At 43.9% G+C, this 138,764-nt stretch overlaps 1 protein-coding gene across 2 annotated transcripts; it reads left to right on the top strand.

The window, feature by feature from the left end:
* The first annotated feature begins 31,987 nt into the window (after nucleotides 1–31,987).
* Nucleotides 31,988–97,587, top strand: SLC32A1 (solute carrier family 32 member 1). 2 transcript variants are annotated; one of them, XM_069752332.1, is made up of 3 exons: nucleotides 31,988–32,085; nucleotides 36,413–37,086; nucleotides 95,512–97,587. In XM_069752332.1, exons 2-3 carry the CDS (start codon nucleotides 36,718–36,720, stop codon nucleotides 96,697–96,699), a joined length of 1,557 nt encoding a protein of 518 aa, XP_069608433.1. In that variant the 5' UTR covers nucleotides 31,988–32,085; nucleotides 36,413–36,717; the 3' UTR covers nucleotides 96,700–97,587. The 2 variants fall into 2 exon arrangements, with proteins under 2 accessions (XP_069608433.1, XP_069608431.1); XM_069752330.1 differs by lacking the exon at nucleotides 31,988–32,085 and having other exon boundaries at nucleotides 36,285–37,086.
* Nucleotides 97,588–138,764: the final 41,177 nt, after the last annotated feature.

The raw sequence follows: 138,764 nt of genomic DNA, 5'->3' as shown, positions 1-138,764 counted from the left end.
GTTCCAACAGGAAACTGTGTCTTGTCTTTTCAGGTTAGACCCTCTCACTATGGGCTAGTACAAACTTTAACTCTCACTATCCCTACTGCCAAACTACACATAATATACATACATTACAGTTCACATTACAAGAAGTGGCATATTCTTCAAAGTAGAACGTGAGCAATATGTCCATCTCCTTACATATGAATTTAGTACCACCAAAGCCTTGGTTCCCTAGGAAGCTGGCATTTCTCCATCAGACTCTAGAACTGATTCCTCCTAAGATAATAAATGCACTCAGCCTTTACAGAGTTATAGAAGCAGTTCATATCCACTGCTAGACTACTCAAGCCCACTATAACAAAGCAGTAATGATGTTTCAGTTCAGCTCACTGTTTACTCTCACTTGCTGATTCCAGGTTGACAGTTACGACCTTAACCCCTTCACGACCGAAGCTTTTTTCGTTTTTATGTTTTCTTTTTTCGCTCCCCTCCTTCTCAGAGCAAAACCTTTTTTATTTTTGTGAGGACTTATTTTTTGTGGGATGAGTTGTACTTTTGAACGACACCATTGGTTTTAGCTTGTCGTGTACTTGAAAATGGGAAAAATATTCCAAGTGCGGTGAAATTGCAAATAAAGTGCAATAACACACTTGTTTTTTGTTTGGCTTTTTTACTTTTTTACTAGATTCACTAAATGCTAAAACTGACCTGCCATTATGATTTTCCTGGTCATTACGAGTTCATAGACACCAAACCTGTCTAGGTTTATCTAAGTTATGAAAAAAAATCCAAAAAATTGCGCAATTTTTCTGAGACCTGTAGCGTATCCATTTTTCATGATCTCGGGTTGGGTGAGGGCTTATTTTTTGCATGCAGATATGATCTTTTGATCACCCGTTATTGCATTTTAATGCAATGTCATGGTGACAAAAAAAAACGTAATTCTGGCGTTTTGATTTTCTCTCACTACGCTGTTTAGCGAGCAGGTTAATCCTTTTTTTATTGATAGATTGAGCGACTCTGAACTCAGCGATACCACGTATGTCTGTTTGATTTTATTTTTATTGTTTTCTTTTGAATGGGGCGAAACGGGGGTGATTTAAACTTTTATATTTTTACATTTTTTTCATGTTTTTAATCACAATTTTTTTTACTTTTGGCATGCTTCAATAGCCTCCATGGGAGGCTAGAAGCTGCCATAACATGATTGGCTCTGCTACATAGAGGCAATGCTCTGATCGCCCCTATGTAGCAGAATTACTGCATTACTATGAGGGCCAACCACCTCAAGGAGACATCCGGTTCTCAAGCTGATGCACCGCTGACCCCTGATCACGTGACGGGGGGGGGGGGTCAGCAGTGCACGCATTTCCAGCCGGATGGCCAGAAGCGCTTGTTAAATGCTACTGTCAAAGTTTGACAGCAGCATTTAACTAGTTAATAGGCGCCTATTGTGGTCACATGTCAGCTGTTGAAAACATCTGACACGTCGCGGCTTCGAGGTGGGATCACAGCCTGAGCCCACCTCAAAGCTGGCTTCTGACGTTGGACGTACTATCTCGTCTGACGTCAGAAAGGGATTAAAAAGAGTGTCAGGCAACCTAATGGTAGCATTTTACAGGCTGCCATTAGATTACCTGATATCTCTGATGATGTCCTTTTCCAGGAGGGGTGATAGAAGTTGAGGGGAAGTGATACAGCCCAAGCCTTCTGAGATGCTCTGTTTGAAACTCCTGTCAAATGATCAAATGAAACATCACCTGAAGAGAAGTAAAAAAATTAACACATTTACGAATTAGCTAGATATGGAGAAGTATATTTTATAATAAAACTAATTACAAAAGTGATTAGGGTGTAAAAATAGAGTTGTGCTCAAAAGTTTACATACCGCGGCAGAATTTTTGCTTTCTTGGCCTTTTTTCATAGGATATGAATGATAACACCAAAACTCATGGCTAGTGGTTGGATGTAGCCATTTATTGTTAAACTACTGTGTTTTCTCTTTTTAAATCATAATGACAACCCAAAACATCCAAATGACCCTGAACAAAAGTTAGCAAAAAAACTCCAGTTCCTGTAAATTTCTGGGCTGTCTAGAATTAACTGTGTGCTTGATTTCTCCTCAGAGTGGCTTAATAATATTGAGGTCAGGAGACTGAGATGGCCACTCCAGAACCTTCACTTTGTTCTACTTTAGCCAATGACAAGTCGATTTGGCCTTGTGTTTTGGATCGTTGTCATCTTGGAAAGTCCAAGTACGATCCATGCGCAGTTTCCGGGCTGATGAGTGCAAATTTGCCTCCAGTATTTGCTGCATAACATGCTGCATTCATCTTTCCTTCAACTTTGACCAAGTTTCCTGTGCCTTTTTAGCTCACACATCCCCAAAATATCAGCGATCCACCTCCATGCTTTACAGTAGGATTGGTGTCCCTTTCATCATAGGCCTTGTTGACCTCTCTCCAAATATTACATTTATGGTTGTGGCCAAAAAGTTCAATTTTGGTCTCATTACTCCAACTTACCTTGTTCCAGTAGTTTTGAGGCTTGTCTCTGTGCTTTTTGCATATTGTAGGCAAAATACTTTGTGGAATTTGTGCAGTAATGGCTTTCTTATGGCGACTCGACCATGCAGCCCATTTTTTTTCAAGTGCCTCCTTATTGTGCATCTTGAAACAGCTACACTGCTAGTTTTCAGAGAGTCCTGTACTTCAGCTGATGTTATTTGTGGGTTTTTCTTTGCATCCTGAACTATCTTCCTGGCAGTTATGGAGGACATTTTTGATGGTCTACCTGACCATGGTTTTGTTTTTACAGAGCCCCTGATTTTCCTTTTGTTAATCACAGTTTGAACGCTGCTGACTCGCATTATCAATTCTTTGGATTTCTTTTTGTACTCCTTTCCTGTTTTATACGGTTCAACTACCTGTTCTCGTAGATCTATTGACAATTCCTTTGCCTTCCCCATGACAATTGTGAAGTTGAAGAAATTTATTGGTTATTTTAAATTTTTTTGGAAATTCAAAAAATGAAAAGTGGGGCGTGCAATATTATTCGGCCCTTTACTTTCAGTGCAGCAAACTCACTCCAGAACTTCACAATTGTGTTCCACTTGTTGTTGATTCCTCACCAAAAATTTACATTTGGTATCTTTATGTCTGAAGCATGATATGTGGGAAAAGGTTGAAAAGTTCCAGGGAGCCAAATACTTTCGCAAGGCACTGTATTTAAAAAGGACATTTTAGGTACCAGATCAACAATTTAATTCAGGTTTGTAAGTGAATGTATGTGCCATTGTCACATAAGACACAAAAAAGAGATGAGACAACTGCTCATAAAAGAAATAGACCAGTCTGACAAATATGAAAAGGGTTAACACTTTGCTATAATAAATAGTTAGTAATGACTGGTAATGAAAAGTCCATTTACCTTTAATGAGTTGGCAGAGGAGCAATAAACATCATTAGCCGAGGCTGGGAATGGCTTTTAAGACATCATTTCTGCAGTCAGAAAAAAGGTTCCTTCCTATTACAACCTACTTACTCTACAAACAGTTCTTAGTGACTGTTTTGTTCTCGCCATAGTATTCTACTGACTAAAGTATGGTTCATTAGGTGATATCAGCACATTCCCTCCCTCCAAATATTTAAAATTGTAGTGTCATTCTTGGTTACATTGGGCTCAGCAGAAAGAATCAGGGATCAAGCATACACACGTGATAGGTCTCTCACAGAGATGCTTAGGACAATTTCATGCAGGAGCATACAGAACTGGTTTTTTATCAGAATTTTAGAGAATCATAAAGTAAAACAGAGTTCTAACTTATAGTACAAGCCAGGTCAATAACAATGCAGGTAGCTTTGAGCATAGGGTTAAAAACGAAAAAAATATATATATATCCTACATACGGCTCATTCTATGTCCTCTTCAAAATGTTGTATGTTTAATGGAGAACAGATCTGCCAACCATAACCATGATGTTGATGGACAAGCATTGACAGAAAGCAACCATTTGCTGAATTTGAGTTGAACTTTTTTGACTTTAGAAAGCTATGGAGCGTTCCGTATCTGTATAAGGAGACTGAACCCAAACCAATTATTTCTATTTATTCCATTTATATTCAGGTACCTGCATTCTTAGTCCAGTGCACAAGTGGGTATCTATAATTACAATTCAGAGGTTAGAACACAACACAAGGTATGCTGCCAATGTCGAGGCTAAGCTCTACTGTATATGTAGTACTGTGCAAAAGTTTTAGGTAGGTGTGGAAAAATATGGCGAAGTAAGAATGATATATAAATTAAAAGTGTTGATTGTATTTTGTTAATTGGTTAAAATAAACTAAGTGAATGAACGAAGAAGAAATCTAAATCAAATCAATATTTGGTTTGACCATCTACTGCCTTTTTGCCTTGAAAACTGAATCAATTCTTCTAGGTACACTTGTACCCAGTTTTTGAAAGAACTCAACAGGTAGGTTGTTCCAAACATCTTGGAGAACTAACAACACATCTTCTGTGGATGTAGGCTTGCACAAATCCTTTTGTGTCTTCATGTCTTTCTAAGGCTACGTTCACATTTGCGTTGTTGTGTGCTGCGTCGGCGACGCAACGCACAACGCACGCAAAAACGCATACAAAACGCAGAAAAACGCTGCGTTTTGGGACGCATGCGTTCATTTTTATAGCGCAAAAAAAATGCAACAAGCAGCGTCCCCTGCGCCCTGACGCTTGCGCCCAAAAAACGCATGCGTCACAAAACGCAACAAAACGCATGTCCATGCGCCCCCCATGTTAAATATAGGGGCGCATGGCGCATGCGTCGCCGCGGTTGCGCTCGACGCACCGCAAATGTGAACGTAGCCAAACAGACTCGTTGATTGTTGAGATCAGGACTCTGTGGGGGCCAAATTATCACATCCAGCACTCCTTGTTCTTCTTTATGCTGAAGATAGTTCCTAGTGATACTGCCTGGAAATTTGGAGTTATTGTCATGCTGAAAAATAAATTTGGAGCCTGTATTTCTCAGTGTTGGTATATAAAGGACTAGGCAAAAGTTCTAAAGTTAAATCAGACTGCTCATTTCAAAATATCTCTATCTATATAATCTATCTATCTATCTATCTATCTATCCCATATCTATCTATCTATCTATCTATCTATCTATCTATCTATCTATCTATCTATCTATCTATCTATCTATCTATCTATTATCTATCTATCTATCTATCTATCTATCCCATATCTATCTATCTATCTATTTATCTATCTATCTATCTATCTATCTATCTATCTATCTATCTATCTATCTATCTATCTATCTATCTATCTATCTATCCATCTACCGTATCTGTCTGTCTGTATATCTAACTATCTTTTTAATAAACACATATTAAACATTAAATATTAAATATTTTGTACAACAAAATGTTACAGTTAAGAAGAGGTTAATTACAGCAAAAGTAGCAGTGGTATCCCTATCCTTGTTTCTCAGGTCATCTATGGGATCATTGATCGCATTTAACACATGGCTGCTCAAGTAGATAAGGGAGTCCTCCTCATGGACAAAAGGAAACAATATAAGACAGCAAGGTAATTACATGTCACCCCCTTCCCCCAAGGAGAAGAGAAAACACTCCACACTTGATCTGTGCTCAGTTCAATATACCACCTACTCTGACAAATAAAATCAGCTTCACGTGTAAGAAAAAGATACTATCCGTAAGTGTCACTGAAATCATGGATGCCAAGTAAGAATCAGTTGCAGTAGTGAAGTACAGAATATCTTAGGTACAGGGCCGCCATCAGGGCATGACGGCCGTGACTGGCGTATGGGGCCCGGTGAGCAGAGGGGGCCCGCATCGGGCCCCGTCTTATCTGCTCACCGGTCCCCTACCGGCAGCCGCAGGCTGAACCGGGCCTTTAGCGCCGACGCTGCAGCTGTTTAAAGCTATTGACGTGCGGGCGCGGGCCCGCACGTCAATAGTTAACAGCCGCGGCGCCGCCAGCCAATCTGAGGCTGGCAGGCGCTGACGTCAGCCGCAGCGTCCGTGCATGTCGCCGGCGTCTGACATCATTGTCAGTCGCCAGCGAGTGCATGCACGCTGCAGCTGCGTGGAGACATCGCCCGCCGCAGGACCGCGGCAGGTAAGAAGAACTTTTTTCTTAACTTATCTTAGAAATTTCGGGGCCCCATACTGGCAAAATTTTCGGGGCCCCCTTGAGACTCCGCCCAGGCTCCACCCCAGCCCCGTCTCCAGGCTCCACCCCTCGAACTGTCCACAGTCCCACCGCCATCTCTTGGAAAATCTCCACTTCTCACCTATCACACATTAACAGTTCCCATCACCAGATCACACATATAGCCAGCAGCTTTTGTTTTGGCCAAAAGATTTTTTAAGCCGCCACCAGAACACGGTAGACACTTTTGGCCGGGCCCTACTCTACTGTAACCTACTAAATATTTGTTAAAATATGCAATACAATTTAGGTATATTTTTATTTATTTTTCAATTTTTAAAATGACCTATAATACTACATACAAGGAACAAATACCACAGCACTATGACCAGATGACATATTACCACCACAGTGACCGAATAATATCAAACACAAGGAACAAATACCACAACACCATGACCAGACCGCATATTACCACCACATAGTGACTGAATACTACAATACTGATCAGTAATAAAAAAAAAAAACACAATACTATCACCATCAGTGCCATTATACACAGGAGATCTGTAATTAGTAAGCAGTGTCTACAGGTAATACAGTGATCACCGGTGACATTATACACAGGAGCTCTGTATATATTATACAGTGTATAGTGTCAGTGTATAGTTAACACTGACTCACCAGTGACGTTTCTAGGTGAAATCCTTCATCTTTCATCCAGCACAGACTGCCATCATTTCTTCCAGCCAGGACTCGTCTCTGCAGAAATAACACAGTTATCTTGAGTTCCACTTGCAGAATACATTACTTAATTTTCACAGCCTCTACATTACACCACATAAAGAAGGTGACATAGTATCACTCTGCACAGTAACAGGACCTCCCCCATTTAAAACAGTATACTCAAAAAATAAAATAAATACATCACTGCAATAACAATATCCCTTAATTAGCCCCTATGGTAATATTCACCATCCTAGCCCCCGTGTGTCTCATTGCAGGCTCCAGCCATATGTTCTCCCATCCTGCCCTCATGAGTATCCATTCTGCCCCATATGATCTCCCCATCCTGCCCCATCTGTCTCCATCGTATCCATCCTGCCCCCTCTGCGTCCAGCGCACTCTGCCCCCTCTGCGTCCAGCGCACTCTGCCCCCTCTGCGTCCAGCGCACTCTGCCCCCTCTGCGTCCAGCGCACTCTGCCCCCTCTGCGTCCAGCGCACTCTGCCCCCTCTGCGTCCAGCGCACTCTGCCCCCTCTGCGTCCAGCGCACTCTGCCCCCTCTGCGTCCAGCACACTCTGGCCCCTCTGCGTCCAGCACACTCTGCCCCCTCTGCGTCCAGCACACTCTGCCCCCTCTGCGTCCAGCACACTCTGCCCCCTCTGCGTCCAGCACACTCTGCCCCCTCTGCGTCCAGCACACTCTGCCCCCTCTGCGTCCAGCACACTCTGCCCCCTCTGCGTCCAGCACACTCTGCCCCCTCTGCGTCCAGCACACTCTGCCCCCTCTGCGTCCAGCACACTCTGCCCCCTCTGCGTCCAGCACACTCTGCCCCCTCTGCGTCCAGCACACTCTGCCCCCTCTGCGTCCAGCACACTCTGCCCCCTCTGCGTCCAGCACACTCTGCCCCCTCTGCGTCCAGCACACTCTGCCCCCTCTGCGTCCAGCACACTCTGCCCCCTCTGCGTCCAGCACACTCTGCCCCCTCTGCGTCCAGCACACTCTGCCCCCTCTGCGTCCAGCACACTCTGCCCCCTCTGCGTCCAGCACACTCTGCCCCAGCGTTCTTCCCTGGGCCCCCGGATCGCCGCTCTCAAGAAAAAAAAAAAAAGTTCTTCTTACCTGCTGCGGTCCTGCGGCGGGCGAAGTCTCCACGCAGCTGCAGCGTGCATGCACTTGCCGGCGACTGACAATGATGTCAGACGCCGGCGACATGCACGCACGCTGCGGCTGACGTCAGCGCCTGCCAGCCTCAGATTGGCTGGCGGCGCCGAGGCTGTTAACTATTGACGTGCGGGCCCGCGCCCGCACGTCAATAGCTTTAAACAGCTGCAGCGTCGGCGCTAAGGGCCCGGTTCAGCCTGCGGCTGCCGGTAGGGGCCCGGTGAGCAGATAAGACGGGGCCCGATGCGGGCCCCCTCTGCTCAACGGGCCCCATACGCCAGTCACGGCCGTCATGCCCTGATGGCGGCCCTGCTGGGGGTACAAAAATGGTATATGAAATGCCAGTCTTAATAAATCCCCCCTCTATGTTAGGATTATTTAAATATTGTATGGTGGTATTATATGTTACGTATTATGTAGGCATTATTTTCATTGTATGTATATGTGTAATATATGTATAGACTATTGGGCCCATCCACCATCTCCGGCACCAGTGATAGAGGACTCCTTCCTCATTGTTTAATTGCAAAATAAAGAAATGTGGACCCCACTACAGTCAGGAGCATCATCTATTGCCATTAAATGCATTATATGCTACTGGAAAAAGCCTGAAAATTGCTTTCCCTGCAGTTTAATGGAGTATTAGCTTCATTCTAATCTGATTTGCCTAGGCAGACCGTCTTATTGCCCTCTACTCTCAAACGCCCTACCCCAGCAATTGCGAGCCAGTGGGCTTCACCACCATTTGTGAGATAAAAACAAAAGGAGCAAATACCCTTCAGTAAATAAATGAATAGTTATAGTACATGTAAATAACATAGGGTTCTCCGACATTGTTTTGATAAAAAAAAAAGAGTAAAAGCCATCCAACCGCGACAAGGTGTACCCAATCGACACAGTCCTATCTCTAATATTAAACCTCATGCTATTGTCCAGAAAGATGAAGGCAGCACTCTAGTAGAAAAAATAAGAGTATTTTATTGGCCCATGTGCGACGTTTCAGTCCAAAGTGTGGACCTTTCTCAAGCCCTCTCAAGCACTTTGGACTGAAACGTCGCACATGGGCCAATAAAATACTCTTATTTTTTCTACTGGAGTGCTGCCTTCATCTTTCTGGACAATAGCATGAGGTTTGGTTTTTACCTGGAAGGATTTTTTGCACCCTCTGTCTTCTTTTGGTGCTGCTTTTTGTTTTCTTTTTCTTTAATAAGAAACCTCACCATGTGTCAGTAGACCTCAATGTACATGGAGGCAGAGCAGAACTTGGTTCCAACTTTCGGTGGAAAGCTATATTTAGGCAAAATGTGCTGCCAAAAAAGTGGGGAGACCCGTTTCTACAAAGTACAAAGAAAATAAAACAAAAAAAAGTAATGAGCCGTAATAAATCATTAAGATTATACAGTAAGTGATGCATGTCTACAGCCCATAATTCTGATAAGAAGACATCAGCTGCATTCACTGTAAATTGATGAGAACTACAGCCAACATAGTCTGCATGAATTTATTCAGCTTCAAAAAAAATCACAGATTCCAAATAATTTTTTTACACACAGGGCAAAAAAGTCTCCATTTTTTACGGACTGTCCTGTAATTTCTGGATGATTGGAAATCCTGGGCGCTTCCAACACAATGCTTCTAAGTTTTCTTTTCTGCAGTTTTTGCCTCCTGTAAACACGGAGAGAACATTCAAACTCCTTACAGATGTGTCCTTGGTGGGATCCCAGGACCCCAGCACTGCAAGGCAACAGTGCTAACCACCGAGCCACACCGTGGAGTGCTGAGTTCTTTATCTTTGCTTTATGGAGTGGAATCTTCCTCGTGCACAATGAACACTCGGAGTGACATATATAACATATCTACTTATTTTATATGCAAATTTGTTTTTAATATTGGGTTTAAACTTATATAAGTTGATTATAAGAGGATTTTATAACCAAACAAATCCTAAAATATGGATTTAGGGCAGCTTTAGTTTATAAAAATTTTTTTAAAGAAAATCTAATTTGAACAATATGACCCATTTATGTCCATGGCTTTACCAGCTAGTTTTCTGACACATTAAATAATATTTTGGAGAACAAATGCTATATAAATATTTTGAGGTCGCCATGTTAACATCAACAGACTTATTTTTTTCCAATATTCTAGAACAGCAAAAGATCTGGACACCACCATAGTCTGTCAGCTCGCGTGAAGTTATGGGTTCTTCTTGTTTTCAGGTATGCACTTCGGAAGACATACACAGATCTTTCCTTCCTCTACAGCAGAAAATATCCCTAAAGGAGATACTATAAATGGACTGTTGCATAAATACATTCATTAAAAGGGTTTAAATACATCACAAAATCAATATCTCATGTCTCTACCTTCTACAAGTTGTGGAAATTCACCCCAAAGATCTTAATACATGGAACTTTCATTTGCTATGACACATCTCATAAGAACATGCCGGACATAAAATGGTTCACATATAACTTTGTCTTATTTATCCTTGTCCTTTGCCACTTTATGAGAGTCAATGGCCCCAATTCATCAAAATCGGTTTTATTCAGAGGTCTTGATTAGAGAGCTTGTTGGAGTCAGACGCGCCTGATTTGTTAAGAGCCGCACGCAACTGGCACAACTTACAAATAGAGATGAGCAAACTTGTTCAGAAACTATTTGCCGAATCCGAATGTGTCATATTTCCGCTGAATTTATGTTTGGTGATCGTTTCCAAACATATCAGCTCATCTCTATTTGTATGAGCAAATATGTTCAGAAAGCAATCGCCAAACAAAAATTCGACATGAAACATGGCACATTCGGCTTCGCAAACAGTTTCCGAACAAGTTCGCTCATTTCTACTTATAAATGGCATGCATTTCCATGCGCCTTGCTTGAAATATAACTAGTTAGGGACTGGAGTAAGATTTCTGATATGTTACACTATAGCTCACCATAAATTAGATGAGTTGTGCTATCACACCCCTGATACAATCCCATCTGACCACGGCTCCAGCCACTTTGACAAACCTAGGTGAAATCGGCATAAAAATACAAATTTTTTACGCAACTCCACGTCGCATAGAAATATCACAAATTTTCAAAGCAATTCATACCAAATTTCTGGAATAATCACTTTGGAGAATCAGGGTCAATATCTTGACTAAATGCAGAAAAAAAAGTAAACTTAGTTAATGCAAGGTTCTGCCCCTACAGTATCGTTTGGGGTATACTGCCCCTACAGTATCGTTTGCCTGAAGCGCCTCACTCTGGAGAACTTCCACTCTTCCACTCTCAACAGAGCTATTATGAGCCTCACCCAGGAGTCTGGATAGGAATTATTTTCATCGACAATACCAAAGGTAGCAGTATCACCAATACCGGAAGCCAAAAAATGAATTGCAACAGAAGGCATGGAGTGTTAGCAGACGTCCGTGGATCTCATTCCGATCTTGGACTTCAATGCACATTCTGGCGGCAGGTATCCCAACTGGAGCTTGACATTTTCATGCATTTCTATGAGGCTGTAACGCTTGGGTTGAGAGGCCTGTGGCCAGTCCGCGATTGGACTGAGATCGCCAGACATCTGCTTGGGTCTTAATGCTTTATTTGATTTGAGAAAGTTTTGCAGTTAGGCTAACTTTTAAGCTGGCCATGTGGAGAAATATACATACGTGGTCAAAATTGATCTTACCCCCTCGTTTAATGACAGAAAAACCCACAATGGTCACAGAAATAACTTGAATATGACAAAAGTAATAATAAATAAAAGTTCTATGAAAATGAACAAATGAAAGTCAGACATTGCTTTTCATCCATGCTTCCACAGAATTTAAAAAAAATAAAACTCATGAAATAGACCTGGGCAGAAATGATGGTACCCCTGAAAATAAAGTGACAAACAGGACATGTTAAATCAAGGTGGGTCCACTAACTAGCATCACAGGTGTCTACAATATTGGAATCAGTGAGTGGGCCTATATATAGGGCTACAGATACTCACTGTGCTGTTTGGTGACATGGTGTGTATTACACTCAACATGGATCAGAGGAAGCGAAGGAAAGAGTTGTCTCAGGAGATTAGAAAATACATTATAGACAAACATGTTAAAGGTAAAGAAGGAAAGAGTTGTCTCAGGAGATTAGAAAGAAAATTATAGACAAACATGTTAAAGGTAAAATGTTATAAGACCATTTCCAAGCAGCTTGATGTTCCTGTGACTATAGTTGCACATATTATTCAGAAATGTAAGATCCATAGGACTGTAGCCAACCTCCCTGGACGTTGCCGAGGGAGGAAAATTGATGACAAATCAAAGAGACGGATAATACGAATGGTAACAAAAGAGCCTAGAAAAACTTCTAAACAGATTAAAGGTGAACTTCAACCTCAAGGACCATCAGTGTCAGATCGCACCATCTGTCACTGTATGAGCCAAAGTGGACTTCATGGGAGACAACCAAGGAGAACACCATTGTTGAAAACAATCATAAAAAAAGCCATACTGGAATTTGCCAAACTACATGTTGACAAGCCACAAAGCTTCCGGGAGAATGTCCTATGGACAGATGAGACAAAAATTGAACTTTTTGGCAAGGCACATCAGCTCTATGTTCACAGACAGAAAAATGAAGCATATCAAGAAGAGAACATTGTCCCTACTGTGAAACATGGAGGAGGCTCTGTTATGTTCTTGGGCTGCTTTGCTGCATCTGACACATGGTGTCTAGAATCTGTGCAGGGTAGAATGAAATTTCAAGACTATCAAGGGATTCTAGAAAGAAATGTGCTGCTCAATGTCAGAAAGCTTGGTCTCAATCACAGGTCATGGGTCTTGCAACAGGATAATGACCCAAAACACACAGCTAAAAACATCCAAGAATGGCTAAGAGGAAAACATTGGACTGTTCTGAAGTGGCCTTCTATGAGCCCTGACCTAAATACTAATGATTATCTTTGGAAAGAGCTAAAACATGCCACCTGGAAAAGGCAACTTTCAAACACGAGACAACTGGAGCAGTTTGCTCTTGAGAAGTGGGCCGAAATACCTGTCGAGAGGTTCAGAAGTCTCATTGACAGTTACAGAAATCATTTGATTGCAGTGATTGCCTCAAAAGGTTGTGCAGCAAAATATTAAGTTAAGGGTACCATCATTTCTGTCCAGGCCTATTTCATGAGGTTTTTTTTTTTGTTATTCTGTGGAAGCAGGGTTGAAAAGCAATGTCTGATTTTCATTTGGTAATTTTCATAGGTTTTTTTATTTACTATTACTTTTGGCAGATTCAAGTTATTTGTGTGACCATTGTGGGTTTTTCTGTCATTAAACAAGGGGTATCAACAATTTTTACCACGTGTGTACGTATGGGCACATTAAGGCTGGGGTCACACTTAACGTATCGGTCCGAGTCTCCCTGCCGAGAGTCGCACAAGTGTTCTCCATATGGTCATCCGTGTGAAATGCGTTTGCAATGCGATGATGCGATTTTCTCACACCTATGTATCTGTATGACATGCGTATGGCTTTATATTTCTCACTGCTTTTCACCATTGAATTTAAAGCTGAATGAGCTGAAAAGAGGAAAATGTGTGCGTATTTTGCAAGCTAGACCAATAGTCTGTGTGGTGTCCCATGTTTTCGTGCACCCATATAGACTTGCATTGGCGAGTCTCGGACAATATAAGCGTACAATCGCAGCATGCTACGATTTTACACGCACATTGAATATGCCCGAGAAAAAATATGGTGATGTGAGCTGCCCCATAGATTAACACTGGTCCGAGTGCCATGCAATGTTTTCTCCCATAGCACTCGTATGTATTCTACACTAATGTGACCCCGGCCTAAGAATCAGACTATGGTCTCAATTCAATATTGGAGTTATGGCTTTTTTTCTTGTTTTTGGTTGTTTTGCCTGCTTTTCATTTGCATCTTAAGTCTATATCTATGTGTTCGCTTGTGTTTTTTCATATGCTTGTCATTGAATTTTGGCTATTCAGATATTTTCAGATGGAAAAATGTATTCCAACCCACCAGAGGGATTTTACTGTTGTACATTTTGTTTCTTTTTGCACATTTTGTGACATTTTAGCTATATAAGCTATATAAGATATATAAGAGGACAATACAAATATCTCGCTGAGGATCTGTTTATACCAAGGAAGGTGACGGGCACAAGGGGGCATTCTTTGCGTCTGGAGGAGAGAAGGTTTTTCCACCAACATAGAAAAGGATTCTTTACTGTTAGGGCAGTGAGAATCTGGAATTGCTTGCCTGAGGAGGTGGTGATGGCGAACTCAGTCGAGGGGTTCAAGAGAGGCCTGGATGTCTTCCTGGAGCAGAACAATATTGTATCATACAATTATTAGGTTCTGTAGAAGGACGTAGATCTGGGTATTTATTATGATGGAATATAGGCTGAACTGGATGGACAAATGTCTTTTTTCGGCCTTACTAACTATGTTACTATGTTACTATGTTACTATGTTAGCTGAACATGTGTCAAAGAATACTACTAGAGGAAAAAACTAAAGAAAAGTGGCTTAAAAACCCCCCGCAAATAATAAAGGTGGCTCATGCTGGATGTTGATCTTTGTCGATATTTAGGCTCTTTTGGCTAAGTTTAGACCACATCTTGGTGGTAGCGCTTTGAGGGTATGTGCACATGTTGCGGATTTGCCTGCGGATCCGCAGCGGATTGGCCCTGCGGATTCGCCGCAGTTTTCCAGCAGGTTTACAGTACCATGTAAACCTATGGAAAACAAAATCTGCAGTGCACATGCTGCGGAAAATACCACGCGGAAACGCTGCGTTGTATTTTCTGCAGCATGTCAATTCTTCCACAGCGTTTTACACCTGCTCCTCAATAGGAATCAGCAAGTGGTTAAATGCAGGTGAAATCCACACAAAAAATGCACAAAATCTGGGGTAAATCCGCGGGTAATCTGCAGGTAAAACGCAGTGCGTTTTACCTGCGGATTTTTCAAAAACAGTGCAGAAAAAATCCGCACACCAATCTGCAACGTGGGCACGTAGCCTGAAGAGGTGTTAGCAATAGGACAGTGAAGTTGGATCAGAATTTCAAATGATTGCAAAAATGGAATATCTTTTTGTCATTATAAAGACATGGTGAAAATGTTGTGTAAGAGGCTAATGCCAGCGTCACACTAGGCGTAAGTAAATACGGTCCGATTTTTACGGCCGTAATACGAATTAATTGTCCCAAAACACTGTTCCGTATTCAATGCGAGGATGCGATTTTTACGGACAAATTTATCCGTGTGTCATCCGTATGGCATCCATATGGCTTCCGTATGGCAATTTTTTTCTCGCAGGCTTGCAAAATGGACATATCATGGATCCATCGGCTCAAATATTGTTAAAAACATATATACAGTCTATATCTATATCGAGTTCATATCCTGTCGGGTTTGTGAAGGAGATAGGAAAAGCCGGCAATTGAATTACCGGCTTTTCTGCTATCTAGCGCTGAATTAAATATAAATATATATATATATATGTGCCTCACTGACATAAATATATACAGTGGGGCAAAAAAGTATTTAGTCAGTCAGCAATAGTGCAAGTTCCGCCACTTAAAAAGATGAGAGGCGTCTGTAATTTACATCATAGGTAGACCTCAACTATGGGAGACAAACTGAGAAAAAAAAATCCAGAAAATCACATTGTCTGGTTTTTTTATCATTTGATTTGCATATTATGGTGGAAAATAAGTATTTGGTCAGAAACAAACAATCAAGATTTCTGGCTCTCACAGACCTGTAACTTCTTCTTTAAGAGTCTCCTCTTTCCTCCACTCATTACCTGTAGTAATGGCACCTGTTTACACTTGTTATCAGTATAAAAAGACACCTGTGCACACCCTCAAACAGTCTGACTCCAAACTCCACTATGGTGAAGACCAAAGAGCTGTCAAAGGACACCAGAAACAAAATTGTTGCCCTGCACCAGGCTGGGAAGACTGAATCTGCAATAGCCAACCAGCTTGGAGTGAAGAAATCAACAGTGGGAGCAATAATTAGAAAATGGAAGACATACAAGACCACTGATAATCTCCCTCAATCTGGGGCTCCACGCAAAATCCCACCCCGTGGGGTCAGAATGATCACAAGAACGGTGATCAAAAATCCCAGAACCACGCGGGGGGACCTAGTGAATGAACTGCAGAGAGCTGGGACCAATGTAACAAGGCCTACCATAAGTAACACACTACGCCACCATGGACTCAGATCCTGCAGTGCCAGACGTGTCCCACTGCTTAAGCCAGTACATGTCTGGGCCCGTCTGAAGTTTGCTAGAGAGCATTTGGATGATCCAGAGGAGTTTTGGGAGAATGTCCTATGGTCTGATGAAACCAAACTGGTACTGTTTGGTAGAAACACAACTTGTTGTGTTTGGAGGAAAAAGAATACTGAGTTGCATCCATCAAACACCATACCTACTGTAAAGCATGGTGGTGGAAACATCATGCTTTGGGGCTGTTTCTCTGCAAAGGGGCCAGGACGACTGATCCGGGTACATGAAAGAATGAATGGGGCCATGTATCGTGAGATTTTGAGTGCAAACCTCCTTCCATCAGCAAGGGCATTGAAGATGAAACGTGGCTGGGTCTTTCAACATGACAATGATCCAAAGCACACCGCCAGGGCAACAAAGGAGTGGCTTCGTAAGAAGCATTTCAAGGTCCTGGAGTGGCCTAGCCAGTCTCCAGATCTCAACCCTATAGAAAACCTTTGGAGGGAGTTGAAAGTCCGTGTTGCCAAGCAAAAAGCCAAAAACATCACTGCTCTAGAGGAGATCTGCATGGAGGAATGGGCCAACATACCAACAACAGTGTGTGGCAACCTTGTGAAGACTTACAGAAAACGTTTGACCTCTGTCATTGCCAACAAAGGATATATTACAAAGTATTGAGATGAAATTTTGTTTCTGACCAAATACTTATTTTCCACCATAATATGTAAATAAAATGATAAAAAAACAGACAATGTGATTTTCTGGATTTTTTTTTCTCAGTTTGCCTCCCATAGTTGAGGTCTACCTATGATGTAAATTACAGACGCCTCTCATCTTTTTAAGTGGTGGAACTTGCACTATTGCTGACTGACTAAATACTTTTTTGCCCCACTGTATATATTTATGTCAGTGAGGCACATATATATATATTTATATTTAATTCAGCGCTAGATAGCAGAAAAGCCGGTAATTCAATTGCCGGCTTTTCCTATCTCCTTCACAAACCCGACAGGATATGAACTCGAGCCTGGGAACTTTTCAGAATATTTTCCCATGCTCGAGTTCATATGAGTTCATCCAGCAGAGGGCGCATCACCGCGACTCGAGGTAACTACAGTACATTCCCCTGCATTCCATTCATTCACCAAGTTTTACAGTCAGGAGCACAGCTGCATTAGCAGAGCTCCTGGGTGTAAAATGATTTAACCCCTTCAGATAGATTTACAGCGTGGGACAAGACTGTAATGACGGAAGGTATGGAATATTGTTGTTTGTTTTTTTTAACTTTGTTTCAGGTGACAAGGGTCTTCAGGTGGATTAAGAGTATAATAAAATATTAAAAAACCCTGTGTCTTTATTTCATTAAAATACTTTGTAAAAATGTGTGTGTGTTTTATTAACCATTTTGTACTATTGGATTAATAATGGATAGGTGTCATAATTGACACCTCTCCATTATTAACCTGGCATAATTTCACCTTACAATAGCAAGGTGACATTAACCCTTCATTACCCCATATCCCACTGCTACAGGGGAGTGGGAAGAGAGAGGCTAAGTGCCAGAATAGGCGCATCTTCCAGATGTGCCTTTTCTGGGGTGGCTGGGGGCAGATGTTTTTAGCCAGGGGGGCAATAACCATGGTCCCTCTCTATGCTTTTAATATCTGCCCTCAGTCACTGGCTTTACCACTCTAGAGGAGAAAATTGCGCGGGAGCCCACGCCAATTTTTTCTGGGATTTAACCCTTTAATTTAATAGCTAGAGACCCCAAATTTGACACAAAGACACTTCTTACATTACTAAAGAGGAATATATAATAAACGAAGGGATATGAGATGGTTTACTGTATGTAAACCATGTCTCATATCCTGTCGGGTTTGTGAAGGAGATAGGAAAAGCCGGCAATTGAATTACCGGCTTTTCTGCTATCTAGCGCTGAATTAAATAAATAAATATATATATATATATATATATATATATATGTGTCTCACTGACATATATATATATATATATATATATATATATACCTATTCTGTCAGTGTGATTTTACTGTACACCGCGCTGACTTGCCGGCTTTTCTATAGAACACCGCTGCGTATTTCTCTCAAGTCACACACATGGTCCATGTGTGATCCGTAATTTTCTCGCCCCCATAGACTTTCATTGGCGTATTTTTTGCGCAATACGCTGACAAACGCAGCATGCTGCAATTTTCTACGCCCGTAACATACCGTATATTACGGATGCGTAATATACGGCAGATAGGAGCTGCCCCATAGAGAATTGTTGGGCCGAGTGCAATGCGTATTTTCTGGACGTATTTTCTGCTCTCATACGTCCGTAAAACTCGCTAGTGTGACGCCGGCCTAAAAAAGACTGGTGCTGGTTTAAATGGAAAAATCAATGTGACAGGTTCCTTTGAAGTTCACATTCTTCACCAATATTTCCTCTCCTTCTCCATGTCTATGACTTATCACTTTTCTACCTGATCTCGTAAGCTGCAGCATGAAATAACACAGCTATGTTCAGACTGACATTGCTACTTGAGCTTCTACTGCCTCAGGCTTCAATTTTACAAAGTGGTAGCACTTGGATGTAGAAATCCCTGTGGAGATTCCGCTACAGTAACACAGAAGCAATTCATCACCTGCCATCAAAAAGCCATATTGAAATGTACCATAATTTTATTTTTGCTTGTTTTAAAGGAGAATAGGTCAAATTGTGCTGTAGTAGTGTAATACTCAGTAGTGTAGTAGTTATAACGTTATAACATAAACTTAAAGTCTTTTTTTTTTGTAACTATTTTGTTGCGTTTTTTCTGTAGCCCATACCTGCTTTCCTGGCAGGAAAAACGCTGTGTTAAAACCACCCATTTTTCACTGAGATTTTAATTCTTTTTTTTGGAATGGATTACATGTACACATTGTCCACAGTACATGTTTAATAAGATTAGTTTAGTCGCAAAAATGCTTAAAAACGCAGTGAAAATGCTACAAAACATTTTTAAAAAGCAGTTGCTTTTTTGTAGCGTTTCTTCACTTGCTTATTGCTTTCTATGGGCGAAAAATGCTGCAAAAACGCTGAAAGAATTGACATGCCGCAGATATAAAAAACGCAGCAACATTCCAATTTGGTCAGGAAAAAAAAAACACCATGAGCCATGAACTATATTTTTTGATACTGTGAAAAGCAGTTAGTTTGTATAAAAAATTTTGCAAGAAAACATTGCAAAAATACATTGTGTGAATATAGCCTTTGGCTTACAAAAGTAGGTTTTGCTGCGTATTTGCTTCTTTTTTAGTGCGTTTTTGTTTCATTTTTGCTCCGCGTTTTGATGCAGTTTTTTTTGGTGAAGATATGTGTGATTTGTCTACAGCAGGGGTCCCCAACCTGTGGCTCGGGTGCCACATGTGTCTCATGGGCTTAAGATGTGTGGCTCACGACTGCCAGTTAGTTGCAATAGCATCGCAAGTGTGAGTGAGCGCTAACAAGAGAATATGGAATGGGGGTGTAGTGGGAACCCTTGTTTGTACAGTAATTATACTACTTACATGGGAGGGGGCTTTGGCAGTCATCATGCCAGTAATGGTGGGCTAGGAGTGTCACTACTGTGGGGAGGGCTCTGGATGCAGCTCTCATAGTTGAATGTGGCTCTCAAGATAAGAAAGGTTGGGGACCGCTGGTCTACAGTATGGGTTGGGGGCCACTGGTCTACAGTATGTGTTTAAGGCCAGGATTACACATACGCGAGATACAGCCGAGCCTCGCAGGTGAAAACCCTGCTCTGGCGCCGGCACTCCGGAGCAGAGCATGCAGCTCCATGTATTGCTGTGCGGCTGCACGCTCTGCTCCGGAGTGCCGGCGCCAGAGGAGAGTTTTCACCTGCGAGACTCAGCCGTGTCTCGCATATGTGTGATCCCGGCCTTATAAGGAGAGCTTTATTCACCGAAAACGCTTCAAAATCCAACATAATGGTTACATTTTTTGCAGCATTTTTGCCATTTCTCATTACTTTCTGTGGATGAAAAAATGCTACAAAAACACTGAAAGAATTGTCATGCTGTAAATTTTAACCCTTTCACCATCTTGCGATTTTCATTTTTTGCGCTTTCATTCTTTGCTCTTCTTCTTCCCAGAGCCGTAACTTTTTTGTTTTTCCCTCAACATAACCATTTGAGAGCTTTTTTTTTTGCAGAACGAGCTGTACTTTTCAATGACACAATTGATTCAGCTACATTGTTTACTAGAAAACAGGAAAATATTTCCAAGTGGACTGAAATTGCAAAAAAATTGCAATTCCACAATCATTAATACATTTTTTTTTTACCATGTTCACTAAATGGTAAAACTGACCTTCTCATATAATTCTCCATGTCATAAAGAGTATGCAGATACCAAACATGTATAGGTTCTTTTTTATATTAGTGATGAAAAAAAAAATTTGGAAGAAAAAACTAATGTTGCCATTTTTCATTGGGAACTGGGGCTGAGTGGGGTCTTATTTTTCCCATTGATGACATTTTTATTGATACCATTTTGGAGTATATACAATGTTTTCAATTGCCTGTTATTGCATTCTTTTCCAATGCTGCCGCCCCAAAAAAATTAATTTTGGGGTTTTGATTTTTTTTTCTCATTACGCTTTCTTTTTCATTGCTTTTTTTTGAACTGGATGGGTGATTTGAACTTTCAGGGTTTTTTTTATATTTAAAAATTTTTTTTGAAACTTTTGTCCCCTCAGGAAACTTGAAGCTGCTATTGCGACGCCCGCTAGGGCCGTGGGGTACTCGGTCTGGGTTGGGCAATTTTTCAGGGGGTTGTCACAGCAGCAGTGACCCGGTCCGTGGCCCTGGGCGCGCAATAAAATAATGAGGGAAAGTTTATAGGGGACTTAACATGATGCCACCTGTGGTGTTCGGCAATGGATGGCCAAAGCTGCTTAAGGGGACTGCTGGGGTCGATGGTGATGCAGCTGGGATGGTTCTGCTCCCCACAGGTGGATTGGGGCCCCAGGGCTAACGATGCTTTTGTAAGGGATCGTGGACGTTGGGGTGCAGGACTGAGGGTGCGAAAAACAACTGGAGGATACAACAGCTGTAGTTTTCCTTACCTTTACTCGATGGCTAAAGTTGCAGTCCGGGGCACGGTTAACAGATGGTAATAGGGATTCGAGCAGCTTGGAAGCAATTTAGGATCCACCTAGCCAGGTGGGTTCGGAGGTCTTCCTACTGCGCTGTCCTGTAAGGTCCTTGCTGCTTTAAGCTCTGCTCAAGTTCCTCGCAACAGTACCCGCATGGCAGGCTGCTTTAGCCTATTACAGGTGTCGCTCCTTCGTGGCTACGGGCTCTGGGATGCTGCCGTGTCGTTGGGTGTTAGATGGGCCAGGAGACCTGCAGTCTCCTGCCCTCCGGATTTAGCTGGGGGAACTTCAGTACCCGTGCAGCTACACTACACTACACTACCCAGTGTCCAGTTTCTAGCACTCAGGTCTGGGATGAGCTTGGTTACAGCTCCACTCCCCAGGTTCTCAATTTCTCTCCTCTCACTCTCTCAGACTCACTAACTGACTAACTAACTCTGCGTCCAGGCCAGAACTTATATGAAAGCTCCCCTGAAAAGGGCTGTCAGAGCTCCCCCTTCTGGTCTGTAGTAAGGAAAATATGTTGGATGCTGGTGTTACCTAGTAAGGGGACCCCTCCTTGCTTCCAGGTATGATATCACCCCCTGTGAAGGAGGCAATGCCACTCTGGCAACCGGACTCCTGGGGTGCCACACTATCATCTGATAGTGTGCAACAAATAGCAGGGCGTCAGTTCTGCTATATGTACCAAAATTCACGATTTCCTATTAACACTGGCCATGTACCGATGTTTATAGTAGATTTACAATGATAGGCACGGAGGTCTTCTGCAGACCCCGGCTGTCATGACAACCCACAATCACATGACAAGGACGCCGATGGGCGTGTCATGTGATGTGCTTCCTCTTGGCTCATGTTAAAGGCCACTGTCTGAGACTCAAAGTAGAATTAAACTTTTTAACAGCGGCAGGTGGATTTCAGATCCAGCAGCGGCTGTTAGAGGCAAATGACAGATTATCAGATCAGCTGTCATGTGCAGAGAAAGATGCTGGCTTAGCGTCAGAGCCCACATCAAGAGCCACAGCTATACTCTTCGGCTTAACTGTGGCCTAGGATTAGTATGGCAGCCAGTGCACAAAGATGACATTAGGCCTGAGACGTATTCAAAGGATAGGCATTCTGAAATTCATTGCCTGCTGATTGAGGTCTATGCCCTTTCTGGAATAGACCTCAGTCAACAGGAAATGCCTTGAAGGCTCTTAACCTTGGCCTTAATTTTGAGTTTATCACTTAACTTTGCCTTAAAGGGGTTTTCCGGTCCAAATCGATAACTCTGAAGTCACACTGTGTGATTGCAGACTTATGAATACCCCCCCGCTCACGCACTACGTGCTGCGGGGATTCACTGGTTTCTGATCGAAGAGTATGTATGAGTTCTATTTATTCCCGGCCAAAAGACGCAGCGTCATTTTCATACAGTTCAATGGAGTGAGGCCATACCCTCTAGTTGGACATGTCCACTGGATGGTCTTGTCACTAGACAGGGCGTGGCCTCACTCAATATAAGTGAAGCAAGGTCATGCCCCTAGTCGGGAGTATGTATAACTCATACATATCATTCGGTCCCAGCTCAGAAACCGGTGAATCCCCACAGCATACAGTGCATGCACTGGTGAATTCGTAAGTCTGCAGTCACACAGAGTGCCTGTAGACTTATTGATTTGGACCAGGCAATCCCTTTAAATCTGCCCCTTGCATTGTTCATTTAGTACCTGCTATCCCAGCTGTGACTTTTCCTTTTCTTTCTGTCTATACCCCTTTTGTCATTCTCAGACCTGAGCCTTGCTAACATTCCTCTAGTGTTGACCCTTGTCTCGGTTCTTGACTGCACTTCTATTACTTTAACCCTTTTAGCCCCAAACCTGTTTTCACCTTCATGACCAGACCAAATTTTACAATTGTGACCACTGTCACTTTATGTGGTAATTACTCTGGAAGGCTTCAATGGATCCCACTAATTCTGCAAATATTTTTTCGTGACATATTGTACTTCATGATAGAGGTAAAAATTGTTCGATATGACTTGCATTTATTTGTAACAAAACTTGGAAATTTGACAAAAATGTAGAAAATTTCGCAATTTTCAAACTTTTAATTTGTATGCCCTTAAAACAGAGAATTATGTCACATAAAATAAACAAATAAAATTAATAAATCACATTTCCTACATGTCTACTTTAGATCAACAACACTTTTGAAACATAATTGTTTTTTGTTAGGAAGTTAGAAAGGTTAAACGCTGACCAGCAATTTCTAATTCTTCCAACAAAATTTACAAAACCATTTTTCTTAGGGACCACATCACTTGAAGTAACTTTCTATAACCTGTGCCCCTCAAAGTACTCAAATCCACATTTAAGAAGTCTATTAACTTGGCAGGTGCTTCAGAGGAATAAATAGAAAAATAGATATTTAAAGGAGATATCCAAGACTTTAAAAAAAAGGCATGTAGTTGCTAACAGAGGCAACTACCTGTCTGTTGTACCCGACGCCGGTCAGTGACTGATTCTGCTAGAAATTCTCTTCCTGTTGACAGGGCGAGACTACTGGAATCATGCTGATTGACAGCCAGCTTCCAAAATTAGGCAGCAGAGAGCCAGCTGTCAAGCAGCATAACACCAGTAGTCCCACCCTGTCAACAGGAAGGCAAACTGCCGCTCTGTCGATGTGACGTCAGCAGAAGTTTGTGATCAGTCCGTGCCGGTGGAGAATGGCGCTGGGCACAACAGGCAGGTAGGTAGCAACTATCTGCCTGTTAGTACTTGGATATACTGGCACTTAGTCCTGGATATACCCGTTAACTTTTTTCACACAAAAATTATTTTAGACCCACTTTTATTTATTTTTACTAGGGAAACAGGAGAAAATAGACTCCAAAAATTATTGTGCAAATTATTGTGCAATTTCTCCTGAGTACACCGGGAAAAAATTCTATTTAGGTGCACCGTTTGACTTTTTTAATGTAAAATTGGCTGGATTCGAGAGCGGACGCCATGTCACATTTGGTGAGCCCCTTATGTGCCTAAAAAGAGGAAATCCCCCACAAGTGACCCCATTTTGGAAACTAGTCCTCTTAAAGAACCTATATAAATGTGTATGGAGCACCTTGAACTACCAGGTGAGTCACAGAAATTTATGACATAGAGTTGTGAAAATAAAAAAAATCTAATTTTTTCAACAAAAATGTTCTTTTAGCCCCAATTTCTTTTTATTTTCACAAGGATAACAGGAGAAAATGGCCAATAAAATTGTTGTGCAATTTCTCCTGAGTATATCAATACCCTATATGTGGGAGAAAATGACTGTTTTGGTGCACGGCAGGGCTCAGAAGTGAAGGATCACGATTTGACTTTTTGAACTCAAAATTGGCTGGAATCAAGAGTGGACACCATGTTACATTTGGAGAGCCCTTGATGTGCCTACACAGTGGAAACCCCCAGAGGTGACCCGATTTTCGAATCTAGACCTCCCCAACGAAGTTATCTAGACTTGTGGTGAACAACTTGAACCCACATGTGTTTCCCAGAATTTTACAACTTTGAACTGTGAAAATGATAAAAAATAGATTTTTTTTTACAAAAATGTTGGTTTGGACTCATTTTTTTCATTTTCACAAGGATAGCTGGAGAAAACGGAGCGAAAAAAATTGTTGTGCAATTTCTCATGAGTACCTTAATATCCAATATGTGGGATACAACTACTGTTTAGCGCATGGCAGAACTCGGAAAGGAAAGAGTGACCGTTTGGAAGGCAGACTTAGATGGAATATTCCGTGGGCATCATGTCGCGTTTGGAGAGCCCCTGTTGTGCCTAAGCAGTAGAAGCTCCTCAAAAGTGACCCAATATTGGAATTGATCTTGTGTTTTGCTGGTATGTGAAGTTTATAATGTGGTGGCATACACAAATTGTTTAGAATGCATCAGGTTGGACATATCTGAATTGTGCAGCATGCATCAAATGGCATATGTGAATAGTGTAGAGTGAATCAGGTTGGCTTATGTGAGTAGTGTAGACTACATCAGGTTGGCATACGTGAGTTGTGTAGAGTGCATCAGGCTGGCATACATAAGTTGTGTAGTGTATGTCAGGTTGGCATATGTGAGTTGTATAGTGTATGTCTGGATGGCATACGTCAGTTGTGTAAGTCAGAACTGAATTTAGTAGTCCATGGATGTGTGGTACAGGTGTCGCATTGCCAAATGATGTCCTTTCTTATCCTCATTATTATTATTATTATTATTATTTATTATTATAGCGCCATTTATTCCATGGCGCTTTACATGTGAGGAGGGGTATACATAATAAAACAAGTACAATAATCTTGAACAATACAAGTCACAACTGGTACAGGAGGAGAGAGGACCCTGCCCGCGAGGGCTCACAATCTACACATCTGTAACACCCTCGGCAACCTCCCTTTCTTTGAAGTTTGAGGGATTTCACCAGAGAAATGTTGGCCTGGTACTATATGAGCACTTTCGGTTTTGAACGTACTGGGGCCTGCTCTTTCTTGAGCAGCCCCCGGCGGCTACAGGACGCACGCATGGAGGTGGTGCAAAGGGGGATGGAAAATAGACAAGGACAAAAAAGTCCTGGAAAAGAGCAACCATGGACAATGATCAGTGATTGCATCACTGATCAGCGCTTGGAGGATGGAGGATGCACGAACAAAAGAAAACTGCAAAAAATCGAGTTATCAAGTACTGATCAGCGATCATGCACTGATCAGCACTTGGGGGCAGAAGGGGAGGGGGATGGGAATTAAGGGAAAAGGAGAAAAGGGGTAGAGGAGGATTGGGGTAGATAGAAAAAAGCTAGAGATTATGAAAGTCTTTTTTTTTCTGGAATAGCAGGAACACCAGCAGCAGTGATGGCACTGGGCAACAGAACAGCAGAATGACCGCTCTACACACGTTCAAAGCTAGAATGAGGAAATGCAGGGCGGCCATACTGAGGTCAGATTGACCCTGTGCTTTCCGATTGGTGCGATCAACGTCATCATCCAATTGTACCAATCAGAGCTGGCCCTAATGATGCTGCCATTGCTAGGTTCCAGCCTATGATTGGTGCTGTTAAAGCACCGATCATAGGATGGACATCAGTGTTTCAGGCAATTTCCTGAAACATAGAAAATGCTGTGACTGGTTGTTCAGAATTGAACAGTCAATTAAAGTGATCGTAGTTCGGAGAGGCATCAAAACCACCTGTGACGATGAGCCCATATGGTGATGCTGCATTTTAGCCATGACATAACCAGTACGTCCAAGGTCGGTAAGTACTTACCAACCATGACGTACTGGGTACGTCCAAGGTCGTGAAGGGGTTAATATTATTGCTACAAATCCGTGACTTATTGTGGGGACTACAAACTGGTGGAAAATGATACCTTCTTGGTGGGTTTATGGATGAAGATCATGGTATTTTTGAAATTTTGCATCTCAGTGTAGCCAGTGTCCAACAAATTAAAGGGGCTATTTAGTTTTTTTGTTTTTCTTACTATGGGCCTTACAACTAACAGGTAGGTAGATGCTAAGCATCTTCCTGTTTTATTCAGTTCACATACTATTCCCAGTCATATACATATTATACTGAATAATTTTCCTTAATTGAAAAAAAATTACAATCTAATATTTTAAACTCCTTTGTTTGATTTGATTGTCTTGACGTTTAGGACTTGTGTGAAAATCTGATGTAATTAAACCTCAAATTTAAGCAGAAATATGGAAAATTGTGAAGGGTTCACAATCTTTCAAGCACCTCTGTATTTATATATACATAACTAAGCAAAAGCATCTCATTCCCCAAGAACAGCTTAGGCACTAGATTGTATCAGACACTATTTTTAACTATTATTAATTTGTCTTGTACATTGTTTTTAGCTATATTCATCATATCGAAGCATTACATTGACAACGAGTGGCTATGATACTATTCTTGTACGAGACCATGGGGATAAAATCCAGGTTTTGTATTTCATAGTGATCCATATTATCTGCGTGGGTCAGAACACGTCTGTTTGTAGGGCGTTTTTCATTTCATGCCTGGAAAAGCACAAGAAATCCAAATCATCATAAAGAGAATGCTGTGGACATCGGGGTTGCTCATCATCCATGTGTGACCAACACATTAACTGTATAATGGCTTCATTAGCTTACCGTCTGTGTTCATCAAATCAAGCAGTCAGCACAGAAAAGGCGGAAAATAAAGGGCTTTATTGTAGATCCTTTGTAGATCCTTTTATGGTCTCAAAGTACCCCGATAACCGGGCACTTTACTCTCTTATCACCAACAGACTGAAGACACGTGTCCTAAATAATAATGCCACACTACCTCCTCTATTAATATTTCTCTCTTTCCAGGCTATTACTGCAGACGTGTGATGCAGGTCCCTCCAGAGATATCGGAGGTTTGATATTTACTATGGGAAGGTCAGCATCTGTATAAATATGTGTGTGCACTACCATTCGCTTTCTGTTGCGAAAAGGCACCTATGGCGTGTGCCCAGATAATGTGACCACAGGCATACATTATAGTTGCTTTATTTTGGGGGTGGCAATGGATTGTCCCTTGGTCAGACTTTAGGAGTTGGATCAAAGCAGAGGACTTTTTTGTAATGGAAGGTGTAATTTAAATGATTTGAAATATTCACATTGAATATCTATTTTCATAGACCTTCTTGATCACGATGGTCCTTACACTTAGACAATTCCCATCTTAGCAACTTAACACATATCACCTATCCACATGCGAATCGACAGGGAAGGATGTGTAATAACTTGCTAATCACTGGGGGTCCTCACAATCATGAGAATGTTGCTCTAACGTGCCTCATTCATTCATGTATCCCACTACTTCCATCACTGTCTATGGAACTGCCAGAGTTAGTCAAGAGCTGTACTCACTTACCTCCATCACTTCCATAGAAAATGAAGAGTTAGGAGTGGACACAGATAGAAGAGGCTCCTGTACATGGTCCCTTTGCAGACCAATATCTCATATTGCATAATTCCATCTGCTTTGGAGGTGGAAATGAGCCACCTTACTTCTTGGATCCATGTGTGGCTGCTCGGGTGGCACCAATGGTATGTCCATAGTTGCATGAAAGCAAGCTAGCCGAGATATTGTGATCTTCTGGGCAATGGGTCTTGGGAAGCCTTGGCTCTTGGCATTCATGTGGATGTTTCTTTGACCTAAACATTTTTGCAGACCAAGTATGCAGTCCTTGGTGGTCATGGTGCTGACCTGTTTTAGAAGGATAAAGTGTCCTTCTATATAGTGAGGTGGGGATGGGCCGAATATAAAAAATTCCTGCAGTCTACAGAGGTATCTCACATCTATAAACATACAAACCCTACCGCAGACTCTAGAGCTCTGGTCACCAATGTGGCCAATAAGTGCTTTAAAGGGAATCCGTCATGAGGTTTATGCTTCTTATCCTCAGGGCAGCATATTATAGGAGCAGAGATTAATTCTTAATGTAGGAGAAGAAAATCATTTTTCATATAAGAGCATAGAATAATTCATAATATAGGAGCAGGGACTGATTCCATCGGCATGCTACTTAATGGGCTCCTTGCTGTAGTTTTAATATTATTACTAGTGATGAGCGAGTGTACTCATTGCTCGGGGTTTTTCTGAGAACGCTCGGTGAACTCCAAGTATTAGTGTTCGGAGATTTAGTTTTCATCATGGCAGCTGAATGATTTACAGCTACTAGTCAGCCTGAGTACATGTGGGGGTTGCCTGGTTGCTAGGGAATCCCCACATGTAATCAAGCTGGCTAATAGCTGTAAATCATTCAGCTGTCACGATGAAAACTAAATCTCCGAGCAGTCATAAATACTCGGAGACCACCCGAGCGTGCTGGGGAAAACCCGAGCAATGAGTACACTCGCTCATCACTAATTATCTCTATTTTAGCTGCTAGGCTTTTTAATGATGAAACCGTGAAACTGCGCCCACACCACTGATTGACAGCTTTCTCTGTGCACATTGCATAGGCAGAAAGTTGTCAACCCAAGGTGTAGGAGTCGGGGAATAGTCAGAGCTTATGAATATCAAGGGCTGCATAGAAGAAGCTCATCTTTGAGAAGACTAGCAGAGCTTCAGCAGATGAAGTAGTGTTTTATCAAAACTGCGGCAAGAGGCAAGTGTCCCATCATTAGAATCAAGGTTTCTGTCTCTACTTTATGTTGCAATCAGATGGGGCAACATAATTGTGATGACGGATTCTTTTCAGTACGGAACAGTTTATAACTAAAATATGTGTGAGTGCTACATGTCAGGAAAATGACCATAGCTGCTTCTATTACTTTGCCTGGGATATGTTCAGATCAGCACCATGGGCAGCGCCTGCTATATTCTGCTTTCAGGCAACACTCTTCTGGGCTTTCGCCAGCCATTAACCCTGTCACTCACAGCCTGGTCTCATTCCAGCAATTCAGCTAATTGCCTTTTAATAGTGTATTGTGCAACTCTTTATTACCCTGTCATATCTCTCCCCTGAGAATGCAGAAAGGAATGGGAGGGTGCAAAAAGGACAAGAAGAGCAGGGGGAGGGGAATATTTTGCAGAGTACTTGCAATAGTAACACTCTTATGGAGCAAGAGCTGGATGGGAATTTAAAGAACCTGTTCAAAAGTAAGACAAAAAAAGAACAAAGAACAATGGAAAAAGACCTGGTTCCGTGTATCTGGACTGACGGTCAGTTTTTTAGGACCTGAACAGTTGGCCACTGATGTAAAAATGGAATCAGTTGTTTCACTAGGTTATTTTGCTAGATCAAAAAATGCTATCTGGCTCTTTAAAGGACATAAAGCAACAACCAATGCACTGGATGAATCGAAACGATCCCATAGAAAACTATTTGATCCATTCTTCTAGCATATTATTTATTTTACTTCCATTAAATTCAGAGAACTCATCATTGTCCCCATTGGGGCTCACAATCTAGAATCCCTATTATCAGCATGTCTTTGGAGTGTGGGAGGAAACTGGAGGAAACCCACGCAAACACGGGGAGAACATCCAAACTCCTTGCATCACTTTCCCTTTTGCCGTTTGTTTTCCATGACAGGTTCCCTTTAATAAACCCTGTCTGGAGAGAAAAAAATCGCCTGCTTTAAAAATATTGGTGTATTGATTGTACTGAAAATATAAATAATTAGCCGCGTTCCTACTATAAAATTAGACAGCTCACAAACTTTATTTCCAAGTGAGCCCCAATCTCCTGAACATAACCGGATTGCACTCACTGCAGGAGAGCGTTACCTATGTTGGCACGTCATCAGTGGTACACGTCTACGACATGAAATGGGACTGGTTGACCTATTAAAACGAGCCAATTAGCCAGACTCCTTCACACACAGCACTGATTACTTGCCAACATAGGAAACACTGTCTTGGTCATTCACAAGCAGAAAGTAAAGATGGTGGCCTTGTGGCTGTTACTGGGAAATAGGGGCACTTTTGGAACTCAAAGTATAATTATTATATATATATAATATATATGTATATTTATAGTTATTTAAGTGGATCACCCCCTTATAACAGCACAGTAGTCCCTCACTGAGTTACTATTACTGTCTCAGCACTTTCATTACTATGCTTAGTTATATAGCGCTTTACAGACATCATCATCACTGTCCCCATTGGGGCTCACAATCTAGGTTCCCTATCACTGTCTTTTCTAAGGAAACCTGAGTACCCAGTGGAAACCTGCACAATGAGAACATACAAAATTTCCAAATGTTGTACTTGGTGGGATTTAAACCCAGGACCCCAGAGCTGCAAAGCAACAGTGCTAACCACTGAGCCACCCTGCTGCCCATGGCTTTCCCTCCACTCCATCTTCATGACCCTTGCTCCTCCACAGCAGCTGCATGGTTTGCTTTTGTAGCATGATCACCTGTGTTCATAATCATATTGTAAATGACGAATATTTGTTTGTCTTGCACTGGACAATGCGTATTATTGCTATAGCCATCACTAGATGCAAATATGCCTTGGGTCTACAGGAAGGACACAAAGCCTGGCTCCTAGGGAGCTATTCATGTACCTGGCAGCTGACTGGACTCATGTTACCAGCTAGACAGCTACCTGCCTCATGCCATACAGAGGGGCCATACAGTCACCCCCTCCTCCTATATGGAAACAGAAGCACACACACTCCTGTCCTGTAATATTAGACGGTTATTACTATGGCTATAATATGACAATCCAAGTAACTATCATAGGAGTATGCATACAGATTAGAATCTGCCAAGTACTGGTAGAAATGCCTTCCAGCCATAATGAGAATAGTTATGTCCAGAAGATGAATTGTCAATGACGAGAACAATAAATGATATTGTTCTATAATGCCGAAGAATCCAATATAGTGAGAGAGTGGAGATAAGGGTGATTGATCATATGTTTGGTGATATGGAGTAAGTGCAGGGGTGAGGGCGGAGGTGGGTGAGGGCGGAGGTGGGTGAGGGAGGCGTCTCTTCTGGAGCCGCACCTGCCCTGTGTGTGTGAGGTGGGCTATATAAGGGGCAGACGCTGGGCTGTGGGTGGTGACATGATGGAGGCTCAGCAGCAGTGCTCCCTGCAGGCTGGAAGTGCAGCTCTGGAGCTTGTCACTGCTGCCCAGATGGACATGGCACCAACTAGGTAAAAGGAGGCTACGGGTTCCTCACTCTCTGACAGGGACTGCGAGGCATCCGACCACCCAACCACTGCTCCGAGCTCTCCCCTTCTGCTTCCATTGCCGTATCCCCCCTCACTGAGCTGTATGTGTGGTGTGAGCCTCTGCTGCCCCTTCCTCCACTCACACTTTCCCCTCTTTCATTACACTCTCTTCACACTACGTTACCTGCCCCTCTCCCCATCCTCCTTGTCTTCTCCTCTATGATATCTGCCCTTTTTCCTTACTTGATTCTTTCTCCTCACCTCTGTCTCTTCTATTCTTTCTCCTTTTTACCTTACTTTTCTGCCTTTCTTCTTTCTTTTCCTTTCTTCCTCTTCTCTCCTGCCCTTTTCAGCTTCTTTTACTACCCTTTATACTGTCATTTTTATATCTTTTCATTATGACTTGCTATATTTTTCCCTCCTCTTTTCCATTTCTTCCTCCACTCATTCCAATTACTTTCTTGCAATGCTTTGCTCTTCTGTCACTTATTTTTTATATCTCTACATAATTTTGTCCCTTCCTTTCTTCCTTCCTCTCTTCCTTCCTTCCTCTCTTCCTTCCTTCCTTTCTTTCTCTTTCATTCCTTCATTCTCTTTCTTTTCTCTTTACAGCTTTTCTTCCTCATCTCTTCGTCCTCACTCCTCTGCTGCTTCTTATTTCATGCTCTCTTCCACTCCTGATCCTCTATTACCTTTTCTATTCTATTTTTTCACTTTAGTCATCTTACATTTTTACTCTTTCATCTTGCTTCTCTCCTATACTTCTCTATTTTCTTCATCTTTTATCTGCATCTCTTTGTCATTCTTTTTATTTCTCTTCTTGTTTCAGAATGTCATCTTTTCTTCCTCTTTCTCTTTATTCTTTCTCTCTCTTTCTCCTTCCACACTGTCTTTTCTTCTCTCTTTCATCTCCCCCACACTCCCTATAGTTCTCTCATTGTCTCCCTCTCTCCCAGCACTGACGGTTCTTTCTTTGATGTAGGCTTCAGTGCTCCCTCTTTCTGTAGACACTCGCCACACTTTCCTGGTGCAGCTTTGGGCAACATGTCTTACCCCAGCCAAGCTGTCCTGTGCGGAGACACATACCTGCAGTCACCGAGAGCTGGGGGCCAGGGGTCTACACACTGCTCCCAAAAATCGCACTCATCTCCTTCTCCTGGATACAGCAATAAAGAAAATCCTTCCTTCCAGAAAATGCACTTCATAATGGTTAATAAATCATAAACGTACATAGATGGATGGTCAGATATATAGAGTAATCAGATTAATATTGACTTATTCTTCTGAGCTTGTATATATATATATATATATATATATATATATATATATATATGCACAAATATGCATTTAAATTTACCATTTACATATTAAAAATCTATGTTGCAACTCTGTGAGAGAAATATATATATATATATATATATATATATATATACATATGTAATATCCATGTGCATGTGTACACTCTTGTTGCATGTGTTAATATTGTATATATATATATATAATTTTTTTCTCATTCTCTTCCTCGTGTGTTAGTGCTATGTACACAGTACTATAAAGCTCCCCTGGGTGCCATAGACAATAATATTGTTGCCCTCTCAGTTTAGCCCTGAGCCCTCCTCTGTGTATTGCCCCTTATATTAGATCCACAGTACAGGGCACATGGAGGAAATGTCACTGCTATTTACACAGAATTCTCTCCTGTGATCTGACTCTACATTACAGTCGTTTTCAGTGTTAGTACTTAGTGCTTTTCTTTTACATGCGAGCTATAATTCATTCATTCGTTTCTTTTACTTATTTCAAGTCTTTTGATTTCAATATTGGGTATTTATTTGTATTTATTTCGTTCTTTTACTTATCATATAAAATGTCTTGAATCGTCAGTTCACCATGAAAGCAAAGAATCCTTGAACTTTAGCAATCATTTACAATGCATCCCCTGTAGGATAATCTGGAATTCCCTTCCCAGAGAAAAAAAAAATAACGTGATATTAGCAGACAAATGTTGACCTATTTGTGCAGTGAGATGAAAGCATTTGATTTGTAAAGGAGGAATCCAGCATGTCATATCCAGTTATCCACGCCACAAAATACTGTGTATCCCTAAACATTCCGTGGCACTGCTGCCCCCAGGCCCCCCACGGCCCTTATGTCACCCACATAAAAGCGGGAACGTGGGCACAGGTGTGGTATGCCAGGCTCACTGGATTACTACCAGCAAGAAGAGGAAGAAAGGAACAGTCCGACAACGAATATTTGTTACCATGTGCAGCCAGGTTTTTTATCCAATTCTTCAGGTTTCTATAGAATATTATGTTTTTTTCTTCTAATAATATATTTAATAATAATTGATAATCATAAATTGAGTGGGGGAATAATAACAAATAAGATGGTAAGCAAACATAGCAGTGTGTGCATGTATCATTTAAATATATATTATATACAGTATATATATATATATATATATATATATATATATATATATATATATATATAGTCACACACACGCATACATATAGTGAAAGAATGGAGTGTATATATAAAAATTACATATATATATTAATATTTATGTGTGTGTGTATATATATATATAATTTGTGTATATATACATATATATTTACATACATAGAGATACATATATATGTATATATAGATTGTGTGTATATATATTCACACACGTGCATATATATATATATATTTATTTATATTTATGTGTGAGTACATATAGAGTGTATATATAGATATAATATATATTCACACACATACATATATATGTGTGTATACATATATACATGCATGTATAGTATATACATGTTATATATGCACATAACTGGACCGACAAATAATGTGTCTATCTATCTATCTATCTATCTATCTATCTATCTATCTATCTATCTATCTATCTATCCCATATCTATCTATCTATCTATCTGTCCCATATCTAACTATCTCTATCCATCTATCTATCAATCCATCTATCTATCAATCCATCTATCTCTTTCTATCTCTCTCTCACTCTCTCTATCTTACCATCTATCCCATATCTATCTATCTATCTATCTATCTATCTATCTATCTATCTATCTATCTATCTATCTATCTATCTATCTATCTATCTATTTAGCCGTCCATCTATCTCTTTCTATCTATCTGTCTATCTCTCTCTTTCCATCTATCTCTCTCTCTTTCTATCTCTCTCTTTCCATCTCTCTTTCCATCTATCTCTCTCTATCTCTCTCTTTCCATCTCTCTCTTTCCATCTCTCTCTCTCTATCTCTCTCTTTCTATCTCTCTCTCTTTCTATCTCTCTCTTTCCATCTCTCTCTCTTTCCATCTCTCTCTCTTTCCATCTATCTCTCTCTATCTCTCTCTTTCCATCTATCCATCTCTATCTCTCTCTTTCTATCTCTCTCTCTCTTTCTATCTCTCTCTCTCTCTCTCTCTCTCTATACTATACATGCCCATCTTGTTGCATTACATGCCCCTGCTTCCAGGTTTCACCCCGAGGTGCAGGCTCTCCGCAGCATTGCCGAGCATCCCTTGGTAATTAAGCCTTAGAAGACAATTACAAGTGATTTTCCAGTGAATGGAAACAAATTGTTTGGCGTTCTGTGCTCCTTAGATCCGGCTCCTGACACGTCCATTCGGTTGGAGACACATGCACATTATGATAATTCTTTTAGGATGCCACCTCAGCAGAGATACGCAGTGGGTGGGCACCTCTGGGGGCAGTGTGGCCTATACTACCTTGCTGTAGGTGGTCATTGGAGGCTTCAGGTGCTAACGATGAGTAATGGTTTATTTTGAAGTTATGGTTTAGATCACTGGTCAATCACGGTGAAAAAAAAGTCATTTCTGGTGGTGAGATAATGGAGCTTTTTACAGCAATGGAAAATCCCACTGGGGTTCATTAACTTATGCTCTGTGATGAAGGTTGGATGATGTGGGTTTAAAAAAATAAGGGATCCTGGGCATTGCTGGGAGCTATAGTGATTAGTGGAATAATGGCTGAGTTATGGTGAAACTACTGCATGGGGTGACAGAATGGGAGGCTCAAAGTGTTGGAAGTAAGGGATTGTGCAATGCAATTGGTGACAAAAGGGGTGGGGGTGAACATTTAGACCCTCCCCCAGATATGCAGCAGTCATGCAGACACCCTCATTCCCTTACCCCTCCCCCCATCAAACATTTTCCCAATCTCCACTGGCTGGATGAATGTTCTAGCTGTAGATATCCCTTGACCGTGCTCAGCACAATACTAACATACTGCATTTCCCCCCTCCCTGCCTAAATCACCCACCCACCACAGGATTTGCATTGGGCTCCTATTCTGCTGAGGGAAGTACACACAGAAGAAGTGGCTACCAAGTTTCTATTATCATCAGCAGCACCCTTTGCTTCCAACTCCAATAGACAAAGACAAAAGGTGAAGATGCTCATCATGGCGACACCTAGGAGGTTCTAATTACCTTTGCAGAAGGTGTCATGCTGAGAGGGGCTCGGGGGTGGAGAAGAGCCAGTCTGAACAAGTGGAGGTAACAGTCTACGTCAAGGCGATACCTGCAGACCAAGAAGGAGGACATTCCTGATTTCATCGGGTCTTGACAAGCCAACATGGCTACCATGATAAGGAGCAAACTGTCCAATGTGGCCACCTCGGTGTCCAACAAGTCACAGGCCAAGGTTAGTGGAATGTTTGCCAGAATGGGCTTCCAAGCAGCCACTGATGATGAAGCACTTGGATTTGCTCATTGCGATGACCTGGACTATGAACATCGACAAGGTCTTCAGATGGACATCCTAAAGACCGAAGTGTCCCCAGGAGATGCCCCTGCAGAAGGAGATTTTCATTACCAAAGAGATGGCACAGGTCCCCCTTCTTCTGCCTCAAAGGATGAAGGACTATGTTCTGAGTTGTCAACGGGTGAAAAGCCTAAAATCACAGCATGGGAAGCTGGCTGGAATGTCACCAACGCTATCCAGGTAAGAGGACAATTCATTGGCTCTCATTTTTGGTGATCATCTCTCACATCATCATATCTTATAAATATGATATTGATGGTCTTCATGGAAAGCTTGTAGATACTCCACGACATCATAGCCTGGTGAGGTCATTTGTCCAAGGTCAAAAATTCTTATCTCCTGTAGGACCAGTCTTTGGGATAGGGCCAGAGAGCCCCTCCCTGTAAATGAATGTACTCCATGGACCACCAAAGGTTAAAGCTTACATTCAAGGATCTCATTCCCTCAGGAGAGATCATCCCAATTAAATATGGGTCAGATGCTCTCAATAGAGATTCTGCTTGTAAAACATCTCATTCACTTCTCTTACCTGCATTAGTTCCCTGCCAGTAATAAGCAGTCGGCACACATAGGGGCAAAGACCCCCAAATCTGGAGACCGTGGACATGATCTCTCCGTTAGATAGATAGATGATATATGGTAGATGAATAAAAATAGAGATGATAGACAGATAGATGGGCAAGATTTCGTTTCCAACTATTTCAGCATAAATGCCAAATATACAAAAATGACCTGTAGTTATGTAACAAATTAGAAATATCAAAGGGAAAGGTAAATATAATGTTAATACAACGATGGACCCTTGTTTTGGTGTCATTATTGTCTGCTTGAAGCCAAGGATCATATAATCTCTGTACAAACGAAATCTTACACAAATAGTATCTGCGCCTATAGAAGACAGGATTTAATATCTTTATGTAGAAGTGCCGAGGTCGCAGGAAAGAAATGAGAGAATAGAAATTTACTATATATATATATATATATATATATATATATATATTCCATCTACTTATATATATTCCATCTACATATATATAGACATACATGGAGATGTGTATCTATATATATATTTTTTTCTATATTATATGTATGCATGTATATATATATATATATATATATATATATAGTAGAGCTTAAGTCAATTCCATTTTAACCATATTTTCATATTTTATCTATATCAGATCATCTAAATGTGTCTGTTTTTTGTGTCATTGCTTCTTTTATTAGTAATTTCTCACAGAAAGACTGGAAAGATATTACATTGATGACAGCTTTATGCAATATCCCATTATATCACATAAATAACACCATATATAACAGAATTGACCTCTGATTTCAGGCTCCATATTCATGGCCATGCTGTTCTGAGACTGGTCTGAATTGCACCTGTCATTGCCTTTTTGAAGTTAGTACCAGAAGTAAAGTGTAAGATTCTCATGAATTATTATCATATTATTTGTACGGATTGCTCATCTAATATCCTCAGCAGAGCCTAAGACAAAATCTGTCAAGATGGCAGCCCAGCTGTGAATGCCTCCACACAGTGGAATAGGGTGATCTAGGCACTTTTTCATGTGTATATAAACGCCCCCAAGTGGAATAGAGTAGAATTACAGTCTGATGTGTTTTTTTTTGTTTTTTTGCTTTGGATAAATAGTCTATAAATGATTAAAGATATGGAAGTTGTAGTTTGGGCTTTTTGTTTTTTTTGTTTGTTTATCTGTCTGCTTCCATCTATCTCTGTCTGTCTGTTTATCGATCCATCCATTTGTGCTTCTAATCCATCCAACCATCCATCCATAGTATTAATATTCATATATACACTATATATGTATATCGTTTTAATTATTTGTATAACATAGTATATAGTTGTATAGATATTTAGCAATAGAGGCCTGTGGAGCCACTGACTCTTCCAGTCCACCATGCTCCTGTGACAATCTCACGTTGGAATGCCAGGCTTGATATGTCACTCTCCAGAAGAAGAAACGTTATCCCTGGGTTCACAGTCGGATGCCTCACGCCATGCCAAAAGCAGATCTGACACTTTCCACTAATGAGGGGCAGCACCTGAATCACAGTGTCTGCAACATTATTAAAGGGTCCACATTGACTGTTAGGATTGCTACTTCCAGTAGGGGGCACTAGAGTTCAAGCCCTCTTCTTCTCTGAAGAGGCAATATGAACCCGTGAAGATCTGACATGTGAACAGAAAGAGGTGGCAATCCCAATACTATTAAAGGCCCATCATAGTTGAGGGCCATTTGAAGATTTTGCATTGGGGCTCATTTTATGCCCAGAACTCACTTAGTTGAGGGGGTCATGCTGGTCTGGGGCCATGTTTCAAGGTTTGCTTTCAGACCCCATAACCTGTCAATTACAGCATCATGGATGACATGGAAGACTAAGACTGTCAGTCTTTCTTTATCCGGAGATGGCTACTTACTGGAAACAATGGTTTTTATTCAGCTGCACAATAAATACAGTATCATATGAGTGTCCCATTAATATTTCAATTTACATCCACAGAGAATAATCAGAGGCCATGCAAAATAGTGAATAGATAAAACATTATAATAGAATAGTAACCCCAAATGGCCTCATCCCCATGGGTCTACTTGGCACTATTAGCCTTCCAGGAAGTGACATAAAATGGGTTGTCCCAATTTGACGAGCCATGCCAATTTACACTATTAGGAATGTCATGGGGGTGGGGTGTCCACGCACAACTGAAATGTCCAGGCCATAGTCACTGTCCTTGAATGCAAAGAATGATGCAATGCTCTAGATACCTGATGTCTATGATTTATAGGGACACTGAGCCTATCCCCATGGAGTCTTGGGTTCCTGTTAGGCTATGTTTCCACGTTCAGGAATACATCTGGAATAGCTGTGTACAACCGCAGCATCCAGATGTTACAGCATAGTGGAGGGGATTTTATGAAATCCCGTCTCCACTATGTGTGCGAGCACGCATCCGGCGGCCCTGCGATTCCGGACATGCGGCGCGTCTTTTTAGACCGCAGCATGTCTGTTTACCTTGCGGCGACGCTCCATCGCCACATGTTAAATCACAGGGTCCTATGAATGGGGTGCGGAGATTCCGGATGTGAGCAATGAACACATCCGGAATCACCGCGCGTACAGAAGGGGGCGGCACTTTGGGCGGAGCGAGTTTTCCTCTCCGTCATTACGGACGGTGGAAACATACCCTTATAAAGGATCGTACTGACTGTTCAGAAACTAATTCAGCGAGTTACTAACCATTATGATCCCTGCCCGCACATACATTTGCCTCCATGTGATTGATATGACAACGTTTTCCAGTTCATTTAGGTACAGGTAATTGTCACAAATAATGTTGGAAAGATAAAATATTCAAAGGAGAAACAATTTGGTTTAAATCATTGATAATATCAGAGGCAATTTCCTTTCTTTTTTCTTTTAAATGCAGCTTCCCTGCTGTGCTGTTCCCATGTACTATACACTTGTATTGCTCCTGGGTCACTATGACCCGGTTTATTAAATCTTGATTTTAGACACTCTAACTCAATTATTTTTATACCTTTTGCTTACTAGACTGTATGGGAACATGTTTGGAAATAAAAGAAAAATGAAATCGAAATCTTTATTTTTTTTTTAATTAAAAAAAAACCTAGTAATAAGCAAAACGAAAAATAGCAAACTACACATATGTGGTAAAAAAAACCCAAACCAAAACAAGCAAATCAAACATTTTGTGAAAAAAATGAAAGATAATAAACACTTCAATTTGAACATATTTACATGGTAATATAAATTTACATTTAATACTTGTTTTATTATCACAAGAATAAGGGCAATAGCTGCACTTTTTTCTTTCTATTCTGGAAGCCCCGCTGGTAGAGGCCATGGGGGTAGAAGTGCTTGTGGAGGCCATGGTCCCTCTTCTGCGCGGTCCGTTCTGCGCAGAATATACACGTGTAGTGCACACCTAGTGATCTCTCTGGATGCGCTCTACATTTTAGTATAGACTGTGCACCAAAAATAATCAATATAAAGCCATTTTTATGGTGCGCAGATCTCAATGCATACACCCGGCAGAGAGCGTGTACGACCCCATTGAAATAATTTAGGAAATAAATAAATTGATATACAATAGTAGATGCAATAAATAGACCCAACTGAGGTTATAACTCCTTTATTTCACTGAAAATATGGCCTCACAGCTGTAAAAAATGTGTCCGGGTCACTATGACCCAAACACGACAAGTGCACAAATCGGTGTGTGGCAAAAAGTAAACAAAAAAAAAAAATACTCATAGATAGGCCCCCCAAATGAGGAAAAGTCAAGTAACCTCAAGTTTTAAAAACTTATAGAAAAAAATCTACAGGGCCTCACAAATTCTCTACGGGTCAATATGACCCGAACAGAACAGCAGGGTTAAAATTTTTTAACTATAATTGTTTAGCTCCCACAGCCTTTACGGATAACTATACATACTGTAAACTGCATAGACTATGAATTAACAGTGATCTTCAATCAGTGAGTTTAGTCTCCATCTTTGGACTTTCCTCGACGTTGATTTATGACCAGTTGAGAGTTCAATTTTAATGCCAGAAATCAGTTTAGTAGAAAGTTCAAAAGAAGCAAGATAAGAGTTACAAACCATGCTGTCAGTCCAAGCAACTCATCCTGCAGTCTCTTATGTACAGTGATACATAGAGGCAGGGCCGTCTCCAGATTTTTGAGGGCCCGGGCCCCTTTAACACATACCACAATTCATAATGCACAGATACGGCAGAGAAATATAGGTATAGTACAATGCCAAATATTTCTCTTACTTCTTACATTACATGAGTGATATGTATTGTAAATTCTAGAATAGCTAAAAAAACGGACACTATAGTCTTCCATACAGAATATTGAGCCCCTCATATTGCTCCATACAGTATTATGGGCACCACATAGTGCACCATACAGAATAATGAGCTTCATATATGGCTCCATACAGAATAATGAGCCCCATATATTGTTCCATACAGTATTATGGGCACCACATAGTGCACCATACAGAATAATGAGCTCCATATATGGCTCCATACAGAATAATAAGCCCCATATATTGCTCCATTCAGTATAATGGACCCCATATATTGCACCATACAGAATAATGAACCCCATATAATGCTCCAAACAGTATAATGAACCCCATATATTGCTCCATACAGTACAATGAGACCCATATATTGCTCCATTCAGTATAAAGGACCCCATATATTGCTCCATACAGAAAAATTGACCCCATATAATGCTCTACACAGTATAATGAACCCCATATATTGCTCTATACAGTACAATGAGACCCATATATTGCTCCATGCAGTATAATGGGCGCCATATTATATCTCTATATAGTATAATGAGCCCCATATATTGCTCCATACAGTAGGAGCACCATATAATGCTTCAAACAGTATAACGAGCCTCATATATTGGTCCATAGATTATGAGCCCCATATAATGCTTCATACAGTATATGATGGGCCACATATAATGCTTCATACATCATGTGCCCCACTGGCTACAGGTCCGGACTCCTCAGTTCGCCGTCTTTCGACTCTGCACTGTGACTGTTCAGCACAGAGAGCACACTGTAGTAACATCATCACGTCCTCTGACCTGAAACATCACAGAGTCAGAAGACGGAAAAGATGCCGCAGCATAAGAACAGGGAGAGGGAAGTATTGCAAGTACCATGGCCCTCAGCAAGCGGGTGGCCCACTGGCGGGCGCTGGCACCGGGCCCCATAACACGCCAATGTCCCCGTTGGCAAGAGACGCTAGCACTTGCCCGGGTCCCCCGGGTGCTGGCGCTGGCCCTGCATAGATTCTATAGAAGGCAAAAATTGTAACATTTTTAATTAAACCAAAATACAAAAAATATTTTGAGTCAAAATGCATGTATGTAAGTTAATAAATATCAGTTCATATATTTTAACCATTAGGACAGCAAATTCTACTAATACATCTAATAGACTATTGCGCTTCCTTCTCATGAATCACTAGATGGTGGCCCGATTCTAATGCATCGGGTATTCTAGAATATGTATTTATGTATGTATATAGCAGCCACATAGTATATAGCCCAAGCCACGTAGTATATAGGAGCCATGTAGTATATAGCAGACAAATACTACGTGGCCTGTGCTATATACTATGTGGCTGCTATATACATACATATTGTAGAATACCCGATGCGTTAATACAGGCCACGCAATATATAACAGTGGTCACGCAGTATATAACACAGCCACGTACTATATAACACCGCCCACGCAGTATATATCAGCCACGCAGTATATAACACAGGCGACGTAGTATATAACACAGGCCAAGCAGTATATAACACTGGTCACTTAATATATAGCACAGCCCTTGCAGTATATAGCAGCCATGCAGTATATAACACAGGCGACGAAGTATATAACACAGGCCACGCATTATATAACACTGGCCACGTAATATATAGCACAGCCCACGCAGCATATAGCAGCCACGTAGTATATAACACAGCCCACGCAGTATATAGCAGCCACGTAGTATAGAACACTGCCCACGCAGTATATAGCAGCCACGTAGTATATAACACAGCCCACGCGGTATATAGCAGCCATAACGTATTGCACCAGGGCTCGTCGGTGCTGCCACAGTCGCTGCAACATGTGCAGAGTTGAATTCCACCTTGTGGGCACATCGCATTTCAGCCGGTAAACTGGCAGGCCCAGCGACTTCTGTAGAGATGCAAGTCGTCGAGCTGCGGGATGCGAACGGCGGAAGTGAGCACACAGCGAGCGTGCCCTCTGCAGAAGCCCATCTAGTCCGGGATAGTGGGATAAAAATTGCTGGACAACCAGGTTCAAAACGTGAGCCATACAAGGCACATGTGTGACATTGCCCCGGTGAAGGGCCGCACCCAGGTTTGCAGCATTGTCGCACACAGCCTTCCCTGGCTGCAGGTTCAGTGGAGACAACCATTGATGGAACTCGGTCTCCAGAGCTGACCACAACTCCTCAGCTGTGTGACTCACATTTCCCAGACATTTCAATGTAAACACTGCCTGATGCCGTTGAGCCCTGGTGACACCATAGTGAGGAGGTGTGCAGGATTCCTTTTGCGCAGTTACATCGTGGGTGGCATTACCAGACAGGCTTTGGGTGCAGGTGGAGGACCGAGAGGAGGTTGAGGAGGCAGAAGCAGTGGAGGAACTTCTAGATACAGAGGATCGATGAGTGTTATGAACAGGTGATTCAGAACCACAATGGACCTGGTGGTTACGAGCACAGAAAATGACCTGATAGTTGCTAATCACATAGGACGAGCTCTGAGACGTGGGAACTCTGCTGACCGCAATCCCTAATCCTATCACACCACACTAGAGGTAGCCGTGGATTGCTCCTAACGCTCCCTATGCAACTCGGCACAGCCTGAGAAACTAGCTAGCCCTGAAGATAGAAAAATAAGCCTACCTTGCCTCAGAGAAATTCCCCAAAGGAAAAGGCAGCCCCCCACATATAATGACTGTGAGCAAAGATGAAAACACAAACACAGAGATGAAATAGATTTTAGCAAAGTGAGGCCCGACTTACTAAATAGACCGAGGACAGGAAAGATAGCTTTGCGGTCAGCACAAAAACCTACAAACAACCACGCAGAGGGCGCAAAAAGACCCTCCGCACCGACTAACGGTACGGAGGTGCTTCCTCTGCGTTCCAGAGCTTCCAGCCAGCAAGACAAACCAATATAGCAAGCTGGACAGAAAAAATAGCAAACAAAAATAACACAAGCAGAACTTAGCTTATGCAGGGCAGACAGGCCACAAGAACGATCCAGGAGAAAGCAAGACCAATACTGGAACATTGACTGGAGGCCAGGAACAAAGAACTAGGTGGAGTAAAATAGAGCAGCACCTAACGACTTAACCCCGTCACCTGAGGAAGGAAACTCAGAAGCCGCAGCCCCACTCACATCCACCAGAGGAAGCTCATAGACAGAACCAGCCGAAGTACCACTCATGACCACAGGAGGGAGCTTGACCACAGAATTCACAACAGTACCCCATCCTTGAGGAGGGGTCACCGAACCCTCACCAGAGCCCCCAGGCCGACCAGGATGAGCCAAATGAAAGGCACGAACCAGATCGGCAGCATGAACATCAGAGGCAAAGACCCAGGAATTATCTTCCTGACCATAACCCTCCCACTTAACCAGGTACTGGAGTTTCTGTCTCGAAATACGAGAATCCAAAATCTTCTCCACTATATACTCCAACTCCCCCTCAACCAAAACCGGGGCAGGAGGATCAACGGATGGAACCACAGGTGCCACGTATCTCCGCAACAATGACCTATGGAATACGTTATGGATGGAAAAAGAAGCTGGAAGGGTCAAACGAAAAGACACAGGATTAAGAACCTCAGAAATCCTATACGGACCAATGAAACGAGGCTTAAACTTAGGAGAGGAAACTTTCATAGGAATATAACGAGATGACAACCAAACCAAATCCCCAACACGAAGTCGGGGACCCACACAGCGCCTGCGGTTAGCGAAACGTTGAGCCTTCTCCTGAGACAATGTCAAATTGTCCACTACATAAGTCCAAATCTGCTGCAACCTATCCACCACAGTATCCACACCAGGACAGTCAGAAGACTCAACCTGCCCTGACGAGAAACGAGGATGGAAACCAGAATTGCAGAAAAACGGCGAAACCAAAGTAGCCGAGCTGTGTTATGAAAGGCAATTCAGAATCACAATGGACATGGAGGTCAGAGCACATACAGTGAACTGACAATAACCCAAAATAATAAAACGAGCTCTGAGACGTGGGAACTCTGCAGACCGCAATCCCTAAGCCTATCAAACCACACTAAAGGTAGCCGTGGAGCGCTCCTGACCAGAACCTAGGCGCCTCGTCACAGCCTGAGAAACTAGCTAATCCTGAAGATAGAAAAATAAGCCTACCTTGCCTCAGAGAAATTCCCCAAAGGAAAAGGCAGCCCCCCACATATAATGACTGTGAGTAAGATGAAAACACAAACATAGAGATGAAACAGATTTAGCAAAGTGAGGCCCGACTAGCTGAACAGAACGAGGATAGGGAAGATAACTTTGCGGTCAGCACAAAAACCTATAAAAAACCACGCAGAGGGGACAAAAAGACCCTCCGCACCGACTAACGGTACGGAGGTGGTCCCTCTGCGTCTCAGAGCTTCCAGCAGGCGAGAATAACCAATAAAGCAAGCTGGACAGAAAAATAGCAACCAAATAACATAAGCAAAACTTAGCTTTGCAGAGCAGCAGGCCACAGGAATGATCCAGGGAAAAAACAAGTCCCACACTGAAACATTGACAGGAAGCATAGATCAAAGCATCAGGTGGAGTTGAGTAGAGAAGAAGCTAACGAGCTCACCAGATCACCTAAGGGAGGAAACTCAGAAGCTGCAGTACCACTTTCCTCCACAAACGGAAGATCCCAGAGAGAATCAGCCGAAGTACCACTTGTGACCACCGGAGTGAACTCTGCCACAGAATTCACAACAGTACCCCCCCCTTGAGGAGGGGACACCGAACCCTCACCAGAGCCCCCAGGCCGACCAGGATGAGCCACATGAAAGGCACGAACAAGATCGGGAGCATGGACATCAGAGGCAAAAACCCAGGAATTATCCTCCTGAGCATAACCCTTCCATTTAACCAGATACTGGAGTTTCCGTCTTGAAACACGAGAATCCAAAATCTTCTCCACAATATACTCCAATTCCCCCTCCACCAAAACCGGGGCAGGAGGATCAACAGATGGAACCATAGGTGCCACGTATCTCCGCAACAATGACCTATGGAATACGTTATGTATGGAAAAAGAATCTGGAAGGGTCAGACGAAAAGACACAGGATTAAGAACCTCAGAAATCCTATACGGACCAATAAAACGAGGTTTAAACTTAGGAGAGGAAACCTTCATAGGAATATGACGAGAAGATAACCAAACCAGATCCCCAACACGAAGTCGGGGACCCACACGGCGTCTGCGATTAGCAAAAAGTTGAGCCTTCTCCTGGGACAAGGTCAAATTGTCCACTACCTGAGTCCAAATCTGCTGCAACCTGTCCACCACAGTATCCACACCAGGACAGTCCGAAGACTCAACCTGTCCAGAAGAGAAACGAGGATGGAACCCAGAATTACAGAAAAACGGTGAAACCAAGGTAGCCGAGCTGGCCCGATTATTAAGGGCGAACTCAGCCAAAGGCAAAAAGGACACCCAGTCATCCTGATCAGCAGAAACAAAGCACCTCAGATATGTTTCCAAGGTCTGATTGGTTCGCTCGGTCTGGCCATTAGTCTGAGGATGGAAAGCCGAGGAAAAAGACAAGTCAATGCCCATCCTACCACAAAAGGCTCGCCAAAACCTCGAAACAAACTGGGAACCTCTGTCAGAAACAATATTCTCTGGAATGCCATGCAAACGAACCACATGCTGGAAGAACAAAGGCACCAAATCAGAGGAGGAAGGCAATTTAGACAAGGGTACCAAATGGACCATCTTAGAAAAGCGATCACAGACCACCCAAATAACTGACATCTTTTGAGAAACGGGAAGGTCAGAAATAAAATCCATAGAGATAGGTGTCCAAGGCCTCTTCGGGACCGGCAAGGGCAAAAGCAACCCACTGGCACGAGAACAGCAGGGCTTAGCCCGAGCACAAATCCCACAGGACTGCACAAAAGTACGCACATCCCGCGACAGAGAGGGCCACCAAAAGGATCTAGCCACTAACTCTCTGGTACAAAAGATTCCAGGATGACCAGCCAACACCGAACAATGAAGTTCAGAGATAACTCTATTCGTCCACCTATCAGGGACAAACAGTTTCTCCGCTGGGCAACGATCAGGTTTATTAGCCTGAAATTTTTGCAGCACCCGCCGCAAATCAGGGGAGATGGCAGACACAATTACTCCTTCCTTGAGGATACCCGCCGGCTCAGATAAACCCGGAGAGTCGGGTACAAAACTCCTAGACAGAGCATCCGCCTTCACATTTTTAGAGCCCGGAAGGTACGAAATCACAAAGTCAAAACGGGCAAAAAACAACAACCGACGAGCTTGTCTAGGATTCAAGCGCTTGGCAGACTCGAGATAAGTCAAGTTCTTATGATCAGTCAATACCACCACGCGATGCTTAGCTCCTTCAAGCCAATGACGCCACTCCTCGAACGCCCACTTCATGGCCAGCAACTCTCGGTTGCCCACATCATAATTACGCTCAGCAGGCGAAAACTTCCTGGAAAAGAAAGCGCATGGTTTCATCACTGAGCAACCAGAACCTCTCTGCGACAAAACAGCCCCTGCTCCAATCTCAGAAGCATCAACCTCGACCTGGAACGGAAGAGAAACATCTGGTTGACACAACACAGGGGCAGAAGAAAAACGACGCTTCAACTCTTGAAAAGCTTCCACAGCAGCAGAAGACCAATTGACCACATCAGCACCCTTCTTGGTCAAATCGGTCAATGGTTTAGCAATACTAGAAAAATTGCAGATGAAGCGACGATAAAAATTAGCAAAGCCCAGGAACTTTTGCAGACTTTTCAGAGATGTCGGCTGAGTCCAATCATGGATGGCTTGGACCTTAACAGGATCCATCTCGATAGTAGAAGGGGAAAAGATGAACCCCAAAAATGAAACCTTCTGCACACCAAAGAGACACTTTGATCCCTTCACAAACAAAGAATTAGCACGCAGGACCTGAAAAACCGTTCTGACCTGCTTCACATGAGACTCCCAATCATCCGAGAAGATCAAAATGTCATCCAAGTACACAATCAGGAATTTATCCAGGTACTCTCGGAAGATGTCATGCATAAAGGACTGAAACACTGATGGAGCATTGGCAAGTCCGAACGGCATCACGAGATACTCAAAATGACCCTCGGGCGTATTAAATGCAGTTTTCCATTCATCACCTTGCTTAATTCGCACCAGATTATACGCACCACGAAGATCTATCTTTGTGAACCAACTAGCCCCCTTAATCCGAGCAAACAGATCAGATAACAATGGCAAGGGGTACTGAAATTTAACCGTGATCTTATTAAGAAGGCGGTAATCTATCCAAGGTCTCAGCGAACCATCCTTCTTGGCTACAAAAAAGAACCCTGCTCCTAATGGCGACGATGACGGGCGAATATGCCCCTTCTCCAGGGATTCCTTCACATAACTGCGCATAGCGGTGTGCTCAGGCACGGACAAATTAAACAATCGACCTTTTGGGAATTTACTACCAGGAATCAAATTGATAGCACAATCACAATCCCTATGCGGAGGTAGGGTATTGGACTTGGGCTCATCAAATACATCCCGGTAATCAGACAAGAACTCTGGGACCTCAGAAGGAGTGGATGATGAAATTGACAGAAATGGAACATCACCATGTACCCCCTGACAACCCCAGCTGGACACCGACATGGATTTCCAATCTAATACTGGATTATGGGCTTGTAGCCATGGCAACCCCAACACGACCACATCATGCAGATTATGCAACACCAGAAAGCGAATAACCTCCTGATGTGCAGGAGCCATGCACATGGTCAGCTGGGTCCAGTATTGAGGCTTATTCTTGGCCAAAGGCGTAGCATCAATTCCTCTCAATGGAATAGGACACTGCAAGGGCTCCAAGAAAAACCCACAACGCTTAGCATATTCCAAGTCCATCAAATTCAGGGCAGCGCCTGAATCCACAAATGCCATGACAGAATATGATGACAAAGAGCAGATCAAGGTAACGGACAGAAGAAATTTTGACTGTACAGTACCAATGGTGGCAGACCTAGCGAACCGCTTAGTGCGCTTAGGACAATCAGAGATAGCATGAGTGGAATCACCACAGTAGAAACACAGACCATTCAGACGTCTATGTTCTTGCCGTTCAACTCTGGTCAAGGTCCTATCACACTGCATAGGCTCAGGTTTAAGCTCAGGTAATACCGCCAAATGGTGCACAGGTTTACGCTCACGCAAGCGTCGACCGATCTGAATGGCCAAAGACATAGACTCATTCAAACCAGCAGGCATAGGAAATCCCACCATAACATCCTTAAGGGCTTCAGAGAGACCCTTTCTGAATATTGCTGCCAGCGCAGATTCATTCCATTGAGTGAGCACTGACCACTTTCTAAATTTCTGACAATATACCTCTATCTCATCCTGAGCCTGACAAAGAGCCAGCAAATTTTTTTCTGCCTGATCCACTGAATTAGGCTCATCGTACAGCAACCCAAGCGCCAGGAAAAACGCATCGATATTACTCAATGCAGGATCTCCCGACGCAAGAGAAAACGGCCAGTCCTGAGGGTCGCCGCGCAAAAAAGAAATGACGATCCTAACCTGTTGAATTGGGTCACCAGAAGAGCGAGGTTTCAAAGCCAGAAATAGTTTACAATTATTTTTGAAACTCAGAAATTTAGTTCTATCTCCAAAAAACAAATCTGGAATAGGAATTCTCGGTTCAAGCAAAGAATTCTGGACCACAAAATCTTGAATATTTTGAACTCTTGCCGTGAGCTGATTCACACATGAAGACAGACCTTTAATGTCCATTGCTACACCTGTGTCCTGAACCACCCAAATGTCTAGGGGAAAAAAAAGACAAAACACAGTGCAAAGAAGAAAAAATGGTCTCAGAACTTCTTTTTCCCCTCTATTGAGAATCATTAGCACTTTCGGCTTCCTGTACTGTTATGAAAGGCAATTCAGAATCACAATGGACATGGAGGTCAGAGCACATACAGTGAACTGACAATAACCCAAAATAATAAAACGAGCTCTGAGACGTGGGAACTCTGCAGACCGCAATCCCTAAGCCTATCAAACCACACTAAAGGTAGCCGTGGAGCGCTCCTGACCAGAACCTAGGCGCCTCGTCACAGCCTGAGAAACTAGCTAATCCTGAAGATAGAAAAATAAGCCTACCTTGCCTCAGAGAAATTCCCCAAAGGAAAAGGCAGCCCCCCACATATAATGACTGTGAGTAAGATGAAAACACAAACATAGAGATGAAACAGATTTAGCAAAGTGAGGCCCGACTAGCTGAACAGAACGAGGATAGGGAAGATAACTTTGTGGTCAGCACAAAAACCTATAAAAAACCACGCAGAGGGGACAAAAAGACCCTCCGCACCGACTAACGGTATGGAGGTGGTCCCTCTGCGTCTCAGAGCTTCCAGCAGGCGAGAAAAACCAATAAAGCAAGCTGGACAGAAAAATAGCAACCAAATAACATAAGCAAAACTTAGCTTTGCAGAGCAGCAGGCCACAGGAATGATCCAGGGAAAAAACAAGTCCCACACTGAAACATTGACAGGAAGCATAGATCAAAGCATCAGGTGGAGTTAAGTAGAAAAGAAGCTAACGAGCTCACCAGATCACCTGAGGGAGGAAACTCAGAAGCTGCAGTACCACTTTCCTCCACAAACGGAAGATCCCAGAGAGAATCAGCCGAAGTACCACTTGTGACCACAGGAGTGAACTCTGCCACAGAATTCACAACAGAGCTGGCCCGATTATTAAGGGCGAACTCAGCCAAAGGCAAAAAGGACACCCAATCATCCTGATCAGCAGAAACAAAACATCTCAGATATGTTTCCAGGGTCTGATTGGTTCGTTCAGTCTGGCCATTTGTCTGAGGATGGAAAGCCGAGGAAAAAGACAAATCAATGCCCATCCTAGCACAAAAAGCTCGCCAAAACCTCGAAACAAACTGGGAACCTCTGTCAGAAACGATGTTCTCCGGAATGCCATGTAAATGAACCACATGCTGGAAGAACAATGGCACCAAATCAGAGGAGGAAGGCAATTTAGACAAGGGTACCAAATGGACCATCTTAGAGAAGCGATCACAAACCACCCAAATGACCGACATTTTTTGAGATACGGGGAGATCCAAAATAAAATCCATAGAGATATGTGTCCAGGGCCTCTTCGGGACTGGCAAGGGCAAAAGCAACCAACTGGCACGAGAACAGCAGGGCTTAGCCCGAGCACAAATCCCATAGGACTGCACAAACGAACGCACATCCCGTGACAGAGACGGCCACCAAAAGGATCTAGCCACCAAATCTCTGGTACCAAAGATTCCAGGATGACCAGCCAACACCGAACAATGAACCTCGGAGATAACTCTACTCGTCCATTTATCAGGAACAAACAGTTTCTCCGCTGGGCAACGGTCAGGTCTATTAGCCTGAAATTTTTGCAGCACCCGCCGCAAATCAGGGGAGATGGCAGACACAATTACCCCCTCTTTGAGAATACCCGCCGGCTCAGGCAAACCCGGAGAGTCGGGCACAAAACTCCTAGACAGGGCATCCGCCTTCACATTTTTAGAGCCCGGAAGATACGAAACCACAAAGTCAAAACGGGAGAAAAACAGCGACCAACGAGCCTGTCTAGGATTCAACCGTTTGGCAGACTCGAGATAAGTCAAGTTCTTGTGATCAGTCAAGACCACCACACGATGCTTAGCTCCTTCAAGCCAATGACGCCACTCCTCGAATGCCCACTTCATGGCCAGCAACTCTCGATTGCCAACATCATAATTACGCTCAGCAGGCGAAAACTTCCTGGAAAAGAAGGCGCATGGTTTCATCACCGAGCCATCAGAACTTCTTTGCGACAAAACAGCCCCTGCTCCAATCTCAGAAGCATCAACCTCGACCTGGAACGGGAGCGAAACATCTGGTTGGCACAACACAGGGGCAGAAGAAAAACGACGCTTCAACTCTTGAAAAGCTTCCACAGCAGCAGAAGACCAATTGACCACATCAGCACCCTTCTTGGTTAACCCCTTCCCGACCCATGACGCCACGTAGGCGTCATGAAAGTCGGTGCCAATCCGACCCATGACGCCTATGTGGCGTCATGGAAAGATCGCGTCCCTGCAGATTGGGTGAAAGGGTTAACTCCCATTTCACCCGATCTGCAGGGACAGGGGGAGTGGTAGTTTAGCCCAGGGGGGGTGGCTTAACCCCCCCCCCACCCCACCGATCGCCCCCCCAGCCCTCCGATCTGTCCGGTACACTGCCCCGCTCCCCTCCGTCCTGTGCTCCGCTCCCCCCTGTGCTCTTGTCCGCTCACCCCCGTGCTCCAATCACCCCCCCGTGCTCCAATCACCCCCCCTGCACTCCGATTCACCCCCCCGTGCTCCGTTCCACCCCCCCGTGCTCCGTTCCACCCCCCCGTGCTCCGTTCCACCCCTCCCGCGTTCCGATCCACCCCCCATGCTCCGATCCACCCCCACGTGCTCCCCCCCCACCCCATCATACTTACCGATCCTGCCGGGGTCCGTCTTCTCCCTGGGCGCTGCCATCTTCCAAAATGGCGGGTGCATGCGCAGTGCGCCCGCCGAATCTGCCGGCCGGCAGATTCGTTCAAAGTGCATTTTGATCACTGAGATAATCTATCCCAGTGATCAAAATAAAAAAATGATAAATGACCCCCCCCCCCCTTGTCACCCCCATAGGTAGGGACAATAAAAAAATAAAGAATTTTTTTTTCCACTAATGTTAGAATAGGGTTAGGGCTAGGGTTAGGGCTAGGGTTAGGGCAAGGGTTAGGGCTAGGGCTAGGGCTAGGGTTAGGGGTAGGGTTAGGGCTAGGGTTAGGGTTAGGGGTAGGGTTAGGGTTAGGGCTAGGGTTAGGGCTAGGGTTAGGGTTAGAGCTAGGGTTAGGGTTAGGGCTAGGGTTAGGGTTTTGGTATGTGCACACGTATTCTGGTCCTCTGCGGATTTTTCCGCTGCGGATTTGATAAATCCGCAGTGCTAAACCACTGCGGATTTATGGCGGATTTACCATGTTTTTTCTGCGCATTTCACTGCGGTTTTACAACTGCGGTTTTCTATTGGAGCAGTTGTAAAACCGCTGCGGAATCCGCAGAAAGAAGTGACATGCTGCGGAATGTAAACCGCTGCGTTTCCGTGTAGTTTTTCTGCAGCATGTGTACAGCGATTTTTGTTTCCCATAGGTTTACATTGAACTGTAAACTCATGGGAAACTGCTGCGGATCCGCAGCGTTTTCCACAGCGTGTGCACATACCTTTAGAATTAGGCTATGTGCACACGGTGCGGATTCGCAGCAGTGTTCCATCAGGTTTACAGTACCAAGTAAACCTATGGAAAACCAAATCCGCTGTGCCCATGGTGCGGAAAATACCGTGCGGAATCCGCAGATGAAATCCGCACAAAAAACACTGGAAATCCGCGGAAAATCCGCAGGTAAAACGCAGTGCCTTTTACCCGCGGATTTTTCAAAAATGATGCTGAAAAATCTCACACGAATCCGCAACGTGGGCACATAGCCTTAGGGTTACGGTTGGAATTAGGGTTGTGGTTAGGGTTGTGGTTAGGGTTATGGCTACAGTTGGGATTAGGGTTAGGGGTATGTGGGGGTTAGTGTTGGAGGTAGAATTGAGGGGTTACCACTGTTTAGGCACATCAGGGGTCTCCAAACGCAACATGGCGCCACCATTGATTCCAGCCAATCTTGTATTCAAAAAGTCAAATGGTGCTCCCTCAATTCCGAGCCCCGACGTGTGCCCAAACAGTGGTTTACCCCCACATATGGGGTACCAGCATACTCAGGATAAACTGCGCAACAATTACTGGGGTCCAATTTCTCCTGTTACCCTTGTGAAAATAAAAAAATGCTTGCTAAAACATCATTTTTGAGGAAAGAAAAATGATTTTTTATTTTCACGGCTCTGCGTTGTAAACGTCTGTGAAGCACTTGGGGGTTCAAAGTGCTCACCACATATCTACATAAATTCCTTGGGGGGTCTAGTTTCTAAAATGGGGTCACTTGTGGGGGGTTTCTACTGTTTAGGCACACCAAGGGCTCTGCAAACGCAACGTGACGCCCGCAGACCATTCCATCAAAGTCTGCATTTCAAAAGTCACTACTTCCCTTCTGAGCCCCGACGTGTGCCCAAACAGTGGTTTACCCCCACACATGGGGTATCAGCGTACTCAGGAGAAACTGGACAACAACTTTTGGGGTCCAATTTCTCCTGTAACCCTTGGGAAAATAAAAAATTCTGGGCTAAATAATTATTTTTGAGGAAAGAAAACGTATTTATTATTTTCACGGCTCTGCGTTGTAAACTTCTGTGAAGCACTTGGGGGTTCAAAGTGCTCACCACACATCTAGATAAGTTCCTTTCGGGGTCTAGTTTCCAAAATGGGGTCACTTGTGGGGGGTTTCTACTGTTTAGGCACACCAGGGGCTCTGCAAACGCAACGTGACGCCCGCAGAGCATTCCATCAAAGTCTGCATTTCAAAACGTCACTACTTCACTTCCGAGCCCCGGCGTGTGCCCAAACAGTGGTTTACCCCCACATATGGGGTATCAGCGTACTTAGGAGAAACTTGACAACAAGTTTTGAGGTGAAATTTCTCCTGTTACCCTTGGGAAAATAAAAAATTGCAGGCTAAAAATCATTTTTGAGAAAATAATTTTTATTTTTTATTTTCATGGCTCTGCGTTATAAACTTCTGTGAAGCACTTGGGGGTTCAAAGTGCTCACCACACATCTACATTAGTTTCTTTGGGGGTCTAGTTTCCAAAATGGGGTCATTTGTGGGGGATCTCCAATGTTTAGGCACACAGGGGCTCTCCAAACGTGACATGGTGTCCGCTAATGATTGGAGCTAATTTTCCATTTAAAAAGCCAAATGGCGTGCCTTCCCTTCCGAGCCCTGCCGTGCGCCCAAACAGTGGTTTACCCCCACATATGGGGTATCAACGTACTTAGGACAAACTGGACAACAACATTTGGGGTCCAATTTCTCCTATTACCATTGGCAAAATAGGAAATTTCAGGCTAAAAAATCATTTTTGAGGAAAGAAAAATTATTTTTTATTTTCATGGCTCTGCGTTATAAACTTCTGTGAAGCACCTGGGGGTTTAAAGTGCTCAATATGCATCTAGATAAGTTCCTTGGGGGGTCTAGTTTCCAAAATGGGGTCACTTGTGGGGTAGCTCCAATGTTTAGGCACACAGGGGCTCTCCAAACGCGACATGGTGTCCGCTAACAATTGGAGCTAATTTTCCATTCAAAAAGTCAAATGGCGCGCCTTCCCTTCCGAGCCCTGCCGTGTGCCCAAACAGTGGTTTACCCCCACATATGAGGTATCGGCGTACTCGGGAGAAATTGCCCAACAAATTTTATGATCCATTTTATCCTATTGCCCATGTGAAAATGAAAAAATTGAGGCGAAAAGAATTTTTTTGTGAAAAAAGTACTTTTTCATTTTTACAGATCAATTTGTGAAGCACCTGGGGGTTTAAAGTGCTCACTAGTCATCTAGATAAGTTCCATGGGGGGTCTAGTTTCCAAAATGGGGTCACTTGTGGGGGAGCTCCAATGTTTAGGCACACAGGGGCTCTCCAAACGCGACATGGTGTCCGCTAACGATGGAGATAATTTTTCATTCAAAAAGTCAAATGGCGCTCCTTCCCTTCCAAGCCTTACCATGTGCCCAAACAGTGGTTTACCCCCACATGTGAGGTATTGGTGTACTCAGGAGAAATTGCCCAACAAATTTTAGGATCCATTTTATCCTGTTGCCCATGTGAAAATGAAAAAATTGAGGCTAAAAAATTTTTTTGTGAAAAAAAAGTACTTTTTCATTTTTACGGATCAATTTGTGAAGCACCTGGGGGTTCAAAGTGCTCACTATGCATCTAGATAAGTTCCTTGGGGCGTCTAGTTTCCAAAATGGGGTCACTTGTGGGGGAGCTCCAATTTTTAGGCACACGGGGGCTGTCCAAACGTGACATGGTGTCCGCTAAAGAGTGGAGCCAATTTTTCATTGAAAAAGTCAAATGGCACTCCTTCCCTTCCAAGCCCTGCCATGCGCCCAAACAGTGGTTTACCCCAACATATGAGGTATCAGTGTACTCAGGACAAATTGGACATCAACATTCGTGGTTCAGTTTCTCCGTTTACCATTGGGAAAATAAAAAATTGTTGGTAAAAGATAATTTTTGTGACTAAAAAGTTAAATGTTCATTTTTTCCTTCCATGTTGCTTCTGCTGCTGTGAAGTACCTGAAGGGTTAATAAACTTCTTGAATGTGGTTTTGAGTACCTTGAGGGGTGCATTTTTTAGAATGGTGTCTCTTTTGGGTATTTTCAGCCATATAGACCCCTCAAACTGACTTCAAATGTGAGGTGGTCCCTAAAAAAATGGTTTTGTAAATTTCGTTGTAAAAATGAGAAATCGCTGGTCAAATTTTAACCCTTATAACTTCCTAGCAAAAAAAAATGTTGTTTCCAAAATTGTGCTGATGTAAAGTATACATGTGGGAAATGTTATTTATTAACTATTTTGTGTCACATAACTCTCTGGTTTAACAGAATAAAAATTCAAAATGTGAAAATTGCGAAATTTTCAAAATTTTCGCCAAATTTCCGTTTTTATCACAAATAAACACAGAATTTATTGACCTAAATTTACCACTAAAATGAAGCCCAATATGTCACGAAAAAACATTCTCAGAACCGCTAGGATCCGTTGAAGTGTTCCTGAGTTATTACCTCATAAAGGGACACTGGTCAGAATTGCAAAAAACGGCAAGGTCTTTAAGGTCAAAATAGGCTGGGTCATGAAGGGGTTAAATCAGTCAACGGTTTAGCAATACTAGAAAAATTATTGATGAAGCGACGATAAAAATTAACAAAGCCCAGGAACTTTTGCAGACTCTTCAGAGATGTCGGCTGAGTCCAATCATAAATGGCCTGAACTTTCACAGGGTCCATCTCGATAGTAGAAGGGGAAAAAATGAAACCCAAAAATGAAACCTTCTGAACACCAAAGAGATACTTTGACCCCTTCACAAACAAAGAATTCGCACGCAGGACCTGAAACACCATTCTGAACTGCTTCACGTGAGACTCCCAATCATCCGAGAAGACGAAAATATCATCCAAGTATACAATCAGGAATTTATCCAGGTACTCTCGGAAGATGTCATGCATAAAGGACTGAAACACTTATGGAGCATTAGAAAGCCCGAATGGCATAACCAGGTACTCAAAATGGCCCTCGGGCGTATTAAATGCTGTTTTCCATTCATCGCCCTGTTTAATACGCACAAGATTATACGCACCACGAAGATCTATCTTGGTGAACCAACTAGCCTTCTTAATCCGAGCAAACAAATCAGATAGCAGCGGCAAGGGGTACTGAAATTTTACCGTGATTTTATTTAGAAGGCGGTAATCAATACAAGGTCTCAACGAACCATCCTTCCTGGCCACAAAAAAGAACCCTGCCCCCAATGGCGACGACGAGGGGCGAATATGACCCTTCTCCAAGGATTCCTTTACGTAACTCCGCATAGCGGCGTGCTCAGGTACAGACAAATTAAACAGTCGACCTTTTGGAAACTTACTACCAGGAATCAAATCGATAGCACAATCGCAATCCCTATGCGGAGGTAGGGCACTGGACTTGGGCTCATCAAATACATCCCGGTAATCTGACAAGAACTCTGGGACCTCAGAAGGGGTGGATGATGAAATAGACAGAAATGGAACATTACCATGTACCCCCTGACAACCCCAGCTGGACACAGACATTGATTTCCAATCCAATACTGGGTTATGGACTTGTAGCCATGGCAACCCCAACACGACCACATCATGCAGATTCTGCAACACCAAAAAGCGAATATCCTCCTGATGCGCAGGAGCCATGCACATGGTCAGTTGGGTCCAATACTGAGGCTTATTCTTGGCCAAAGGCGTGGCATCAATTCCTCTCAATGGAATAGGATGCTGCAAGGGCTCCAAGAAAAACCCACAGCGCCTAGCAAACTCCAAGTCCATCAAATTCAGGGTAGCGCCTGAATCCACAAATGCCATGACAGAAAAGGATGACAAAGAGCAGATCAAAGTGACGGACAAAAGAAATTTCGACTGTACCGTACCAATGGTGGCAGACCTAGCGAAACTCTTAATGCACTTAGGACAATCAGAGATAGCATGAGTGGAATCACCACAGTAAAAACACAGCCCATTCCGTCGTCTGTGTTCTTGCCGTTCAGCTCTGGTCAAAGTCCTATTACATTGCATAGGCTCAGGTTTATGCTCAGGTAATACCGCCAAATGGTGCTCAGTTTTACGCTCACGCAAGCGTCGATCGATCTGAATAGCCAAAGATATAGACTCATTCAGACCAGCAGGCATAGGAAATCCCACCATGACATCCTTAAGGGCTTCAGAGAGACCCTTTCTGAAAATTGCTGCCAGAGCACATTCATTCCATTGAGTGAGCACAGACCACTTCCTAAATTTCTGACAATATAACTCTACCTCATCCTGACCCTGACACAGAGCCAGCAAGATTTTCTCTGCCTGATCCACTGAATTAGGTTCATCATAAAGCAACCCGAGCGCCAGAAAAAACGCATCAATATCACATAATGCAGGATCTCCTGGCGCAAGGGAAAATGCCCAGTCTTGAGGATCGCCACGTAATAAAGAAATAATGATCTTTACTTGTTGAACTGGGTCACCAGAGGAGCGAGGTTTCAAAGCCAGAAATAGTTTACAATTATTCTTGAAATTCAGAAACTTAGATCTATCACCAAAAAACAACTCAGGAATAGGAATTTTAGGATCTAACATAGGATTCTGAACCACTAAATCTTGAATGTTTTGTACACTTATAGCGAGATTATCCATCAAAGAGGACAGACCTTGAATGTTCATGTCTACACCTGTGTTCTGAACCACCCTGATGTAAAGGGGAAAAAAAAAGACAAACACAGTGCAAAGAAAAAGAAATGGTCTCAGAACTTCTCTTTTCCCTCTATTGAGAAGCATTAGTACTTTGGGCCTCCAGTACTGTTATGAACAGGTGATTCAGAACCACAATGGACCTGGTGGTTACGAGCACAGAAAATGACCTGATAGTTGCTAATCACATAGGACGAGCTCTGAGACGTGGGAACTCTGCTGACCGCAATCCCTAATCCTATCACACCACACTAGAGGTAGCCGTGGATTGCTCCTAACGCTCCCTATGCAACTCGGCACAGCCTGAGAAACTAGCTAGCCCTGAAGATAGAAAAATAAGCCTACCTTGCCTCAGAGAAATTCCCCAAAGGAAAAGGCAGCCCCCCACATATAATGACTGTGAGCAACGATGAAAACACAAACACAGAGATGAAATAGATTTTAGCAAAGTGAGGCCCGACTTACTAAATAGAGCGAGGACAGGAAAGATAGCTTTGTGGTCAGCACAAAAACCTACAAACAACCACGCAGAGGGCGCAAAAAGACCCTCCGCACCGACTAACGGTACGGAGGTGCTTCCTCTGCGTCCCAGAGCTTCCAGCCAGCAAGACAAACCAATATAGCAAGCTGGACAGAAAAAATAGCAAACAAAAATAACACAAGCAGAACTTAGCTTATGCAGGGCAGACAGGCCACAAGAACGATCCAGGAGAAAGCAAGACCAATACTGGAACATTGACTGGAGGCCAGGAACAAAGAACTAGGTGGAGTTAAATAGAGCAGCACCTAGCGACTTAACCCCGTCACCTGAGGAAGGAAACTCAGAAGCCGCAGCCCCACTCACATCCACCAGAGGAAGCTCATAGACAGAACCAGCCGAAGTACCACTCATGACCACAGGAGGGAGCTTGACCACAGAATTCACAACAGACGAGCAACTCGTGGCGACAGCAAGACTTGGACAGCAGCCCCTTCTCCTGATGTCACCGGAGTTACCCAATGCTCAGTCACTGACATGTAACGCCCCTGTCCATGTCTACTCATCCAAGTGTCTGTGGTGAAATGCACCCTGTCACACACAGAGTTTCTCAAGGAAGCGGTGATGTTGTGTGCGACATGCTGGTGTAGCGCAGGCACAGCTTTCTTTGAGAAGTAGTGGCGACTGGGCATCTGATACTGTGGCACTGCGACGGACATAAGGTCTCGAAAATCCTCTGTGTCCACCAGGCGGAAAGGCAGCATTTCTGTAGCCAACAGCTTGCAGATGGAGAAATTCAACCTCTTAGCTTTGTCATGGCTAGGAGGAAATGGTCTTTTACTTGTCTGTTGTGAATTCTGTTGAGCTCCCTCCTGTGGTCAGGAATGGTACTTCGGCTGGTTCTGTCCATGGACTTTCTCTGGTGGCTTTTTCTGAGTTTCCTTCCACAGGTGACGAGCTTAATTCGTTAGCTGGCTACTCTATTTAACTCCACTTGGATCATTGCTAGATGCCAGCTGTCAATGTTGTACTATGGCTCTAGTTTGCTCCTGGATCGTACTGGTTACCTGTTACCCCAGCAGAAGCTAAGTTCCTCTTTGCTATTTTGCTTGTTTGCTATTTTTTCTGTCCAGCTTGCTATTGTTAAATATTGCCTTGCTTGCTGGAAGCTCTGGGACGCAGAGGGGCGCCCCCCGCACCGTGAGTCGGTGCGGAAGGGTTTTTTTCCCTGCACTCTCTGCGTGGCTTTTGTAGGTTTTTGTGCTGACCGCAAAGTGACCTTTCCTATCCTCTGTCTGTTCAGTAAGTCGGGCCTCTCTTTGCTAAATCTATTTTCATCTCTGTGTTTGTGATTTCATCTTGCTCACAGTCAATATATGTGGGGGCTGCCTGTTCCTTTGGGGAATTTCTCTGAGGCAAGGTAGGCTTATTTTTCCTCTTTAGGGCTAGCTAGTTTCTGAGGCTGTGACGAGTTGCATAGGGAGCGTTAGGAGCAATCCACTGCTATTTTTAGTGTGTGTGATAGGCTTAGGGATTGCGGTCAGCAGAGTTCCCACTTCCCAGAGCTTGTTCTGTGTTTTTATGGCTATCAGGTCTTTCCGGGTGCTCTTAACCATCAGGTCCATTGTTGTCCTTACCACCAGGTCATAACACTTGTCCACATCTTAGGGACTGAGGGCTGGCTGCTGTGTTTAGACGGAGTTGAGTAGGGTGTTCCCGGCAAACTGCTGGTCTGTGAGGAAGGTGCAGGCGGAGATATTATGTTGCCTTGATCAAAATGTGGTGTCGATGTCAGAGAGCGCTCAACAACAGCAGGTGTTTCCACTTGCAAATGTCCTGACGACCTGCCAATCACACTGGCTGTTGCGGGTAAAGAGGTGGAAGGTCTGCATCCAAAACCATGTGCGACTGCTGTCCCCACAGTCACAGAGGATGAAGAGGACGCGGATGCACTTGATGGGGCAGACGGTGGTTGACCTGGCCCACTAGGCCGCATTGTAGCACAGTGAGCTTCCCACTGCAACTTATGCCTCATATCCATGTGACGGTTCATGCATGAAGTACTCAAGCTAGTGATTTTTTGGCCTCTACTGAGATTTTGTTGACAAATCTTACAGACATCATGAGTTGGGTCATCCTTTGCAATGTCAAAAAATGCCCAGGCTATGCAAGGCTTAGAGCCCGTACTACCTGAAGAGCCACCACGACTTCTGGTCTGAGGCACAGTTGGGGTTGAGGATGCAGTTGTTAACGTGCTTCCAGTACTCCATCTCTGTCCAGGAAGGCGCACCGTTACCTCATTGTCAGACTCGTCTCTAACATCCTCCTCCACCTCCTCTGCTGACCTCATGGACTGGCGGACTGGGGGTTGACAGTAAGTGAGTTCTACAACCTCGTCATCATCATCCTGTGTGCTCTCACACCCGTCGTTCTTAGAGTCAACCTCTTCCTGCCCCGACCGAAAAGTCAAGTTTTCGTTCCAATCAGGTATCTCAGTCTCATCATCATCTTCCTCATTGTCTCCACCAACAGGAGTTACAGTTTGGGAATGAGGGTCTACATTATGCTCAGAACCTTCTTCATCTGGGCCTGGATCCGACTCACAAAGATTCTGGGCATCAGTGCAGATCATTTCCTCGTCTGGATTCACAGAAGCTCTGGAGCAGACCTCTGATTCCCAGGCTATAGTATGCGTAAACAGCTCTACAGACTCAACCATGTGTGTCACCCCATGCTCAGACGGGCAGCTGGAGACTTGGGAGCTGTGAGGAAGCAAGTGCGATTTGGGTGACAACTCTGAGGACTGGAGTAGTTGTGATGTTGAAGTTGACATGGAGGGGAGCCCACTTGAATGAGCATTTGATATCCGTTCAAGCACCTGCTGTTTTTGTGCCTCATCTGGAATTTTTGGCGATGCTTGTAGCGATGGTCGTAAGAAAGGGATCATGTCAGATTGTCCACGAAAGAAGTACACATCTTCCTTTGGCTGGAAGATGGTCTTTCTTCTGCAGATGTTACTGTTGCTTTACCACCTACCCCACGGACACAACCCTTTTTTCCCTTTCCGACACGTCTATTCCCCTTTCCACCAGCAGCAGGCCTTTTGCCACTCATTTTAGTGCTAAACTAATTGGCAACTCTGTATCTGTAGTTATTGGCACAACAACCGATGGATGAAAACCGAGCAGTTTGTTTCACAGGTGGGCTACTCTGCTGACGTGCAGACACTGCTCCTAGGCCCAAAACTATTAACTGGGTTAGATGCAGTAAAAATTGAGATACACAGGCGGTGCAGCTAGCTTCACAGGCGGGCTACTCAGATGACTATCAGACAATGCTACTAGCCCAAAAGGATTGGCTGACCTAGATTACACCAAATGCTGTGACAAACACTTATACAGCACTGGCACAGACCTGCCTGGCAAACAGTGCTATGAACTGCTGTAACCTACCCTGAAAAGGGCTGATATTACAACCAGTACCGACTCCTCCCAACTCCCTAAACCTATCTCTCTGACAATTCGCTCCAAAAAAACACTCTTAGTCTGTATAGCGCCCACAGCAGCAGCGGTGCCGTCTAACACTAAGCTGCAGCAGTGAGGAAATGGTGGCGACGGGGCAAATGGCTGGTTCTTATAGGGCAAGGAGGACATGTGACATAAACAGCCAATGACACATGCCCTTGCTTGTGTGCATCACATGCACATTGCTGTGTATGTGTGCGCACTGCTGATAGGCTGAGAGACTGCTCCGCCCCACTGTAAATGTGGGAAAGAAAAAAAAATGGAGATCGGCATTATTTCAGCACAGATCTGAAACAGTCTATTAACAATGATAAACAGTTTTAATGTGCAAATCAAGCTAGGCTTTTGGTGAACGAACAGTTATCGAACAGAAACTCGAACAGCCGAATTTTAAGCAAATTGTTCGGGTTCGACGAACGACTCGTACACCACCCAAATCAGCTCAAATTTGAAATTGGCGAACAGTTCGACTCAAACAACGCTCATCTCTAAAAACTACTACTACTATCCCCAAGCCCATTGTCTGTGTAAGCCTCAGGGATTCCCTGGTCCACTTCAGCAGTGCACACGGGAGCCACTATCTTCTGTTTACATGGGTCCCTTTCCATCCTCCACTCTATGCCAGAGTGCACGATGTGCCCATCAGCCCCTATGCCAGACCTTGGGCTCCAGACGTAACAGGAGCATCTGCTCAGGATTCCAGCATGGGTTCCCAGTGTCTCGACCAATTGGTAGATTGTAAGCTTGCGATCAGGGCCCTCATTCCTCTTGGTATCTGTTTTGATCTATGTGTTTATTGTTATGCTGTAATGTCCATTGTATGTACAAGTCCCCTCTAAAATGTAAAGTGCTGCGGAATATGTTGGCACTATAGAAATAAAATGTATTATTATTATTACATGTTAGCCCCAACAGCCCACTGTACTTGAATTTGACCTTGTCACTGCACTTCCCTGTCTGAGTCACTCCCAGGAAGTGCCCTCTTTTTACTATCACTAATCCCCACACACTGGACTAGTTCTATACATTAATGATATCCTATTCTATAGACTAAACCTATTGTCTTTTTCCTTTGACCTATACTATTGCTACGACACTTAACTATATGAGCAGTACTTATACTTTCACAAGTCTAATCCTCTGCTTACCCTGCGCTAATCACTATTCACTTTGCACATAAACACTTTACACTACTTATACACTGTACATTACCATCACACGATACAATAGATGCACATCACTATTCACGTTACATGTAAAACCGCATGACATTGTACACATAACGCAATTGTTGTCTTCAGGGGTAGAGATGGGAGAACCCGAACAGTAAAGTTTGGCATCTGTACCGAACACCTACTGTTTGGGCATTGACACCGAACACGGACTTCACCTTACTTTTGGGTTTCAGCTGCTTGAACACCGGGTATATGTCATGCTGTCATGTGCTTGACAGTGCAGCAAACATTGCTTCTAATCAGCAATGAAATCATCCCTGCCGTTCAGAGAGATGCTGTTCCAACACTGTCAAAAGACAGCTTGAGCGCTCAGCTGTGATCGGAGGTATAATGTTTACCTCCAGTCACTGGTGTCAGCTGATGGGACTACTGCTCCCATCATCCGATGTCTGCTGCCATTAATAACAGCAAGAGCAGGAGTGGCTGATGGGTGTATTCATTAGCCATCTCTTGCACTGTAAATAAATAATTTAAAAAAAAAACACCGTGGGCTCCCCTGTATTTTTGATAACCAGCCAGGCAAAACTCACAGCCGGGGGCTGCAACCCCCAGCTGTCAGCTTCAGCAAGGCTGGTTATCAAGAATAGAGGGATCCCCATGCTATATTTTTTAATTATTTAAATAAATAATTTTAAAAAAATGGCGTAGGGTTACCCCCATTTTTGACAACCAGCCCTGCTAAAGCAGACAGCTGGGGGCTGGTATTCTCAGGCTGGTAAGGGCCATGGATATTGGCTCCCCCGGCCCAAAAATAGCAGCCCGCAGCTGCCCAGAAAAGGCACATCTATTAGATGCGCCAATTCTGGTGATCTGCCCGGCACTTGCCACTTGCCCTGTAGCGGTGGCAAGTGGGGTTAATAATTGTAGGTTTGATGTCCCCTTTGTATTGTCCGGTGACATCAAGCCCACAGCTTAGTAATGGAGAGGGGTCTATAAGACACCTCTCCATTATTAATCTTATAGTTGTATGGTAAATAAATACACAGCTAGAAAAAAAGTCTTTTATTAGAAATAAAACAAAACACAGTTTTCCATTTTTCTTTAAAAATAACAAACACAGTTATACTCACCTAACGCCTAATTCCACTGAAGTCCTGGTTATCAAAATTACAGGGGAAAAAACACCATTTTTTAATAATTATATATTTACAACACAAGAGCCGGCTAATGATTACAGTCATCAGCTCGCTGTTATTAGCGGGTACAGGCGTCGGGTGATGGGAGCAGTAGTCCCATCAGCTGACACCAGTGACCGGAGGTAAACTTTACACTTTCGTTCACAGCTGAGCGCTCATGCTGTGACCGGCGGGAATGATTTCACCGCTGATCAGAAGTGGTGTTTGCCGGTCTGTCTTACACATGACAGCGTGGCAAACACTGGATGTTCAGGCCCCCTATTCAAGTGAATGGGGTCCGGGTTCTGGTACTGTTCTTGTACCTGAACCCTAACTTTTTGTAACTGTTCCGCCGAACCCGCCGGACCTGAACATCCAGGAGTCCGCCCATCTCTATTCAGGGGAAGGAATGCAGCAGAACAGTCCACCAGTCTTACATAGCAGGGGCACATTTATAAGATTAAGTATGCACTGGGACATTTTATTTAAACACATCCAGTTGTGGAACTTATTATTATTCAAAGATCTATTGATTGACATGTTCATTACAATTAACTTTGTTAGTGGGAAAACCCCTTTAACTACTCATCATTTTCTTCCCCGAATAGCCTTTGGGAAAACATACAGATGTAGCAGAGCCCAAATTATCTCAGTAAGATTGGAGTAGCCTCATGCCATTAGATGACTTACTATTACATCATGTAGTGGATGCAAGGCCACGTGCACACATTGAGTATTTGGTCAGTATATTACATCAGTATTTGTAAGCCAAAACCAAGAGTGGATGATAAATACAGAAGTGGTGCATATGTTTCTATTATACTTTTCCTCTGATTGTCCCACTCCTGGTTTTGGCTTACAAATACTGACCAAATATTCAACATGTGCCTGTGGCGTAAATGTATGAACCTTTCCTCAGGAACTAAACTTGCTCCATATTGGAGGTGGCAGCTGTGCTATGCTGTAGGAATCTGCTTCAAGCACCAAGCTGATCTTTCTCCATTTGCTGCCGTCAAACCTCTTAAATACTGAAAGCAGCATTTAGGTCACGCCATCCCATTTCAGGCCTCCTGACACGATGTGATTCTGGGTTGTCGATGAGTTGCCATGGCAGCCAAAAGCCTCCGGAAGGCCACCATTGACACCATGTTGGTACTCCTGTGATGCCAAGCCATAGACAGGTCTTTATAGGACACTGTGATTTTACTATATACTGAAGCAAGTAGAACAAGGGATTAAATGCTTACAGGTTCAAGTCTCTTATAAGGACAGTATAAATTAAAAAATGTTTTTAAAGCTATCAGAGAATAAAAAACCCATAATCTTAAGTGATTAAAAAAAAAAAAAAAAAAAACAGCAGCTCACCCGGCAAAAAAACAAGCCCTAACAACTCCATTGATTGAAAGATAAAAGAGGAATGGGTCTCGGAAAAAAAAAATTAAAGTTCAGAATGTTTTAAGCCACTAAAATAATATTAAAAAACTATGCAAGTTTGGTATCGTTAATTATAAAAAACTCAAGGCACGGTACACATAAGCGAATTATGTAAAGGAGGGACCATCACCACCAATTTGCACCAATAGGATATATACTGGACAAATCGGAACTCAATCAGAAAACACAAAGGAAAAACTGAAACAAAGTCCAATGTAAAGTATATATAGCAAGGTTTATTAAAATATATGGTAGAGTGGTACGGTGGAAAGAATCCCAGAAAAAAGCACACCAGGGACATATAAATGGCAATCATAAATAGTACAGTAAATGTAGCCACAGTGGGAATTCAACATATATGTGCATACTTATGTATATATGCCATGAAGATGTGATTAGCAGCAATACCAAAAACTATATAATAAAGTGCATGTGCATCATTAATAAGGTGGCAAAAGAACCTAATAGCAAAAAAAACGGTGCTAAATAAGGCCAATGTGTAACATTGCGAAAATAGTGTAGCCAGTGTAATATGAAGCCATGTTCTGGCGAAAAAACAAATAAAAAGAAAAAGCCACCTGGTATTTACCTGCTGTGTAAGGAAGTAGTCCCTGGGATGTGCCAAGCCCTGACGCGCGAGTCGGTGTCTGCCTTCGTCCCCCCCCCCTGACGAAGGCAGACGCCGAAACGCGCGTCGGGGCTTGGCACATCCCAGGGACTACTTCCTTACACAGCAGGTAAATATCAGGTGGCTTTTTCTTTTCCTTTTATTTGTTTTTTCGCCAGCACATCGCTTCATATTACACTGACTACACTATGTTAGCAATGTTACACATTGGCCTTATTTAGCACCGTTTTTTTTTGCTATTAGGTTCTTTTGCCACCTTATTAATGATGCACATGCACTTTATTATATAGTTTTTGGTATTGCTGCTAATCACATCTTCATGGCATATATACATAAGTATGCACATATATGTTGAATTCCCACTGTGGCTACATTTACTATTTATGATTGCCATTTATATGTCCCTGGTGTAGTGCTTTTTTCTGGTATTCTTTCTACCGTTCCACTCTACCATATATTTTAATAAACATTGCTATATATACAGTACTTTACATTGGACTTTGTTTCGTTTTTTCCTTTGTGTTTTCTGTTTAAGTTTGGTATCGCATATATATATTGCCCTGGACAAAGATAAAAAATGGTGTCAGTGCATGAAAAAAAAGTTTTCACTCTTGGAAGAAGGGCAGAAATAAAAAAGTGGCTCTGGCTGGAAGGAGTTAAGGAGGTTTGTCATTTTCTAGTTACATTTGTAAAATGCCATCAAGTCTTCATGTTCTGTCACAGAGAAATCCTCTCATTGTTTTTCAGGGCATGGACTACGGATTGGATATCTAAAGATTAGACTGTAAAAGTGGAAGGCTGGACAGAGGTTGAATAGTATCTGCACAGATACAGGAGCTTTGGTTCTGCTATGTAATAAAGATAGAATAGTAGTTGCCTAGACAAAAACATGTGCTGGTGCTGGATGTATTGTGATTGTTGCAAAATTAAAGAACGAGAAACTGAGCCATTTTGCTTTTCATTTCTGGGTTTTAGAGACATGTTAGAGGTTTCCATTGACATTGATGATAGACTGGATGCTAAGACCATAAAGGAAACCTGTTATGTGAAAAAATGGTATTATCCAACAGATATGGGGTTAATCTGCTGGTGAATTAAGTTCTGAAGCCGTGCGGCTACTGCACTGAAAGCCCGGCTACCAGGAGGGAATGAACTCCTCCCAGAAGTTTCGGACTTTCAGTCATAGAGGTGCAGTTTCAATCACTGCTCAGTACATAGTGAGCGACAATTCTAACTGGAGCGCCCACCAGGGCCGTGGGGATACTCGGTACCGGGCCGGTTCATAAAGAGATGTGTCATGGCAGCAGTGACCCGGTCCATGGCCCTGGGCGTCCAATAAAAGAGTAATGATGAAAAGGGGAATAAAGTTTATGGGAAAAGGGGAATTGTTTGTGATGCCACCTGTGGTATTCGGCTAAAACACGTTAGCCGACGCTGCTTGAAGAGACCGCTAGGGCTGATGGTGATGCAGCAGTGTTGTTACAGCTCTCCACAGGTAGAGCTACACCCCAGGGCAATGATGGTGTTAAAGAGTGATGATGGTGGTTGTTGTGCAGGGCAGGTGACACAGTAATAATTCAGAGGACACAGCAGGGTGCAGTTTCCACACGTTTACTCACAGTTCTTAGTTGTAGTCCCTAGCCGAGGTGCCGTGTCTTCCGGGTCTGTGGACCAGTCAGCTCTCAAGTAATTGGATGCACCTTCTAGAACCTCCTATGTTCCTTTCCTGGCTGTCTCGCTGCGCTGGCTATCATCCTTCTGCCTTGTACCTTCACACACAGTGTCCCAATCCAGCAGCCTCAGATCTTGTCAGGCGACACTCTCTGTTGGTCCCCTGGATCCTATGTGGCTGCCTTTTCAGCGAATGTATTGGATGTGGCTGCAGCACATGCAAATGCTCCAGCCTCCGGCTGGCTAGCTAAGCCTTGTAGTCCTCTATTAGTCTTGGGGGCCGGTTCCCCACTGCAACCTGGTCCCTCCACCTGGTCAGCGTGGATGTGGGCCCCACAGGTGGATTGCTCACTACCTGTGCCCCTAGGACGCTTTCTTGCTTCTGAAGCTTCTTTCTCTCACTAGCTCCCTCTGACAGGCAGCTCCTTTCTCCACATCTCACTTCATCTCCTTCATCTCACAATCTCCTAACTTACCCTCCTAATTAGCTCCTCCCCTAACTACTGGCTCCACCCACACCCTCTACCTAGTTACCCTCTCCAAACTGGGATGAGGCCATCCTCCCTTAGGGTACACCCAGATGCCCTGAATGGAGTGTTGTGGTGTTGGATGCTGGTGTGGAGTGCCAGTTAGTGCCCCCTCCTTACCCAAGAGCAGAGTCCCACACCTCTGGATGAGGTGCAGTACCCTCTGAGGCGTCGAGACCTCAGGGGCACCACATAGCCACACCCCACACTGACTGACAGCCGTATGTGCACTTATGCACTATTAAACCAGCGGTCTGTCAGCATGGTGCATGGTTACAGGCAATACTCACTATGTACTGAGCAGTAAATAAAGCCGCTCCTTTATGACTGAAAGCTCAAGGCTGCCGTTAGGAATAAAGTTAATTACCTACTGGCACCAGGGCACTCAGTGCGGTGGCCACACAGCTTCTAAATGCTATTAACCTGCAGGCTAACCATTTATCTCCAGGTTAATAGCGTAATAGGGGTGTGGGGACCCCTCCGTTCTTGTTAACAAGCCATGCTAAAGCTAACAGCTGAGGGTTGCAGCCTGCAGCTGTCAGTTTTGCCTGGCTGGTTATAAAAAGAAAACAGGGGAATCCATGCCATTTTTTTATTTATAGCTCAGGCACCGGCTGATGAATACTCCAAACAGCCGCAACCTGCTTTCACTGTTTTTAGTGGCAGCAGGCGTAGACTGGTTCGAGTCTGTGGCCGTAGGTAAACTTTTTACCTTTGGTCATAGCTGCAGGCTCTCGCTGTTATCTAACAGCATGGGAGCCACGGCTCTCTGATCAGCAGTAATAATCTTACCGCCGATCAGAGGCAGCGTTTGCTGTGCTGTCATGCATATGAAACCGTGGCAAACACTGGATGTTCGGGCCCCCCATTCATGTGAATGGGATCAGGGTTCGGGTACTGTTCTGGAACCCGAACCAAACTTTTTTTTACTGTTCGGCGGTTCCCACCATACAGGGGTTTGCACATCACTACTCATCGACGCTCCCTATGTATCGTCATGACAGCCAGGAGTTTCTGATGACCACTGTATTCCTATGAAAGCCAGCAGTCTCTGGTCTTAATAGGAGGTTGTGATTTCTGCTATATGCAGCAATGCTCAGATGATCACAGCTTCATGTCTACTAAGGGGACTAACAAATACAGTGAAAAGTTAAAAAAAGTTTTTAAAAATATGAAATTTTTGGTAAAAGTCTAAATCACCCTCCCTTTTCCACCATTAAAAATGTTTGATATCACTGAGTTCGTAAAAGTCTGCTCTATCAAAATCTAAAATGAATTAATCTGATTTTTAAACGGTGTAATGAGAAAATTAATCAAAATGTCAGAATTGCAGTTTTTTGGCTACTGTACCAGCAGAAAAAAATGTCATAAATAGATGATGAAAACATTATATCTACCACAAAACGGTATCAATAAAAATTGTCTCGAGGAGCAAAAAAGCCCTCATGCAGCCCCATATCCTGAAAATTAAAAACAATATGGCTTTTGGAAAGTGGCAACACAAGCATACTTTCTTTTTTTTAAATTTGTAAAGTTTTTTCACCACTTAAATAAAAAAAAAATATATATGTTTGGTATCTGGTAATTGTATTCGCCAGTTTTACTGTAAAATCAAAGCTGTAAATAAAACCATATAAAACCATAAAAAACAATTGTAGTTTTTTTTGCTATTTCACTACGCTTTGATTTTTTTCCCACTTTCGAGTCCATCATATGATAAAATAAATGGTGCCATTCAAAAGTACAGCTGTATTGGCAGAAAAATAGAAAAGTTATGGCTCTTGGAAAAAGAGGAGAAAAAACTGAAAGCACAAAAATGAAAAATGTCCTTGTCCTTGACAGGTTATATACAAAAACCTGATATAAACAATAGGCCATTTTCTGACAATGCATTGCTAAGGGGTACAGACATCAAGCGCACCATTTTTATAGCTATTAATTGACGTTCCATCACCTGGTGCGCCATTAGTAAAAACATTTAAAAGTTTTCTATGTCTGGGAGACCCTTTAAAACAAAGCATCACTCTACTGCATTGATTAATGTGAAATTGTTATCCATTTAAATGCTTAATCTTTGATAATGCTTCAAGTGAGTTAATTCATACCTCACATGGGGTAAAATAGAGTAAAAAAGAAACTACTTTATATACATTTTGGCATTTCTGAAAACATAGATTCCATTGGAATAAATTCTGAAATCTGCTAATGGATCTGATCTTATTTATCAGAATGGACTATCTGTAAATAGTGATGAGTGAACATGCTGCTCCCCACTACTCGTTACTCGCCCGAGTATCACTATGCTCGGAGTACTCGGCGAGCACCGAGCGTTTCCGGGATTATTCGGTGGTAACTGATGTCTCCACCCAGCATTTTTGGTGGACTTTAGAGACCCAATCACGCTGCAGGGATTGTCTGCCAGGCCATGAAACGCCGCAGCCAGCTTTGTTGTGGTCATGCAGTGATTGGCTTGGCCGCACAGCATCATCCCGAGTATAAGAGACCTGGTGCCGCCCTGCTCGCCGCATTCTGCTCCGGATTCAGTGAGAGTAGGGAGAGCTGCTGCCGAGATAGGGTCAGAATCGTGGTTTTTATAGTTAGTGTAGGTCTGCAACTCTTAAATCCACAACTCCTGAGAAACCAACAGTCCTTTTTATTGCTAATTTGGGGGTCCCGATATTGCAGCGCTAGGTTGGCAGGGCACAGCATATCCACATCAGTGCAAGGCCTGCAGGCACTGTATGTGTGTACATAGCTGCCACAGCATCCCTCCCAAAGCTCCATAACTGTCAGCTGCTGCAGCTTCTTTACTATATACCTAGTTGCATTTTTTTTCCCAAAAAATTCACCCCCCCAAAAAAAATATACAGTGTGTTCTGTCAGACTGAGGCCTGTTTGGGCATTGTAGGCCGGTGTACCACTTTTTTTGCTGTCTGTTACTGTAATTATATACAGCACTATTTAGCATAAAAGAATATAAAAAGGCCACATATTTGCCAGTGTGGTATTTCCGTGACAGCCCTCATATATCTGCGTGCTCCAAGTTTGGGCTTTGTAGGCCAGTGGATCACTTTTTTTGCTGTCTGTTATTGTAATTATATACAGCACTCTTTAGCATAAAAGAATATAAAAAGGCCACATATTTGCCAGTGTGGTATTTCCCTGACAGCCCTCATATATTTGCGTGCTCCAAGTTTGGTCATTGTAGGCCAGTGTACCACTTTTTTTGCTGTATGTTACTGTAATTATATACAGCACTATTTAGCATTAAAAAATATAAAAATGCCACATATTTGCCAGTGTGGTATTTCCGTGACAGCCCTCATATATCTGCATGTTCCAAGTTTGGGCACTGTAGGCCATTAGACCACTATTTTTGCTGTTACTCTACTTATATACATCACTATTTTGCATAAATTAACTTCACAAAAAAGTCCCCAAAAATTGAATACAGTCTGTTATGTCAGGCTGAGGCCTGCCTGGTGTGTGGGCTTGAAAAATTGTAGATTTGCAGACATACTGATCAGATATTATTTCGCTACTAATAAATATATTTGTGTTGAGCATTTGAAATAGTGCAGTAGTCCATTTAAAATGGGCAAGACAAGGGGCAAGGGACGGGGAAGTGCACGTGATGATGATGTTGCATGCAGAGGACGAGGCCATGGCCAAGGTGAAAGTGGGCAACAACAAAGACCAACATCTTCTAGCTCGACCTTCCTGTCCCAGTTTATAGGGGACCGCAGCACACCACTATTAAAGCCAGAGCAGTGGGAAATGGTTGTTGGTTGATAGTTGATAATGCTTCCAGTCACTTAGCCACCACCACTACCATGTCTTCCACACGGTCAAGTCTGAGTAGCCGTGAGTGTGGCCCGGATATTTCTCACCCTGATCCTCCTTCCTCCCACCATTCCGAGTGCCCTGAGACAACTGATCCCACACTTGAACACTCTGAAGAGATGTTAAGTTTTCCATTTCAAGATTCAGAACTCTCGGCCGGTCAACTTGAAGAGGGGACAGATGAGATCACATGTAGAGATGCCCAAAGCTTTGATCAGCCCTGGTCACATGAATGTGATGGTGGGAAAGTGTCAGTGGACGATGATGAGACACAATTGCCAGAAAGTCAGGAGGAGGAGCAGGGTGCAGATGTGGAAAATGAAGTGGTGGCTGACTATGTGACTGACCCAACCTGGCAGGAGGACATGCAGAGCAAGGGCAGCAGCACACATGGGGAAGGAGGCATATCACCCAAACAGGCAGGAAGAAGCAGTGTGGTGGCCACAGACAGAAGGAGTGCATCCGTTCCCTGTAACACCAACATGAGGGAAGTTGCATTCCAACCGTTAGATCTTCCCGAGTCTGGTTATTTTTTAAAGACTCTGCCGATAACCCCAAACAAGCCATTTACAGCACCTACCATGCCCGCATCAGCAGGGGTAGCAAAACAACCAGCCTGATCACCACCAGCATGATCAGGCACATGGCAGCAAAGCACCCAACTTTGTGAGCCAAACCCCAGGCTCCAGGACCACTGTCTGCAGGTCACATCACTGCTTCTTCCTCTGTTTTGCGTAGAAGCCAATCCCCAGTACACCGTGTAGGTGAAGATGCCTCTAGCCCTGCACCTGTTGTAGCCCACAGTCAAGCAGCACCATCATCAAGCCCGTCCACTTCTTTGTCCCAGCACAGCCTTCATTTGTCTATAACCCAGTCTTTGGAACGCAAGCGGAAATACCTAAGCAACGCCCCACAGGCCACAGTCCTAAATTCTAATATTTCTCTTCTGCTTGCACTAGAAATGCTGCCTTTTAGGCTCGTTGAGATGGAAGCTTTCCGCAACCTGATGGCAGTGGCTGTACCAAGGTATTTGGTCCCCAGTCACCATTATTTCTCCCGGTGTGCCGTACAGGCATTACACCAGCATGTGTCCCACAACATTACCTGTGCCCTCAACAAGGCTATTACAGGGAAAGTCCACCTAACTACAAACACAGGGACAAGTGCTTGTGGGCAGGGACAGTACATCTCACTGATGGCACACTGGGTTAACATAGTGGAAGCCGGGACCCAGTCAGACCTTGGGATGGAACACATCCTCCCCATGCCGAGGATTGCTGGCCCTACGTCAATCAGGGTTGCCCCCACAGTCTAAAGCTCCTGCACCTCCTCCTTCTCTTCATCCTTCATCTCTGAAATCAACACATCAGTCAGAAGCTGGAAGCACTGCAGCACTGCCTCAGCTAAGCGGCAACAGGCTGTGCTGAAGGTAAGCTGCATAAGTGACAAACCGCACAATGCAGAAGAGTTGTGGACAGTGCTGAAAAAGCAGTCAGATATTTGGATGACACCGCTGAACCTACAGCCAGGCTTGGTCGTGTGTGACAATGGCCAGTAACCTGGTGGCGGCTCTGAGGCAAGGTGAGCTCACACATGTACCTTGTTTTGCCCATGTGCTTAACCTCGTGGTTCAAAGTTATCTGAAAAGCTACCCGGAGCTTCCGGATCTGCTAGTGAAAGTACACTGCCTGTCTGCCCATTTTAGAAAGTCAGCTACAGCTTCAGCCGCCATTGCCATGCTTCAGCAGTGTTTGCAGCTCCCAGTTCACCGGCTGATGTGTGATGTCCCCACGCTCTGGAGCTCTACGTTGCATATGTTGGAAAGGCTTTGTGAGCAGAAGAGGGCAGTTGTTAACTACCAACATCAACAACGCCGTCGATATTCAGTTCAGACTCAACAAATAAGACCTCAGGAGTGGACATGGATGTCCAACCTATGTGCCATCCTCCAAAACTTTGAGGACTGCACCAAGATGGTAAGTGGCAATGACGCCATAATTAGGGTCACCATCCCGCTTCTCAGCATTCTGAAAACCTCTCTGCTCACAATTAAAGAGGATGCATTGCAGGCAGAGCACGAGGACATGGAGCAAGGAACCATACAGGGGGATTACACTCAGCCCAGCCTCATGTCTTCTCAACGTGGATTGGTAGGCTATGAGGAGGAGGAAGAACATGCGCTATAGATGGTACTACAAACACATGTGTATTAGCGTCTGTTTAGCGGGGATGGCCTGAGGACAGGGAGGAGGAGGATGAGGATGAGGAGGACAGCATGGTCAGTCATCCTGTTGGTGAGGACACAGAAGTCTTGCCTGTTAGCAGTCTGGCATGCATGGCTGACTTTATGTTGCGCTGAGTTTCACGTGACCCTCGCATTATAAAAATTTTGGGAGACACCCATTACTGGTTGGTGACACTTCTAGACCCATGCTACAAGGAGAACTTTCAATCTTTTCTACCAGAGGCAGAGAGGTGTACTAAAATGTTGCAGAACCAGAGGGCCCTTGTAGCGGAATTACTTAGAAAATTCCCATGTGAGAACGCTGGCAGCAGACGTCAGAGTTTGTTGTACTACCAAGGAGTCGTAGTACAATCCAGCTCAGGCAGGGGAACAATGGCAAAGTTCTGGGACAGTTTTCTCAGACCTTCCCATCAGAACGGCACAGAGGCAAGGGGTGCTGTCACAAGAAGTGCAATGTTTGGGAAGATGGTGAGGGAGTACCTTGCAGTTCGTACAAATGTCATCCATGATTCCTCTGTGCCTTTTAATTATGAGGTATCCAAGCTGGACATGTGGCATAAACTGGCTCTCTATGCCTTGGAGGTCCTGGCCTGTCCTGCTGCTAGCGTTCTTTCAGAGCGGGTTTTTAGTGCCGCTGGTGGAATTATAACAGATAAGCACATCTGCTTGTCAACTGAAAATGCTGACAGGCTGACTCTTATAGCAATGAACAAGGGATGGATTGGAAAAGACTTCTGTACACCACCAAGTGAAAACAACGAAACATAACCTCAAATACATTCTCTGTTTTGGGGAGGTGTATTCTCATGCACCTCTACACAACCACACATGGGTATGCACTTTCAGATTTGGTCTGTTTTTTGTTATCCTCCTCCTTATCCTCATCCTCATCATCCAGAAGCACTCGATGACCAGGGTGCTCTGTACTATTATAGGCCGGTGAATTTTGGGCAAAGGGGCTGTGATGGCACTATTTTATTTAGTAAAAACAGGACCCTACATTGGGAATTGGGCATTACATTATTGGGCCTACTTCTTAACTCTGTATCCTGTAATGTGTCCTTTAACTGCCACTAGATCACCAGGGTGAACGTGCTCTATACGGTGAATTTTGGGCAAGGGGGCTGTGATGGCACTATTTTATTATGTAAGGAAAGGACCCCACATTGGGGAGTTTTTTGCCAGTTCATGCCCTCCATTACAAGTCTCAGAGACCCACACTCCTACATTGGGCCTACTTCTTAACTCTATTTCCTCCAATGTCTCTTCCTTATCTCTGACGACATGACCTGGGTGAACATGTTCTGTACTTTTATAGGCCCCAGAATTTTGAGCAAGGGGGGCTGTGATGGCAATTGTATATTTTTAAAAAAGGTACCCCCCATTGGTGAAACCACATCCTTGTTGGCAAAGACTTTATAACATTTGTGTACCTTAAAGAGCTCACTTGAAAAGCTCCTTTTCGTGTTGCCTGGTTGCTCACATTGGACACAATACACTACATATAAATTTGATAAAGCAATGATGTTAGTTTGGCTCAGTAGTTCATTACAAATATTTCTTTGTCGACTATATTAGTTTCTCTCCTTGAGAGCCATAACTTTGGCTGCCTCAAATGTACAAATGGCGAATATACAAAGGGCAATTTAGAATCCAGATTAAAATACTGTATACGAATGCATTCAGCCAATCACATAGCTGCATTTCTTGTAAAACATTTACAGATGTGACAGACAATGCTCATAGTGACACAATCTTGAGAAATGTTTGTTTATTCACTTCACAAACAGTTCTAAGCCTCTATATGTTTGCTGTTTGTCATTGTAAAACATTAAGGTTTACTGAAACTCTGCCTGTGGCGGTTTGATCTGAATCCTTGTGGCTATTATATTCTAGGGGTTTATGGCCCCTCGTCTGATGACTCCATGATATCTCAGTTTCATACAACCTTGAAAGCTTGCCACTTGAAGGTCTGGGTGAAACTACAGTTACTACATAGTGGAAATCACTATATAAGGCTGGTTTCACATTTGCGTTTTTTTTTTTTTTTGTTTTAGCGCAAAAAAACGCATGCGTTTTTTTTCCTATACTTAACATTAAAAACGCATGCTTTTTTTGCGTGCGTTTTGCCGCGTTTTGACAACGTATGGGTCATTTCTATGCATGCGTTTTGTTGCAGAACTGCAACATGTAGTAATTTCTAGCTGCGTTTTTTTGCCGCAAAAAAACGCATGCGCTTTTTCGCGGCAAAAAAACGTATTGATGTCTATGTAAACGCATGCGTTTTTAAGCACATGTGTTTGCATGCATTTTAATAGAAAAACACAAGAATACACACTGATAAGCCACCCCCCAACCCTAACCCTAACCCTAAGGGATCCTAACCCTAACCCTAGGGATCCTAACCCTAACCTTAACCCTAGGGATCCTAACCCTAACCCTAACCCTAAGGGTTAGGGTTAGGATCCTTAGGGTTAGGGTTAGGATCCCTAGGGTTAGGGTTGCGATCCCTAGGGTTAGGGTTAGGATCCCTAGGGTTACTAGGGATCCTAGGGTTAGGGTTAGGATCCCTAGGGTTAGGGTTAGGATCCCTAGGGTTACTAGGGATCCTAACCCTAACCCTAACCCTAGCTATTTCTGTTTATAGTGGGTTTTCTAGTTGATTTTGATGATTGGCAGCTGTCACACACTTCTCATCATGCGTTTCAAAAACGCAAACGCAGGAAAAGACGCATGTAAACGGGTCAAAACGCCGCGTTTGTGTTAAAACATGCAAAAACGCATGCATCAAAAAAGCGTTTTTTTCACCACATGCGTTTGCGTTTAAAACGCTGCGTTTTAAAACGCTAATGTGAAACCAGCCTAAGACCAGAGAAACATGACTAAGACAGATGCCAAAATTGGGGTACCTGTACATGTACACTGTGCTGATACCTGCATAATTGGGGACGCACATGCAGTGTAGGTAATCTCCCAGGGGTTCTCTGTCTTGGTGTTGCTTCTCTGATATTGCAGACGAATGATGTTTAAAAGCCTCTTGTGGATGATGTACAGTAAGTATACTGTATGTAGTTAATCTTCATATATATGTAATCACTATATGTGTTTAATCCTTATATGTACTTATTAACATTTATATGTTAACATATGCAAAAGTGTACGCACTCACACTATTCAATCATACTATTCCTTGAATTTTGTAGTTTGCAATAAAATTGCGTTGTATTGCAAGTATTAGCCTTAGGCTACTTTCACACTAGTGTTGTTTTCAATACGTCGCAATGCGTTGTTTAGGGGAAAAAACGCATCCTGCAAAGTTGTTTGCTGGATGCGTTTTTGCCCCATAGAATAACATTAGCATCGCATTGCGACGCATTGACATACGTTGTGGCGGACCGCTGGGAGCAAAAAAGTTACATCTAACGTTTTTTGCTGCCGACGGACCGCTTTTTCCGACCGCGCATGCGCAGCCGGAACTCCGCCCCCACCTCCCCGCACCTCACAATGGGGCAGCGGATGCGATGAAAATCTGCATCCGCTGCACCCGTTGTGCGGCGCTAACAACGCTAGCGTCGTTGTGTCTGCATGTCGCATCGCGACGTGCAGCGCACGATGCTAGTGTGAAAGTAGCCTTATTTAAAGCCGTCTCTGAAACTCAGTGTTAAAAACATGGGAAATAAAATTGCCAAATTCTTCTATAAATCATTCGGCAAAGAGGGAACCATCATACCATTAAAAAATATGAGTGGATTTTCATGGGCCCATCCAGTATGTGGGTTCCGAGGCGTAATGGGGTGCATATGACTATGCAGCAGGGCTGGCCTTGCTGCCAATGTGTAAAAGAAAGGAGCACGGAGTACAAAATGCATATTGTGAAGTGGATTTTCCTGGGCCCATCCAGTATGTGGGTTCAAAGGCTCATTGGGGTGCATATGAATTGGTAGCAGGGCAAGCCTTGAATTCAATGCAACACTTTTTCAGGAGTCCCCCCTGGACATCTTATGAAAGGGGTATTGTGGTGCGTCGTAATTCTTGGCAGCCCATCCACTCACAGCTTAGGCTACAACAGCTTAGCAACACCCACTGTTTAATAACGGCCCTTTAAGATTAATGCCGCCTTATGCACCAGTAAAAATAGGCTCTGTGACTGTAAGAGTCCCTCCTTCACAAATAAAACAAGATGGGTCTGCTTATGTGTCACACACCACATGGCCAGCTAGGGGTGTTAAATGTTACAATGACATTTCCCAGTGAATGCATTTGTAGTGGTTGAATGCAATGTTAAAGTTGAAAAACGCTTCAAAAACACTGCGTCTGAACTAAGCCCAAGTGGGGGAGGAAATTTTCGGCAAGTCATTAACCTGCAAAGGATGTACCTTGACATATTTCCAAGCAAAATCCTTTTTGGTTTTGTTTTAGTGTGTTTTTTGTAGCACCGAGAAAAATGGCATGAATCTCAAAAAAAAAAAAAATTATTAAGGCTGTGAACTAGGAGTCAGGAATGCTTCCAGGGGCGATCCCCATGAGGTCCCTGTGTTATTTGAGCAGTGTTTCCATCATTTTCAGATGTTTTTAGACCTTAAAAGGACCCCCGGGGGATCGCGGTAAAAATACTCGGGTCTCCCATAGACTTACATTGGGCTCGTTGTTCTGGCTGAGAACCTGAGTATTCCAATGTGCTCGACCTGAGCAACGAACACCTGAGCATTTTAGTGCTCGCTCATCACTATCTGTAAACCTTAATGCGTGCATGAACTAGCACTATCTTTCAATGAAAGGGAGTTCTATTTGCCCCCAGGGCTTTATTTATGTCATGGATTTTTTTTCTGACGATCCCTCACTGTCAATATAGCATGGGCTGGCCTTCACACTGGAGCAGCATTATAATGAACCATTTGGTTAGCATAGGATATACTACAATGGTCAACTGTACCATACAATGACAATATAATAACAGGGCAAACCTGCCATGAACCAGAAAAAGCTTTCATAGGCTATTCTATACTTCATACCACTATGGGTGACCGTGCATCATGTGGCCGCTAAATTCCAGGAGAGTGGTTTAAAGAGTTTTTAAGGTATTTAGTTAGGAATAAACAAGTGGATGTGGCAGTCCTATATCTGTTTTTGAATAAGGCTGCACATGATGTAAATGTAGGAAACTGTGCATCAAAGGGAACCTGTTATGTAAAAAAACGCTATTAGCGTCATTAACCTGCAGATATGGGGTTAAGCTGCTGGTTAATAGCATTCTGAAGCTGCCTGGCGCTGGCTGCTGGGAGGAAATAAACTTTATTCCTCCCAGCAAACTTGGGCTTTCAGTCATGGGAGTGTGGTCGGCGTAGCTTCACTCACCATTTAGTGCATAGTGAGGGGCAGCTGTAATCGTTCCCCCGGCACTGACTGATAGTTTGCTCAGCATTAGAGTGGCTGTCAGTCAGTGCTGGAGCGTGGTTACAGCCTACGCTCACTATGCACTGAGTGGTGACTGAACCTTCATGACTGAAAGTCTGAGGCTGCTGGGAGGAATAAAGTTAATTTCGTCTATGATTGTGGGCACAAGGCAACTACAGAATACGATCAACCTGCAGATTAACCCCATATTTGAAGGTTAGTAGTGTTTTTTCATGACAGGCTCCCCCTTTAATCACCGATAGAGGCAAATATAATAACTTTGTAATATATTTATCAGAGAAATATGCTTCTTTATACACTTTTGAGGTACAGCTTCTATTCCCCCTGCCTCCTGAACTCATTGTTTACTCTGATAAATTGCTAAAATCTTTCTTTTTGAAGACCAGATAGATTTTCCGCTCAAAAATAGGAAGTGGAGGACGGAAGAGCAAAGTGAGAGACATAAAGTCAAATTGTGCTGCTTACTACTAAGAGTATATCTTATCCTGATCTGGCTTCACATTGCTCACATTGCTACATTGCTCACTGATGTATAATATATACCTCCCAACTATCTCAGATCCAGCAGCACAGTCCCGAATTTGTGCCTTTGTCTTACTGTCTTGGAATGTCAGGAATATATCCTGACTTCAACTGTATCTGTGTTCTCAGGAAGTTGTTGAGGGATGTTATGTGTAGACATCATACTGTGTGTTGGGAATTCTACTGCAGGGGGGATCATAATATGTTAGGGGAGGCGTCGGGGGCAACATGCTTTGTGTTTGGAATTCTACTGTAGGGGCATAATGTTATGTGGGGAGCTGTGGGGGCATTATGCTGTGTGTAAGGGAATCTAATGTAGGGGCATAATACTATGTCAGGAAAAATCTACAATGGAGGCATCATACTATGTGTGGAGGAATGCACTTGGGGAGCATCAAACTGTGTTTGGGGGTAGTAGTAGTTGCATTATACTGTACGGTGAGGCACTATGGTGGCCACAAATATTATTTTGTAGTTACATGTAAAGTAGTGGGTGAGGTTAAAGTACAAATGTAACGTAAAATACAAATATTCACACTGTAGTATGAACCCCTCTTTATATCTTTCAAAGTTGGAAGGTATGTATCATGTACTCCATGCCGCTGATGCTTCTAAACGTGTGGTACAGAGATAGAAGAGCACAAATCCCTCATGCATGTACTGTGTATGGGGAATATCAAAAGCAGGTAGGCTCCTCTTGCTAGCTCAGAGATAACTGAATATTAGCAACAGAACATGCAGAGGAGAAAATGGGTGAAACATGCAGGACACATGCCCTATAATAGCCATAGATGGTGTTATTCCTCTTGTACATGTAAAGTGGCAGAGAGAGAGGTAGTCATGACTGAGCTACTCTGGCACTTTATAGGAAAACTGTGTCCCAGTCCCAGTCCCAGTGTGCTGTCCCCAGGCCTCCATCATCTGGAACCGGCTCACACAACTCAGGGGACAATAAGTTAATTTCAACCAACAGAAGTTTACTGGACAGTTTAAGTTCATCAGATTGTGACATTTGGAATAGGGCATCACACTTCTTATTCCTTACTTCCTTAGTGCAACACATCTTCAGCCATATCACTTGTTTCTCCAGGACTATCCCTATGTTCACTGGCTCAATCACCCACAGGGATTTCCTTTCCAGTTCCGCAGTGCACCCGGGATCCGCTACCTTATCTTCACACAGTTCTGCATCCATCTTCCCCGGTACACAAGGGAAAAAGATCCACCCTTTAGCCCCTATGCCTGGCCTTGAGGTCCTGACGCTACCGGAATGTCCACACGGGATTATAGTACGGCCACCCACTGTCTTGACTGATAGGTACATGCTGGCCGTAGCAGCCCACTGCACTTGACCTTGTGACTTTACTTCCTTTTCTGACACCCATCAGGAAGTGATTCCCTTTTCTAATCTTCCTCCCACTGTGGGCTAGTCCCAAACATGAACTGCATTTTATACCTGTACCGTGAGCTTACTACAGTTGCTATCCTTTAACTATGTCTTAAGTCTATCCTTAGCGTATGTCCTATACTTATACTGTGCACTATCACCATGTTCCATACCAAAGCCACAAACTATGCATATTATACAGTGGGGCAAAAAAGTATTTAGTCAGTCAGCAATAGTGCAAGTTCCACCACTTAAAAAGATGAGAGGCGTCTGTAATTTACATCATAGGTAGACCACAACTATGGGAGACAAACTGAGAAAAAAAAATCCAGAAAATCACATTGTCTGTTTTTTTATCATTTTTTTTGCATATTATGGTGGAAAATAAGTATTTGGTCAGAAACAAACAATCAAGATTTCTGGCTCTCACAGACCTGTAACTTCTTCTTTAAGAGTCTCCTCTTTCCTCCACTCATTACCTGTAGTAATGGCACCTGTTTAAACTTGTTATCAGTATAAAAAGACACCTGTGCACACCCTCAAACAGTCTGACTCCAAACTCCACTATGGTGAAGACCAAAGAGCTGTCAAAGGACACCAGAAACAAAATTGTAGCCCTGCACCAGGCTGGGAAGACTGAATCTGCAATAGCCAACCAGCTTGGAGTGAAGAAATCAACAGTGAGAGCAATAATTAGAAAATGGAAGACATACAAGACCACTGATAATCTCCCTCGATCTGGGGCTCCACGCAAAATCCCACCCCGTGGGGTCAGAATGATCACAAGAACGGTGAGCAAAAATCCCAGAACCACGCGGGGGGACCTAGTGAATGAACTGCAGAGAGCTGGGACCAATGTAACAAGGCCTACCAAACACACTACGCCACCATGGACTCAGATCCTGCAGTGCCAGACGTGTCCCACTGCTTAAGCCAGTACATGTCCGGGCCTGTCTGAAGTTTGCTAGATAGCATTTGGATGATCCAGAGGAGTTTTGGGAGAATGTCCTATGGTCTGATGAAACCAAACTGGAACTGTTTGGTAGAAACACAACTTGTCGTGTTTGGAGGAAAAAGAATACTGAGTTGCATCCATCAAACACCATACCTACTGTAAAGCATGGTGGTGGAAACATCATGCTTTGGGGCTGTTTCTCTGCAAAGGGGCCAGGACGACTGATCCGGGTACATGAAAGAATGAATGGGGCCATGTATCGTGAGATTTTGAGTGCAAACCTCCTTCCATCAGCAAGGGCATTGAAGATGAAACGTGGCTGGGTCTTTCAACATGACAATGATCCAAAGCACACCGCCAGGGCAATGAAGGAGTGGCTTTGTAAGAAGCATTTCAAGGTCCTGGAGTGGCCTAGCCAGTCTCCAGATCTCAACCCCATAGAAAACCTTTGGAGGGAGTTGAAAGTCCGTGTTGCCAAGCGAAAAGCCAAAAACATCACTGCTCTAGAGGAGATCTGCATGGAGGAATGGGCCAACATACCAACAACAGTGTGTGGCAACCTTGTGAAGACTTACAGAAAACGTTTGACCTCTGTCATTGCCAACAAAGGATATATTACAAAGTATTGAGATGAAATTTTGTTTCTGACCAAATACTTATTTTCCACCATAATATGCAAATAAAATGATAAAAAAACAGACAATGTGATTTTCTGGATTTTTTTTTCTCAGTTTGTCTCCCATAGTTGAGGTCTACCTATGATGTAAATTACAGACGCCTCTCATCTTTTTAAGTGGTGGAACTTGCACTATTGCTGACTGACTAAATACTTTTTTGCCCCACTGTACTTCATATTACTATATACACTGTACTTATACTACTCCATATAACAAATAAACCTACAAAAAGGGGCACCGGAGGTAAAAGCTCCGCCATAATATATAATATAGAAACCCAAAAGAAGAATGGACACTAAAAGCTAAAATATAACAATTTTATTGAAGACCATATAGACAAAATACAAATATAAAGAGTAGAAACCAAGTAACGGGATGCAATGAAACAAGATAAAAAAGGTGACACTAGTGCCACACACGGAATAAGTAATATATTTGTAGAGCAAAAAATAGGTCAGTTAAACTGATACCAAAAGTACAAATACCATACAACACTTAATAAGATCAATATTTTTTGCATAGTGCATATTGTAGAGGTTAAGCTGATGTATTATATGTATAAGTATATGAGCATATGGCAACCAGAGGTAATTAATTTGTAAAGCGCTGCGGAATATGTTGGCGCTATATAAATAAAATTATTATTATTATATTATTATTATTAACATATGATATATGCTCTCAAATAAAGTGCAGATGCAGGGAGATACACAGTATGCAGGAAAAATCACAGTAAAGTGCCTAGTGCAAAGTAATATATACTAAGTAACATAAAGTAATGTCAGTGAAGGACTAAGTATAGGTTAAATGTGGCAGAGTATACTGTATGGCACAAAAATTGCCAAGACCAAAGGCATGAGTAAATCATCAAGGGAGAGTCCCATACAATAGAGTGAATGGAGCCTAGAGTCTGCCTGCGAAATGTAGATGAGACAGTGCATAGACAGAGTACCAACCTGTGGCCGTGAGCGGAAGAGGGAGCCCCGACGCGCGTTTCGCATGTACTGCTTCCTCGGGGGGCGCTAGTTTGAAGAGGAATGGAGGTCCCTTTATATCTGACAGGCACCCAGTGCGGTAATGTCGGCGCTAGCCCCAGCACTGCAGTGGCCGGAAGCGGCGGAGTCGGCGTCCGACGTCACGCATCTGCGCCCCGCACTGACGCGTCAGTGGGAGGGGCCAGAAGCGCGACGCATGCAGGACGCGTATCCACGGCAACCAGGACAAGCCGGCCGGGACAAGCGCACACCGCTAGGGGCGGAGATGAAAGGAGGAGGCGGCCGAACATAAGATGTAGATCAGGTAGAAGCTGAGACGAATGCACATATGAGATCAGTGCAGGTGCAGGTGGAAAAGAGACAGGGGTAGTCGCAGTGCACGTGACTAATGCCAGAACGAGAGTAAGAGGCACTATTAAATGCAAGAGCATAACTAAGAGCACAAAGGAAATGTCAATAAATGACGTGCACAGTTAAGTGCAATGCAGACAAATAGTTGCAGGATATATAATGCAAGATACAAATAAGGTGTAGGGGCATAAGTGCTAGTAAACACAAGTCACCCTGCAATGTAGCAGAAATAGACTGTGCATAACACTGAATGTGGATAAAGAATGACAGTGTATATATGTGAATGTAAAAAAACATATTATATGCTGTCCTATAGAAAAATATAACAGGGAACAGCCTAAGACGATCAGACACAAAAAAATAATATTAAAACTGAAACACAGGAACACTGTGGTGACTGATGGGGTTTATCCTCAGCTTCATCTAATATATAATTGCCTAGAATACTACTTCCTGCAATTTGTGCCAACTTCCGTGGCTTTGTCCGGAGCTAATGTCCGGAGCTAATGTCCGGAGCTAATGTCCGGAGATTAATTGCCTAGAATACTACTTCCTGCAATTTGTGCCAACTTCCGTGGCTTTGTCCGGAGCTAATGTCCGGAGCTAATGTCCGGAGCTAATGTGCGGAGATAATGTCCGGAGCTAATGTCCGGAGCTAATGTCCGGAGCTAATGTCCGGAGATAAGTGACGTCAACAGTGTCCAGTGTCTGATTGGTTGCCGCCTGCTGCGAGCGACCAATCAGAAACGTGCCGCACTGTGACACACTCCACCCGCCATTTTGGTGTGATTTTTGAATTTTTACCTCACAGCAAGTTTCTACTGCGTGGAGGCGGGCCCAGTGATGTTGCTCTTCAAGCTCCTGCCGAATTTCGTCAAAAAAATGATAATACCATTTACCAAAACTATATATATTTAGTTGTGAAGTGGTTCAGTGACATTTTCACACCAATTTTGAACTTTTGTTTGGTGTTTTCTCCATATACTGCCTATTATTCACTGACTGTTATACTGAGAGACTGCCGTTTATTAACCTCTTCTTTGCCACATTGGGTATATTGCTCTATTATTTGCCACATAAGGACATTGTCCATTATTGCCCAGCAATTTCTCTGCAATATAAACTGCCTATTTATTAATATCTGCATTCAAACACGCAAAGTTGTCGTCTGATGTCTTTCATCCCTCCCCTCATAAGCATGTTCATGGATCCTGTGTAACTGTACCTTAAATAACAAGAATTGTCAAGAGCTGGTGAGTGCAGCCATTTTTTGTTCTTTCTTACTATTATTTATTAATTGTATTATTCTTACATTTGAATAAATAAAGTACCGTATATACTCGAGTATAAGCCGAGATTTTCAGCCCAAATTTTTGGGCTGAAAGTGCCCCCCTCGGCTTATACTCGAGTCACGGTAGCGGTGGGGTCGGCAGGTGAGGGGGTGAGGGCGCTGAGGTATACTTACCTAGTCCCAGCGATCCTCGCGCTGTCCCTGCCGTCCCACGGGCTTCGGCGCTGCAGTTTCTTCCCCTCTTCAGCGGTCACGTGGGACCGCTCATTACAGAAATGAATAAGCGGCTCCACCTCCCATAGGGGCGGAGCCGCTTATTCATTTCTCTAATCAGCGGTGCCGGTGACCGCTGATAGAGATAGAAGCTGCGGCACCGAAGACAGGAGGGGACAGCGCGAGGATCGCCAGGACTAGGTGAGTATGTTATATTCACCTGTCCTCGTTCCAGCCGCCGGGCGCCGATCCATCTTCCCGGCCGGCGCCTCCATCTTCCCGGCGTCTCTGCTCTCTGACTGTTCAGGCAGAGGGCGCGATGACGCATACAGTGTGCGCGGCGCCCTCTGCCTGATCAGTCAGAGCAGAGACGCCGGGAAGATGGAGGCGCCGGAACGAGACGCCGGGAGCTGCAATCAAGGGAGGTGAGTATGTGTTTTTTTTTCTTTATTGCGGCAGCGGCGGCACAAATTTATGTGGAACATCTATGGGGCACAGTGAACGGTGCAGAGCACCGTATATGGCACAGCACAGCTATGGGGCACAGTGAACGGTGCAGGGCACCGTATATGGCACATCTATGGGGCACAGTGAACGGTGCAGGGCACCGTATATGGCACATCTATGGGGCACAGTGAACGGTGCAGAGCACCGTATATGGCACAGCACAGCTATGGGGCACAGTGAACGGTGCAGAGCACCGTATATGGCACAGCACAGCTATGGGGCACAGTGAACGGTGCAGAGCACCGTATATGGCACAACACAGCTATGGGGCACAGTGAACGGTGCAGAGCACCGTATATGGCACAGCACAGCTATGGGGCACAGTGAACGGTGCAGAGCACCGTATATGGCACAGCACAGCTATGGGGCACAGTGAACGGTGCAGAGCACCGTATAGGGCACAGTGAACGGTGCAGAGCACCGTATATGGCACAGCACAGCTATGTATGGGGCACAGTGAACGGTGCAGAGCACCGTATATGGCACAGCACAGCTATGGGGCACAGTGAACGGTGCAGGGCACCGTATATGGCACAGCTATGGGGCACAGTGAACGGTGCAGAGCACCGTATATGGCACAGCACAGCTATGGGGCACAGTGAACGGTGCAGGGCACCGTATATGGCACAGCTATGGGGCACAGTGAACGGTGCAGAGCACCGTATATGGCACAGCACAGCTATGGGGCACAGTGAACGGTGCAGAGCACCGTATATGGCACAGCACAGCTATGGGGCACAGTGAACGGTGCAGAGCACCGTATATGGCACAGCACAGCTATGGGGCACAGTGAACGGTGCAGAGCACCGTATATGGCACAGCACAGCTATGGGGCACAGTGAACGGTGCAGAGCACCGTATATGGCACAGCACAGCTATGGGGCACAGTGAACGGTGCAGAGCACCGTATAGGGCACAGTGAACGGTGCAGAGCACCGTATATGGCACAGCACAGCTATGTATGGGGCACAGTGAACGGTGCAGAGCACCGTATATGGCACAGCTATGGGGCACAGTGAACGGTGCAGAGCACCGTATATGGCACATCTATGGGGCACAATGAACGGTGCAGAGCACCGTATATGGCACAGCTAGGGGGCACAATGAACGGTGCAGAGCACTATATGGTTCACACCTATGGGGAAATATGAACGGTGCAGAGCACTATATGGCACAGCTATGGGGAAATAATGATCTATTTTTATTTTTGAAATTCACCGGTAAATGCTGCATTTCCACCCTAGGCTTATACTCGAGTCAATAAGTTTTCCCAGTTTTTTGTGGCAAAATTAGGGGGGTCGGCTTATACTCGGGTCGGCTTATACTCGAGTATATACGGTATATATGGATTCTAGACTCCCGATTCTTTAGAATCGGGCTGCCATCTAGTAGTAAATAAGAAGAGAAGTCAGTAAGCGCCTCCTGAGATCATGGGGGATGAAAGAAAACATAGTGAGGACAATCTGTTAAAATAAAGAAAGAGACAATGAGTAACAGAAAAAAAATGTAAAAACCACTAAACACTAGACTAAAAAAAGTTTTTTTTATAGAGAATCCAATAATAAACCATAAAGCCATAAAAAAAACTTTATAAAAATGGGACAAAACTAAGGACCTCATTAAGGCCCTTAGGGCGAATGCAGTCAATGCGGACTATCCACTGTGCCTCTAACTGGGCAAGGCGTTTCTTCATATCTCCTCCTCGGCCATCAGTCAGCACCCGATCGATGCCGCGTACCATCAGCAACTGACTATTGCAGCCATGTTTTTCTTTGAAATGCCTAGGTATTGGCTTCAAGAATTCATCAGCCGATGAATTCAATGCTGCTTTTATGTCACGGGTATGTTCCCTGATTCTGACTCGTAGCTGGCGCGATGTGAGACCCACGTAGATAAGTCCACAGGGACATGTGGCGTAATACACCACATGATCTGTGGAACAAGTGATGTGCTGGGTTATTCGAAATTCCTTGGATCCATCACTAGAGAGGCAGGAAAAACAGCGTTCCAGATTCTTACACACAGTACAGTCGCGGCAGGGGAAAAAACCCCATCTAGGACCCTTAGAGCCAAAAGCACATTTAGATTCCTGACCTTTGTAGTAGCTGTGGGTTAACAAATCACGGAGGTTTTTATTCCTTCGATACGTTATGGAGGGTTGGTTGGTGAGACAGTTGGTAAGTGTCGTGTCGTATTTGATGATGGGCCAATATTTACTCAAAATATCTCTTACCATAGTGGATTTACTTGAATAGGTGGCTATAAATCTCACCTGATTGGATGTTTGGGATTCCTTTTTAGTCCTCAAGAGACTTGTTCTATCGATCCGAGAGGCTCTCCCTTTACATCGTCTGATTATCCTAGATGAGTAACCTCGATCCAAGAACCGGTTAGAGATGTCTTCTGCTTGTTTTTGGTAAGATGTCTCCTGAGAGCAGATACGTTTCGCTCTAAGGTTACTCATCTAGGATAATCAGACGATGTAAAGGGAGAGCCTCTCGGATCGATAGAACAAGTCTCTTGAGGACTAAAAAGGAATCCCAAACATCCAATCAGGTGAGATTTATAGCCACCTATTCAAGTAAATCCACTATGGTAAGAGATATTTTGAGTAAATATTGGCCCATCATCAAATACGACACGACACTTACCAACTGTCTCACCAACCAACCCTCCATAACGTATCGAAGGAATAAAAACCTCCGTGATTTGTTAACCCACAGCTACTACAAAGGTCAGGAATCTAAATGTGCTTTTGGCTCTAAGGGTCCTAGATGGGTTTTTTTCCCCTGCCGCGACTGTACTGCGTGTAAGAATCTGGAACGCTGTTTTTCCTGCCTCTCTAGTGATGGATCCAAGGAATTTCGAATAACCCAGCACATCACTTGTTCCACAGATCATGTGGTGTATTACGCCACATGTCCCTGTGGACTTATCTACGTGGGTCTCACATCGCGCCAGCTACGAGTCAGAATCAGGGAACATACCCGTGACATAAAAGCAGCATTGAATTCATCGGCTGATGAATTCTTGAAGCCAATACCTAGGCATTTCAAAGAAAAACATGGCTGCAATAGTCAGTTGCTGATGGTACGCGGCATCGATCGGGTGCTGACTGATGGCCGAGGAGGAGATATGAAGAAACGCCTTGCCCAGTTAGAGGCACAGTGGATAGTCCGCATTGACTGCATTCGCCCTAAGGGCCTTAATGAGGTCCTTAGTTTTGTCCCATTTTTATAAAGTTTTTTATGGCTTTATGGTTTATTATTGGATTCTCTATAAAAAAACTTTTTTTAGTCTAGTGTTTAGTGGTTTTTACATTTTTTTTCTGTTACTCATTGTCTCTTTCTTTATTTTAACAGATTGTCCTCACTATGTTTTCTTTCATCCCCCATGATCTCAGGAGGCGCTTACTGACTTCCCTTCTTATTTACTATGAAGCTGAGGATAAACCCCATCAGTCACCACAGTGTTCCTGTGTTTCAGTTTTAATATTATTTTTTTGTGTCTGATCGTCTTAGGCTGTTCCCTGTTATATTTTTCTATAGGACAGCATATAATATGTTTTTTTACATTCACATATATACACTGTCATTCTTTATCCACATTCAGTGTTATGCACAGTCTATTTCTGCTACATTGCAGGGTGACTTGTGTTTACTAGCACTTATGCCCCTACACCTTATTTGTATCTTGCATTATATATCCTGCAACTATTTGTCTGCATTGCACTTAACTGTGCACGTCATTTATTGACATTTCCTTTGTGCTCTTAGTTATGCTCTTGCATTTAATAGTGCCTCTTACTCTCGTTCTGGCATTAGTCACGTGCACTGCGACTACCCCTGTCTCTTTTCCACCTGCACCTGCACTGATCTCGTATGTGCATTCGTCTCAGCTTCTACCTGATCTACATCTTATGTTCGGCCGCCTCCTCCTTTCATCTCCGCCCCTAGCGGTGTGCGCTTGTCCCGGCCGGCTTGTCCTGGTTGCCGTGGATACGCGTCCTGCATGCGTCGCGCTTCTGGCCCCTCCCACTGACGCGTCAGTGCGGGGCGCAGATGCGTGACGTCGGACGCCGACTCCGCCGCCTCCGGCCACTGCAGTGCTGGGGCTAGCGCCGACATTACCGCACTGGGTGCCTGTCAGATATAAAGGGACCTCCATTCCTCTTCACACTAGCGCCCCCCGAGGAAGCAGTACATGCGAAACGCGCGTCGGGGCTCCCTCTTCCGCACACGGCCACAGGTTGGTACTCTGTCTATGCACTGTCTCATCTACATTTCGCAGGCAGACTCTAGGCTCCATTCACTCTATTGTATGGGACTCTCCCTTGATGATTTACTCATGCCTTTGGTCTTGGCAATTTTTGTGCCATACAGTATACTCTGCCACATTTAACCTATACTTAGTCCTTCACTGACATTACTTTATGTTACTTAGTATATATTACTTTGCACTAGGCACTTTACTGTGATTTTTCCTGCATACTGTGTATCTCCCTGCATCTGCACTTTATTTGAGAGCATATATCATATGTTAATTACCTCTGGTTGCCATATGCTCATATACTTATACATATAATACATCAGCTTAACCTCTACAATATGCACTATGCAAAAAATATTGATCTTATTAAGTGTTGTATGGTGTTTGTACTTTTGGTATCAGTTTAACTGACCTATTTTTTGCTCTACAAATATATTACTTATTCCGTGTGTGGCACTAGTGTCGCCTTTTTTATCTTGTTTCATTGCATCCCGTTACTTGGTTTCTACTCTTTATATTTGTATTTTGTCTATATGGTCTTCAATAAAATTGTTATATTTTAGCTTTTAGTGTCCATTCTTCTTTTGGGTTTCTACTCCATATAACAGCCTAGTCCCAATCTACATTATATATACATACAGTATATATATATTATAGATACTATTGGTGTCTTCAGGGGTATGAGCGCAGCAACAGTCCACCACTCTTCCATACCCATGCAACAGATTTTTCTGGCAAGTTATTTGAAATGACACATATGTTTTAAAGATAAAATCAGTTGTACTCAACTTCCTCTGCTCCAGCACAGACTACAGCACACATGACCACTGCAGTCAATCACTGAATTCAACAGGGATGCCTATTAAAGATGAGCGAATATACTCGTTGCTCGGATTTTTCCTAGCACGCTCGGTGACCTCCGAGTATTTGTTAGTGTTTGGAGATTTAGTTTTCATCGCCTCAGCTGAATGATTTACAGCTACTAGCTAGGCTGAGTACATGTGGGGGTTGCCTGGTTGCTAGGGAATCCCCACGTGTAATCAAGCTGGCTAATAGATGTAACTCATTCAGCTGAGGCGATGAAAACTTAATCTCCGAACACTAACAAATACTCGGCGGTCACCCGATCATGCTCGAGAAAACCCGAGCAACGAGTACACTCACTCATCACTAATGCCTATGTACAGGAGATGTCTTGCTCTGTGTAAAGGTGTGATCACACTACGCATGCCATTGTTAGCTGGGTGTTCCTTGCCCACCTGCCAGTGAAGCCAACATTGACATGGGAGACAGATGGTGTTGACCTATGTTTTCTCTTCTTTACCATACTCCTATGACAAGTAAGACCAAATTGTGATGATCTCATCTCCATTGTGAAATAAGTCTTCCTGATTTGCAATGTAAAAATAATACTTTCCTGAAAGCAGAATTTCCAAAATATTTTAGGGAATCTTTTTCCTCTTTGGAACCTCGTGATGCTCCTGATGCTTACAGAATTATGTCAATTATTGTCAACGTTTCTTTTAGTCTATATTACTTTATGCAATGTTTGTTGAAATGACAGTGACCATGTAGATCAAACTAATCGGGTTTAAAAGATGTACAGAAAATAATTAATATAATAACAATAGTAGTAATAATAACAACAACTACAGTATATTATTATTTCACTCTAAAAAGGGAAAAATTGGGCTGCATAATATCTATTAAAGGGGTAGTTCGGTTCAAATTCATAAGTCTGCAGTCATTCTGTGTGACTGCAGACTTATGAATACCCCCAGCGCACGCACTGTGTGCTGCGGAGATTGGCTGGTTTCAGACTGGGGGGTATGTATGAATTATGCATACTCCTAGCCAGTGGGCGCACCTCGCTTCCATACACTTGTATGGAGGGAGGCTGTGACTTCTAGTCGGCCATGCTCACTGGATAGTCGTGTCACTAGATGGGGAGCTGCCTCACTCCATACAGGTGTATGGAGCGAGACCTCGCACATTAGACAGACCCTGGTTGGGAGTATATATAACGCATACCTACCATTAGGACCTCGATCAGAAACCGGCAAATCCCCTGGGGGGATTCATAAGTCTGCAGTCACAAACAGTGAACGCAGACATATAAATTTGGACCAGACAGCCCCTTTAAACAGAATCTAAAGGATTGAGCTAATTACCTATATACATTACAGTAATTTGTGAAATGTCAATCCTGAGTTAATGGAGAGAAAGGGCATCCCATACATGGTTTTGCATGGAAATCCACTACTGTCTTCATTTGTCCCTGTTCCCATCATGCTAAATGTAGAAGGTATTATTGTTTGTTTTACAATAAAAACTATTTTAACAAGTTACTACAAGTAGTCTATAAGATATAAAATATACAAGTCGACCTTGGATAAACCATCATGTTAAGAAGTATTTGGCTAGAAGTATTGACAAATTCATATATCCTCACTTGTGTTGTGCTTATATTTTGCAGGGGATGTTCGTGCTTGGATTACCTTACGCCATTCTTCATGGTGGATATCTCGGACTGTTCCTCATTATTTTTGCTGCAGTTGTGTGTTGCTACACAGGGAAGATTCTCATTGCTTGCTTGTATGAAGAGAATGAAGATGGGGAGACTGTGAGAGTGAGGGACTCATATGTGGACATTGCCAATGCCTGCTGCGCACCAAGGTTTCCTAAACTTGGGGGAAGGATTGTTAATGTGGCTCAAATTATCGAACTGGTCATGACATGCATCCTTTATGTGGTGGTCAGTGGAAACTTGATGTACAACAGCTTTCCATCCTTTCCAATTTCTCAGAAGTCCTGGTCAATCATAGCCACTGCTGTGCTTCTACCATGTGCATTCCTCAAAAACCTTAAGTCTGTATCCAAGTTCAGTTTACTCTGCACCTTAGCTCATTTTGTAATTAACATCCTAGTAATTGCCTATTGTCTGTCTAGGGCCAGAGACTGGGCTTGGGACAAAGTGAAGTTTTATATAGATGTAAAGAAGTTTCCCATCTCCATAGGCATAATTGTCTTCAGCTACACCTCCCAGATCTTCTTGCCCTCATTGGAAGGGAACATGAACAACCCCAAAGAATTCCACTGCATGATGAACTGGACCCACATCGCCGCCTGCATACTCAAGGGGCTTTTTGCTCTGGTGGCTTATCTAACCTGGGCAGATGAAACCAAGGAGGTCATAACAGACAACCTACCCTCTACTATCAGGGCAGTGGTCAATATTTTCTTGGTGGCCAAAGCCTTGCTGTCTTACCCACTGCCCTTCTTCGCTGCAGTAGAAGTCTTGGAAAGATCTCTTTTCCAGGAAGGAACCAGGGCATTTTTCCCAAACTGCTATGGGGGAGATGGGAGACTTAAGTCATGGGGCCTCACCCTCAGATGTGCCCTAGTTGTTTTTACCTTGCTTATGGCCATATATGTGCCCCATTTTGCTCTTTTGATGGGTCTCACTGGTAGCCTCACAGGAGCTGGTCTTTGTTTCCTGCTTCCAAGCCTCTTCCATCTTAAGCTGTTGTGGAGGAAGCTTCAGTGGCATCATGTCTTTTTTGACGTTTCCATTTTTGTCATTGGTTCTATCTGTAGCATTTCTGGATTTATACATTCACTAGAGGGTCTAATAGAAGCTTTTAGGTACAATATAGAAGATTAATGCAAAGACAGTAAAGTGTGGCATCAGCATCACTAATACTTATGCATCAGTTTCTACTGACATCCTCATTTTGGCTATACACATTAATGCATTTGCTACCTAAAATGGTTCCATCAATGCATTGCCTCATTTTGTGTTGCTGGAACATCTGGTAGCTAAAAAAGCAAGAACATGCTCGTATCATGAGTTATGACTCCATTTTCTATTCCCCTCAAGAAAAGCTTACAAAAAGATACCTGTATATGAATCAAATGGAAATATTTTATTTTTGTTATATTTATTTAGAGGTAATCCAACTGGATAAATTATGGTGGATATACATATATATAGAAAAATCTTATTGCAAAGGAAGTCTATAGTAAAGAGTCCCATGTAAGAAAGGCCTGCATGCAACATTTCATTGCCCATTTGCTGAGTCTGCTAGGCACACCACATTGGCACACTGCACCAGGGCATATTGTCATTCTTCCGAGCTAGTTTTCACATTGGTTACCATATCGTGACAGTAACTGTAAGGAGTAGAATTTGACAAAATCTCAAGAGTCCACCAAAAGGGCTCTGTGAAAATGTCACTCGTTTCCTGGTTTTCCAAGCACAATTCAATCCAAAATGTCACAGTCCACCTATAAGCAGCAGTTGTGAATGCCTATTGAATATTTTCTTCCAATATGGGGTTCACCTAGAGGAGTAAATACACACACAAGGGGTTTGTACAGGGGTGGAAATTCATCATGTGCAGTTTTTTCCAAAGTGCAAGGTTTGTTACCTGTGAGTGTGTGTATGTATGTGTGACGTAACTGTGCTCACAGACAAGTGTACAGTATATCCTAAAGTTCTATTGTGGTACCTTAATATATACAACAATAAAGAGAGATTCTCATGACTGTGTCATGTCTCGTACAGTCACCTTACTGTTTTGCTATTTTACTTGTGATGATTGCTCAATATTAATTAAGTAACTATTGGCCATTATCAGAATATGACATATTGTTAAAATCAGATTTTTGTGTTACAAATACATATCACAATCTTTATGTTTTTATGTGCTGTCTTTAAAAGGAAGAGCTTTCAGCAAGGTTTCTTACCATCAGGGGCAGAATTACACTGACTCTGCTGCTCCTCTCTTCCAAGTGACCTTTGCTGCGTAGGCTCATTAAATACTTTAATACAAATGATAGGGTCAGACTATGTTCACTACATGTATTGTTTCCTTAAACAACAGGAAGTTCGAGTCTAAAAAAAACTCAGAGGCCAGTGTGAAAATTGTTATATTTCAATTTTTATTTTATTTATTATTACATTATCATCGCTGTCCCCAACGGGGATCACAATCTAGATTCCATATCAGTATGTCTTTGGAGTGTAGGAGGAAACCGGAGTACCTGGAGGAAACCCACGCAAACATGGGCCTAACATACAAACTCTTTCCAGGTGTTGTCCTTGGCAGGATTTCAACACAGGGCAGCGCTGCAATGCTAACCACTGAGCCACCGTGCTGCCCTAATTTTTATCCAGATTATGATGAGTGAAAAAAATTAAAACATTCCAATTTTTTTAAAATACATTTAACGCAAAAGCAGATTTAAACAACATTTCATTGCTTGATGATCTCCCTTTAAGTATGTTACTTATGTATGATTCCAAAGTTGTAAGGTCTTTCAAAGAGAATCAGTACATCAATATGTTATATTCAAGTAGCTACATTCAAAAACTCTTTTGGATTAATATCTTTTCTTTCCTTAATGATATGGACAGTTTTCCAAGGCAAAAAGCCAGAAATGTCTTGACAGGAATCAATTAAAGTTGGTAAAAGTCACTGGGCAAACAAAATGGTGGTGGGTGTAGGACTATCACTTGGTTTATAGGTAAATAATCCTTCCAATCTACTCACTTCACAATTTTTTTTTCCATTGACATGACACCATAGTAGTCTGTCTCTATATCCTCCTACTTTTTTTTTGCAGGGGTGTGTAGTGACACTTCATCAATGCCACCTGACTGTGAGAGCCATTTATTACACGGCAATAAATGTTCATGCTCAACTTTGGGATTCCTTCTAGTCTGCAGTGCAGTGGATCAGATCTCTGAATAAGAAGAACTGGATTCCAACCCTTACTCTGTGCTCACATTGCGTTGGAGCCTCCATTGCAAATTATGTCCAATTTAATGGGAAGAATAACATAGGAGCAAATGCTAATAATGTGGCCAATCTTCACATTTAACATTTGAGGAATCTCTATTGATTAGGCATGAGAGCATAGATGTATATCCCAAGGGAGTACACAAGTCAGGCTTATTTCCACAACGCTTGTAAAACAATCTCCGCTGAAACACTGCTTTCCATGAAGCCCAATGATGGACAGATTTGCTACCAGGTAAGTGTTAACACTCTACGTGCACTACAAGGTAATTCTGAGAAAATGTAACTGTGCTCTGAACTCAGATTAATTTGAAGGCAATGTTCATTTTGCCAACAAAGATTTTTTATTTCTTCAATGTATCAAAAAGATAAGTATACAGTAAAAAATAAGGCAACTTTACAAAACTTCCTAATGAAAAATTGTGTCTGATCATACAGTAATCCTAACTTCAATCCCTCCCCTAGTTTATTAAAAATAATAATAATAATTTTATTTATATAGCGCCAACATATTCCGCAGAGCTTTACAACTTATAGAGGGGACTTGTACAGACAATAGACATTACAGCATAACAGAAATCACAGTTCAAAATAGATACCAAGAGGAGTGAGGGCCCTGCTCGCAAGCTTACAATCTATGAGGAAAAGGGGAGACACGAGAGGTGGATGGTAACAATTGCTTTAGTTAGTCGGACCAGCCATAGTGTAAGGCTCAGGTGTTCATGTAAAGCTGCATGAACCAGTTAACTGCCTAAGTATGTAACAGTACAGACACAGAGGGCTAATAACTGCATAAAGTGTATGAGAACATGATGTGAGGAACCTGATTATGTTTTTTTTTTTAATGGGCCACACAGAGATAGGTTAATGCGTTGATGTGGTAGGCCAATCTGAACAAATGAGCTTTTAGGGCACATTTAAAAATGTGGGGATTGGGGATTAATCGTATTAACCTAGGTAGTGCATTCCAAAGAATTGGCGCAGCACGTGTAAAGTCTTGGAGACGGGAATGGGAGGTTCTGATTATTGAGGATGCTAACCTGAGGTCATTAGCAGAGCGGAGGGCACGGGTAGGGTGGTAGACTGAGACCAGAGAGGAGATGTAGGGTGGTGCTGAGCCATGGAGTGCTTTGTGGGTGAGGGTAGTAGTTTTGTATTGGATTCTTTAGTGGATGGGTAACCTGTGTAATGACTGCACAAGGTAGAGGCATCGGTGTAACGGTTGGTGAGGAATATGATCCTGGCTGCAGCATTCAGGACAGATTGGAGCAGGGAGAGTTTTGTAAGAGGGAGGCCAATTAGTAGAGAGTTACAATAGTCCAGACGAGAATGAATAAGTGATAAAGTAAGAGTTTTTGCAGAGTCGAAAGTAAGAAAAGGGCGAATTCTAGAAATGTTTTTGAGATGCAGATAAGAAGAGCGAGCCAGTGATCGGATGTGGGGGGTGAATGAAAGCTCGGAATCAAGTATGACCCCAAGGCAGCGGGCATGTTGCTTTGTAGTAATGATGGACCCACACACGGAGATGGCAATGTCAGGCAAAGGTAGGTTAATAGAGGGAGAAAACACGAGGAGTTCAGTTTTTGACAGGTTCAGTTTCAGATAGAGGGAGGACATGATGGTAGAGACAGCGGTAAGACAATCACTGGTGTTTACTAAAAAGGTCGGCGTGATAACAGGAGAAGAAGTGTATAATTGGGTGTCATCAGCATAGAGATGGTACTGGAAACCAAATCTACTGATTGTTTGTCCAATAGGGGCAGTATACAAAGAGAAAAGGAGTGGGCCTAGGACTGATCCTTGAGGAACCCCAACAGTAAGGGGAAGGTGAGAGGAGGAGGAACCAGCAAAAGATACAGTGAAGGATTGGTCAGAGAGATAGGAGGAGAACCAGGAGAGAACGGTGTCCTTGAGGCTGATGGAGCGGAGCATAGTGAGGAGGAGCTGATAATCCACAGTGTCGAATGCTGCAGAGAGATCCAAGAGAATTAGCATGGAGTAGTGACCATTAGATTTAGCTGTAAGTAGGTCATTAGAGACTTTAGTGAGGGCAGTTTCAGTAGAGTGTAAAGAGCGGAAACCAGATTGAAGAGGGTCGAGAAGAGAGTTATCTGAGAGATAGCGGGTGGGACGGGAGTGGACCAGGCGTTCGAGGAGTTTAGAGATGAAGGGAAGATTAGAGACAGGTCTATAATTAGCGGTACAGTTTTGATCGAGGGATGGTTTTTAAAGTAATGGATGCATGATGGCATGCTTAAATTAGGATGGAAAAATACCGGAAGTGAGAGAAAGGTTGAATATTTTTGTTAGGTAAGAGGTGACAGCGGGGGAAAGGGACTGGAGGAGATGTGACGATTGGGGTCACTGGTGCAAGTGGTCGGGTGAGAAGATGCAAGGAGCCTGATTTCTTCTTCTGTAACTGGTTCAAAATCAGAGAGTGAACTAGATGCAGTAGGGGAGGGAGGACAATGCATGGTATGAAGAGATTGGGAGATGATTTCCTGTCGAATGTGGTCAATTATTTATTTGAAGTAATTGGCCAGATCATCAGCGCGGAGATCCGTGGTTGGGGTCTGCACTCTTGGGTTGAGTAGGGACTGGAAAGTGTCAAAGAGACATTTAGGGTTATTGGACAGTGAGGTGATGAGGGTGTTGAAATAGGATTGTTTGGAGAGGTGAAGGGCAGAGTTGTATGTTTTTAGCATGAAATTATAATGGATGAAATCTTCGGGTAGATTACATTTTCTCTACAGACATTAGGCACACTTGGAGCACCGCTGCAGGAAATGTGTTTGCAGCGTGTGCCACGGTTATTGCTGTCTGTGCTGAGTTGTTTTATGTATAGGAAGTGCAGTTTTATCAAGAGCACTTTGCAGAGTTTCATTGTAATGCTTCAGAGCAGAATCAGGACATGAGATGGAGGAGATTGGGGCCAATGAGGACTGCAAGTTCTTCATAAGTTTCTGGGTGTTAATAGCCTGTTTGTTTCTATAAGTGTGGAAAGTGGGGGTGACCTGAGCGGGATGGCAGTTCTTGATAGAGAATGAAAGAAGGTTGTGTTCAGTTATTATGTGGTCATAATAATAATAATAATAATCTACTATATAATTGTCTAAGGGGTACTTCCGTCTGTCTGTCTGTCCCAGATATTCATTGGTCGCGGCCTCTGTCTGTCACAGAAATCCAACTCGCTGTTTGGTCGTGGCCAAACAGCCACGACCAATCAGCGACGGCCACAGTCTGGTGCCAAAATGGCCACTCCTTCCTCCCTGCAGTCAGTACCAGCTCCATTATCCCCTCCAGTCAGCGCTCACACAGGGTTAATGGCAGCGCTAACGGACCGCGTTATGCCGCGGTGTAACGCACTCCATTAACGCTGCTATTAACCCTGTGTGACCAAATTTTTACTATTGATGCTGCCTATGCAGCATCAATAGTAAAAAGAACTAATGTTAAAAATAAAAAAATGAAAAATCATTATATACTCACCTTCCGCCTCCTCTCTCGCTCCTCGCGATGCTCCGGTGACCGCTTCATGCAAGCGGCAGGTTCCAGTGGCAAGGATGGTATGCGAGAAGGACCTGCTATGACATCACGGTCAAGTGACCGCGACGTCATCACAGGTCCTGCGAGAAGGAGCTCACAGAAAAATCCCAAGAATTAAAAAAAAATTCACCTTTATTAATATAATCTTATAAAAAGTATTAGATACCAACTATGTGCACAACCACACCATCACCAAGATTAACAACATCCCATAGGAAAGGCCAAGTTGGTGCCAATCCCTACACTAAACTACAATGACCCTACCTGACCAGCGGAGGTTGGCACCCTATAACACCTGCGCAATGGCGCCCCCGCTCCTCGTCGACTCTCCCTGCTAACCCTAGTGGGCCCTACTGGGGTCAGGGAACCGAAAACGACAAGTATACAGTGCAAATCAGAAATGATGGGTCAATAGCAGTTACCCAGAAACCCTATTTTGCTAGCTGCACTACACCTTCCTAGTCGCAGGGGTCGACACCCTAATTGCCAATGGTGCCCCCGCTCCACGATGGCTACACTTATCTTACCCTATAATAACAACATGAAGGGCAGGCAGGATGTTAAACAAAAATTTAGAGGCATATATCCCGAGTAGGGTTGAGCGAAACGGGTCGAACATTTTCAAAAGTCGCCGACTTTTGGCTAAGTCGGGGTTTCATGAAACCCGATCCGACCCCTGTGCGGGGTCGGCCATGCGGTACGCGACTTTCGCGCCAAAGTCGCGTTTCAATGACGCGAAAAGCGCCATTTCTCAGCCAATGAAGGTAAACGCAGAGTGTGGGCAGCGTGATGACATAGGTCCTGGTCCCCACCATCTTAGAGAAGGGCATTGCAGTGATTGGCTTGCTGTCTGCGACGTCACAGGGGCTATAAAGAGGCGTTCCCGCCGACCGCCATCTTACTGCTGCTGATCTGAGCTTAGGGAGAGGTTGCTGCCGCTTTGTCAGAAGCAGGGATAGCGTTAGGCAGGGTCCATTAACCACAAAACCGCTTGTGCTGCAGCGATTTGCACTGTCCAACACCACCCTCGGTGTGCAGGGACAGTGGAAGTTTTTTTTTTTTTTTTTTCCCCCTCAGCGCTGTAGCTCATTGGGCTGCCCTAGAAGGCTCCCTGATAGCTGCATTGCTGTGTGTACGCCGCTGTGCAAACCAACTGCTTTTTTCAAAGCACAAATCCTCTTGTTCCTTCCTTTCTGCACAGCTATCTTTTTTGTTTGTCCACACTTTTTATTTCATTTGTGCATCAGTCCACTCCTTATTGCTGCCTGCCATACCTGGCTGAGATTACTGCAGGCAGGGAGATAGTAGCTGCCTGCCATACCTGGCTGAGATTACTGCAGGCAGGGAGATAGTAATTGTAGGACATTCCCTGTTTTTTTTTTTTTTTGGTGGGAGATTAAGATTGGCAATTTGGCATTTCTGCTAGAGTGCCATCCCTGTGTGTGCCATCTCTCTCACATAGTGGGCCATAGAAAGCCTTTTCATTTTTCTGTATTTTTTTTTGTGGGGTGTATAAATTCTCCCTGATAAAAATACAGTGGGAGATTAATATTGGCCTTTGGGCTTGTGTGCCAGTCCTGAGTGTGCCATCTCTCTCACAAATAGTGGGCCATAGAAAGCCTATTTTATTTTTTTTTGGGTTTTATAAATTCTCCCTGAAAAAAAGGGAGATTAATATTGGCCTCTGGGCTTGTGTGCCAGTCCTGAGCGTGCCATCTGTGCCAGCCCTGAGCGTGCCATCTCTCTCACAAATAGTGGGCCATAGAAAGCCTATTTAATTTTTTTTTTGGTTTTATAAATTCTCCCTGAAAAAAAGGGAGATTAATATTGGCCTCTGGGCTTGTGTGCCAGTTGTGAGCGTGCCATCTGTGCCAGTCCTGAGCGTGCCATCTCTCTCACAAATAGTGGGCCATAGAAAGCCTATTTAATTTTTTTTTTTGTTTTATAAATTTTCCCTGAAAAAAGGGAGATTAATATTGGCCTCTGGGCTTGTGTGCCAGTTGTGAGCGTGCCATCTGTGCCAGTCCTGAGCGTGCCATCTCTCTCACAAATAGTGGGCCATAGAAAGCCTATTTAATTTTTTTTTTGGTTTTATAAATTTTCCCTGAAAAAAGGGAGATTAATATTGGCCTCTGGGCTTGTGTGCCAGTTGTGAGCGTGCCATCTGTGCCAGTCCTGAGCGTGCCATCTCTCTCACAAATAGTGGGCCATAGAAAGCCTATTTAAATATTTTTTTGGTTTTATAAATTCTCCCAGAAAAAAAGGGAGATTAATATTGGCCTCTGGGCTTCTGTGCCAGTCCTGAGCGTGCCATCTGTGCCAGTCCTGAGCGTCCCATCTCTCTCACAAATAGTGGGCCATAGAAAGCCCATTTTTTTTTTTGGGGGGGTTTTAGAAATTCTCCCTGGAAAAAAAAAGGGAGATTAATATTGCCCTTTGGGCTTGTGTGCCAGTACTAAGCGTTCCATCTCTCTCTCTCTCTCAGTCAGTGGGCCATAGAACGCCTATTTTTGGTTTTATTTGTTTTCTAAATTCTCCCTGAAAAAATCATTTTATTTTATTTGGTTTCTAAATTCTTCCTGATAAAATCATATTTTTTTTATTATTTTTTTTTCTAAAGTCTCCCTGAAAAAAAAAAAAAAAAAAAAAAAAACAGTGGGAGATTAATATTGGCCTTTCTGCTTGTGTGCCAGTCTTGACTCCTGGGTGCGTCATCTCTCAGTCAGTGGGCCATAGAACGCCTATTTTTGGTTTTATTTGTTTTATAAATTCTCCCTGAAAAAATCATTTTATTTTATTTGGTTTCTAATTTCTTCCTGATAAAATCATATTTTTTTTATTATTTTTTTTTCTAAAGTCTCCCTGAAAAAAAAAAAAAAAAAAAAAAAAACAGTGGGAGATTAATATTGGCCTTTCTGCTTGTGTGCCAGTCTTGACTCCTGGGTGCGTCATCTCTCAGTCAGTGGGCCATAGAACGCCTATTTTTGGTTTTATTTGTTTTATAAATTCTCCCTGAAAAAATCATTTTATTTTATTTGGTTTATAAATTCTTCCTGATAAAATCAAATTTTTTTTATTATTTTTTTTTCTAAAGTCTCCCTGAAAAAAAAAAAAAAAAAAAAAAAAACAGTGGGAGATTAATATTGGCCTTTCTGCTTGTGTGCCAGTCTTGACTCCTGGGTGTGCCATCTCTCTCTCTCTCTCTCTCTCTCTCCAATTGTGGTCCATAGAAAGCCTATATTTTTTTTCCTTGATTTGGGTTCCAAAATCTACCAGAGAAAATAACTCCATCAATCATTGGTAGAAAAATATTGGCCTCTGGGCTTGTGTGCCACTCCTGATTCCTGTGTGCGTCATCTCTCAGTCAGTGGGCCATAGAACGCCTATTTTTGTTTTTATTTGTTTTATAAATTCTCCCTGAAAAAATCATTTTATTTTATTTGGTTTCTAAATTCTTCCTGATAAAATCATATTTTTTTTATTATTTTTTTTTCTAAAGTCTCCCTGAAAAAAAAAAAAAAAAAAAAAAAAACAGTGGGAGATTAATATTGGCCTTTCTGCTTGTGTGCCAGTCTTGACTCCTGGGTGTGCCATCTCTCTCTCTCTCTCTCTCTCTCTCTCTCTCTCCAATTGTGGTCCATAGAAAGCCTATATTTTTTTTCCTTGATTTGGGTTCCAAAATCTACCAGAGAAAATAACTCCATCAATCATTGGTAGAAAAATATTGGCCTCTGGGCTTGTGTGCCACTCCTGATTCCTGTGTGCGTCATCTCTCAGTCAGTGGGCCATAGAACGCCTATTTTTGTTTTTATTTGTTTTATAAATTCTCCCTGAAAAAATCATTTTATTTTATTTGGTTTCTAAATTCTTCCTGATAAAATCATATTTTTTTTATTATTTTTTTTTCTAAAGTCTCCCTGAAAAAAAAAAAAAAAAAACAACCAAAAAAAACAGTGGGAGATTAATATTGGCCTTTCTGCTTGTGTGCCAGTCTTGACTCCTGGGTGTGCCATCTCTCTCTCTCTCTCTCTCTCTCTCTCTCTCTCTCCAATTGTGGTCCATAGAAAGCCTATATTTTTTTTCCTTGATTTGGGTTCCAAAATCTACCAGAGAAAATAACTCCATCAATCATTGGTAGAAAAATATTGGCCTCTGGGCTTGTGTGCCACTCCTGATTCCTGTGTGCGTCATCTCTCACTCAGTGGCCCATAGAAAGCATATAGTTTGTTACATTTGTTTTCTAAATTCTCCCTGCAAAAATCAATTTTTTTTTTTGGGGGGGGTTTCTAAAGTGTTCCTGAAAAAAATAAAAATAAAAAAAAAATAATAGTGTGACATTAATATTAACATTTGTGCTTCAGTGACAGTCCTGCGTGTGGGGCATCTCTCTAATTTGCAGCCACCAAAAAAAGAGTGTGTAACATTGGGCCTGATTTTCGCTGTGGTCTCACCAACCTGTAAAGGGGTAGCTAAATCATACTGAAGTTATAGCTCACCGTGTAAGTTGTGTGACTGCAACAAATAACGTTAGTTTGGTTACGTTTTTAAAACAATGAGGAAGTCTAGTGGAAGAGGTCGTGGCCGGGGGCGTTCATTGTCAGCTGGTAATGAGGGTAGTGGTAGTGGTGGAGCATCAGGTGGTCGTGGGGAAAAAAATATTGCACCTAAGTCTGGAGCTGTGGAGCCAGGTTCGTCGTCCGGCTACACAAGGCCTCGAACGCTCCCTTTTCTGGGATTAGGAAAACCGCTTTTAAAGCCGGAGCAGCAAGAGCAAGTTTTGGCTTATCTTGCTGACTCAGCCTCTAGCTCTTTTGCCTCCTCTCGTGAAACTGGTAAAAGTAAAAGCAGCGCGTCGTTAGTGGATGTTCACGGTCAGGGACAAGTCACTTCCTTGTCCTCTTCAGCAAAAACAACAACAGAGAAGAATGCAGCAGGCGACACAACGGGTTACTCCATGGAGCTCTTTACACATACCGTCCCTGGCTTAGAAAGTGAAGCAGTTAACAGTCCATGCCCATTACAAATTGAATCTGACATGGAGTGCACTGACGCACAGCCACAGCCAGACTACTATGCTGGTCCTTTGACTCAGACCACAACATTGCCCTCGCAGGGTGCTGATCAAGAATCAGACCCTGATGAGACTATGTTGCCCCATCACGAACGCGATACCACCGAACGACACGGTGACACAGACGAAGTTGCGCAGGAGGTACAAGAAGAGTTATTAGATGACCCAGTTCTTGACCCCGATTGGCAGCCATTGGGGGAACAGGGTGCAGGCGGCAGCAGTTCTGAAGCAGAGGAGGAGGAGGGGCCGCAGCAGGCATCAACATCGCCACAGGTTCCATCTGCCGGGCCCGTATCTTGCCCAAAACGCGTGGCAAAGCCAAAACCTGGTGGAGGACAGCGTGGCCATCCGGTTAAAGCTCAGTCTGCAATGCCTGAAAAGGTATCCGATGCTAGAAAGAGTGCAGTCTGGCATTTTTTTAAACAACATCCAATTGATCAGCGCAAAGTCATCTGTCAAAAATGTTCTACTTCCTTAAGCAGAGGTCAGAATCTGAAAAGTCTCAATACTAGTTGCATGCATAGACATTTAACCACCATGCATTTGAAAGCTTGGACTAACTACCAAACGTCCCTTAAGGTTGTTGCACCCTCGGCCAATGAAGCTAGTCATCAACGCAACATCCCTTCCGGCAGTGTAGGACCACCATTTAGCGCACCACCTGCTGTATCTGTGCAGGTATCTTTGCCAGGCCAAAGCAGTCAGGGTCAGGGAATCACCAGTTTCGTAGTAGGAAACACTGCATCTAGGGCACCGGCGGCAACAATACCATCTCCCACCGTCTCTCAGTCTGCCATGTCCACCGGCACCCCCGCTAGTTCCACGATCTCCATCTCTCCAGTCCAGCTCACCCTACATGAGACTATGGTTAGAAAAAGGAAGTACTTAGCCTCGCATCCGCGTACACAGGGTTTGAACGCCCACATAGCTAGACTAATCTCGTTAGAGATGATGCCCTACCGGTTAGTTGAAAGCGAAGCTTTCAAAGACCTGATGGACTACGCTGTACCACGCTACGAGCTACCCAGTCGACACTTTTTTTCCAGAAAAGCCATCCCAGCCCTCCACCAGCATGTTAAAGAGCGCATCGTCCATGCACTCAGGCAATCTGTGAGCACAAAGGTGCACCTGACAACAGATGCATGGACCAGTAGGCATGGCCAGGGACGTTACGTGTCCATCACGGCACACTGGGTAAATGTGGTGGATTCAGGGTCCACAGGGGACAGCAAGTTTGGGACAGTTCTGCCTAGCCCACGGTCTAGTAAACAGTTGTCTGTAGCCGTTCGCACCCCCTCCTCCTCCTCCTCCTCCTCGTCCTCCTGCAGAAGCAAGAGCTCGTCCACAGACCGCAGTCGCACAAACACTCCATCCGCACCTGCCACTGTTGCACACCAGGTCTCCCATTATGGGGCAGCTACTGGCATACGTCAGCAGGCTGTATTGGCTATGAAGTGTTTGGGCGACAATAGACACACCGCGGAAGTTCTGTCCGAGTTCTTGCAGCAAGAAACGCAGTCGTGGCTGGGCACTGTAGATCTTGAGGCAGGCAAGGTAGTGAGTGATAACGGAAGGAATTTCATGGCTGCCATCTCCCTTTCCCAACTGAAACACATTCCTTGCCTGGCTCACACCTTAAACCTGGTGGTGCAGTGCTTCCTGAAAAGTTATCCGGGGTTATCCGACCTGCTCCTCAAAGTGCGTGGACTTTGCGCACATATCCGCCGTTCGCCTGTACACTCCAGCCGTATGCAGACCTATCAGCGTTCTTTGAACCTTCCCCAGCATCGCCTAATCATAGACGTTGCAACAAGGTGGAACTCAACACTGCACATGCTTCAGAGACTGTGCGAACAGAGGCGGGCTGTTATGTTTTTGTGGGAGGATACACATACACGGGCAGGCAGTAGGATGGCAGACATGGAGTTGTCAGGTGTGCAGTGGTCGAAGATTCAAGACATGTGTCAAGTCCTTCAGTGTTTTGAGGAATGCACACGGCTGGTTAGTGCAGACAACGCCATAATAAGCATGAGCATCCCCCTAATGCGTCTGCTGATGCAAAGTTTGACGCACATAAAGGATCAGGCGTCTGCACCAGAGGAAGAGGAAAGCCTTGATGACAGTCAGCGATTGTCTGGTCAGGGCAGTGTACATGACGAGGTACCGGGCGAAGAGGAGGTGGAGGATGAGGAGGATGATGGGGATGAGTATATTTTTAATGAGGAAGCTTTCCCGGGGGCACGGGAAATTGGTGGCGTGGCAAGGCCGGGTTCTGGTTTTTTGAGGGACACAAGTGACGTAGATTTGCCTGCAACTGCCCCTCAACCAAGCACAACCGCAGATTTGACAACGGGAACTTTGGCCCACATGGCGGATTATGCCTTGCGTATCCTCAAAAGGGACACACGCATTACAAAAATGATGAACGATGACGATTACTGGTTGGCCTGCCTCCTTGATCCTCGCTATAAAGGCAAATTGCAAAATATTATGCCACATGAGAACTTGGAACTAATATTAGCAACAAAACAATCAACTCTTGTTGACCGTTTGCTTCTGGCATTCCCTGCACACAGCGCCCGTGATCGTTCTCACACGAGCTCCAGGGGCCAGCAGACCAGAGGTGTTAGAGGGGCAGAAATCAGAAGTGGCGTTGGACAGAGGGGTTTTCTGACCAGGTTGTGGAGTGATTTTTCTATGACCGCAGACAGGACAGGTACTGCAGCATCAATTCAAAGTGACAGGAGACAACATTTGTCCAGTATGGTTACAAACTATTTTTCATCCCTTATCGACGTTCTCCCTCAACCGTCATTCCCATTTGATTACTGGGCATCCAAATTAGACACCTGGCCAGAATTGGCAGAATATGCATTGCAGGAGCTTGCTTGCCCGGCAGCTAGTGTCCTATCAGAAAGAGTATTCAGTGCTGCAGGTTCAATACTAACAGAAAAAAGGACTCGTCTGGCTACCCAAAATGTAGATGATCTAACCTTCATTAAAATGAACCACAACTGGATTTCAAAATCTTTTGCCCCACCCTGCCCGGCTGACACCTAGCTTTCCTATGAAAAGGTCTTGCCTGTGGACTATTCTGAATGACTTTTCCAATCTCGTAATTTTCTTCACCTGATTGTCCAGCATATGACATGTTTCCACCTCACGAAATGGCCAAACTCCCCACACGGGGCCGTGCTATCGCCACTTTGCGCTTGGACCCTTGAGAGTGCTGTTTGTCTGAAGAGGTGGGTGTGGCCGCTTTTGGTCGACGGCACTGCCACTGGGTCCCTCATAGTACAATAAAGTGTCTCTGGCGGTGGTGGTGCGCACCCAACGTCAGACACACCGTTGTAATATGAGGGGCCCTGTGCCTGTACCGCCGGCCACAAGACAGTCCCCCCCCCCAGCTCAAACAGTGCTCTACCACTAGCAAAATTATCTCTCACAGCTTCACCAATGTGTAGTCTAGGCGCTGACATCCTTCAATGCCTGGCACTGACAATACCATTGTTTTGACATTTTTGTTATGTTAGGCCTTCGAAGCCTGTCTGCGGTCCCTTCTTTCTACAACTACTACACTGACCAGGCCACTGCTGGCCGTGTTACCCTGGAACCAATTTAAAAGTGCCTACAGTCAGCCCAATTTTGTTATGTTAGGCCTTCGAAGACTGTCTGCCGTCACTCCTTCCACTAGACTTCCACTGACCATACACTGCTGCCCATGTACCCCTGGAACCAATTTAAAAGTGCCTACAGCCAGCCCTATGTTATTATGTTAGGCCTTCGAAGCCTGTCTGCGGTCACTCCTTCCACTAGACTTCCACAGACCAGACCACTGCTGCCCGTGTACCCCTGGAACCAATTTAAAAGTGCCTACAGCCAGCCCAAGTTTGTTATGTTAGGCCTTGGAAGCCTGTCTGCGGTCACTCCTTCCACTAGACTTCCACTGACCAGACCACTGCTGCCCGTGTACCCCTGGAACCAATTTAAAAGTGCCTACAGCCAGCCCAAGTTTGTTATGTTAGGCCTTGGAAGCCTGTCTGCGGTCACTCCTTCCACTAGACTTCCACTGACCATACACTGCTGCCCATGTACCCCTGGAACCAATTTAAAAGTGCCTACAGCCAGCCCAAGTTTGTTATGTTAGGCCTTCGATGCCTGTCTGTGGTCACTCCTTCCACTAGGCCTCCACTGACCACACCACTGCTGCCCGTGTACCCCTGGAACCAATTTAAAATTGCCTACAGCCATGTGTTATTATTTTAGGCCTTCGATGCCTGTCTGCGGTCACTCCTTCCACTAGGCCTCCACTGACCACACCACTGCTGCCCGTGTACCCCTGGAACCAATTTAAAATTGCATACAGCCAGCCCAATTTTTTTATTTTAGGCCTTCGATGCCTGTCTGCGGTCCATTCTTTCAACTACTACTACACTGACCAGGGCACTGCTGCCCGTGTACCCCTGGAACCAATTTAAAATTGCCTACAGCCATGTGTTATTATTTTAGGCCTTCGATGCCTGTCTGCGGTCACTCCTTCCACTAGGCCTCCACTGACCACACCACTGCTGCCCGTGTACCCCTGTAACCAATTTAGAATTGCCTACAGCCATGTGTTATTATTTTAGGCCTTCGATGCCTGTCTGCGGTCACTCCTTCCACTAGGCCTCCACTGACCACACCACTGCTGCCCGTGTACCCCTGGAACCAATTTAAAATTGCCTACAGCCAGCCCAATTTTTTTATTTTAGGCCTTCGATGCCTGTCTGCGGTCCATTCTTTCAACTACTACTACACTGACCAGGGCACTGCTGCCCGTGTACCCCTGGAACCAATTTAAAATTGCCTACAGCCATGTGTTATTATTTTAGGCCTTCGATGCCTGTCTGCGGTCACTCCTTCCACTAGGCCTCCACTGACCACACCACTGCTGCCCGTGTACCCCTGGAACCAATTTAAAATTGCCTACAGCCAGCCCAATTTTTTTATTTTAGGCCTTCGATGCCTGTCTGCGGTCCATTCTTTCAACTACTACTACACTGACCAGGGCACTGCTGCCCGTGTACCCCTGGAACCAATTTAAAATTGCCTACAGCCATGTGTTATTATTTTAGGCCTTCGATGCCTGTCTGTGGTCACTCCTTCCACTAGGCCTCCACTGACCTGTCTACTGCGGCCCGTGTACCCCTTGAACCAACCTAATAAAATATTTAAAAAATTAATTTGATTATAAAAAATAAGATCGTGTTGAGATCTCAAATGCAGACATTTTAACAATCAAAACAAACACACAACAAATATCTGGAACTGTACTACAAAGGTCCAACAGCTACAATTTCTTTCTCCTGCAAGAAGTTAACTGAAAGTTTTTTGGAGTTGTTAACACAGGTATGGCATCCACCGAGTGTTGTCCTGTCGCGTCTCCTTTAAATTATTTCCAATAAGATGTTAAACTATTAATTTAATAAAATCAATAATTAAAAAAATAATTGAGTAAGTCAAAAGCACATTGCAAATAAACATTAATTACAAATCAAGAAGCATGGCGCGTCCGAGGGTGAGTAGATACCGAATAAGAATATAATCACCCTCGGACGCGCAATGCTTATTTACAACAGCCTTCCTTCCTAAGAATCAGCCCTTCCGTGGTGTAGAGAGAGGTTGTTGTTACACTCCAAGGTGTTCCCCAGGTTGCCTTTCCTGAGCTTCGATCTTCCGGCTCTCGTTTAGTAGCTGTTGGAAACTACGCTGCATTAGGCCTACTAATTGTGTATGGGGTGTAGAGACAGGTTGTGTTACACTCCAAGGTTTTCACCAGGTTGCCTTTCCTGAGCTTCGATCTTCATGCTCTCGTTTAGTAGGTGTCGGAAAGTAGGCTGCATTAGGCCTACAAATTGGGTATGGGGTGGAGAGAGATGGTGTGTTACACTCCAAGGTGTTCCCCAGGTTTCCTTGCCATTGCTTCGGTCTTCCGACTCTCGTTTAGTAGTTGTAGAAAAGTACACAGCATTAGGCCTACAAAATGGGTATGGGGTGGAGAGAGATGGTGTGTTACACTCCAAGGTGTTCCCCAGGTTGCCTTTCCTGAGCTTCGATCTTCATGCTCTCGTTTAGTAGGTGTCGGAAAGTAGGCTGCATTAGGCCTAAAAAATGGGGAATGGGGTGGAGAGAGATGGTGTGTTACACTCCAAGGTGTTCCCCAGGTTTCCTTGCCATTGCTTCGGTCTTCCGACTCTCGTTTAGTAGTTGTAGAAAAGTACACTGCATTAGGCCTAAAAAATGGGTATGGGGTGGAGAGAGATGGTGTGTTCCACTCCAAGGTGTTCCCCAGGTTGCCTTTCCTGAGCTTCGATCTTCATGCTCTCGTTTAGTAGGTGTCGGAAAGTAGGCTGCATTAGGCCTACAAATTGGGTATGGGGTGGAGAGAGATGGTGTGTTACACTCCAAGGTGTTCCCCAGGTTTCCTTGCCATTGCTTCGGTCTTCCGACTCTCGTTTAGTAGTTGTAGAAAAGTACACAGCATTAGGCCTACAAAATGGGTATGGGGTGGAGAGAGATGGTGTGTTACACTCCAAGGTGTTCCCCAGGTTGCCTTTCCTGAGCTTCGATCTTCATGCTCTCGTTTAGTAGGTGTCGGAAAGTAGGCTGCATTAGGCCTAAAAAATGGGGAATGGGGTGGAGAGAGATGGTGTGTTACACTCCAAGGTGTTCCCCAGGTTTCCTTGCCATTGCTTCGGTCTTCCGACTCTCGTTTAGTAGTTGTAGAAAAGTACACTGCATTAGGCCTAAAAAATGGGTATGGGGTGGAGAGAGATGGTGTGTTACACTCCAAGGTGTTCCCCAGGTTGCCTTTCCTGAGCTTCGATCTTCATGCTCTCGTTTAGTAGGTGTCGGAAAGTAGGCTGCATTAGGCCTACAAATTGGGTATGGGGTGGAGAGAGATGGTGTGTTACACTCCAAGGTGTTCCCCAGGTTTCCTTGCCATTGCTTCGGTCTTCCGACTCTCGTTTAGTAGTTGTAGAAAAGTACACAGCATTAGGCCTACAAAATGGGTATGGGGTGGAGAGAGATGGTGTGTTACACTCCAAGGTGTTCCCCAGGTTGCCTTTCCTGAGCTTCTATCTTCAGGCTCTCATTAAATTGTGGTTAAATGGAACAACTGCATTTGGCGTACTAGTTGGTTTGGGGCCTACTATCGGTGTCTGCCACTCCTTGCTGTTCTCCTGGTTTCCTGTCCTGAAATACCATTTTCAGCCTCTCGTTAAGTAGTTGTTAATGTTAGACTGCATTTGGCCTACTAGTTGGGTTGGGGCCTACTATCGGTGTCTGCCACTCCTTGCTGTTCTCCTCCACTGAACAAAGCTGTGCCGCCTGTTTACTACGGTTGCCAATTTTGAACTGCATTTCGACTACTTACTGATTTGGCCCTACTCTCTGTGTCAGCCTCTCATTCCAGTTGTCCTCCACTGCAATGCCCCCTGGTTATTCCTGTGTTACCAATTTTGAACTGCATTTAGCCAACTTTATTCTTTGGGTCTATATCTGTGTTTCCTCCTCATCCTGCCCATTGCCCAGCCAGTGATAGATGAGTCTGCTGGTACATTGACCCATAACGCAACATTCCCCGTGCACGCTACACAACAACATTGTGACCCTGCTGAAAGTCAGGTTGCTCTTCCCGCATACCATACCACCTTACACGGGGACAAAGAGGAAGGTGCAGATGAAAGTGCAGGTTCCTTCATCAGGTGGGGGGAGGAATACTAGTTGGCGACGCCACTGGCACAGGGCCTCTCATAGTACGCAAAAGTGTTGCTGCCGGTGGGAGGCGCCCCCGCCGTGCAAACACACCGCTGTACTTTGAGGGGCCCTGTGCCAGTGCCAATGCCAACGAGTGGGCCCCCCCTGCTTGCTCAGGTTCACAGCACTTGCAAAGTTGAAATACTTACCTCTCCCTGCTCCACTGCCGTGACGTGGTCCAGATTTCCTGGGCCCACTAATTACTTGAACCAGCCCTACCCCCCACAACTTTAGCCAAATGACCCCCAATTTCAAATGCCTTCCAATTATTATAAGGTAAATTATGCTTGACAAGCTTCATTAAGAAGAATGGATGGTTTTGACATTAAAATGGGCACTCTAGGTGTTTTCCTGGCCCCCACTCACTGCCGACTATGCTGCCCCATTGACTTGCATTGGGTTTCGTGTTTCGGTCGATCCCGACTTTACGTCATAATCGGCCGATTTCACTCGACCCGACTTTGGACATAGTCGGGTTTCGCAAAACCCGGCTCGACTCTAAAAAGGTCAAGGTCGCTCAACTCTAATCCCGAGGATATGCGATGTCTGTTTGATAATGGGGTGTACTTCCTCTCCTTTTACCTATAGACCGTGCTGATCATTCATACTCCATATATTCCAAAGTCATCTGAATTTAGCATATACATAGATCAATACCAAAACAAAACAATAAATAATACAAGAGATCATAAAGTTCAATGACTTCCAAGTAACATGACCTCTCACATTGCAGATGTTAAAGGTATAAGTAAAAGACAACAATAATCCTAGAGTATGAGCACATACTGGAAAGACACAATCCTCCTACGGCCTAAACCACATCAGTATGGTCAATAGAACATAAATAACCATGATACCCCCTTTTAATTAACTCAACGCGTTTCCCCTCCGCATATAACCGGAGGTTCATCAGGAGTTTATCAAATAAAACATAGGGTTACTTAGCTTCCTTCATAGATGGTGCCGGTGAATGAAATGATCTGTATCACCATCAGGCCAATCCCTCGTGGATATGGTGCTCCCAGACACATGTCATACCGTGTGCGTTTTAAAGACTGAGCACTTAACAAGGAGGCGGGCTCAGCTGCTTACCGGCGTGCGTCCCCCGAATACTTCCGGCAACGCAGTCAAAGGGGGTCACACAGCCTGTGACGTAAAACCCATCTGATGCGTCTGCGCAAAGGCCACAGCTGCTTCCCGGCGTGCGTGTCCCAAATACTTCCGGTACCGCAGTCAGGAGGGGGTCATACATCCTATGACGTACATTCTACCTAGTGCGCCTGTGCAGAGTCCACAGGTAAATACCCTGTTCTTAGACGAGCAACAATGCGCATGCGCTGATTGTAACATAATGAACGTTCAAAACGCCACCCCAACTTCTCAAACGAGTGAGGTGCCAATTAGAACAAGTCCAACAAGCGCAGATAGAATATACATGCTCTATAGATATAGTCAAAAAGGGGACCCTGAATAACCATAGTGATGTAGACGCATATTCAATAGAGAGAGATACTATGTAACCATAGTGATATAAACACTAGATACCCGCGCACGCGCAGTAAGCACTTATTTCATTGGTGCCATAGAAAACATTAGCATACCGTAGACACATGTTAATGCGCACGCTCCAATCCCGGAGTAGAAAAAGAAGAAGACAACGGAGCAACCCCCTCTCCTCACGCTAAATACAAACGCCACTAGAACAGATATATAGAGACCAATGGAGTGCACACTCAGTGTAATTGATCAAACAGAATAATGGGTAAGCATGGTAGCGCGGACATCAATCACGATATAGACACAGCATGCACAGTTAATACTGCAAGGATAATAATAATCAAATTTCCAAGTAGGAAGCACAAAGCGCAACCGATAGGTTATAAATACTCATAATCACCAAATAAATTCTTATTACGCGCTATGATTGCGCATACCATAACGCGTCATTAATATTGTGCGCATAATTAGTGTCCTGCTGATTCCTTACAATGTACCCCACCTTTCTAACAGGTTGACTGAAATGTTTATAAATGAAGACCCAAACATATGTATATACAGTGACCAAACCTTAAAACGCACACATCCCCAGATGACTTCCGTAGACGAGGTAATGTCCACAGGTACTTGACAGATATTAAGTCCAAGAAATCTCAGATAGATGCTTAGAAACCAGTCAGACCCATTTTAGGGTCGATAATGCAGATCTTCTCATTGCCAAAGTAACATCAATGGATAACAGAGTCATAGGTAGCAGCCAAAGTTCATTTGTTCGTTCAAACCATTCGGGAAAACCGTATCCAACCTATGGATCCACTTCAATTCCTTTTGTAGGATCTTTCGATCCCAATCCCCACCCCTGATGGAAGGGACTACCACTTCAATGGCACAGAAAGTAAAGGACTTGAGGTCACCATGATGTACCATCCGAACATGTCTAGATATTGGGGTATCCCTGGCATGTCTGATGTCACCCAGGTGATCCCCTATCCTTCTTCTCAACTCCCTTTTTGTTTTTCCCACATAATTTAGTGGGCAAGTACACTTAAACAAATATACAACTCCACTTGTCTTGCAATTTGCGAAGTGTCTGCTCTCAAACACCTGTCCTGTTTTAGAACTAGAAAAATGATTGCCGGTGTCTAGATAAGTACAAAAGGAACAGTTACCACAGCGAAACATACCAAACTGTCTCCTGTCCAACCATGTTCCACTTTTTTTGGGAGGTGAGAAGACACTGTGTACTAGTTGATCCTTAAGAGATCTTCCTTTTCTATAAGTGATCATGGGTGTCTCCGGGAGGCAATCTTTTATGTCTGTGTCTGCCAACAGGATATCCCAATATTTTTTGATGATGTCCCTCACCTCATTGGAACAGTCATCAAACATTCCAATAAGTCTCAGAGGAGGGTCCTCATCAGTCTTATTTACAGGATGTAATAGATTGGTTCTTGGGACTGTCTCGACCTGTTTAAAAGCCTCACGAAGTACCTTCATAGGGTACCCTCTTTCAAGAAATCTATTTTTTAGATCTCGTGTTTCAGTATAAAAGGAAGCGTCAGACGAACAGTTTCTTCTAGCTCTCATGTACTGCCCTTTGGGTATCCCCCTTCTGAGCCCATATGGATGATGACTGTTCCAATTCAAAAGATTATTTGTCGAGGTGGGTTTTCTATAGATGGAGGTGGCTAAGTGACCATCACCCTCCTTTCTAATTGTGACATCCAAAAAGTTGATCTTATCACCATTAATTTCGGAGGTAAAACTGAGGCCCATGTTATTATTATTTAGACCCTTGACGAAGACATTAAACGAGGAAACATCTCCTGACCACAGAATTAGGACATCATCAATATAGCGCCCCCAAAAAATTATCTGGGGGCCCCATCTTGACAGACTCTCCTCACCGAAAACCACCGTGTCCTCCCACCAGCCCAGGAGCAAATTTGCATAGGTAGGGGCACATGGACTGCCCATGGCCGTGCCCCTGAGCTGGTGGTAGAACCTCCCCTCAAAGAGGAAGTAATTGTGTGTCAAGATAAAATGGAGGAGACGATTAATGAATCTACTATGTTCCATGAACTGAACCCCTCTGGATCTAAGAAAGAAATCTACAGCCTGTAAACCCACAACGTGAGGTATACTGCTGTACAAAGCCTCAACGTCAATGGATGCCAAGAGGGTATCAGCATCCACAATAATGTCTTCTATTCTCACTAGTAAGTCCGAGGTGTCACGTATATATGATGGTAAAGCCGTGACAAAATCTCTCAAAACTTTATCGATATAGATACCGCAGTTTTGCGTGATAGAATCATTGCTAGAGACTATTGGTCGCCCTTTCAAAGGTTTTAGCCCTTTATGCACCTTTGGCAGTGCATAGAACACAGGTATAGTTGGCATCCTTTGTGTCATAAAGTTCTTCTCACTTATAGATATCAGTCCACCCTCATAGGCCTCTATGGGTTGGGTGACCCAACTCTAAGTTAAATGTCTCCGTGGGATCTTTCCGGAGTAGCCCATATGTTGACTCATCCTTCAACAGTCTCAAGCACATGTCTCTATATCTATCACAGTCAAGGATAACAAGGTTACCACCTTTGTCTGATTGTTTAAACACCAGTTCTTTTTTCTCAGATAGAGAATCCAACGCCCTCCTTTCATTCCAAGATAGATTTGACTTATATTTTCTCTCTTTAGTGTTTAATTTCTTTAAGTCAGCCAACACTAATTGTGTAAATATATCGATACTGGTGTTAGTAGACAAAGGTGGCATCCTCTTACTGTTAGGTTTCAGCTTTGTAAAAGGGCCCATACCTACAGGCCTAGAGCTCTCCTCCAGCATCTCCGTAAGAACTCTTATATCCGATAGCTCTGTCATGTCTATACCCAGGGATGCACATTCAGCTTCATCATGATTCTTAAAAAAATTTTTCCATTTTAGTTTACGAGCAAAAAGGTTAATATCTTTAACCCATTCAAATTCGTTGAACCTGTTAGTTGGCACAAAGCCTAACCCTTTTACCAATACTGTCCTTTCCACATCTGAAAGGTGATGGGATGACAGGTTCACGATTCTATTATCCTTTAGTAACGAGGGGCTCCCAGACGCTCCCTCAGTTGGTAAGGGAGCGGCCGCCTCTCTAAAAAAGAAGAGGACGAGGAGGAGAACGCAGGAGAGGGAGCTGCCAAAAAACCAGAGGTGGTCATATGTCCCGTGTATGGTGTTTGATAATTTCCTCCGCTCCTTGATGGGCCATATTTCTTTTTTCCCCCCGATTTTCCCCATCTCTCTCTGCGAGGTTTAAAAGTAAAAATAGAGTTAGGATTTTTGAAAAAAATCACTTCTTTCACTATCTGACGTTTCAGCCTCAGATGAAGATAGACTCAATGATTCCCCCCTTTGGGATAACCCCTCCTCCGAGAGGAACCCAAAAACTCTGTTCTCCTTGAAATCCCAACTATCACGACTAAACTGTTTATGCTTCCTTTCTTTTATATCTGTCTGAAACCTCTCAACACTAGTCTGTAGTGTGGATTCTCTCCTATTGAAATCCGGGTCACCTTTGTGTTTGCTGATGTTCTCAATTAGCTCAGTCAACTTCTTACTCGTTCTTTCAAATGTGTTTTTCTCTTCCTGTAGAAGAATCTGCATAAATCTAATCGAGCTTTCTATTAGCTCGTTCCTCCACTTGTGTAATAGCTTGGGTGTCCTTGCTCTACGTGCCGGGATAAGGTTCAGTCTCAGGCCCTTGGGTACAATCTTAGTTTTAATATAATTTTCAAGTGACTGTACTTCCCACCAGGACTTGATGTTGTCCCTATAGCAATTTGTTAATTCGTGGAATAGATCTTTCAGATCTGGTGTTCTAGCTGGATCACTCGTCCCTCTGGGATCACAAAAAACGTCCCTGGCATCAAATGCCCATGACTCTCTATTGATTGGCCCTGCGAGAAAACCTGCCATGTAGGCCGTGGTTTAGGCCGTAGGAGGATTGTGTCTTTCCAGTATGTGCTCATACTCTAGGATTATTGTTGTCTTTTACTTATACCTTTAACATCTGCAATGTGAGAGGTCATGTTACTTGGAAGTCATTGAACTTTATGATCTCTTGTATTATTTATTGTTTTGTTTTGGTATTGATCTATGTATATGCTAAATTCAGATGACTTTGGAATATATGGAGTATGAATGATCAGCACGGTCTATAGGTAAAAGGAGAGGAAGTACACCCCATTATCAAACAGACATCGCATATCCTCGGGATATATGCCTCTAAATTTTTGTTTAACATCCTGCCTGCCCTTCATGTTGTTATTATAGGGTAAGATAAGTGTAGCCATCGTGGAGCGGGGGCACCATTGGCAATTAGGGTGTCGACCCCTGCGACTAGGAAGGTGTAGTGCAGCTAGCAAAATAGGGTTTCTGGGTAACTGCTATTGACCCATCATTTCTGATTTGCACTGTATACTTGTCGTTTTCGGTTCCCTGACCCCAGTAGGGCCCACTAGGGTTAGCAGGGAGAGTCGACAAGGAGCGGGGGCGCCATTGCGCAGGTGTTATAGGGTGCCAACCTCCGCTGGTCAGGTAGGGTCATTGTAGTTTAGTGTAGGGATTGGCACCAACTTGGCCTTTCCTATGGGATGTTGTTAATCTTGGTGATGGTGTGGTTGTGCACATAGTTGGTATCTAATACTTTTTATAAGATTATATTAATAAAGGTTAATTTTTTTAATTCTTGGGATTTTTCTGTGAGCTTTTGTACTTATACCCAAGTTTATATTTTTTCTCTGTGAAAATCCTGCGAGAAGGACCTGCCATGACGTCACGGTCATGTGACTGCGACGTCATCACAGGTCCTGCGCCCATACCAACCCTGGGACTGGAAGCTGCCGCATGCACTGTACGTGGCTGGGCAATATACTACATGGCTGGGCAATATATTACGTGGCTGGGCAATATACTACGTGACTGGGCAATATACTACGTGGCTGGGCAATATATTACGTGGCTGGGCAATATACTACGTGACTGGGCAATATACTACGTGGCTGGGCAATATACTACGTGGCTGGGCAATATACTACGTGGCTGGGCAATATACTACATGACTGGGCAATATACTACGTGGCTGGGCAATATACTACGTGGCTGGGCAATATACTACATGACTGGGCAATATACTACGTGGCTGGGCAATATACTACGTGGCTGGGCAATATACTACATGACTGGGCAATATACTACGTGGACATGCATATTCTAGAATACCCGATGCGTTAGAATCGGGCCACCATCTAGTAATAATAATAATAATCTTTATTTTTATATAGCGCTAACATATTCCACAGCGCTTTACAGTTTTGCACACATTATCATCGCTGTCCCTGATGGGGTTCACAATCTAAATTCCCTATCAGTATGTCTTTGGAATGTGGGAGGAAACCAGAGTACCTGGAGGAAACCCACGCAAACAAGGGTTCATCTACTGTTAATATATATTTAGTAGGAAACTAAGAAAACGAGGGACTCTATTTTGTGTGTCTAAGCATGAAAAGAAGAAGCTGACAACACTCACTATATGTAGACGCACGTTGTCAATCCAAGGAACCCACTTGGAAAAGCACAGCATTCAAAAAGATGGGAACAGCGTCCAGTCCAAGTGAAAAAAGATAAAACTGCTTTATTCCGCCATGATACAACATTTCGACCAGTTAAGGTCTTTCAAGTCATAAAGACTTTAACTGGTCGAAACGTTGTATCATGGCGGAATAAAGCAGTTTTATCTTTTTTTTCACCTGGACTGGACTCTATCTTGTGATTCTGTCTTAGAATCAGAATTCTATATACAAAAATTGGAGCGACTGGCTCTTTATCCCAAATACATCGTGTCTGTAGCAGCTGTAGATAACTGTGATTTCTGCCCAAGGCACGGAAAATACCATAAATGACTTAAAAACAAAAGAAATCTGCACTTGCATATAAAAAGTGGGAGTTGGAGAAGGACCCATTGTTTCAATGAAACAAATATCAGTATATATACCCCTATATACTCATACATAAACTGGCCACAATATTTATTCATCACAATGTTCCCAAATACACCCACACTAAAAGATGACCCACCTTGACAGCTGGCTCCTTGTAGAAATTAGTGTTTGCGGACCCCAACATCCATCTTATACCCTGGGGTCACCTGTCTGTCTATTTTCATTCATGAAGTTCAGTACATCAGATCTGTAAAATGTGTGAAAAAAAACAATACAAAGGTGGACATTGCTAGAGAAACTGATGTACTCATCTCAGGATCAGGATGCTTTTATACCCTGGAAGTAGATAATAGAGATATTGAAAGCTGTAAGAAATGTATACAGTCATGGCCAAAAGTATTCACACCCCTGCAATACTGTCAGATAATACTCAGTTTCTTCCTGAAAATGATTGCAAACACAAATTATTTGGTATTATTATCTTCATTGAATTTGTCTTAAGTGAAAAAACACAAAAAGAATTGTCCTAAAGCCAAATTGGATATAATTCCACACCAAATATAAAAATGGGGTGGACAAAAGTATTGGCACTGTTCGAAAAATCATGTGATACTTCTCTAATTTGTGTAATTAACAGCACCTGTAACTTACCTGTGGCACCTAACAGGTGTTGGCAATAACTAAATCACACTTGCAGCCAGTTGACATGGATTAAAGTTGACTCAACCTCTGTCCTGTGTCCTTGTGTGTACCACATTGAGCATGGAGAAAAGAAAGAAGACCAAAGAACTGTCTGAGGACTTGAGAAACCAAATTGTGAGGAAGCATGAGCAATCTTAAGGCTACAAGTCCATCTCCAAAGACCTGAATGTTCCTGTGTCTACCGTGCACAGTGTCATCAAGAAGTTTAAAGCCCATGGCACTGTGGCTAACCTCCCTAGATGTGGACAGGAAAGAAAAATTGACAAGAGATTTCAACGCAAGATTGTGCGGATGTTGAATAAAGAACCCCGACTAACATCTAAGGAAGTTCAAGCTGCCCTGCAGTCCAAGTGTACAACAGTGTCAACCCGTACTATCCGTCGACGTCTGAATGAAAAGGGACTATATGGTAGGAGACCCAGGAAGACCCCACTTCTTACCCCGAAACATAAAAAAGCCAGGCTGGAGTTTGCCAAAACTTACCTAAAAAAGCCTAAAACGTTTTGGAAGAATGTTCTCTGGTCAGATGAGACAAAAGTAGAGCTTTTTGGGCAAAGGCATCAACATAGAGTTTACAGGAGAAAAAAAGAGGCATTCAAAGAAAAGAACACGGTCCCTACAGTCAAACATGGCGGAGGTTCCCTGATGTTTTGGGGTTGCTTTGCTTCGTCTGGCACTGGACTGCTTGACCGTGTGCATGGCATTATGAAGTCTGAAGACTACCAACAAATTTTGCAGCATAATGTAGGGCCCAGTGTGAGAAAGCTGGGTCTCCCTCAGAGGTCATGGGTCTTCCAGCAGGACAATGACCCAAAACACCCTTCAAAAAGCACCAGAAAATGGTCTGAGAGAAAGCACTGGAGACTTCTAAGGTGGCCAGCAATGAGTCCAGACCTGAATCCCATAGAACACCTGTGGAGAGATCTAAAAATGGCAGTTTGGAGAAGGCGCCCTTCAAATATCAGGGACCTGGAGCAGTTTGCCAAAGAAGAATGGTCTAAAATTACAGCAGAGCATTGTAAGAAACTCATTGATGGTTACCGGAAGCGGTTGGTCGCAGTTATTTTGGCTAAAGGTTGTGCAACCAAGTATTAGGCTGAGGGTGCCAATACTTTTGTCTGGCCCATTTTTAGAGTTTTGTGTGAAATGATCAATGTTTTGCTTTTTGCTTCATTCTCTTTTGTGTTTTTTCATTTAAGACAAATTAAATGAAGATAATAATACACAAAGAATTTGTGTTTACAATCATTTTCAGGAAGAAACTGAGTATTATCTGACAGAATTGCAGGGGTGTGAATACTTTTGGCCATGACTGTATATAAAAATTATATTGGAAAACTGTAAAACAGTAATACCGGTGCTACCACCCTATAATATGTATAAGATGCCCAAGCGAGGTGCAAGTGGTGAAGATCATTGCATACAATTCATTGGAAATTGGTAGACCCATATCAGTTGTCAGTACAGTCTGGCTACACAGTTTAACTTTATATGGTTTCTTAAAGGGACACTGTCACCTGAATTTGGAGGGAACAATCTTCAGCCATGGAGGCGGGGTTTTTGGGTGTTTGATTAACCCTTTCCTTACCCGCTGGCTGCATGCTGGCTGCAATATTGGATTGAAGTTCATTCTCTGTCCTCCATAGGACACGCCTGTGCAAGGCAAGATTGCCTTGTGCAGGCATGTACTTCGGGACCCCAGGACCCAGGACCCCAGCGCTGCAAGGCTGCTGTGCTAACCACTGCGCCACCGTGCTGCCCATATTGATTACTTACTTAATAACTTTCTGATCTTTTCTGAATGTTTTTTAATACTGGCAGTTTGACTCACAATGATCCTGTGAGCAAAGCTCTAAAACACCACCTTGGCATGAAGCAGAGGTCAGGCATCAGCATTGATAATTTCATTTTGAAAATTTTGGACAACTCATCCAAAAATTGCAGATGGCCACCATTTTTTAAGGACACACTGGAAAGTCAAAAGTAATAATCAGCAGTCACAAGGAAGATTATAAGTGGAAAAAAATAGGCCCTATCTTAACGGACTGTTGAGGAATTTCTGGACAGATGGAACTGCTGCTTGGCATGTGCTTCTCCGATCCACTTATTGTCTGTGGGATTTCTGGAGGAAGCTGAACACTGCACTGTTGGTGAAATACACTAAGACAAGGTATCTCAGATCGGACAGACCCCCACACATCAGAATGTTATCCCCAATGCTTTGGCCAAGTTATTACTTTCACTGTTGAAAATACGCATTTTAACTGACACCACTAACACAACAGCACAGATCTGCCCTATGTTTGTATGCTGCACACTTCCATTACCCTTTTCAATCCGACACAGAGGTATATTTAAAGAACTCCCATGAATATTTTTTTATTATAATTGAATGCGTGTAAATGTGCATGTGATGTAGTGTGAGTGTATTAATATACTCACCTACCACTGCTCTCTTCGTTGTCTAGCACCATGTCCCCATAGGACCCACCCATAAATAAATGACACAAACACATTAATCTGGTGGAATAAATTGGCCGTGTGGTTTTATTTTGGTTATAAAAGAGCTTTAATAAATAACAATAAATAATCCCAATAATTTAAAAATCCATGTTAAAATTAACCAATATCCAAGCCCACCCAACATTAGGGTGACTTTTACCCCACAAATAAAACCAAACGACAAGGGATAATACAATTAAAAAGGGAGGGAGGGCGGGCTCTTCTTTCCTGAAGCGACGGCGCAATGACAGTCGCTGACAGGACCCCAGATATTTATAAACAAATAAAAGACCGCCAAATAACAGCTGGCCAATCAAATTTCATAAAAATACTGAGCGCGCAAAACCAGAAAAAACTGGTTTCAGCCACTTTACATAAAATTAGCTCCACAAAATTTAACCCTTTCCTTGGTGCTAACATTTCACCACATGAACATATGTGGCCCATGGGGACATGAGACCCCCGCTCTATTCTTTTCTTGTTTGTGCGGGGGGGCAGACATTCTGCTTCTATTCATGGTGATGTCACCACAATTGTGACTCTCCAGGCTCACTCTATGCGTGAGGTGGAAATCTCTTTTACGATGCAAGTCTATGGAGCCTCTTTCTAACGCTCCATAGACTTACACTGTAAAAGCCATTTTCAAGTAACGTAGAGTTCAGAGTGACCAATAGAGTCTGCAGAGTGGTGGTGCCACTGAGAAGCGGAGAAGAACAGCACTGGGTCGCGGACAGTGTGGTGGTAAGCGAGTATGTTAATATACTCACACTACATGTACACACTTAATTAATAAAAGTATTCATGGGAGTGCTTCTTTAAGCAGAGAGCCCCACTTTGTCCAACTTCAGCCACCTTTTTTAAATACCAAAGTGATCATCGATAAACTAGACATTACTTTTTTTTTTTTTTTTAGAAAGGCTTTATGTTTTAGTCTCATTTTTCTTCATGAAGGTTTCCAGGACGTGATAGGTCTTCTGTACTAGAATTCATTAAATGTAACTATTCATTGATATTGCACTGTACTGTCATTGAGTGACACAATTACATCTCTCGTTGTGCTGTTTAACACTCCTTGCTATGACTGCTCTTTCTGCCATAAGACAGCACTTCTTTAAAAGCATACAGTATTGCTTTAACACCACTCAATAGGGCTGATTTACTAATAATGCATTTAAACGTACTGATTTTGGACCATTATTGAACTGTTAACAAATGCCAATTGACTATTCACAAGTCATTCAGAGTTAATTTACCTGCCTGTGTAAGGTGCACAGGGCGGTAGTCATGGGCGAGAGGCAGCTGTTCTCCCACACCCTGGCACCCGACAAACAAATAGTGTCCTGTCTGTTGTGTGGTTTGTGTCTCATGTAAAACACTCACTTTTGGGCTTGCAGTCTCCACTGGTTCCACGATCTCGAATCCGGATGCCACCACACATTCAATGACAGCCTCTGAATCCATTTTTAATAGTTCAACTTTACTTAATATCAGGTGTTCCATGGCAGTTACAGCACAGCACGTTTCCACTATGCCCATTTTTTGTTTCTTGGTAACTCTGGCCTGAGACGTTATATTCGGCTCCACAGCTCCCGTGCTTTATGGCCCACTTCTCTGACACGGTTTCCCCTCCGGCTTTTCCGCTAAGTATTAGTGTCCTTGAAGTACAGTGAATCAGGGTTTAAAACTGGAGAGGCGGCCTGATAAATGGGAACCACATCCAAGGAAGGCAACAGTCAAGCAAATTAAACACTCCTCAACTGAGCCAGCAGTTGATGTTGTAAGACACAGGAGCCATTCATGACAATTTAGGGTATATGCACATATTGCAGATTTGGCTGCGGATCCGCAGCGGATTTGGCCCTGTGGATCTGTAGCAGTTTTCCATGCGTTGTACAGTACCATGTAAACCTATGGAAAACCAAATCTGCAGTGCACATGCTGCGGAAAATACCATGCGGAAATGCTGTGGTTTATTTTCCGCAGCATGTCAATTCTTTGTGAGGATTCCGCAGCGTTTTGCACCTGTTCCATAATTGGAATCCACAGGTGTCAAAACGCAGGCAAAATCCGCATAAAAACTTCTCAAAATGTGCAGGTAATCCACGGGGAATCCGCAGGTAAAACGCAGGGCGGATTCTGCAGAATCTGAGCGGAAAAATCCGCAATAGAATCCGCAACGTGTGCACATACCCTTAGAGGCTCTGCAATTGGAATGAGTAGTTAAATCCCTTAATGAGCATTTATTGGAGGGCAAATCTGTTTCCAGCATCCACGGTAATTACAGCTCCAGTAGGGTACAGTAAAGTGTCCCACCACTGCCGTGCACTATCGAGGTACATTAAATATGTGAATGGTCATTAAATTAGTTTATTTTGCCGGCACGATGGGGCAGTGGTTAGCACTGTAACCTTGCATCACTGGGGTCCTTGGTTCATATCCCATCAAGGTCAACATCTGTAAGGAGTTTGTATGTTCTCACTTTGTTTGCGTGGGTTTCTATGCCCAGAGACATGGGTGCATAAGGCTAGGTTCACATTGCGTTAATGGGTTAACGCTAACAGACTCCGTTGCACGGTGAAATTGTTGCAATTAACGCCATGCAACGGGTCCGTTAGCGCACCCATTGACGGCAATGTGATTTTTATCTGTAGCGCATCGCTAGCGCATGCCATTTTCGGCACACGCTAGCGATGTGCCGTTATTTTGTGACAGACCTCGGACGCTGCTTGCAGCGTCCGAGGTGCGTCCGAGGTCCGTTCCTCGCTAGCGCAGATTGGGGATCTGCGCTAGCGGGATCGGCAAACGCGATCCCTCTAAAGACATTGCGTTAGCGCAATCCACTAGCGCTATGCGCTTAATGGATTGCTAAACGCAATGTGAACCTAGCCTTAGAGTAGAAACATTTGTTTGTACGCACAGTATTATCAGAGACGTGGGTGAATAAGAATAGAAACATTTTTGGAATGCACAGCCGCACATTGCACATTGCGGCTAGCCAATCAGGGCGCAGGAAGCATCCACAATGTCTTGACACCACGGCTTGTGTCATTCGCTGCTAAAATCACATGTAGCTCTCCATATAAAGAGCGGACATCTTGTTTCAGCACCATATTGACACTGTAACAGTGCACAGAGGCTGCTCCTGAAGCTGACACTGTTAGCAGCAAGATTTTAGATAGTAACAGTTGTGCTTAAAAGTTTACATACTTCGGCAGAATTTTTGCTTTCTTGGTTTTTTTTTCAGAGAATATGAATGATAACACCAAAACTGTTTCTCCGCCCATGGCTAGTGGTTGGGTGAATCATAATGACAACCCAAAAAATCCCAATGACCCTGATCAAAAGTTTACATACCCTGGTGATTTTGGCCTGATAACATGCACAGAAGTTGACACAAATGGATTTGTCTGGCTTTTAAAGGTTACATCCTCACCTGTGACCTGTTTGCTTGTAATCAGTTTGTGTGCATAAAAGCTGAGTGAGTTTCTGGGATGCAGACAGACTCTTGCCTCTTTCATCCAGCCACTGACATTTCTGGATTGTGAGTCATGGGAAAGCAAAAGCATTGTCAACGGATCTACGGGAAAAGGTAGTTGAACTGTATAAAACAAGAAAGGGATAGAAAAAGGTTTCCAAGGAATTAATAATGCCAGTCAGCAGTGTTCAAACTGTGATTAACAAATGGAAAATCAAGGGTTCTGTAAAAAGAAAATCAACGTTTGGAAGACCAACAAAAATTTCATCCACAACTGCCAGGAAAATTGTTCGGGATGCAAAGAAAAACCCACAAATAAAATCAGCTGAAATACTGCACTCTATGAAAACTAGTGGTGTAGCTGTTTCAAGATGTACAATAAGAAGGCACTTGAAGAAAAATGGACTGCATGGTCGAGTATCCAGAAAAAAGCAATTACTGCGCAAATGCCACAAAGTATCTTGCCTTCAATATGCAAAACAGCATTTTAAGAGTGATAATTTAGATAATTTAGAGTGATGAGACCAAAATTGAACTTTTTGGCCACAACCATAAACGTTACATTTGGAGAGAAATCAACAAGGCCTATGATGAAAGGAACACCATTTCTACCGTAAAGCACGGAGATGGATCACTGATGTTTTGGAAATGTGTGAGCTACAAAGGCACAGGAAACTTAGTCAAAGTTGAAGGAAAGATGAATACAGCACATTATCAGCAAATACTGCTGCGCATGGGACATTCTTGGACGTTCCAACATGACAACGATCCAAATCACAAGATCAAATTGACCTGTCATTGGCTACAGCAAAACAAAGTGAAGGTTCTGGAGTGGACATTTCAGTCTCCTGACCTCAATATTATTGATCCACTCTGTGGACATCTCAAGCATGCAGTTCATGCTAGACAGCCCAGGAATTTACAGGAACTTGAGGTTTTTTGTCAAGAAGAGTGGGGAGCTTTACCATCTGAGAAAATAGACTTCAGGCTGTCATTGATGTTTGAGGGGGCAATAAACGGTATTAATAAATGGGGTATGTAAACTTTTTATCAGGGTCATTTGGATGTTTTGGGTTGTCATTATGATTTAAAAAGAGAAAACACATTAGTTTCACAACAAATGGCTTCACCCATCCACTAACCATGAGGGGAGAAAAAGTTTTGGTGTTATCATTCATATTCTCTGAAAAAAGGCCAAAAATTCAGCCGGGGTATGTGAACTTTTGAGCACAACTTTAGCTAGGCGTTTTTATATCAGTCAAATAGTGTAGGTAGCTAGTTAGTGTCCAGTGTGACTGTTAAAATTACCTTCTGGCATTTTTTTGGGCCATTACTGAGGTCCACAGACAAAGCCAGCAGGACACATGTCCTACAAGTGTGTTATGCACTGCTTCTATTGTGCTCCATGCCACCTGTTATATCCACATTATAAAGCCAAATTTTGGCAGATGCTTCCAGCCCTGGAAAGGGACCCGCGAATGCTGGAGTATCGAAACACGCTTTTACACAACATTAGGAGAGTTTGTCACCAAGACGGCAGTGAAGCACACAGTTCGCATCACAGCTCTACACTTCTAGCCTTCGGCACGTCAATTTGTCAATGCCAAAACATTATCAGCAGCAGTAGTATAAGCAGGGCTGCAACTAGGAACTTCGGGGCCCCATACTGGCAAAATGTTTTGGACCCCCTTGAAACTCCGCCCAGGCTCCACCCTAGCCCACCTCCACCCCTCAAACCTTCCACAGTCCCACCACCCTCTCTTGGAAACTCCACTTCAGCACCACGTCCTCATCAATCACACATTAACAGTTCCCATCACCAGATCACACACATAGCAGCTTTTGTTTTGGCCAAAAGATTTATCTGCCACCACAAGAAGTTAGACTCTTTTGGCCAGGCTCTACTCTGCTGAAACTTATTAAACATGTGTTAAAATATCCAATACAATTTTAGGTATATTTTTATATATTTTTACATTTTTATAATGACTAATAATATCACATACAAGGGACAAATACCACTGCACTATCACCAGACCACATGATACTACCACATAGTAACAGAATAATACCACATACAAGGAACAAATACCGCCACATCATGACCAGACTACATATTACCACCACAGTGACCGAATAATAGCACATACAAGGAACAAATACCACCACACCATGACCACATCATATATTACTACCACATAGTGACTCTTTTGGCCAGGCTCTACTCTGCTGTAACTTATTAAACATTTGTTAAAATATCCAATACAGTTTTAATTATATTTTTATTTATTTTTCAATTTTTATAATGACCAATAATATCACATACAAGGAACAAATACCACATCACCAGACCACATATTACCACCACATAGTTACAGAATACTACCACATACAAGGATCAAATACCATCACACCCTGGCCAGATCACATATTATCACCAGATGGTGACCAATAATACCACATAGAAGGAACAAATACCACCAAGTCATGACCAGCCACATATTATCACCACATAGTGACCGATTAATAGCACATATAAGGAAAAAATACCCCTACACCATGACTAAATCACATACTACCAGCACATAATGACTAAATACTACAATACTGATCATCATTAATAAAAAAAACACACTATACTAATTCCATTATACACAGGAGATCTGTACTTAGTATACAGTGTTCGTGTACAGGTAATACAGTGATCACCGTTGACATTATACACAGGAGCTCTGTATACAGTGTATAGTGTACAGGTATATACACGAACGATGTATATATTGTACAGGTAATACAGTGATCACCAGTGACATTATACACAGAAGCTGTGTGTACATCATATAATGTATAGTGTCAGTGTACAGGTAATACAGGGATCACCAGTGAATATATGCACATGAATGCCATATATACACTGCTCAAAAAAATAAAGGGAACACTAAAATCCCACATGCTAGATATCACTGAATGAAATATTCCATTTGTAAATATTTATTCATTACATAGTGGAATGTGTTTGCAGCGCCCCAGAGACCTGGTCATTGCAGTATGACGCTCTGCCGCTAAGGGGAGTGATGGTACGTTTGATGGCACTAAAGGAGTTCTTCTGACCAGGTATAACCAGCACACATTACACTTCACACTCCGGCCACTAGGGGGAGAAAAAGGCTTTATTTATTGGGCCACTCCTCACACTGGTAAAACTAGGGGTTGGATAGGAAGTTAGTCAGAAGCTGACTGGGTTGGATTCAGGCAACATCCCGTGGCAGGGGGTGTTGCAGGGAGAAGACACAGGGGGTCCCTGTCAGGCGTGGGAACCTGGCAGGTGCCTAGCGAACAGAGCAGAACGTTACGGAACCACGTCTGCACTACCTTGCGGCAGTATCCTAAGAAAGAGACACGAAGCAAAGGATATTGTGGAACAGTGAGAAACGAGATCAAGCACAAAGGAGAGCCAGTAGGAGTCGTGCCGTGAGACCGAGGCAACATCCTACTGAGGCGCGTAGCCAGTGGCCGGAACACCGCAGAAGTAACTGACTCTATGCCTTACTTCGAACTCCGCAGGACAGTTAATTATAGGTTGGCTGTCTACCTTAAATTTCCTACGAAGACATAGGGGGCAACGCGTGGAGAGGGGCGTCTCTAGGGTCTCGGAAGAGCTCCGAGCCTTCCCGTCATACGGGTGCGTCCTAGCCATAACATATCTGGGGGACGAGAAACTAGAAACATCTGGAACTAAAGAGAGAGAATTAGAGAGATCTAGAAAGAACGAACGAGAACAGAAGTTGTGAGAACTATTCCGAATGCTCAGCAGGGTAGCACTACAACAAACAGGCGCTAGTGGTAGGCAACGATTTCCGCCTGCAAAGGGAACTCTGGATGTGCCCATCGGACCGGCCGGTCTCAGACAGCCCTGTTAACCATGCTCTGGATTGAGGATCCTGAAGTCTTCAGTAAAGAGGTAAAGAGACTGCAACCTTGTGTCCTCGTTATTGACTGCACCTCATACCATCACCATCCACCTTACTGGGAAACCCTGGGGACATACTTCACCTGTGGGAAGGTATACCATCCAGCTGCCATTCCATCACCCCCAGTGGACCCCACAGCAGCGTCGGTCACCCTGACCGAACACCACAGGTGGCGTCACGAATCCCTGACAGACAGAACCACCTTTATTGGACGCCCCTTAGCAGGGTCGCGGACCGGGTCTAGCCACCGTGACAGCCTCAGAACCGAATCAGAGAGGCCTGGTACCGAGAACTCGTGGCCCTGTGTCTGGGGGCACTCCATGTTGAGAACAATAAAACCTAAAAATTATCACCGTAAATCACAGCTAATATCCCACGGAGGTCTGGAGTTGGAATGATGCTCAAAATCAAAGTGGAAAATGAAGTTACAGGCTGATCCAACTTCACTGGAAATGCCTCAAGACAAGGAAATGATGCTCAGTAGTGTGTGTGGCCTCCACGTGCCTGTACAACCTCCCTACATGCTCCCGATGAGGCGGCGAATGGTCTCCTGAGGGATCTCCTCCCAGACCTGGAGTAAAGCATCTGCCAACTCCTGGACAGTCTGTGGTGCAACCTGACGTTGGTGGATGGTGCGAGACATGATGTCCCAGATGTGTTCAATCGGATTCAGGTCTGGGGAATGGGCGGGCCAGTCCATAGCTTCAATGCCTTCATCTTGCAGGAACTGCTGACACACTGTTAGGGCTAGCGGAACGCACCGAGAAAATAGAGATGTTTTATTATAAACGGTGCGTTCGCAGCCCAGGGTCCACCGTGCAGGAGGAACCTGCTGCTAGCGAATGGCGGCACTGTTAGGTGGTATAGGCTAGCTCTGTTACTCCACAGAGTAATAATAATAATAATCTTTATTTTTATATAGCGCTAACATATTCCGCAGCGCTTTACAGTTTGCACACATTATCATCACTGTCCCCGATGAGGCTCACAATCTAGATTCCTATCAGTGTGTCTTTGGAGTGTGGGAGGAAACCTGAGTACCCCCACGCAAACACGGAGAGAACATACAAACTCTTTGCAGATGTTGTCCTGGGTGGGATTGGAACCCAGGGCCCCAGCGCTGCAAGGCTGCAGTGCTAACCACTGTGCCACTGTGCTGCCCTGAGTAGCTGTGAAAGGGAAGCACTGCGCCCTGTTAGCCTCACAGGAGCACAAGCGTACTGCCAAGCTGATAGCAGTCAGTGGTTATGCAACATGCAATCTCCTTACCGGAGAAGCTGGTATTCTAGGGGCTTATTTCAGCCGGGTCCCTGAACACACTCATACATAACCACACTGGCGCAAAGCACATACAGTATATGAATTGATACTAGCGCATGGCCGTGCGGCCATGCGAGCCTTAAATAGTTGCAGCACATTTAGGACCTTACAAAGAAGGACCAATGGAGAGCTGCAGCACCTGAGCATGTGACCCCAGACCTCCACTGAGATATCTTGCCCTGGGCATGCATGCTCAGAGTGCAAAGCAAGATTTAGTCCTAGCACCTACAAGGACCTTAGCTGCAGTATCTGATCATGTGACCTTCGATCTCCACTGAGAGATCTTACTCTGGGCATGCTCAGAATGTGAAAAGCAGGACTTAGCCCCAGAAGCGTCAGCTCGCCGCTGCCCAGCACTGACTTCAATGGCAGAAGCAGGAAATGCAGCAGTGACTCTTATCACAGAGTCAGACTGAGTGAGACGCTGGGATCGACGTCTCCGCTGAGCAGGCTCCACTGCGGCTGGAGAAGAATGGGAGACCGCAGCGGAGATGGCCCGAGATTCCCCCTGTGCAGAGGCAGGAACTCGACCCCTAACATTACCCCCCCCCTTGGGCCTCGCTACGTTCGAAGACAGCAATGATCTGCGGAGCCCAAATGTGCTCAGCAGGCTCCCAGGACCTGTCCTCAGGACCATAACCCTTCCAGTCCACCAAATAAATTTTTTTGCCACGTACCACCTTGCACCCCAAAATAGCATTTACCTCGTAATCGTCCGTAGACGAACCCGATGTCCCAGCAGATGACTCGGAAAACCAGGACATATATACGGGTTTCAAGAGGGACACATGAAAGGTGTCGGTGATACCCAGGCGTGGCGGAAGGGCCAAACGATAGACCACAGGATTAACCTGTTCGAGGACCTTGAAGGGGCCCAAGTAGCGAGGAGCAAACTTAGTGGACTCAACTCGCAGCCTGATGTTACGGGCGGAGAGCCACACCAAGTCGCCAGGAGCAAAGGTCGGAGCGGGGCGCCGATGTGCATAGGCGGAGGACCTCATTCTCTCTTTGGAGGCCCAAATGGCATCCTGAGTGCGGTCCCAAATATCCCGTGCCTCCACAGCCCAGTCTGCCACCCTGAAGTCGGCGGAAGACACGGGCATAGGCACAGGCACAGCAGATGCTGACCATAGTTGAGGAGGAACGGAGTTTGTCCAGTGGAGTCGGCCATGGCGTTGTTCAGTGCAAACTCTGCCCATCATAGCAAGGATGCCCAGTCATCCTGCCTGGCTGAAACAAAATGTCGCAGGTATGTGATCAAGGTCTGGTTGGCCCTCTCTACCAACCCATTCGTCTCGGGATGATATGCGGAAGAGAGATTTAACTCAATGCTGAGAAGACGACAAAGCTCTCTCCAGAACCGAGACGCAAACTGGGGACCCCGGTCACTGACAATTTTGTCTGGCATACCATGTAGGCGGAAGATGTGTTTTATGAACAACGCTGCCAAGGCCCGTGCAGAAGGTAACCATGGTAGCGGCACCAAATGCACCATTTTTGAGAAATGATCGGTGATGACGTTAAGACCCCTGTAATCTATGCAAGGACGTAATTCTCTGTTCTTCTTCTGCACGAAGAAGAACCCTGCCCCTGCTGGTGACACTGACTTCCTAATGAACCCTCTTGCCAAATTCTCCTGGATGTATTGGGACATGGCCTCCGTTTCCGGAAGAGAGAGGGGATAGACACGTCCCCAAGGAGGTTCTGCTCCAGGCAAGAGATCTATAGGACAGTCATAGGGGCGGTGAGGCGGAAGGGTCTCCGCAGCCTTTTTGGAGAAGACGTCTGCATAGGACCAATAGTATTTGGGAAGAGAAGAGAGATCTGCGGGTATCTCAGTGGTGGAAACCTGAACACACTCTTTCACACATCTGCCCTTACAGGATTCACTCCAACCCAATATCCTCCCAGAGGACCACTCAATATGTGGGGAGTGGAAACGGAGCCAGGGTATTCCCAGCAGAATCTCATCCATTCCCTCGGGAAGGACAAGAAGGGAAATTATCTCCTGGTGGGATGGGGACATAGCTAACGTGAAAGGGACAGTCTGGTGTGTGATCTGAGATGGAAGTGTTGACCCGTTCACTACTCTAACAGTCACCGGTTTGGCGAGCATCACCAGAGGTATTGCATGGCGTAGAGCAAAAGCCGAGGACATGAAATTCCCCTCTGCTCCAGAGTCCACACAAAGCTCGACTGTTAGAGAGTAAGAGCCTAATATGATTGTCCCCTTGAAGGACAGCTTGGAGGAAAATGCCGCTGTGTCTAGAGAACCTCCTCCAACGGTTACTAGATGCGATCGTTTACCCAACCGCCGTGGACATTTATTGGCATAATGTCCCTCTTGTTGGCAATTTCTGCAAACCACGGGTACTCGAGCGGTCCGAGACTTAGGTCCCGCACGAGAAACCTTCATGGCCTCATGGGAGTCGGACGCCTGAACGGAAGATTCTAGAGGTCTGGCAAAGGTGGGAGCCAGCCGAAACCTCTGCCTACACTGGGCCCGCTCCAACCTCCGCTCGTTAAAACGGAGGTCGATGCGGGTAGATATAGAAATAAGCTCCTCCAGTGTGGCGGGAATCTCCCTGGTGGCCAAGGCGTCCTTCACATGGTCTGCCAGTCCTCTCCAGAACACCGGAATAAGGACTTTATCCGGCCACTCCAGCTCTGAGACAAGAGTCCGGAATTGGACGGCGAACTGGCTGACCATGGACGAACCCTGGGTTCTTGCCAACAATTGGAGCGCGGTATCGTGGATGACACGAGGTCCCAAAAAGACCTGTTTCAGAGCGTCCAGGAAGAGAGGAGCACTCTGCACCACACGATCATTGCGCTCCCATAGCGGCGTTGCCCACTCCAACGCCCTGCCCGACAAAAGGGATAAAATAAATCCCACTTCCGCTCGTTCCGTAGGAAAAAGGGCAGCCAGAAGCTCAAGATGTATGGAGCACTGACTCACGAATCCCCGACATTGCTTACTGTCACCAGCAAACTTGTCTGGAAGCGGGAGACGGGATAAAGTCGGAGCAGGGGTGGCAGAGGACAAACTGGCTGCAGCTACACTTGCAGCCTGAACAGCGACTGCGGTAACATCCACAGCTGAGGTTGTGCGCTCAAGAGCCGCCAACCTACCCTCAAGCTGCTGAATGTACCGCTGTAAACGCTGATCGTTCGCCATTTACTAGCCAAACCCTGGTGCTAGTATACTGTTAGGGCTAGCGGAACGCACCGAGAAAATAGAGATGTTTTATTATAAATGGTGCGTTCGCAGCCTGGGGTCCATCGTGCAGGAGGAACCTGCTGCTAGCGAATGGCGGCACTGTTAGGCGGTATAGGCTAGCTCTGTTACTCCACAGAGTAGCTGTGAAAGGGAAGCACTGCGCCCTGTTAGCCTCACAGGAGCACAAGCTTACTGCCAAGCTGATAGCAGTCAGTGGTTATGCAACATGCAATCTCCTCACCGGAGAAGCCTGTATTTTAGGGGCTTATTTCAGCCGGGTCCCTGAACACTCTCATACAATCTCCTCACCGGAGGTGCTGGTATTCTAGGGGCTTATTTCAGCCGGGTCCCTGAACACACTCATACATAACCACACTGGCGCAAAGCACATATATGAATTGATACTAGCGCATGGCCGTGCGGCCATACGAGCCTTAAATAGTTGAGGCACATTTAGGACCTTACAAAGAAGGACCAATGGAGAGCTGCAGCACCTGAGCATGTGACCCCAGACCTCCACTGAGAGATCTTGCCCTGGGCATGCTCAGAGTGCAAAGCAAGATTTAGTCCTAGCACTTACAAGGACCTTAGCTGCAGTATCTGATCATGTGACCTTCGATCTCCACTGAGAGATCTTACTCTGGGCATGCTCAGAATGTGAAAAGCAGGACTTAGCCCCAGAAGCGTCCGCTCGCCGCTGCCCAGCACTGACTTCAATGGCAGAAGCAGGAAATGCAGCAGTAACTCTTAGCACAGAGTCAGACTAAGCGAGACACTGGGATCGACGTCTCCGCTGAGCAGGCTCCACTGCGGCTGGAGAAGAATGGGAG

This window comes from Ranitomeya imitator, chromosome 2, assembly GCF_032444005.1.
Source record: "Ranitomeya imitator isolate aRanImi1 chromosome 2, aRanImi1.pri, whole genome shotgun sequence".
In the NCBI taxonomy this organism is placed as follows: Eukaryota; Metazoa; Chordata; class Amphibia; order Anura; family Dendrobatidae; genus Ranitomeya; species Ranitomeya imitator.
The sequence above is the reverse complement of the archived record's forward strand: the minus strand, read 5'-3'. Positions and strand labels throughout refer to the sequence as shown.

What these genes read in the sequence shown, in the direction of transcription:
- SLC32A1 (XM_069752332.1), top strand. Translation starts at nt 36,718, where the DNA reads ATGGCTACCATGATAAGGAGCAAACTGTCCAATGTGGCCACCTCGGTG. An exon ending in ATGTCACCAACGCTATCCAG is followed by an intron (nt 37,087 to 95,511) that starts GTAAGAGGACAA and finishes TATATTTTGCAG; the next exon opens with GGGATGTTCGTGCTTGGATT.